This window comes from Excalfactoria chinensis, chromosome 4 (genome assembly GCF_039878825.1).
Source record: "Excalfactoria chinensis isolate bCotChi1 chromosome 4, bCotChi1.hap2, whole genome shotgun sequence".
NCBI lineage: Eukaryota > Metazoa > Chordata > Aves > Galliformes > Phasianidae > Excalfactoria > Excalfactoria chinensis.
The window spans coordinates 75174159-75287069 of record NC_092828.1 but is presented as its reverse complement, the minus strand read 5'-3'; the positions used below and the strand labels follow the sequence as shown (position 1 = coordinate 75287069).

General features: G+C 48.7%; 6 protein-coding genes across 19 annotated transcripts; 1 reads left to right on the top strand and 5 right to left on the bottom strand.

Annotated features, from left to right (window-relative positions):
- Positions 1-9718: 9718 nt before the first annotated feature.
- LOC140251473 (uncharacterized) lies at positions 9719-27876 on the bottom strand. 8 transcript variants are annotated; one of them, XR_011903421.1, is made up of 16 exons: positions 27661-27875; positions 23813-23867; positions 23013-23125; positions 17216-17557; positions 15953-16222; positions 15749-15865; positions 15437-15529; positions 15174-15296; positions 14866-14958; positions 14448-14540; positions 14011-14054; positions 13326-13428; positions 13002-13158; positions 10720-12913; positions 10303-10413; positions 9719-10153 (listed from the first exon to the last, which is right to left on the bottom strand). XR_011903421.1 is itself a non-coding variant. In XM_072335302.1 (12 exons), exons 3-12 carry the CDS (start codon positions 23026-23028, stop codon positions 13336-13338), a joined length of 1284 nt encoding a protein of 427 aa, XP_072191403.1. In that variant the 5' UTR covers positions 23029-23125; positions 23813-23867; positions 27661-27874; the 3' UTR covers positions 10613-13335. The 8 variants fall into 8 exon arrangements, 1 of the variants encoding a protein (XP_072191403.1); XR_011903419.1 differs by having other exon boundaries at positions 9720-10153; positions 10720-13158; XR_011903420.1 differs by having other exon boundaries at positions 9720-10153; positions 10720-13122.
- Positions 27877-28152: 276 nt separating this feature from the next.
- Positions 28153-36251, bottom strand: LOC140251753 (uncharacterized). The gene is made up of 10 exons (XM_072335824.1): positions 36024-36251; positions 34030-34368; positions 32899-33168; positions 32240-32356; positions 31602-31703; positions 31033-31155; positions 30780-30872; positions 30467-30559; positions 30186-30243; positions 28153-29624 (listed from the first exon to the last, which is right to left on the bottom strand). The coding sequence occupies exons 1-10, from the start codon at positions 36067-36069 to the stop codon at positions 29573-29575; spliced, it is 1293 nt and encodes a 430-aa protein (XP_072191925.1). The 5' UTR covers positions 36070-36251; the 3' UTR covers positions 28153-29572.
- A 5052-nt stretch (positions 36252-41303) lies between these two features.
- On the bottom strand, positions 41304-44367 carry LOC140251752 (uncharacterized). The gene is made up of 5 exons (XM_072335823.1): positions 44073-44367; positions 43485-43892; positions 42867-42965; positions 42235-42275; positions 41304-41671 (listed from the first exon to the last, which is right to left on the bottom strand). Exons 1-5 carry the CDS (start codon positions 44365-44367, stop codon positions 41468-41470), a joined length of 1047 nt encoding a protein of 348 aa, XP_072191924.1. The 3' UTR covers positions 41304-41467.
- A 209-nt stretch (positions 44368-44576) lies between these two features.
- LOC140251902 (hepatic and glial cell adhesion molecule-like) lies at positions 44577-47316 on the bottom strand. Of its 2 annotated transcripts, XM_072336082.1 has the most exons (4): positions 47137-47316; positions 45782-45958; positions 45176-45601; positions 44577-45032 (listed from the first exon to the last, which is right to left on the bottom strand). In XM_072336082.1, the coding sequence occupies exons 2-4, from the start codon at positions 45834-45836 to the stop codon at positions 44899-44901; spliced, it is 615 nt and encodes a 204-aa protein (XP_072192183.1). In that variant the 5' UTR covers positions 45837-45958; positions 47137-47316; the 3' UTR covers positions 44577-44898. The 2 variants fall into 2 exon arrangements, with proteins under 2 accessions (XP_072192183.1, XP_072192182.1); XM_072336081.1 differs by having other exon boundaries at positions 45782-47316.
- Positions 47317-48908: 1592 nt separating this feature from the next.
- Positions 48909-64756, bottom strand: TMLHE (trimethyllysine hydroxylase, epsilon). Of its 4 annotated transcripts, none has more exons than XM_072336076.1 (9): positions 64490-64756; positions 61745-61812; positions 61110-61282; positions 59535-59711; positions 58498-58777; positions 57360-57479; positions 54357-54593; positions 53893-54031; positions 48909-52771 (listed from the first exon to the last, which is right to left on the bottom strand). In XM_072336076.1, exons 1-9 carry the CDS (start codon positions 64637-64639, stop codon positions 52640-52642), a joined length of 1476 nt encoding a protein of 491 aa, XP_072192177.1. In that variant the 5' UTR covers positions 64640-64756; the 3' UTR covers positions 48909-52639. The 4 variants fall into 4 exon arrangements, with proteins under 4 accessions (XP_072192177.1, XP_072192181.1, XP_072192179.1 ...); XM_072336080.1 differs by having other exon boundaries at positions 48911-52771; positions 64501-64621; XM_072336078.1 differs by lacking the exon at positions 61745-61812 and having other exon boundaries at positions 48912-52771; positions 64490-64620.
- Positions 64757-73734: 8978 nt separating this feature from the next.
- On the top strand, positions 73735-84557 carry SPRY3 (sprouty RTK signaling antagonist 3). Of its 3 annotated transcripts, none has more exons than XM_072335697.1 (2): positions 73735-73849; positions 78444-84557. In XM_072335697.1, exon 2 carries the CDS (start codon positions 78491-78493, stop codon positions 79409-79411), a length of 921 nt encoding a protein of 306 aa, XP_072191798.1. In that variant the 5' UTR covers positions 73735-73849; positions 78444-78490; the 3' UTR covers positions 79412-84557. The 3 variants fall into 3 exon arrangements, with proteins under 3 accessions (XP_072191798.1, XP_072191800.1, XP_072191797.1); XM_072335699.1 differs by lacking the exon at positions 73735-73849 and adding an exon at positions 74996-75343; XM_072335696.1 differs by lacking the exon at positions 73735-73849 and adding an exon at positions 75375-75631.
- Positions 84558-112911: the final 28354 nt, after the last annotated feature.

Below are 112911 nucleotides of genomic sequence, written 5' to 3'. Positions count from 1 at the left end.
TCAGCACAGCCTGCATCAACTGAGCCAGCAAAGCAAGCTTTATCAGCAAGAAACATTTGTAAGAAGTGTAAACAGAAGCCATAGCAGGGAACTTTACAGGATTTCTGGTGAAAGCAGACATCTCCAGACAAAACCTCTCCTGGAGAGCTGGGAAATGCATACGGGGTTAAGCAGAAGTTGTACTGCACTCCAGGCAGCCCCACTGCTGAGCTCTGGTTAATTGGCTGTTTGCTGCAAGGAGGAGATCAGGACCTAGAAGTCCTAAACATGTTTACATGAATAAACTGAGTTATGTAAACCAGTTCACAGAGTCATTCCTAGCAAGCCTGTTGGCTCCACGCTCAGAGAATCAGAGAATCACATTGTTGGAAAGGACCTACAAGATCATCTGGTTCAACCATCCTCCCATTAGCATTGCTACAACAAACCACTAAACCAGATCTCGTAACTCCTCATTCAGATGCCTCTTGAACACTGCCAGGGATGGTGACTCCACCACCTCCCTGGGCAGCCATTCCAGCACCTGACCACTCTCTGAGAGCAAACATTTTTCTCATATCCAATCTAAACCTCTTCTGGTACAACTTGTGGCTATTTCCTCGGGTCCTGTTTGTTGCCTGGGAGAAAAGGCCAAATCCCTTCTCATCACAACCTCCCTTCAGGAAGCTGTAGAGTGCAATGAGGTCTCTCCTGAGCCTCCTCCAGACTAAACAACCTCAGCTCTTTATAAGCCTTGTCCTCCAGACCCCTCGCCAGTTTTGTTGCACTTCTCTAGACACGCTACAGGACACATGGGAAACTCAAGAGCTGCAGTCCAGGGACACCAACATTTTGTCAGCTGTAACCTGGATTTGTACTTAGAAGATGCTCAGCCTGAGACACAGCTGACCCCTCCTGGCTCTCAGCCATGCACACAGCCCAGGGAGGCTTCAATAGTCCTGGGGCTGACTCTTGTCGCTGCTCAGGATTTCAAAGGAAGGGCGTGATTTCATAAAGCTTTTCCCACCCCAAGAAACTAATCTTTCCTTGAATCAGGTAACCTTTTTTCACAGAACGTGCAATAGCTTCTATTTCTGGGATGTCCAGCTTGCTGAATGAAGGCTAAAACTAGGACAAGACCCACGTCACAGAGCACAACTGCAAGGAACTTTCTTCTCTAGACAGCCTCTCTCTAGGTCCCTCGGTTCATCAGAGCAAAGTCCCACAACATCAGCTACACCTGATTGACACTCCCAAGATTGCTCCAACAGATGTATTTTCATCACCCAGTTTTTTAGTCATTTCCTTTTAGGGGGGAAAAAAGCCATAAAGATACCCAAGGGGTGTGCAGGCATTACAGAGCTAAAGCTCCACAATCTTGATGCTCCCATACCCTCTGAGATATTCCAGTATGGTGTTACTGGAAACAGCACTGCCCTTCACCTTTGGATTTTCCACTGGCTGCAGCATAGGCCAAGCATCAAATCTGACAGAGCAGGGGGGAAAACAGAGCAATTAATCTCTGATCACCCCTTTTTTCCTTTCCTTCAAAGACTTCCTCATTGGCCATCTAACGTTTTGAACTCACCTTATTGTAATGGTGTTGCCAGATTTCAAAGCTGCCCTGTCCATCTGCTAGCAGAGGCAGCAAAACCACCCAGGAGGGGAAGCCACAGATAAGACACAGCAGGTGGCAGAAGCAATTTACTCCTTGCTTTCAAGGTGAGGAGCACAGACACTGCAGGACCTGGGAGTTCTTCAACACAGGATGCTTGCATACGAGGGTTTTGCTGAGTTACAGCTCGCTCCCAAAAACTGAACTAGCCCTTCTCATAGGTGTGCTGCAGGGACAAACATCCCATATATGCTCCACGGGCTGATGCTGGCTTGTAAGTCCGCAAGGTAAACTGCCTACAGAACATGGTGCAGAACTCCCAGCTGACTGGTGGGATGAAGCAAGCTGCACCACTCACGGCAGCATGGGCTGAGGGGAAACAGAGCATTGTTCTTCCCTGGCTCCTTCCACCTGCACAGGTCTCACTCAGGGCTGGAATCAAAGGCAAGCAAGGCTGGGTTTCCCCACTGAGCCTTTCTGGGCTGCCTGCGGCCCCACAGCTTCACAGCATGGTACTGACAGGGAGGATCTGCAGAGCTCTAGGAGCTGGAAGCTCTGCCAAATGGTCTTATCTTTTAAGATGCTTTACTGACCTTCTCGCTTGCAAAAAGTATTTACCTTCACTACACAACTTAATTCCCCTCAAACAACTACGGCATCAAGTTTTTGGCACAGGCGCTACTCGCCGTGCTTTGAAAGATGCCTGAGAGAAGTGCCAGGTTTCAGAACCAGGTACTTTGATAGCAGCTTATCTACGAAGGAAAATAAATAGCTCTACTGTTTGCCAAGTTGTATTCATTTGGGAAAAGCTCCATCACAAAACTCTTTTTCTGTGTTATTTCTTTAAATTAAAAAAAGAAAGAAAGAAAAAAAGACGAAAACATTTCAGCTGAAGAAATGTCAAAGACCCACGTCTTGCTGTAGGGAGCACATATTTTGCCTTGCTGGCAACGTGAGAGGCGAGAGTATGACACCTGCTAACTGTTCGCAAGCTGTTAAACATTTCTGTAGGCTCACAGATCCCTGCCGATGGATGCTTGCATCAAAGCTGCCCTTTACTCACCACCTCCTCATTCAGAAAAGCTCATTCCCATCACTAACACCCAAGTGTCTGCTTTCTGCACGTCATGCATGCACGGCACCCATTCCCTGTGTGGTACGAATGAAACAGGAGCAGCTTTGAGTTGTGTAGGCTCTGCCTCGGCTCTCAACGCAGCCAAGTTCCTGGGGGCGAGGTGCAGCTGTGCATCACATAACAAACATTGTGGATGCCTGAAAATAATCTTATAAAGAAATAAGGTCAAGTAGGATTAGGGAGAAAGTTCAGATCCCAGAGCTAGCTGTAATGGAATGGAATAAAATAAAAGTGCAAAGAAGAGCAGCAGCCACTGAGATTACAGCTAGTGCATGCAGAGACTGAGCAGAAAGAATATGTGGACGATGCCTGCTTCAGCAGCAGCTTTGGAGAAAATAAAGCTGTGTCTCATGCCATACTCAGGGCAGAGGATTCAAAGGATGACTGGCTTATGGGATAGAACTTGCTAGCGTGGCCAGCAACATAGCTGCTCCCCAAGGCCCTGGTTATGTAAAATCATATTTCACACAACTGCAAAATTCATGCGAGCATCTCTAGCGCTGTGAAAGGAAACTTTGAGTCACTGAGATATGCTGGTGTAGATTGAATGTCCTGAAACAGCTCTATTGAAAATGAAATGCCGTGAGGGTCCTGTCCTCTGGTTTGAGGATCAGCTGGCAAGATTTTAACAAGAACAAGGAAAAAAAAGAAAAGAGAGAGAGAAAAACAAACAAACATAAGTGGAGATAAGAAATGCTACCTTCAAACCATGAATGGAGGGAGATAAGGGAGCTACCTTCAAACTCCAGTGTTGCCACCCACAGTATTGACCTGAAAACACAGTAGGCAGCACAGTCTGAAAATGTCAAGAGAGCTCACAGAAGCAGATCTGAGATCTGGAAACACGAACTAGAAACAAACCCAGATTCAGCCAGAAAGACAGGAGATCAAAGATTGTAGATGCAGGCACAGTACCTACAGGCTGCAGGGAAAAAAGCACACTGGCATACACATGTCCTTTCTATCTGCACTAGGAACAGGGAAAGTGAGCAGTGCAGTAATGCACACAAGTCCAGACACGGGAAAAGGACACAGCAAAGTCCTAACCATGCAGGATGAGGCACTCTCTATCCACATAGCCATGTTGCTCAACCCTGACTTTCGGGTAACAAATACGACATGAGTGGTGACGCCATCTAGGCCAGTAGTTTCTATCACGCGGTCTCGTGACTTTGCGGGATAAATGAAGTGGTGAAGTCAAGTCAAAAGAGCAATGCTGTGCTGGCCACACACACCCTTGTCCTTCCACACCCAGGGAACACGCTACAGGAAGGAGGGTGAATTCAAGAATTTGAAGCGTTCTCAGCTCTTTTAGTTTTATACTTGTAGGAAACCAAGATTGATTCAGGAAGCTTCTGAGCAGGAGATAAATACAGGCTTAAAGAGCACTGGCAAACCACCACGTGCACTTGCCCTCATTCATTTCTTCCCATGAGCCATGCTGGAGGCAGGGCAGAGAGCAACAGCATCCCCACAGCCATGTGGCATGTGTGGCACCTGGCTGCTCTCAAAATCCCATGTTTTTCTAAACTCCTTGGGTCATAAGGGTGGTTATGCTGCTTAAAAAAGCAGATCTGGAAGACAAGAGAAGCTCCCACACAGGATAGCATCTGTGGAAACACACCGGGCTTAGCCACACTAGCCCAGAGCCTTGCAGCAGATCTGACTGCAAGCCCCGACGTCACCGTGCCACCAACTGTTCCCATAGCTACATGGGAAGATAAATTTAGTTCAAGGAACCTTGTGTTGCTACATTATTTAACAAACAGACGCACTCGAGAGGAAAATGCAGGCAGGGACCCAGTTTAGTTGCTGCGTGGGCTGACTGGGCTGTGGGCTCAAGGCTGCTTCCCAAGCTGAAAAATCCCAAATCCTGAATCTCACACCATGCTGCCCCAGCAGTGTTCCAGTGCGCTCTCCTGGGATACTTCCTACAGCCTTCATCAAGCTTTCCCTGCCAGCCATGCTGGTCCTGTTAGATGAAGGGAAGGCAAGGAGGACCTAACCATGCTGCCCCACCAGAACGATGGCCCAGAGCACAACTGAAGAAACCAGAGATTTGTTAATAACACTGTACAAAAGGCACAGTGGCAGGAGAGAGATGGCTATAACAACATGTGTATTTTCTCCAGTACAAGGAAGATATCAACCACATGATCTGACTCAGAGTTAATGCGTTGGAGCTCCGAGTCGGAGACACTGAATGAGAGACACCAGCTCACATTCATGCGCAGGTACTTCAGTTTCTTCTTAGCACTGTGGATAAAGGAAGAAAGGTAAAGAGTCTTTCCATCAGTTCAGATGCCGTCTCCTCTGTGGAACTCACCAGCTTTGCTTTCAGCTCCTGCAGCTTAGTTTGGCAGTGAACTATACAGATTTTTGCTCCAGTAAAAGCCTTACACACCTTCAGAGCTCTGAGCACTGACAGTTCCTGTTGGCTTTTGAAGTACCTGTTTTCAGGCAACAGTTCTCACATTTGATTTCCTCCACCTGAAATGCAAGCAGAATGCATGCACAGGAACAGTATATAAATCAGCAAGATAAAATGAGTTTTTTCCAGGCCTGAAGGAACAGTGAAAAGTCACACAGATCAAGGAAGAAGCCCACTGCACTCTTCATAGAGCTGTCATCCCTCCTCCTCATTCCACTTTGACCCACCCGCTCTGAATCCCTCCCAGCTACTAGGGATACACAGACACGGATTTGTTACCTTGCACTGGAGCAAATTCCACGCTGCAGAAATGTTCTTCATCTCCACTTCTCCCATCCTCCTGGGCCATTATGTCTTCCTGACACTCAAAGTCAGGCTGAACAGGGCTCTGAGCATCTAATTGAGCTGTAGGTGTCCCTGATCGCTGCAGGGGAGTTGGACTAGATGGCCTTTAAGAGTTCCTTCCAACTCAAAAGATTCTATGATTCTGTGATTCTATAATCCAACTCCTGCATGTTGAGGACCTGCAATTCTTTTACTTCTCTTTTCATCACTGAAGCATAGGGCTTTCTCCACCTTTCATCTGTGAAATCTTATCTTCCATCCAAAAGGGCGGGGCTGAATGGGAGCTTCACCACCTGCAGCAGCCTTCCAAACAGTAACAGCTTCCAAAAAGGGTCTCTTTTCTTTGTATGCCTTTTGTTCTCCTGCATGTGTTTACACAAGCTCTGATGCCTGTAGCCCATCTTTCTGTTTTTAATTTTGGCATTCACTCTTCCAGTACTCCTCCCCCTGCCCAGACCACAACAATCTCCTTCTAATCTCTTGCTGACCTACCAGCATCTCTGCCTCAAGGTAGCATCCCTCCCTGCACGTTAGCAGGGCTGGTGCCCACCTGCTCTTCAAGCAGAGAAGTGTGCAAGCTGCTATGTACATTCATATCCTCCTGCTTTACGTGCAAAAGGTTTTCCCTTTCTTGGTAAGGTACTGCAAAGCTCTTCTGAAGCAGGAAAGAACAGAGACTGGGACAATTCAGGTCTGAGGATGAAACCATCACTATGTTCTCATCCCCCTCCAGTACTGCTGCTTTTATGGTAAACTTAAGCTCACTGGCAGAAAAAAGGAGGAAGAAGAAGGTGAAAGCAAGCAGGATCACCTCCTGTTCACAACACAGCTGACCTTATACCTCAGTAGCTGCAGCTGTAGCAAACTAACAAGCTCTTGACTGTGGGGATCAGTCCTCCTCCTGGTCAGGTGCTCACTGACCAGCTCAAGGCATTGCCACTGATGAAAACTCATGATAGAAGTCTTTTGTGCCATACTATTCCTCATGCTCCCTCTCTTACCTTACAATCAGTGGTGGAGGGTGGGTGGTTGGACTAAATGACCTTAGAGGTCTTTTCCAACCTTTAGAATTCTGTGGTGGCAGTACAAGGTATGGGGACTCAAGGAGGAGAACAGAAAGAAGAAGAAATGGAGGTATTGGGTGTATCGGGAGATGAACAAAAGTGGATTGCAAAGATAATGGTGGAGGTTGGTGGAGGTGCTCTGGAAAGCTTGTCTAGAAAAAAAACAGTTCAGTATGGCAGCAGTAGGGAGATAAATGGGGTTCAGGTGAGAGGTGAGGCATGAGGAACAGGAGCAGCAGGAAGCAGCTTTGAGAAATACTCTTCTGAGTCAGCTAGTGATGAGCAGAACTATTATCAAACAGTGTTTCCAAACTTGAGCTTCTCCCTCTCCAGGATCCGGCACAGAACAGCAGGTCAACCAGCTCTGCCATACTCGAGCCAGGTGCTCAGGGTCCCATAAAAAAAGAGGAATAAATGCAACGGTCCACTCGACTGCACCTCAGCCCTTCTCTGACAGCTACTCAGCAGCCTCAGCGCAGCTCCGTTGCGAGCCCTACTTGGGCAACCGGTGTGCAGGGAGGTGGGACAAGTGCTGGACAGTGTGGAAGCCCACCCGGTGTTACCAGGGGCAGAGTTGGGCTGGGGGTGCCACCGTGTGGGGGAAGCCAGCATTGCTCGCTCTGCTCCATTTGTAGACAGAATTCTCTGATTCTGGCTGTGGGAAGGTGGTCAGCTTCGTCCCGAACTGACCATGGGGCTGAAGAGCTGCGAACATCAGGAAAACATAGGCACACTTTTCCTCAGGCTCCAGCTTCACACTGCAGGACACCGATGCAGGAGACGTTATCAAAAGAAGAAATGAGTTTTAACAAGTGTAAAAAAACAGCCCTCAGCATGTCAGCTGCACCTTGAGAAACTTAAACGTTGCCAAGAGGCAAAGTAAGACAACCAGGCCCCTTGGGGCTGAGCAGGTTCTGCCAGAATCATGGAATCATTTGAGTTGGAAGTGATCCTAAAAGGTCAACTGGTCCAAATCCCTCACAATGAACAGGGCTTGGAACACCATTCAGCCTGACCAGGGATGGGGCACCCACCACGTCTCTGTGCAACCTGTGTCAGTGCCTCACCATCTTTACTATTAAAAACAACTTCTTCCTTATATCCAATCTAAATCTCCTCTCTTTTTGTCTGAAACCATTTCCCCTTGTCCTATTACAACATATTGCTAGACAAACCCCATCCCAAATAAAACTCCTTAAAACCATTGTGAAATTAAGAACCAGACGGTCTTTAATAGGGTGCTGGATGCACGTGGGATATTTACTTTGTAATGTGCTCCAGAGCAAAGGTTATATGCATTTTGGTTAACCAAAGTGTCTACATCTTTGGAGAGAGGTCTGCCATGGTCACAAGATCTCGACCCCGCCTCTCCCATTCACTTATGTTTGGTTAGTTAATGATAGGGCTAATCCCCCTTTTAGCAGATAGATGGATATACTGATTTTCAAGATGCTTCTCAAAGATAAGATGAGCCATCTTGACAACAACCAGACTCTTCTAAAGACTGCCCTCTTCTTCCTTATAGCTCCCCTTTGGACACTGAAAGTTACCAACTAGGACAGCCATGTCTAACCCAATGGAGCTACAATCAAAAATCTGATCATGTCTCTTTACCAGACTTTCAGAAGCCCTCTCTTACCAAAGAGAAATGCCCATTGCTTCACTACCTTATTTCAAGAAGCTACATCCAATTACCCCAATCACTTCTCCCTGCACCAGTAAACAGATAGGAAGAGAAAGGACTGCTTTAGCCAGTTCTGCTTGAAACAGAAAGCAAGCAGCTCTTTGGAGAGCGTAGACATCCCAAGCCCTGTGATACAAAGGCTCATGGCAACAATGGCAACAGCCTGTACACACTGAAAGCCTTATCCCATGAGGAGATGACCCTTGAAGAAAGGCAGGCTGCCTGTCCTGTAGTAGCATCTCCAGCCACAGCAGTATTAAGCAGTAGCTGGACATCTCTAGTTACCTAAAACTCTCACAACCATCCACTGTCCAGACACACACATTGGTCCATTTCTAGGGACATGGCTTCAGGCATCAGGTGTAGTTCAACTCTGGACACCATGCATTGTAGGTACAAGGATCTAAGACAAGACTGCTTGCTGCAAAACTCCATTCTCTGCTCACCCATATAAAAAAGGTGAAATGATATGTCCAACTACTCACCTTCCTTTGGCAGCCCACCTTCTCATAAGGTCTGCTGAGCCAGTTGTTGTAGTACATCGTGATCCCACAGCGGTTTTTGGTGTTTTTGTTTTTGCAGTGTAATCCAAAGGTGATCTTTACCATTTTGCTCTGAAGGAAAACATGTCAAGGAAGAAATAAACAAGCTCTAGAGGAGGAGTGGGGGAGATGCACAAGCTCCATGGGAAGGAGTGAAGCACACATCAAGCAGCCCACACTGCATTCCTCAGCACAACACCTTCCTTCTTCAGCAGGAAAGCAACACTCAGCCTTGGCCTACTAACAACCCTGTGCATGTAGCCAACGATCAGACAAGAACAAGTGTAACTGATTGAAGGTGAGCTGGTACAGCTGTGCTGAATGGAGCCACTTTGTTACTGCCAAGTCAAAATATGCTTTCATCATAGTTTTAATAAAAACTCTGATACTTATTTATATTACCCTGATATCACAAACAAGATGACCAGTAATTGTAATTGTGATTAAAAGTTAAGTAACCGGTATTTATGGAACCAAAGCAAGGACATTCAGTGAAGGCTGGAGAAGTCTTAACAACAAATCAGGTTGGATATTAGGAAAAGCTTAGTCTTCAAGAGTGGTCAGGCACTGGAACAGGCTGCCCAGGGAGTCACTGTCCCAGGAGGTGTTAAAGAAAGATGGGGATGTGGTACTTAGAGATGTGTTTTAGTGGGCAGTGTTGGTGGTAGGTGCGTAGTTGGACTAGATGATCTCAGAGGTCTTTTCCTACCATAATGATTCTGTGATTGTAATAAAGCTAAGGTCCGTCAAAGTCACCTTCAGTAGGTACATGAACTCATTACCAGATAAACTTCTCTTTGATAGGGAAATGTGGCATTAAAATTTAAAGAAATAAATAAACAACCACTTTTTCTCTGAACATATTTTACTTATTTCTTAAAGTCAGAGTTCATGTCTTCGCAAAGTACAAAGTCATAATGTGATTTTCAGTTCAATGCCACTTTATCTGTACACAGTGGATGTTAGTAACTCCAAATCCTGTCAACATCTAAGCCCAAAACTGCCACGGAGCTGACCTTATGGATGAGACGCACTTGGTGGACACCCATCCTGGACGGGGGGACACTCGGGCTTCCAGCGCCCTACTAACCTCCGCTCCACAAGGCGGCGCTGCAGGGAGGCGATGCAGCCGCCGCCACTTCCGCCCATATCCTCCTCGCTTCCCTCAGGAGCGTAGCGACGGTGATAGCGTGGCACCGATTAGGGTTATTCCGGTTATTTTCCGCATTAAGGCCACGGCACCACAACAGGTAACTAACGCAGGCGCTTCTATCGTAGAGGAGACAGTAGCAGAACACGTGGGCTGTGCAGGCCGCGACGTGGCGCTGTCCAAGGTGCTGCCGTGCTCCCCGCTCCGGCTATGGGCCGCAGCAGGGTGGGAGTGTGCAAGCAAGAAAATAAGGTCTGTGCTCAAAAAGCATCCCCTGCACACAGCGATCTAGGAAGGTTTTGTCTCTTGACCTTTGAATACCTAATTTATGTAGGGAATAAAAAAGTCTGTTCTTACCTCTGAGTGATTTGGAAGCCCTCCGTCCAGTCCAGCATGCACACAACATGTGTGTAATGCTGTCAACTTGGCTGACTCAAAGGCTTGTTAAATAGGAATGTTCTAAATGATCTGGCAAGACAAATAAAATGTTTTACCTCTAAGGGGAAAAAAGAAGAGCTTAAGAAAGCAAAAGGAGTCCTGTTCAGAGGCATGCTAACATGGAGTTTGTCAAACAAACACACCCACATTTCAGTGATTGATTAGGAATGTGGTGTGTAACTCTACTAATTCCCTATGAAAGCTAAATCCCCGTTGTTTCAAGCTGAAATAAATTGGTGTTGGACTCTTTGAGCAGAGACATTTCTGCAGGCAGTGAAATTCTGCAGGCAGTACCAAGCTTTGTACACTGGGACTACTGCAGAATATTACATTTACCTGAAATTCTGGAAGTTATTCCAGAAATCATGAAACAAAACCACAGTGCAGGTGATCAGGACTGTCCTCTGTCAAGACACTCTTAGGCAGGAATGTTCCCGAGTGCTCCAGGCATCAACACATCACTGCTCTCACTCAGTCCTAAGAAAAATAAAACCTGCTTTTTTGTGCTTCCTCCAGGTTTGGAGAAAGCTGAAATGTAACTAAATCATTGTTGTCACTGGGGTCGAAGGGGACAATTTCTTATGAATATGGACATAGAAAATGTCAGCTTTGTACTAGAAGGTGGCCATTGGGATGCAAGGTTTGTCTGTGTTCATAAACCATCCAGTGTGGGGATGTTGTTCAGATGCATGGCAGGCAGCAGCTCCTTTCTACCCAAAATAGTCCGTTATAGAGCAGAAGGTCTTTTTCCTGTCAGACATAATTAAAAATTCTTCTCAAATATGAATCAACTTGTTAGTGCGCAAAGCAAGTAACTGCCACGTGGTGCATGCAAATAGCTTGCAGGCCTTTTGGTTCTTCTTAGCTTGGAGGAAAACTGCTGTACTGCTCTTCCCCTCGCTGCCACGGGGTTGTGCCATTGCAGCGTCTGCATCCCGGCTCTAAGAACTTCGGCCTTGGTTGGACAAGGAGACAGGGGCTTTCCCTGCCCTGGAGATGGGATTTGTGGCGACCCAGGGCTTCGCTGAGCTGTAGCTTGGATGTTTAAGGCTCCCTCCCACCCCCTGGACTCCAAAAACACGGTGCAGAGCTTGCTGGGGTAGGATCTAGCCCCAGAGCTGGGTCCCAAAGAGCATGGTGCTCCCTCTGCATGGTGGGAACACAGGCAGAAAGATGCACGGGAGATATGCTTATTGGGTCAGCTGTAGCAAAGGGATGGAAATAGTGATCTAAGTGGGTTTTCCATTTTTTCTTCCTCATGAATGAGCACGTTGGTGAGTTGGTGTCCAACCCTTTGACCACACTGAGTGAAGAGGACGTGTTCTGAGCAGCACATACATAGATCACTCCAAAAGTTATGCCTCATATGTATTTCCATGGAAACTGCAACCAATAGAAAGAGCACAGAAACAATATTTGACAGATAAATTAACTAGATTGAAAGCATTATATTTCAGCATAGTCACCACCATTAGCTATGCTTTCTCACCAGCATTGAACAACAGCCTGCACACCATGCTTGTCAAAAGGCAGACCAGCAGAGGTGACCTGCTGTACTGTCACAGTACACCACCCACCTCCTCACTGTGCTGACATACACTGCTTGGTCTCCATAAACGTTCACCAGCTGCTGAATGCCAATAGGTACCATTTTTTTTTTCCACATCTTTGGTCACACGTCCTTCCATGTCAGACACCATTTGGTCAGACTGCCCCTCTGCTGCCATCTGTCACACAGCAACAACATGTAAAGGAATACTGGTGGGAAGGTTCGACTTCTACTGCTGTCCTACAAACACCTGCTTCTACCATCATGGGCCAACATCATAAAATAGGTGGCATTATTATTATCCTTGTAAAGTATATAATATAGCTACTGTGTATAGGTAACAACATTTATTTCAACTTTTTAACGTTACAAAATTGTTAAGGAGCAATCAATAAAGCCATAAAACTCTTTGGATACATGACCTTGGCTTTGTGAAACTGATGCATTGGGCTGCTTTGGTGGCAGTGGCTGCAATTGTTAGTGAGTTCTCAAGGCATTATCAGAGATCTTTGAGGAAATTTTACTCTTCACACACAAGGAAGCGTGCTCTGCTTGACCACGCATTTCACAAACTACCCAAAAGCACAAACATAAATAAGGCATAACTGTGAAGCGAGGGATATTTTTCTCTGGTAAGAAAAGGCTTCTGAAAGTCTGGTAAAGAGACATACTCAGACTGTTTTAGCTGAATGTCTGATTGTAACTCAATACATCCCATTTGAAAATCCACAGGTAACAAATTTACGTCGACTGAAAATGGAGTTTCAAATGTAAGTTGATAAATTTTTTTGCAATCTTGAAGCCTATTCTCAAATTCCATTTTCAATCCAGAAAGCAAAGCTACATATTTTTCACTGTTCACAGGACTGTCTTTAGCCAGCGTAACAAAACGCACACAATTACTTGCTGTAACTTGAGTTAGCGCTGCACCCTCGCCTTGGCCTGGTGTCAGCCCAGACAGTGCCCATGGCACACTGATGCCTGGTGGGACAAAGCTGGGTCAGCAGAATGGAAATCAGCTCAGGGCATTTGAGGTCAGGGATACTTTAAAAGCCGTATAGAATTCTACCCCTAAGGCACACAGGGCAGTGCTGGAGCTGTCAGGCTTGAGGACACAATGGCTGTAGCTGTAAGGCACCATACAAGGAGACAGCAAGAAAGCAGCTCAGGAAGTGGAAAGCAAAACAGGCCTGGAATCTTTAGAAGTCAAAAATTACTGGTCCAACCTGTGAAAAAGAGCAATACATCATAGCTGGGACAGGCGGACAGAACTTCTCAGAACTGTCCACAGCTCAGTCTGTAATGTGTATCTTTCTTTACTCCCTCCCTCTTTTTTGGCTGAATTTTTGCCCCAAGCCCTGCTAGAGAGCAGACAGAGCTTGCAGTGCCTTACTGCCTTTTTTTCAGCCTGGATCCTGCCTGATGTCGTCTCCAGGATGCTGAAGGGACAGGCTGCTCTCCTTGTCTTGGTTTGAGCATTGATCACCTTCTTTCCCCTGCAAAAACACAGGATTGAGCTTTTAGTGTCCATAAACCCCTTTCACAGGCCATAATCCCATTGGTGTGCTGCAATCCCCTTTGGTGGGCCATAATCCCTTCTGCTAGGCCCTAATCCCCCATGGCACTGAGATCCCTTCCTAAAGTATGACTGGGCTGCCCGAAGGTCAGCTACAGGACAGGAAAGGGTTCACATCCCAGTGCCCCCTGAAACATAAAGGCAGGGCCTGAGGCATGGTGTTAGGCACTGAAGGGTGCAAAGTGAGAGCATGCAGATGTAATGATGATGCTGTGGATCCATGGTTTCCCTCACTCACAGCTCTGTGTTTTGGAGGAGGTGTGGTACAGGAGCATGTACCTCCTGTGGCATGAGAGCTCCTCACAACATGCGCATGGGAACACTTACAGTATGGCCAGAGGAGGCTCATGGTGTCCCCCCCAGGGTTGTGACCAAGTCTATGTCACCCTTCAGGAAGGCAGGTGGGTGCTTTCTGCTGAGCACTGCATGTTCCTCATTAAATAATGAGGATTTCTGAAAGCAATAGCAGGGGAAAGAGACACTGAGGCAGGCAGTGAATTACATGGGTGTTTGTGGTCCGTGTGCTGGCATCCGTCTTCTTGTAATCTGGAAATGAAGGACAGGGCATAAGCTGCTGAGTTTCCAACACGGTGTGTGCTTCATGGGGCACAGGAAGGAAATGGGGCTGCAGGGTGCAATGGGTGTGAGAGGCTTTCATTTGGCAGGACCCTTGTTTTCAGAAACACAAGATCTCTGCTTCAGATGAAAAGCAAGAAGGCAGCACAGAAATAGATACCCACCTTGCCTGCAAGCCCCGCATCTCTAACTTGCCATCCATTGGCTTTACCCTGTGTAACATGTTCTCTGTTCTGGACTCTGAAATGCCCTGCATACCCTGGGATTCCCCTTCCCTTAGGAGCTGCTGCCAGAGCATGAGAGCTGAGCCTGGGATCTTGGTGACAAAGCAGCTATTTAGGAAGTGAACCATTGGGTACTTACACCAGAGGAAGAAGAGCAGCAGCAGCAGGAGAGCTGCCAGTACAGCAGGGACACAGCTGGAAATCACATCAACAGGCTCTGAGCAGCCACGGTCTGCCAGGGAGACAGCAAGAAGCGTCAGTGGTTGCTCTTCCATCCCCCTTAACCAGCTCCAGAGCTGGAATGTCCCAGATGAGGATGGAGAGGAGCATCCTTAGATTTCACACATTTGAGCTCCAGGGGCAAACCTTGCCCTGCTCTTCCCTCCCTGCTCAGAACATGGCTTGTCTTGGCAACACTGCATGCAAATCCCCTTCCTGAAGCACCAGCCTGCAAAGCCACCTGTGGAGCATCTCTGCCCAGCCCCACAAACACCCCAGCCCTCCCCACGAGGAAGGCAAGCAAGAGCACATGCAGCACAAACCAAACTAGCCCTTACCGTGGACCTGCTGGAAGTTGTGGAGCAAGAGGCAGGAGAATGACAAGTTGACTGCCAGCGTCATGGCTGTGCTGCACAGGATGACATGGTGGCCTGGAGAGAGAATTTCTGATGGATGGGGGGGCAGTGGTGAAGAGGAGCTGCTACAGGGAGGAAATGGGCATCAGTGGGGAGCAGGGCATGGGCACCATGCATGGAAGGGCTCCACAGCAGCCTTCATTCCTCGTGCAGTGATAACCTCAGAGGCTGCTCCTGGGCTCTTATGGGGATTTTGGCACCAGGGGTTTATATCCCCACCAGCAACTCACAGGTCTGGGCTAGGCACTGGGTGAGTGCTTCTGGTCTGCACAGAGAGATCACGGCAATCATCACCACGGTCATGACTGCAGCAAGGAAGCAAAGCCCATGCAGGATGAAGGCAGCAGAAGGACCTGTGGGAAAAAGAATTAAACACAGAATTGGGATGGGAACACTTCTCCTGGCTGAGGCTGAGCAGTGAACCCTAACAGTGATTTCTACCAATCAGCTACCAGGACATCGGACAAGGATGCACAGCTTCAGAGAATCTTACCTTCTTCCCGCATCCAGATGACAGAGGTGACAAACAGGAGGAGACATGAGATGCCCAGCAGCCCTATGATGGGTGGAGTTAGCCATGTCCATCCTGTTAAAAAAGGTGATCAGACTTGAGTTGGAGCTCAAGAACTCACTAATGAGGTACATGCAAAATACAGATGCATAAGATGTCATCGACTCCATGAACATTGAGCAAGGTTCCTCCAACTACCGAAGTGAGTTAGTGAGAAAGGCTTTACTGCACCTTCTGTCCCCTCCATGGCATGGAGAGAGGGCTCAGTTTGGGGATTTGAGTGTGGGCACTCACCGAGTCTGTGCTCCCCCGGCTTCAGGAGCCAGATAACAAAGCTGATGGCAGCAATGACTGCGAAAACCAGTGCAGCTGCTGTCGTCCTCAATGCATCATGGAGAGGAGGCGAGAGACCTGCAAAATGAGGTGAGGGGAACTAACACTGAGGACAACCCCAAGACATGTGGCAAAGCACTGGCTCCACTGCAGGCTGATGCTTACCTGTTATTGTGAGGTTGACGGTTGCCACTTTCCAGCTTACAGCATTGCTGACATTGCAGGAGTAGGAGCCACAGTTTGACTTCTCTCCCTTCCTTATCCACAACTCAGTGGAGATCAGAGAGGGCTGATAATAATTTTGTGGGGTAAGGGAATGTCCATCTTTCTTCCAGGAGACATCAGCCATGGTCCCATTGGGCAGGAGGCAGATCAGCTTGATGAGAGAATTGTTCAGGTTTGAAATCTCCAGAAGCTTGGGCTGGGGCACAGGCTCTAAAAAACAGAGAGTGACATGGTAGCACTCCCTTGGATTGCCTCTGTAAGAGATATTATTTTTGACTAATGGTAACAATCAGGCCCCCTGGTCCCTAATGCATAGGGCTGCCTATTGGGCAGCAGTCCCAACCCACCAGAAAAGGGAGACCCTCTTGCCATTTGGTTGATGGAGGAGTAGAAAGTGTTCTAAAAGGCTGCTTGTCTTTAAATATGTATGACAGAAAGCTTCTTTCTCTTTGATAATCAGTGAGGCAGCCACTCGCTCCTCCCTCTTTAAAGCCAGCCTTGGTTGAGGTGCAAGAACTATGAGCCCCATGGGGAGAGCAGCATCTTCCCACTTTGCAACTCAGCCTTGGTTCAGCTTGGAAAGGCAGGAAATACCACAGGAGCAAGGCAATTACCACAAAGTTCAACAGCTGCTGCCATCAAGCCACTATGCCATACCAAGGATGCATAGTACCGACTCTTGGAGGTCAGGTAGGGAAACCCTGGGTCAGGGATAGCAGCCTGAAGTGCCAGGTAGGATTAGGCTGGGAAGTGATGACAAGGACCTCTGGACACTTTCCTCCAAGAGAAAAGGGCTGCTCACACATAGCAGTAGTGTGGTAAAGGATGGGGCATAGGAGAAGCCATCAAGTTTAGCCAAACTCTCCAAATAGCCAAATCCTCTACTGGGAGCTTCATGGGCACGTGTTGGAACCACATGGTCTCTAAGGTGCTTTCCAACCCAGGCCACTCTTAAGAGTTATGCTTCTAAGGTCAAAGAGCATTTTAGGACATTGCTCTCCTGAGAGCAGCTGCTAACGCTGAAACAAGGAGGTACACGTTAAGGAAGAGGGTGCCTGTCTCCTGTCCATGTCTTTCAAAGCAGTGATAAGACCAGAAAGTCCTCCAGTCCAGTCAGGAGGATGTGTACCTGTGGTCCCATCTGTCATACTCATGGCAAATCTTTGTCAGAGCAAAACATCTTTTGAACCTATTTTGACTTACTGATCACTTCCAGGATAGTTGCCCTAGCCCTGTCCTGCATCAGGTCAACTGTTGCTTTATAGATGCCACTGTCCACCTCCCGCAGCTGCTGCAGGACAAGTGAGCCATTCGTTTGGTAGAAAACCACTCTGCCTTGGTATGCAGTGTAAACAATTAGATCCTGTGAGTTGGCATAGTACTGCAAGATGAATTTGGGTGTGCTGCCATCTATGTATTCCCACTCGGTGATGTTCACATTGCTGATTGCCGGTGCATGCATCATGACAGAGGAACCTTCTGCTGCAAGTTTTCTTTCTGTCATTCCCACTGCAAGGGAGGATCCCAGCAAAAGCAGCAACACATCTGGAAATAAGAGGGATGCCACAGCAAGGTAGGTTAGTTTAAAAGAAAAGCTGAAGTACAACTTGATTGGTTCACAGATCCTTTGATTTCTTGGCCCCCATTATGACACATCTGATTTGCTTCTCCTTTTTTACACATCACTTTTGTAGACCCGTTACGTAAATGTTTCTTAGCAAGCTCAGACAGCTCTTTGCCTTTGGAAGGAGAATAACAAGGCTCTGGTCTCCTTGAGTGCAACATGATGGAAAGTGCAACAATGACAGCAGAGCAGCAAGATCCCAGGCTGCAAAGAGAATATGATCAAATGCAACAGCCACAAGCACAGAAATAAAGGAAGGAAGCTGACTACACTTGGAAGAGCTCAGGTAGGCAGGGATCTCCAGCAAGATATCTGTGTCTCCACTGCCAACCCTTAAATGAGGTCTGGGAAGGGGTGGATCCACTCATTCTGGACACTCACAGGCACTGCATGCACCTGAGCTCCCCTGGGTTGGCCCTGCCTCCCCACCAGGTGCTCAATCACCATTTCAAGCCATGACTTTGCATTTCTGCTATGCTGGAGGTTACTGCTCAATGGGACCAGGCTCAGCACAGCTCCACCCCCAGACCTCATGCTGTCCCAGCAACAGCACCTAGTGGTACTCAGGCACAATGATGGTGCAGCACCTGCTGAGATGTTCATTCCTTGACCATGACAGAGGTGCTGACTTGTGGAATCAAACTCCATAGCCACAAAGTATGGATGGGTACACTCTTGGCTGGGTAAGGAGCTGGCTGGAGGGCCAGGCTCAGAGAGTGGTGGTGAATGGAGTTAAATCCAGCTGGCGACCGGTCACGAGTGGTGTTCCCCAGGGGTCAGTGCTGGGGCCTGTCCTCTTCAATATCTTTATTGATGACCTCGATGAGGGCATTGAGTGCACCCTCAGTAAGTTGGCAGATGACACCAAATGGGTTGGGAGGGTGGATCTGCCTGGGGGTAGCAAGGCCCTCCAGAGGGATCTGGACAGGCTGGAGAGCTGGGCTGAAGCCAATGGGATGAGGTTCAACAAGACCAAATGCCGGGTCCTGCACTTTGGCCACAACAACCCCAGACAGCACTACAAGCTTGGGGCGGAGTGGCTGGAAGACTGTGTAGAGGAAATGTACCTGGGGGTATTGATTGATGCTCGGCTGAACATGAGCCAGCAATGTGCCCAGGTGGCCAAGAAGGCCAATGGCATCCTGGCTTGCATCAGAAACAGTGCTGCCAGCAGGAGCAGAGAGGTGAATGTACCCCTGTACTCAGCTCTGGTGCGGCCGCACCTTGAGTACTGTGTTCAGTTTTGGGCCCCTCACTGCAAGAAAGACATTGAGGCCCTGGAACGCGTTCAGAGGACGGCAACAAAGCTGGTGAGGGGTCTGGAGCACAGGCCTTATGAGGAGCAGCTGAGGGAGCTGGGATTGTTCAGCCTGGAGAAGAGGAGGGTCAGGGGAGACCTCATTGCTCTCTATAACTTCCTGAAGGGAGGTTGTGGTGAGCTGGGGGTCGGCCTCTTCTTTCGTGTCATTAGTGATAGGACTAGAGGGAATGGTTTCAAGCTACAGGAGGGGAGATTCAGGCTGGATGTTAGGAAGTATTACTTCTCAGAAAGGGTGGTCAGGCACTGGAATGGACTGCCCAGGGAGGTGGTGGAGTCACCAACCCTGGAGGTGTTCAAGGAAAGACTGGATGTTGTATTGAGGGACATGGTTTAGTGGGAGCTATTAGTAATAGGTGAACGGTTGGACTGGATGATCTTTTAGGTCTTTTCCAACCTCGGTGACTCTATGATTCTATGAAAGTAGTTATAAAGGAGGTATGTTTAATGAGTGATGCACATACACCCTGGTGCAAGGGGGACAGCTCCACCTCACTTGCACACCATTAGGAGAAAGCTTGCAACAGATATAGGCAGAACTAATAAATAATCAATAGTTTGCAGGAATTTGGATACATACTCATTACATTCCTGAGACCCCATTAGCATGCAGTCCCTCCCCCCTTGCACATGTGTCGTGAGTCGTGGGGGTGGTTGTGGGATGAAGGCTCATCATCTTCCTTGCGAAGGCTCATCGTCTTCCTCGCTGTAAACTTTCGACCCTGCAGGAGGGGCACCCCCCAAACTGGTTCCAGCTTGCTCTGTAGACATCTAATCACCACAGTGTTCTTGGGCTGTTCCACCCTTATCTTCATGGCATTCAACCCCTTGTTTTCTCAAACTTAGTGTCTGCAATTCCCCCTCTCTCTGCACCGCCCCGTTAACAGAAACTATCTGTAACTACCCTTTGCCTTAGTGAGGCCCCCTTTCCCTTTCTGTAGCAAAGTGTTTCCTTTTCATCTATTATGGGGTCCTTTTTCACTCTTCACTCCCCCCCTTTCTTTAATCAAGCAGGGCTTCCACCTGCTAGATCATCTGATTCTTTCTTGACGTGTCCTGAAATAAGTCCTGCTCTCTACCTTTTGTCTTAGCTCATGCCTCTCCCATACCTCATATTCCTTTCTGGTATCGTGGCACAGACACAAAGAACATCTTATTACAACACAAGTAAAACACACCAAGAGTAGCAAGGTGATGCAGACTAATAAAAGCTGTTTTAGTCATCCTAAATTTGGCAGCTAGTAAGTTTATCCCATAGTCCAGAGAAAACCATTCCCCAATTGGTGTTATCCCTGCCTACTCCATGTTGCAACGCAACTTTGGATAAACAGGATATCTCCTCTTGGATTGTCCATCATGCATCTGCAGCAGCATCCTCAATTGTTTCTAAGGTGACAGAAGTTTTCATACAGCGATACCCCCCTTTTCTTGGGAGTTCAGTGAAATCAGTTTGCCATTGTTGCCCTGGAAGGCCCTTTTCCATGAGGCCCACTTGTGCCCTGTTTCCGGCACTAGGATCATACTTTGGAGTGTTGGTTTGCCCAATATATTCTCTTATCTTCCGTAATAACCAATTTCCGTAAAATACTAAAGGGCCTAACAATGTGCCCATCGGGGCGTGCACCCATCTGTCAGCTTGCTCTCTTCCTTTCTAAGTCATTAATTAGACTCCTTTCCTCTTTAGAATATTTTACAGCTTTTGACTTGGGTTCAGAGATTTTAAGTTTACCGTCTGGAATTGAAGCCTTCTTCAACTGCCTGTTCTGCCACCTGATCTATCGTCTTTATTTTCTGTTTCCTGTACAGTGTTACATTTCTGATGTCCTTTACAACATATAGTAGCCACTGGTAGATTTACATCAGGCTGTTTTGCTTGTGTGTGAGCAATCCTTGCTCTTTTCAGATGGTGCTATGAGCGTGTGGCACCCCAAACACATATTTAGCATCTGTCCATATAATTAAGGCTCCTGTCAAGGCAGTTAGTTCAGCCTTCTGAGGGGAAGTCCCCACAGCTGGTGGTTGTGCTTCGATTCCCTGGTCAATAGCAGTTACTGCATGTCCTGCCTTACAGTCTCCTTGTCTCATAAAACTGCAGCTGTTGGTTAACCAGGTGTATTCTGCATCTTCTAAGGGTTCGTCCTTCAGGTCTGACCAACTGGCTGGAATGTGCAGCTTCAGTTGTTTCAAAGCAGTCCTGTAATACTGGTTCTCCGGGAGTTCCGCTAAGGAAAGATACTGGGTTGACAATATTAGTTACAATTATTTCTACATCACCCTGCTCTACCAGGATGGGCCTGGTATTTCGAGAATCTTTGGGGTGAGAACCAATGTCCCCCTTTTGTTACCAATACAGTAAACACCGTATGAGATATTAAAACTGGTATCCTTTGGCCCAGTGTAGATTTATGGGCTTCTTGAATATTGAGCACCAGTGCAGCCACTGCCCTCAGGCACGCTGGCCATCCCTTATTCACTTCAAGCTGTTTGAGGTTTACCATCAGTCCGTAGCTGTGCATCGACAGTCGGCACCCTCCTGTCATTCCTGGGAACGTATGGAGTTCCTTGGCAGTTTGCGGCTCAGGGGTTTAGCAGATGGCTTCTTTCCTGGCAGTCCTTAAGGTTCAAAGTCCACCTGTAATTCCATATCCCAAATACGTCACTTGCTGCTGAGTTATTTCTGCTTTCTGTAAACCAAGAAACTCAGCAAACTCTCAGTCTATTGTACACACTCCTTTTGTTGCTGTGGCATCCACGTGCTGCAGTAAAGTTCCACCTGAGGATGGAGGATCCCAGGTCTCAGGCTCACGAGTTGACGAGTTCTCAAAAATCATTAAGCTGTTCTTACAACGCTGGGTAACATTGTCCAGGTTAACTGAGTCTCTTCTCCCTCTATTAGAGCTTTCCTACTCAAAGGCAAATAACCTTAGGCTTCCTTTGGCCAAAGCAGGCAGAAGAGACATCCCTCAAATCCAGAAGGTAAACTCCACCTATTCATTCCTTAACTTGGTTGATAAAGTACATGGATTTACCATCACTGAGTGTATCCATTCAACGATTCCATTACTTGCCCTCATGTCTTCTACCAAACTAAAGCACTTGCTATCTGAAAATTTAGCAAATTGGCAAACTTGGAGTTTTGTACTTGGATTCCCATTCAATTATTAATTCAAACTCAAAAAAATTATCTATTATTTCCTTTATCCTTCTACAATCACATAACCTCAAAGGGAACTGCTTTACCCTCACTGGGTGAGCCCTTGCTTTTACTTCTATTTAGGGCTTCATTTTTGGCCCTGATGCCCAAACCCTTAAGTGTCTTATTTGAGATTGCTGTAACTCCTGGGAGTACAACATTGTTTTTTCCAGTTTGTGTTAAAGCCAGGCTTACAATTTTTAATCAGTCAATATAGTTTGACCCTTAGCTCCAGTTTTATTAAATTTCTTGCCAGATAACCTGGCAGGTACAAGAATTCCTGTATTCCCACTTGTTTTCTTAGCTTATATTTAATTAATTCCAAAAGTAGCCTTTTCTTGTTGGGCAGTAGCTTCTGCTACTGTTACAAAACCATCTATGGGTAGTAAGAAGCTCCCATATCCATCAGAAAATGAACTACTTTATCCTGCTTCCCTAGCTGCAATTTCATCAGTGTATCTGCTAGGGTTCTCTTTAACCCTTTTTCCTTTGTACACTATTCCACTATTTGTACCCTCAGTTACACTTCCACATACCCTCAATTATATTTCTGTATACCATTAATAGCTACACTTTCTTATACCATCAAAACAGTTTGTCCCATTCCCTTCAAAACCCACAAATCAAACAGCACGGTTCTCCAGTTTCCATAAACACCCTTAATACCGTGTAACTTTCCCTTAGCAGTCCGTATCGTTCAGTTATAAAACATCTCGTCACAGAATCAGCACTGACTGACCCACCTCCCTTACACCTCTTTGCAGGCAGAACACCATATCACATCCCAGCTCTGCTGAAACAGAACAGCTGCCCTGCAGCACCCAGCCCAAGGATACACACAGATGAGTTCCTCTCTCATACTCACAATGTGTGATGAACATGGCCAAGACCTGCGGGTGCCTTCAGGCCTTCATTAGGTCTGAGCTCCTCCTGCAGCGATGTGCCCTTGGTGGGGTTCTCTAGGAATAGTGTCCCCACCTGCAAATGACACCACGCAAAGCATCAGCACCTTCCCATGCTGGCTGATGGCACTGAGACCAGTGCAGGAGCGGTACGCTCTGCACCCCTTCCCATGCACTGCGTATTTGCAATGCTGCAGCTCTACACTGTCCCTTTGGTATTCATTTATAGAACTGCTGGCCATTATGGTCATGTTCCCTGCATATACTGAAGCACTCTTCTTCAGCTTGAACGCATTCCCTCATCTCCTCAAGATGACTAAGCTGTCGAGTGATTGCAGGCACTGCATCTCCTTATCCACATTAATGACTTGGAAAACCTCAACCCCATCCCAGCCGCTTCTCTCCAAATTGGATGCTCCCAGCCTATTTGAGTGCTGTCTCATAATACTTTTACCTTTTGCTCTCTGGAGTTTCTATATTTTTAGGAGACTTTCCTTCTTTACTCTAGAAACTCCAGTATGCACAGTGCAGACCTGTTTGCATGGCAGATCTCAAGCACAAACTGTCAATGCACAATGCGCTTTGCAGTGAGGTGCAAACATGCTCATTGGACAACATCTGGCCTTTTTTGTTGCCTTAATCTTCCTCCAGGTATGGATATGTCGAAATAGCCCCTCCAACAATTGAAATGAGACAGAGGGAAAAGAAGTTCTGAGCAGAGATGAGGTCCTGTGCTGAATGCTGAGCCCACTTCAGTCATTACCTCCTGGCAACATCCAGTTGTATTCCATGGGCCCCAGCATAGTTCAGAGCATCATCTGAAGGAAAGGAAGCAAAAAAACCATTTCAATTATGGAACTGCTCCTGGACCACTCTGAGCCCATTCCCTGCTCAGCATCCTAACCCCAAAAGTAGCCAAAGCCCAAGGAGAGATGGATATAAGCTGGGTACATCATGTTCAAGCCTGCAATGGAGAACTCCAGTCCCAACTGTCCCTACCACCAAAGGGGCTGATGGCTGTTCAGCGGCTTCTGCCCTGATCAAAGGACTTCAGGAAACGAGCTTTTAGAACAAATCACATGAACTTCTGTGCACTGCATTATCGGAGGCAGAGCAGCTGTTGCAGGCCACAGAGCCCTGGTGGCAAGGCTGAATCTGAATGCACACACTCAGGGCTGCTGGTGGAGCATCGTGGGCTCGAAGAATATCTTCTGTGAATTCTCTGATGTGAAGAAAAAGAGGGAAATGAGGTCTGCGATTCCTCTGCAAAATGCCTGTGATCTTGGAGGACAGTATGGGGCAAAGGGTTGTGGGAGTGCTAATGCAAAACTCAGCCACTTTCCAGCCTTCTCTCTGGCGTCCTCTCGCTGTCTGAGGTTTGGACAAGAAACAGTTGAGGCTTTTAAAAGGGAAACAAGAAAAATATTCTTTACTGATACATACAGCTGTTTTCAGGATGTGGGAGCAAGGGTTGTGGAGGAGGCAGGCTCCGTTTAGAGATGAAGAATTTCCATTTTCCAAGCAAATCCCAGCTGGCAGGCTCTATTTCCCAGTATGGGTATCTGGGTCTTAGAGTTCCTCCCAGCTCCCCCTGCACACACAGGGAGGGGCTGAGGTTCCCCCCAGTAAAGAATAAGACAAGTTTGAAAGAAAGGCTCCTCTGGAGGAAGGATGATGGTTTGGAGGGTCTTCCTTCTGTGGCTCAGGACTAGGATAAGAAAGGTCCTCCAGCTCAGGACAGCTGCACAAACCTGCAGCACTCAGAAAAGGCATGAAACATCCCAGGCCACAGTGTTGTCCAGGTACCCAGGCAGTATCGCTTCTTCACCACCAGGTAAGTTTGCAATCAGGCATGTGATGCAGCTCCTCTGCAAACTGCTGCTACCCCTTTAAAAAACAAATCCCTCCTCCACCTTCTCAGGTTGTGATATGGCAAAATAAATAAGCCCCCCCCCCCAGGTGTTGTCTCTGAGGAAGTCTGTGCCAGGAACCAAAAATCACCTTATCTCATGGATGTTTGCTATAGCAGTGTGGCCAAGGCCAATGGTATCCTGCAGAGCATTAATGGGAACGTGGCCAGGAGGATGAGGGCAGCGATCCTGCCTCTCTGCTCTGCACTGGTGAGGCCACATCTGGAGCACTGTGTTCAGTTCTGGGCTCCCCAGTTCAAGTCAGGGAACTTCTATGTCCAGTGGAGGGCCACAAAGATGATGAGAGGCCTGGAGCATTTCCTGTACGAGTAAAGGCTGAAAGATCTGGGGCTGTTCAGCATGAAGAAGAGAAAACTGAGAGGGAATTGTATTGAAGCTTAGAAATATCTAAAGGGCGGTGCTGTGGTTTAGCACAGAAGAATAGAAAAGGAAAAAAAAAATAAAGAGGAAGTAGAACTCATGGGTTGAAGTAAAAATATATATACTAAGAAAGGGCAATAATTCTAACTATATATAAATATACACACACACAAAACAAGTGATACAAGGCAACTGCTTCCCACCCATCAACCAATGCCAATTTGCTCCCAAGCAGCAGCTGCTCCGCCAACTCCTCTCCTATTTTCACATTTTCCCTTTATAACATCATGTATTACAGAACGCCCCTGCGGTCAGCTGAGGTCAGCTGTTCTGGTCTCACCCCCTCCCTGCTCCCAGTGCCCCCCCTAACCCCACACTGGCAGCGCAGTGCCAGAAGCTGAAGACTGAAAGGTCTTTGGCTGTGTGCAGCGCTGCTCAGCAGTGATAAAAACAACAGCCTGTTTTCAACACAGTTTTTATCCTGAAGTCAAAACAGCAGCATAGCAGACACTGCCCCAGTGAAACCAGACAGGCATTTCCCTGTCAAGTGGGTGAGAGGAAACAGGCTCGTTCCAGGGGTGTGCAACAAGAGGGAAAGGAGCAAATGGCACAAACAGGAACCCGAACATGAAGAAAACCTTTTTTACATCGGGAGTGTTGGAGCACTGGGACAGATTTTGTGATCCTTATATGGGGCAGTAGCAGAAGCCACTCCAATAAACAGGAAGAACATGAGGAGAGGGGACTTCCTTCTATGGCTCAAGAAAAGGAACATTCTCGAGTTCAGGCAGTTAAAATGAAACTGCAGCCCTCAAAAATGAAACCAGATGTTTTGCACAGATGCTGCTCGGTGAGATGAGCTGCTATCAGCAACGCCCAGGCAGAACCACCGCAGTGCTGGACTGGGCCAGCACAAAGGGCGAGTGAGGGGGATAACAGCAAGTCAGTGGTGGGATGGGCGGTCAGTAATTACCTGCCCTCATCAGGAGGTGACCTCCTGCAAACAGCCTGTTATGCATTGTGTGCTGTGAGGCCCAGAAGCCAAAGGGATCGTGTACCAAATACTTGCTAAAAGTGAAAAGGAACAGTTAAAGCACTTTCCTGGACAGACTTCTCTTAATATGCAGAGCTGCTGCATCATAATAGGCAAACTGAGTTAAGGAGGGGACATCTCACAAACGATGTGACCCATAAAGAGATTATTCCACAGATTATTGACCACATTGTTAGAGGCCTGTGACTCATTTGCAGCTGCTGACAGAAGTCTTCCTTGGGAGCAGTGGCTGGGGGAAGCACACAGGAGGCAGAAGAGTGGCAGTTTGGGTGTGCGCCCACCACCAGAGCAATGGCCATAACTACACGGCATCACTGGATCCAAGGGTGGTGACCTCTCTCTACCTTTATCTTTACCTTTCTCATACCATATCTTCATGGCTCGCCACCAGGAAGGAAGAGATGTATCAATCTAAGTACTGTAGTGGGATACAGCTCGGAATTGGGTTGTGATGCACATCAAACTGAAGCACTGTGCACACACTGCCCTTGTGCTTGCTGATGACAGATCTTCAGCTGGAATAAATGCACTCAGAAGCACATGGTACCAGCGTGTACGATTGGGTACAGATATGGATGGAGCAGGTACATAGGGTTGGTAGGTTCCCTGTTTTGCAGCAGAGTGCTGCAGAATCCATTATCTGTGGACTTCCCCATCAGGAAAAAAAAAGGAGAGAGACACAAATGGTCCCACAGCTTCAGAAGGTTAAAACATTAGCAATCAGGAAACCCTGCTGAGAGAAATACCACCCTCAGCCAGTTCTGCCTTATTGAACAAAAGAACTGTCAAAACCAGTGGAAAACAACAACAAAAGCAGGAAAACACCGATTGCTGGCAGGTATGCAGTAGGAAAAAAGAAGCTTCATATTCTGTAAGCAGCAGGAGGGGGGGAGGGGTGGTGGAAATAATCATCTAAATGGGAGCTTGATGTAAAACTGCAGCCCTAAGCCCAGCGATGAGCACCTCTGCGCGTCAGGGGTCTCTCCCTGGCCTTACAGCCAGTGCTGGAGGTATGAGGGACGCCAGCCAATGATGGGGGGGGGTTGGATTTAGTTCCTTGCAGGCGGCTGAGAACCGGGTTCCCCACAGGGGAGAGTGGAAGCACCGTATGGAAGCAGTACGGGGTCCCCCATCCCCATAGCTTCAAGTCCCACGGCTCCATCCCCTTCATGCTGCCCCTACCCTTTTTGCTCTGCCCCTTTTCCCCTCCCCAGCTCGCCGCCCCTCCCTACCCCCGGCCAGCCGACCCCTTTTGTGCGCACTCACCTCCTCTCGCAGCTTCTCTTGAAAGGGTTCCTACTTTCACTATGCGGGGTATTGTTTGCATTCTATTATGGGCGGTGCCTCCGTTAGCCCATCCACGGCGCGCAGCCGTTGATTTTGTTTCTCTTAGCCTCTAAGCAAGCAGCAGAGTCAGAATGCTTTAATCTTTTGCTACAGAAGGCATAAGGGCATTTTCTTCGGGTTCCACATATATTGCTTTAAAAAGCGGCTCACTATGACCTAAGAAAGGAACGGAAATCTCCCGAATTGGGGAAAGGTGGATAAAAGTGAGTCTAATGTCTCAGTGCTAAAGCTGATGGTGACAAATGGGGAAGTAGGTGGGCACTCGCCCATCCTAGATTCCACTTAGCACGGCCAAAGGGCACGTGTTAATGAGTCCGTGAGAGAGCATGAGTTTTCTTCCTAGATTTCAGCTGACGGCTCCTGCAGAGGATGAGACGCACTCAATCAAAGAAATGGATGCAGAGAGACTTAACAGCAAAAGCTTTATTACCATAAAGCATGAATTCTCCTGGGAAGCAGGGGATGCATGGGGATAATCCTCCCGTCACACACACCTTACACAAAAGATCTTCTGTTTGTTTGTTTTAACTACGCTGTCATAACTTGTATCGTGTTAAAGCAGAGCAGTCTCACAATGTGCCTCCCCATCCACAGCACTACGTCACAGTCATCATCCATAACATCTAAAGGCTACTATGGTGCTGCAGGCAAGAAAAGCTTAATGGTATTGCAGAGAAACCAAGACTGATAACAAAACTAAGCAAAGACAGAATGTTGATTGATAATTTCATGTACCCACATATCAGGGCAACAGGAAAGTGTGACAGAAGGCAAGCAGATAGGCAAACAACCTATGCCCCTGAGAGGGGGTGCTGCCATCTGTAACCAGCTCCATCAGTTTGCTGTTGCAGGGAGATTATTTCCCTTGCAAATGGAAACAAATTTGTGTTTGCTTCCCCTTGGGCCAGCCACGAGGATCCCTCGTGCTCCATCCCCTCAGCTACAGCAGCTTGGGATGAACTGAAGGAGAGAATTTAAAAGCTACAGAAAGGAATGAATTCTTAACCCTCACCACTGAAACAGATGCAGTCTGGTCCAGCAGAGAATGCTCTCCGGTGCTGGCAAAAAGCTGAATATCACACTTCAGATTGTTGTTGGCTGCCTGGAGCCAGACCTTCCCTTTCCCCATGCTACAGTGTGGGCAGGAAATCCTCTAAGCAAACAATGCTCATATTTGGCCTACACACCACACCCCAAAACACCCCATATTTTCCCTCCTGTGCAAACAAACCCAGCAGGGACCCAAAGAGCCACTATCAAAAGCCAGTGGAGAGGCAAAGTGCTTATACAGAGTAATTTGCATTTAAGCAAATACTCTTAAAACACATGAAGGCATGGATGCTGCCAGGTGAGAACAGCAGTCCTGAGGTGTGCCATCTCATTTGCACGGGTCTTCTGGAGGTGCGCGCAGGGAATACATAGAGCTGTGGATAAGGGGGAAAAGAGCCTGAATCTGCCTTGGAAATCACCCTGAAGTTACCTGCATGTGGAGAGGAAGCAGTCAAGCATGGCCCTGTGTGGCAGCAGGAAAAGGCTGGAGTGGTTATGGTTGGTTACCTATACACACACTCAGAAACATACACAGCCAAATTAATGCCATAAACTAGTGAGAGACATGCTTGTATCTAGTTTTAAGGGCATTTCTCTAACTCAGAGTCTGGTTTTAAAGCAGAAAAGAATGTGCATTAGAAATCCCTAGTGCTGTGTTCAAAGGAAAGACTGAAATGATTCATTTCATTTCTGTTTACCACCAAGATATCACAGGTTCAGACCTATGAAACCAAGATCTATTAACATGTTGAGCCAGCCACACAGGAAACATCACCAGTGTCTAGGAGGTTAAATCAGGATCCTTGCTGATGGGCAGGGACATCTCAAAGGACCTGGAGGGAAGAAATGTCTCATAGTGAGGGTGCTGTGTAATAGAGCAGGTTGCTCTGAGATGTTATGGGTGCCCCATCATTGAAGCTGCTTAAAGTTACGTTGGATGGGGCTTTCAGCAACCTGATCTGTTAACAGATGCATTGGATCAAATGATCCTCGAGGTCCCTTCCAACCCAAACCATTCTGTGGTTCCACATGCTGACCACCAGAGGAGCCACCGGTGCAGCCCAGTCCCATGCCTGAGGCCCCAAACCTTGCACACCTCCAAACCCAACAAGACCCTATGCACAGCTGTGACACTCCTTCCTCCAGCTCAAAATGGTTTTAGCTGGGGCACAAAGAAGCTGACAAAGGCTGTGCATTGGATTTGCCCTGAATGTGGAACCCACCAGAGCATCCCATCACAAACCCAGGGTGAAATCAGGGGCTGGGAGGTGAGAGCTGGTCTTTCTTGGGGTCTAAGCTTTGGAACAAGGCATGTGTTGGCTTCCATATCCCACTCTTTTCACTCCAAGATGATATTTCTGAATTTACACGGGAAAAGGCAAAGAAGGCTGTACCTTTCCTTGTCTGCACAACTGGAGTCGTGTTCCTGCAGCCACCCCTGTGTCGTGTGATCTGTGAAAAAACACATTTGCTCCCAGACATCATTGAAAGCAACCTGAAGGACAGAGCACGGGGCACTGAATTCAGGGGATGGCATCTGGGGCTGGGATGGGGAAAGGGTATTGTCACCAGAGACGCTAGGAGGACTTCTCAGAAGGAAAATAAACACATCTTGAATAATTCATATTTCTGCTTGATGTCATATGGGCTGAGGGAAATAAGGAGGGGTACTTACAGCAGAGGAAGATGGCGAGGATTGGCAGGGCCAACACTGCTGCTGTGCTGACCACAAGGGTGGTGACATCCATGAACGCCACACAGCCTTCTTCTGCGGTCAGACAAGGAAAAAGGAACAGAAGACTCAGTCAGAAGGAAAAGACAAGAAAAAAAGCGGTTGGGCCACTATGAAAATATGCTTAAATACGCTTAGGAAAAAGAAAAAGCGAATCTCTGGAAAAACAACAAGAAACAACAACTTGATGGATTTTCTGGAGCAGTCCCAGCCCTGAACGGTAGAGCAGAAAGGCTATGGAAGACAACTATCTCACCATGGCGTTGGTGGATGTTCTTCATGTGGAAGCTGCTCGTCAGCACCACCAAGAGCACCCCTCCTGGAGCAGCGTAGCCCATCGTGCGCTGTGCTGGCCATGGGAGGGACAAGAGAGAAATGTCAGTGTGTGCTCCCACTGCTGGACAGGGGCTGCCAGAATGAATCGGTACATGAGTGTTAAGATCTGTGGCAAAATAACCCCCTTTAGCATTTGGTTTTATCTCCATTCTTGCCTTTCTTGAACAGCTCACCTGCTGTGCTTTTAAGCTGGACGAGCTTTGTAGGCTGGAATGTTACCGTAGAGGCCACTAGGAAGGTGATCACAATCACATACAAAAGGAAAATCTCTGGCAGTATGACAGCAACAGATGGGCCTGAAAGAGAAGAGCACAGAGCTGAGCACCACTTGTTCCATTTGCCTACCAACTTCAGGATCTTATGAATCTCCATCATGTCCTTTTCTCATCCTCCTGGACTTTCCAATCACCTCCCATTCTGCCCCCCTAAGCCCCTCACCCCAACCTGCAGCTCTATTCCTTGTACTCTTCTGCAGTTACCCACTGAGAAAAGGCTTTGTGAAAAGAGAAGAACAACCAAATTAGTAGCATAAGTGAGTGTCTAATCCATATGGTGCTTTCTCATGTTGCCCCTGAGAGGTCCATTTACTCTATGAAGGGCCCTTCTCCTCTCCAGCCAACATACAGATGGATGTTCATCTCCCATAAGGTCCCCGCTCCAATGATTACTCTTTCACGTTTGTACCCTTCATGAGGGAAAGAAGTGGGATCTGCACTGCAACACTCTCAAAAATACCTCTTACCTTCTTCTCTCATCCAGAGCAGCCCAGCAGTGCCAGCCAAGATGGAGGAGATGCACACCAGCCCACAGGTGTAGGCACTGAGCCACCTCCACAGTTCTCCCCCTAGACATCAGAGCAGAGTGGAATGACATCTGTGTCCCCCCAGGCTGCCCCACACCAGTCCCCAGCCCTCCTTTTGCATGGGATGCAGCAGTGGGGTGTCCCTGCCTAGGGTATGGTAGGGTTGACCGACTTAAAAGAAGGAATATCTGTAAAGGGCTCTGCAATCATGGCACTGACTATATAAAATACTTTACTAAAATGGAGTCGTAGAATAAAAATGCTCAGAGATACTACAATTTTCTGTTCAAGTGTCTCTCAGTCACCTTAATGCTCTGAGCAAAATTAGGTAAGGATAAGTCTCAGGTTCAACCCAACCTGAAAACATAACAAAATCAGTTTTCCCCATTAAAACAAACAAAAAAACATCAACCAACGAGAGTTTACTCTTAAGACAACCCTCCAGATGAGAAGGGAAGATATTTAGTCATCAGGAAGGGGGCATGAGTTGGTTAGCATCTCTTCCCACAGCATCACTCCTCTCTCAGCACCACTGGAGGATAAAACTGGGTGTTCAGCTGTCCCCAGTGCAGACTCACTTATTCTTAGCTTTTCAGACTGGCAGACAGGAAAAATTATGCCCCATCCTGAGACAGCAGCAAAGACCACAGCAACTACTGAAATCCTCAGCACATCCTGCAAGGGAGGGGAGAGACCTGGGAAAAGAGAGAAACAGTCTGTGAAGCTGGGAGCGATGTCACAGTAGGATCAGCACGGAGAGCTCTGGTAGGACATGGGGCTCGTGGCTAGGTTGGATTTCTCAGTTTACAAACTGAAACACCCAACTGGGAATGAATGTTGCCACAGGCACCCTGCCCACTGCTCTGACCATATCCTGCCCACTACTCTCTTGGCCAGGGGTTATGATGTTGATCTAGGCTTAGGGATATACTCTAAGAAGGAATGGCCAAAATCTTCTGCCCATCGCACCAAGATCTGTGGCTTGGCGCCAGCTAGAGGTGGGATGAAAGACTGCAGATTGCTTCCTATCATTCTATAGTGAGTTCTGGTTGACAGCACGTTGATGTCCTGGGTGGTAAGACCTTGGGGAGATGAAGGAAGAAGAATGAAGTAAGCAAGGGATATTGGGGAATGGTGGAGCAAAGGAAGAGCATTGGGTTCTGTAGAGCAGCATCTCTCCATGTCTCTCAGTGCAGCCCATGGGAAGCTCATTTTTTACCACTATTTTAGTGATCACCTGCTACAGTGACGTTCAGGGAAGTCTCCTGCCAGCTTACTCCATTGCTGGCATTGCAGGAGTAGGAGCCACAGTCCGACTTCTTCGCCATCCTCAGGTGCAAAACACTGAGACTTCCAGAGAGGTGGTAACTTCTGTCTGGGGGAAGCATCTGCCCATCCTTCTTCCAGGTGAACATGTCTGCCTTGCCCTCTGCCACTTCACACACTACCTCACCACTTGCCTTGGCCACCAGGCCACTGCTCCAGAGCTGAGGGTGAGACACGGGCTCTGGAAAGGAAACAGAAACACCATCATTTCTCTGAGACCTGAGCAGGACGATCCTCAGTGGGGATCAGGGCGGTAGTGTTCATTAAAGCATCCTTGAATCTGCAAAGATGCCATCGCAGGTGACTTTTGCTGGGAAGTCTTGCACTGCACAGGGTTGCTGGGCTTTCTGGCATTTATTTATTTATTAATCATATTTGGGTTAATACAGCACATTTAGTACATGAGGGGGAAAAAAAGAGAGGAAAAGGAAGGCCAATTTCTCTGCAGCAGAGAAGCTGTAGTAACATCATGGCAGCAGCATTACTAGAACGAAAATAACCAGAGCAAATTAAGGGAATTGGCAAGAGCAACATCAAGAAGGGACTTGTGTGTTAATTAAAGCATGCTCTTATCTCTGCAACAGCACTTTGTGCCTGGAAATAGTAAACAACCACAGACAGCATGGTGCGTGGGAGAGGATTTTGGCGGCTTCTCCATAAAGACCACCCTGTTGGGCTTCACTCCATTAGTGATGCCAGCTTCCCCTTGGAAATTATGCTGCATGGATGACACAGCCACAACACTGCCAAACTCTCCATCACTTCTCAGAGAGCAGAAAACAAGGGAGGGAAGAGACTTTCTAGTATGGGGTCGAGCCCTTTGTCACGTCTAGATGCTGCAGAAGCATCACCACATCTGGTGGTCTCTCAGTTTTCAGGGAAGGTCTCTAACCATGGCTGGTCCAAGCTCCCCATCACTGTCCTGTTCAGCTTAGCCCAAATCTCTTCCCCAAGCCCCTTTGCTTGGCTTATAATCCATATATATTCAAAAACTTTGCTTGCATCCATTACCCCATTCCTCTCTCTCATAGCCACCACTTACTGAGGACATCCAGCAAGACTGTCAAGCTCTCCCTTTCTGCTCTGTTGATGGTCACTCTGTAGATGCCACTGTCACTTTCCTGGAGGTCCTCCAGGAGGAGAGATCCATTGGATGCATGCAGATGGGCTCGTGCAATGAATGGCATGTGGACGGTCAGGTTGTGCCTCTCATACTGCAGGATGGTGTGGGAAACAGTGCCATTGAGGCGCTCCCATTGTATGGAGTGGATGAGTGTGATGTTAAGTGGCACCACAAGCAGAACCGAGGAACCCACCATGGCCACTCTTCTCTGCAGGGCTCTCTCCACTTCTGCAGCCTGTTTCAAAGGCACCAGCAGCCCTGTATGGTAGAAAAAGATGAAAAGAAGGCTACCCAGGGAGATGGAGCAAGTCTTGGGAGTGGTACTCACTGTACCAAGGACACATAAGTAGCATCTAGACAGCTTGGTCTTCATGTCTCACAACCCATTGCCATCAGGCAGTGTGATATCCCATCTGGAGCTTGTATTGGACTGTCTGACAAACCTACCTGGAGGACTGAGACCTTTTCTACTCAAGTTCAGTGCATTAAGGTGGCTTTCCCTACCAGTCTGTGTGCAGAAGGCACTTTCCAAGCATCTAATTCCCAGTTCCTGATCTAGTTTGGAGCCAAAAGAATCTATTTGCTCCCAGCTGAGAGGGATAGAGCTGCTTCCCCAAAATGCATGTCAATTTATGGGTTTTTCATGAGGCTCTGAGGACTTCAAAGAGTCACAGCTCCAAGACCAAATGGAACAGAAAGTTTTCAGGGAAAGCCAGGCAGAAATAATGGCTAAAATCTTGGCTTGTAAAGTGGAGTCCTTACAAACAAATAAAGAAGATGAATGTAATTAGTTTAGAGGAAGAGGAAATGAGAGGAATGGCGTTTGTTTACCTAGAGAGGATAACAGACATGAAATAAAGGTTAGTTTTTATCCAGGCACAAACCCAATGAATTGCTGGTGTCACTCCTAGCACCACAAACACACCCACGACTCTGCTGATGGAAACTCCAGGATTTCTGTTTGAGGCCCTCTTCCCCTCAACAGGACAGCCAGGCTAATCCTGAGCATCCTGCTGGAGGTGGTCTGAGGTGGGGAGCAGCAGCAGAGACCCAGTGGGCAGCACAGGCTGTGCTTCCTCCTCTCCCTCCACCATGTCTCAGTTCCTGTCCTGATGAAAGCTTTTGCTGCTCATTCACACTACAAACCCTCCTAAAAACCATCCTTCCTGAGCAAACTTGCTATTTCCCTTAGTAACAGCGCAGGATAGAAGTCAGCCATAACAAGGCAAACAAAACAAGCCCAGCTGATGGTTTTTCTAGTTCTCATACTGGTAACCTATAGAAACAGCCATCGGGTTTTATTCCTGTGCCTTCATCACCTGAGAGATGCGTGCAAGAATAAAGAATAAATGACCTTATAACAGAAAATCCCCTTGTTATAGAAGAATGCTCTTCAACAACATCAACATGAAATAAGAGAAAATACCCCATTACAAACATATTATTACAACTGCAGTATCACAGGCTCATCCTGGAGTGCTCAGCACCCACAAACACTGTGATATCTGGGCAGCTGTGTACTTTTTCCCACTTAAGATGCTCAGCCTGAAAACCTTTGTCCATTTGCTCTTCAAGCCAGCCAGTGCATACGTTAAGATCACAGTAGGATTATTCCTATGACTGAATAAACGTTGTGTTCTCCCATATGTTGATCTCTGCATAAACCTACCTGCAGAAAACTTCTAGTCTCGGTGCTATTCTCCTGAGCTGTTTCTATCCCCTCTGCCTTTGACTAACAAAGCAGAAATACTCTTTCCTTGCAAGACAAGCATTTAGCTGACTTTATAAAAGCCTGACCCTTTATAGACCAGCGATCCCCATGCATAACTGCCCAACTTCTTACACCTGTGCTGGTGTGCCCCAGGTGAGGATTCAGACTGGAGCCCACTGGGTGGCATCAAACCCCCATTTACCTGCTAGGAGCACGCCCAGCAGCTCCACGGGGTGGTGCAGCAGCATCCGTCGAGGAGAAAAGATTCAAAATTGCTGTATTTAGAAAATACGAATCCCAAGTTAGGTTACTGCTTGCGAGGAGCCGGATGGCCGACGCTCTGCTCTGGAGAGCAGTGCCGAGGCTGGGCTGCCTCCCGGCTCACGCCTCCCCCCCCCCCCTTGCTGCTCCTCTCTGCCTTTGCTGCCGCATCTCCTCCTTCCTGGGAGGTTTCTGCCGGCAGCAGCTGCTCCCGCCCCAGCGCTGTGATGTCCATCCCGATCCCGTTCCCGCAGGGAGCGGGGCACCTTGTCCTAAGGAGCCAGGCTGTGCCCGGCAAGAAATGCAGCACTTGGTAGCCAGGACAACCCAGGGAGAAGAGCGCACCCGACTTCAGGAGGGGTTGCTATTTCCATTCTGAAAGCAATATAAATTCCAGATGAGGTCAACAGATCCATTTCCATTTCTTTCTTGCAGCTTGTGCATCTTCCCCCAGAGAGCATCCCAGTTCCCTGAGGTGGTTTCTCACCCCCTAACATGTTTCTATCAGGGGTTTTCTTCTCCACCAAGGCAGGTGTAGAATAGGATCGCTCATGAGCCACAAGCTATCTGCAAGAGGAATTTCACTTTAAGGGAGTGTGATCTGAAGGAGCACCTGAGGACCACGTTCAATGGCCAGAGAGATGAGAGGCTTGGGAGGTTGGAGCTCAGAGCCAGAGCTCCGCATAAAGGTTTCTTGCCCTGCTAAGCAAGTTCAGCTCCATCTGACTCCTTTGGGTCATCAAAACCAGAGCAACAAAGTGACAGCTTTAGGAAGCGATGGGTGGATGTCATCAAGCCCAAAGGAAGCACCACCAACATGTTGATGTCTAGCTGCTCCGTCACCTCTGTCCGTGCTCCATCTGAGCCATGGAAACTTATTTGAACCACCTGTTGGCACCAACCTTTTTCTGACCCATTGCTTGGCTTCCATATTTTGCTGTTTTCTTTCCCACTTCTTGACCTTCCTCTCTCGGTCTTTGACTCTTTCCAAGTAAATACGCCCATAATTACTTTCCCTGCATTGTTCCTCATTTTGCTACTCAGAATCATAGAAGCACGAAGTGGTTTGGGAAGGATGATCTTCTGGTCCAATCTCTTGCCACGGGAAGGGACATGTCTCACACTATGTCAGGTTGCTCCAAGCCATGTCCAACCTGCCCTTGACCACCTCCATAAAACTTCTCTTGGCAACGCAATCCAGTGCCTCATCACCCAAATTTAGCATCTGGAGTCCATCCACCCTTAAACTTAGTGTTTCTGACACCATTGCACAGACTGTCAAATCTTTCTATGGTGCTTCTGATAGGGTAAACTCAGCAACCCTGGCCACATGTGAAACCCATGCATACCTTGCAGCCCCATCTCTGAGTTTTGATGCTTTTTACACTAGGTTATGTCACAGTCTGTGGTCTCCCCCTTACTGTTTTTCTTTCTTTCTTTTGTTAAAGCAGAGGCGGTTCCCACTTGGATCTTTTCACCCTGTTTTGTTGCCAAAAATGCATTTTCATTTTTAATAAAACTTCCCTATTTCCCTGTGCAAAGTGCAGGCTCTCTGTTCCTACCTCCTCATTTCCTCAGTGCAGGGTCACACTGCCAGACATTTGTATTCAGTCATAATGCTGCACCCAGGGTGCTCAGGACAGCTGCAAAACTAAAAGCAACAAAAGCAAGTGTGAAGGTGCTGCCGTTAAACTGCAGCAGAAAAATGTGATTTGCCCCTGGGAGAAGCAATTCTTTCCCTTCCCTGGAGGCAACGCTCCCACCATGTCCTAAACATCCATACCCACCTCTCCGATGAGACGTACTTATCAATCAGGATACTCTGCCTTGTGTTGCACCTTTTAATGATCTGGAGGCGATAAAACAGCAAACACAGCAGTATGAACCTGCAAATGTTGGCTGCAAGGAAGAGTTTGCACACACGTTCCTCTGGGCCACAGCACCTTCTTGCGGTTGGAGAGAGATAAGACTATCAGCATGTATGTACCTAATGTCACAGCCTGTCCAAAGGCACAGCCTCCAGCCTCACTTTCCCAGCCCCATGCTGCTGTAACCCAACACATCATGAAGGGGCAATCATTGCTCTCTGCTAGAAGTCAGAAGTGTCTGGATGAAGAAAAGAATGGTGTGTATTGGTTGATCTCAGCATTCCTGTTGCAGGCGGTTTGGAGCACCCTGGCTTTTGCCAAGGAGGTGCTTGGCTGAAGGGTTTACCCAGAGCTTTTCTAAGTTCTCCACACAGTTTTAAAAGAGAGGAAAAAATGAATCAGTAACATGACTTGTCCACCACATCAGTTCTGATGAAGCTCTAACTAAATTGGATGTCTGAGATCTGGAATGGCAGGACAGCGGAGACCTGCAGGACTTTTTCTAATCCAATGCCTTGTTCACACAGGGTCTCTTAGAGATGGTTATCAGAACCGTGTTCTGTTTGGGTCTGAATGTCTTGGCCTGCTTCTTCAGCCCCACCAGTTTGATAAATTCACTTCTCCAACCCACACTCTGTCAGCTTCTCTAGGAGGAAGTTTTGGGATATGGCATCAAAAGCCTCACCAAAGCTGAGGTAAGCATCATCCACTGCTCTGCCCTCATCTACCAACCAGCCACTCCAATGCAGAAGGCTGTCAGACTGGTTAGGTGGGATTTCTCATCCACAAATCCACTCTGACTCTTTCCAGTAGCTTTCTTGCCTGTCATGGGTTGAAAAGTGATTTCCCTCACCTACCCAGGGTTCAAGGGGAGGCTGACCAGCCTGGAGCACTCCCAGGTCCTCCTTTCTGAAGGCAGGAGTGATGTTTGCCCTCCACCAGCCTTCATGAACCTCTCCCAGTTACCACAGCCTCCCAGAGATGACAAAGAGCAGCCTCACCATGCCATCAGCCTCTTCCTCAGAGCTTGTAGGTGCATCCCATCAGGCCCCATGGGCCTACACACATCCAGCTGGATTGGGTGCTCCCTAACCTGCTCCCTTCCCACCAAGGGAGACTGGTCTTACTGGTGAAGACCAAGGTGCAGAAGGCAACAGGTATGTTAGCGTTTTCCACGCTCTTTGACACCAGGCCCCTTGCCCCAGTCAGAGCAGGTCGCACTCAGCAGATTACTTTCAGTCACATGGAATGGGTTAAAACAAGGAAGAAGTAGCTAGGACAAGCAACAGGGCTGCTGTGCACTAGGTGGGTCTTTAAAATCAAAGGCTGCAAGTATCTGGCAGAGGAAGCTGCTCTGAGATGCAGTGAGCAGTGTCTGAGTGGGAGGCACACAAGAACCAAGCCATCTGCAGCCACAAAGAAAAGCCACACTGACCTTTAAGAGCTACAAAGGGCAAGCAGAGAAGGGGCCAGAGAGACAAAGCCCTGTGAAGAAGCTGCTCAGAGGAGGAAATGGAAAGGCAGAGGCAGCCGATGAGGCTGCAGCACAAGTTGGAGGCTATGACATGGTGGAGGTGGGGACGAAATGTCAACGGTAGAACATGAAGCAAGAGGGGGAGCAGAATGTCACGGTGGGGGGAGGGAAGAGGGCAGGAACTGGGCAGCAGACAAACCTTATAGGGAAACTGTGGTCAACCATTCCTTCTCTCTCTTTTACTTCATGCTCTACTGGTTTCTGCAGTTTGCTCTGTGTTTTGCACATAGCATGGGATGCAAGCAGAATCATGGGCTTGCTGCGGGCAATCTGTGATGGGCTAGGACTAGATGATCCTAGGGGTCTTTTCCAACCTTTATGATTCTATGACACCCCACACCTCTCTGCTGTATGAAGACCTGCTTTTCACTCCTTTGGGTTATTCTGCTTTCCTTTGGAAAGCACTTGAGCCGAGATCAGCTCATTATGTGTTGGGTGCCACATTCAGGTCAATTTGTGGACTTGAGAAATCCCATGTAAGAATGGACAATTCTGCTCACTGTGCATTAGCAGAGCATGGACTTGGACTTGGACCTCTTGCAAGCTCTCCCTGCTGCCACCCTACAAGAGCCTTGTCCTACAGGGAGGATTTAATGCCTCCTGCCCTGCAGATCCTCTTTACAGATGACATTTCAGTGGCTGGGTTGTCCAGAGATGTCTTCTCTGAGAAGCCGCCCTGGCAGGATGCAAAGCTCACTGTGATGTGGTAGTGTTTCTGAGTGTACGCTGCTTGTTACAAATTCAGATCTATGTGTTATTTCTGCTGCAGTACTGAGGTTATTTTGTTGCTTAGCAGGCAATTGGGAGACCTTTCTGATGGGGCTCACAGCTATGGAAGAGTAGGTCTGGTATGTGCACTCAGCAGTCCTCCCTCTCCCTCCCCTGCTCTCCGTGGATGGTGTTTCCAGATCTTATAGAAGCTAGGCAGGGCACAACTGTAGCTGTGCTTAAGGACAAGCAGTAAGGCAGTGACAAGTGCTTCAGCCTCAAAACTGACACCCACGATTCCTGTGCACTTATTTCCTGCTGCTTCACTTCTTTTTTTTTGTTCTTTCTTCTTCCCTGATGCTTGAGGTCTTTTGATAACCACTGCAAAAGCACTGCTCATACCTAAGGCAGCTATTCAGCTTTTGTGGTTTTATAATCACAAAGCATTTCTGTTTTCGGAAGAAAAACTGCCACGATGAACGTCAGCAGGGTTTCACAAGAGCAGCCCTGTACTTCAGCTGGTGCCAGTGGAGGGGCTTTGACCACCACTATCATTGTCATCCCTCTTGAACATTATCGCAGACAACACAGGAGCACCCAAATGGGAGGAAGGCAGCAGTAGAGGCTTTTGTGCTGTCTCCAAACCTGGTTGTGGTTGGGAGATGCCTAGCACTCTTATCCAGTCCTAATGTCCATTTATTACCCATGGGACCTGAAGTTTCAGTACATGTGATCTAGTTTTCCATGAAGCCCAGAGAGGAACAAAATTATCTATGCTCTCATTGCATTTTCCGGAGACACTAAAATGCTACTGCTGTGGGACCCCAAGGTTGAGCAAAGTTTGTTGCAGAAAGGGTCTGCTCAAGTATTACTTGGCATACTCATAAAAACAAGGACACCAGGTCCAAAGATCTCCATACATACTTTTAATATGACAAGGCAATTGCTAAGGGACCCTGTGATGCAAGACTGAAATACATCCAACGTTCTCCATTACCCCTCAAATTAAGGCATGTCTCTGGAAGAAAGCTTATCATGGGTGAACTGTTGTTTTGCCTTTGCTTTAGGCATCTTTCTCTTGCATTCGGTGTCTCCGTGCTCTCTGAAAGACTCAAGATGAAACTAAAAGCAGATCATCCGTCAAATTGCAGAGAAATTGCAGTTTGAGGCAAACTAATGCGTTTCCATAATCTCTTGCTCCAAGCACTTAAACACTCCATGGGCAGGAGTGGGCTCACCAAAGGTCTTATTACAAGGGACGGAGTGGCAACAGCATCACCTTGGCTTTGCGGCACATCTGTCTCCTGCAAAGTTTGGAGCCAAAGCAGAAGGCAGTTGAGGGAGGTCTATGGATGCGTAGAGAGTCTCTGGTAATGCTCTTGGCTTTGTCTCTTCAAAATCTTCTCCAACCGTGACGTAAATTGTTGCCATGTCCCTTACCACAGGGTTTTCCACGTGGGTATCCTCTGTGTTTGAGGCCTGGAGAAATACAGAGAAAACACCAAAGGTGCTGGAATTAGAAGGCAAGGAGTATTTTACCCAAGGACCTTTCAGACAAAGCCAGGTCCTACAAGAAACATGGCCTGCAGAGCAGCTGGGGTTGTCCTGTTCTCATGTCTCCTATTGAGGCTTCTTTGCCTTTTCCTCTGGGTTTTATTTCCCACAGGTGGAACCCTGCATGAGAGGAGTCCCTAGATGGCCCACATGGACCCCAAAGACATTCTGAACATAAATTCACAAGGCTGGCAATCAGGGAAGAGATCTGTCTTCGTATTTCTCTGCATGCAACCATCCTTCCTCGGTGCTGCTGTTAGTCAAAGCTGTCCTCAAGCTTCCCGTGTCCCTAAAACCAGCTTCTTTGGAAAGGAAGCAAAGGGGAACTGTGCAGCTGGGGGAAGGGCAGGAACTTCACAACTTACTCTTTTAGCACTGAATTAACTTCCTAATTTTATATACAGCAACCTGTTCCCGCAGCTCAGTGCATCATACCGAAGGCAGCAGTTAGCATTTACCCAAGGAGCTTTCAGAAGATGTTTCTATACCTGCTGCTGTGTAATGGTTCTCCTCTTCTTCCACACTGCGCCTGAAAGAGAGACTTTTAGTACCTGACAGACACACATGTACTGTGCCCTCTTCTACCCGAGCCCTGGGGACCCAGAGGTTCACTGTTGGCTATTTCTGTGGCTATTTTACCCAAGTACAAGTGAAATCTCCCACTTGGAAACTAATGCATTTCCTTCCGTCCTCAGGGGTGATGGTGCTGATGGAAGCCGTGGAGACCTGCACCTTGCAGGTTTATTTACAAGTGGGTATTGTCCCCAGCTGGAGTTTTAAGGTGTCTACAACAAAATCATCACAGCCACGCTCAGAAACTGCATTTCTGAGTCCATCAATTGTACCACCTTTATGAACTGGATGTGATGCTGTATCTCAGTTCTGGTCTCAGCACCAAAACATCTAAGTTCTGCAGAAAGCCACAACAAGTGCTTTAATTCTGCTTCGTTAAGCTGCATCAGAAACTTGGAACCCTTTAGGAATGGCAGGAGGGGCACATCAAAGGAGCTCTTAGGAAGGAATAGTTTTGGTGGGAAGAGTCCTCCACTGCCTTTATCCCCCAGGAACATCTCCAGAGGTGCAGCCTCAAAGGGAGAAATGCAGGAGCAGATCCACCTACCTCGCCACCATATGCAGGGGACCAGGAACAGCAGCAAGAGGCCGATAAGGGAGCAAACTCCAACTGTGTAGTAATGTGGGTTGTCTTGGTCCTTGGTGTCTGGTGTTTGGAACACAACACATGCTGTGAGTGCTTCCTAAAGGAATGCTTGGGTGGCAGATACCACAGCAGATATTATTTTCCTTGCTTTGTAAGTAGAGCGGCACCAAAATGGGAGAAGAATATTTGGCATATGTTTCACAGCCTCTGTGGCTGTTGATTTATCTGCAAGCACCCAATTAAACCCCACAATAAATGAATTTCCACAGGCACAGGACTCAGAGGCAGAGCTTCAGTTTCTGAGCCCATCTCTCCCTTCTGCAGCCATTCATTTCACATAAAGACAAGTCAATCAGCTGCACGAACAAGAAGCCTCAAGCTTCTAATTTAGCAGAACAGGGTGAGTTTCCTCCTATAAATAAACACCACAACCACCACCAATTGTGATACCCCTGAAAATCCTCCTTTTGCTGCAGTACTTCATCCCAATAGGAAGAGGGACCAAATTCCTGCCCATGCCTGATGCTCCCATGTCCAGGGAAGTGCAGGAGGAGTCTGTGCAGGCACATGGGCACTTACCTTCATCGGGAGGTACGGAGACAACACGCTGCTTGTGCACGGCCAGTGTGATCCGCCTGCTTTGCTTTTGCTGTTTGAAGACAATGCTGTACACCCCGCTGTCACTGAGCCGCAGGTCCCGCAGCAGCAGGGATGCATTCTCTGGGAAGACCTCAATGCGGCCCCGATACGGGGTATGAGGGAGAGATAGTGCAGAGCATTTCTTGGGAGCTCCCCAAGCATCCAGGGAGCAGTTCTGCACCGTGCAGGTGATGATCACTTGTGAGCTGTTCCCAAACTTCCACTCGATTGCCAATGGGAAGGGAAGGGAGCTGTTGACTCTGTAGGAGACGGGCAGGAGCACGGACTGCCCCACGGTGCCACTGACCGCATCCTGCGGGATTTCGATGTGTAGACCCAGGTTTTGCCCTGTAAGAACAGCAGGAGGCAGCTCAGCAGCCATTCAGCCCCAGTCTCAGCGCCCGGTGCTCGCTGCACCCCATCTCCCACCGCCCCTTGCCGAGCAGCCACGCGCCTAACGCCGGCCCTCGGCTTCACAGCCAGCCCGGCAGCGGCCGCAGCGTCCAGCGAGCCCCAGCCCCGACTCACCCAGCAGCAGCAGCAGGAGGGAGCCGAGGCCCCAGCAGCGCCGCCCGCGGCACATCTCCTGCGGCTGCCGTGCTGTCCTGGCCCCAGAGGAAGCCAGCGGCTCTGGCTCAGCCCCCTGCACCGTTTGGGTTCGCTGCGGGTGGGTGAGACCGGGCTCCTTCCTGTGCGTGTAAGTGCAGGGGGGAGGCCGCGGGTACTGTGTGTTTTGCGGGGGGAACCCCGGGTGCCAGGAGGATCCCAAGGCTGGGCAGATCCCAGTGGAAGAGGGCAGGAGCCCACGGGAACCTCTGGACATTCCTGTGCTGGGGCTGGAGCAGGAGCCGATGCTGCAGCTGGTGGCCGATACCGGGATTGTTGGTGCTGCCTACACAGACCCTGTGCCCTGCTTCAGCCTCAGAAGCTGCCCAACTCCTGCCCTGCACGTCAGCCCTGGGCCACAAGCCCAATGTGCTGCCACCACCCACATCAGGCCAGAAGCTTTGGGAAATGGCCTTCCACCTCTTTCTTTGCTGCTGGGACTGTTTCAGGTGATGCTGCAGCCTCACATCAGGCACCTGGGAGACAGTTCTGGTGGAGGAAGGGATGTTTATTTGCTCACAGGAGGGATTACTTAATGGTGAGGGAATGTGAGTAGGGAACTGGTTGCACACTGCAGGCAGAGACAGGTGTTTGGGTATTCCTGGGTTTCTCCAGCACAGGGTCTGGTGTCAGGGAAAACAGCACAAGGCAGTGCTGAGCACACTCATTCTGCCCGGGCACTGCTGTGTCCTGAGGCTTCAGCTCTGTCTGCTCCCACTCGCTGGCTCTCTTCTCCCCATCACCAGCCTCACGCTTCTCCAGGTTGGCTCTGCTGCTGGTGGCCACCCCGCAGGCACAGCAGGTGGAAGAGCAGCTGCAGGAGCAGCAGGATGAAGCAGTAGCAGGCTCCAAGGCTGTACCAAGGGATTCGTACAGCTGTGCCTGTGGAAGGAGAGAGGAGAAGCAGCAGCTGGAGACGGCCACCTCCCCCAGAGACATCTCTGCTGCCCCCAGGCTGTGCCAGGAGGGCAGGCATTCTGCAGGGGGAACTCAGGAGTAGTCTGTGCAGGCACATGGACACTTACCTTCATCAGGAGGTACCGGGAAAACAGGATGTACTGAGACAACAAGCTGCTTGTGCTTGGCCCGTGTGATCCGCCTGCTTTGGTTTTGCTCTTTGAAGACAATGCTGTACACCCCGCTGTCACTGAGCCGCAGGTCCCGCAGCAGCAGGGATGCATTCTCTGGGAAGACGTCAATGCGGCCCCGATACGGGATATGAGGGTAAGATCGTGCAGAGCATTTCTTGGGAGCTCCCCAAGCATCCAGGGAGCAGTTCTGCACCACGCAGATGATGATCACTTGTGAGCTGTTCCCAAACTTCCACACGTTTGCCAATGGGAAGGAAAGGGAGCTGTTGACTCTGTAGGAGACGGGCAGGAGCACGGACTGCCCCACGGTGCCACTGACCGCATCCTGCGGGATTTCGATGTGAAGACCCAGGTTTTGCCCTGTAAGAACAGCAGGAGGCAGCTCAGCAGCCATTCAGCCCCAGTCTCAGCGCCCGGTGCTCGCAGCACCCCATCTCCCACCGCCCCTTGCCGAGCAGCCACTCGCCTAACGCCGGCCCTCGGCTTCACAGCCAGCCCGGCAGCGGCCGCAGCCTCCAGCGAGCCCCAGCCCCGACTCACCCAGCAGCAGCAGCAGGAGGGAGCCGAGGCACCAGCAGCGTCGCCCGCGGCACATCTCCTGCGGCTGCCGTGCTGTCCTGGCCCCAGAGGAAGCCAGCGGCTCTGGCTCAGCCCCCTGCACCGTTTGGGTTCGCTGCGGGTGGGTGGTACCGTGAGTACCAAGAACGGGGCTCCATGCTTTAAAGGAGTTGAAGAAAGCAAAGAAAACATAGAAAGCATAATGTACTGATAAATAGAAAATGGGAGTTAATGAGGATTTTTAGGTTTAGGAACTATAAATAACATCGTTCTCCATGAACAAATGAAAAACCCTCTCAGTAGTAAGAGAAAAACTTCCACCCTTTAGGCAGAGAGAAAGTCAGGTTGTCAATAACTACAAGGCAAAGACCCAGAAGTTTTCTCCAGAATGGTTGGTCTGAGATGCAAACCTGGAACCACCAGCTCTGTTTCAAAGCCAGTGGTATGGAAGTGAAAGAGAGAGGTTGGTCTGGAGTCCTGACCGTGTGGCTTTGCTGATCAGGACCGTAGGAGATGACCACCATCCTTTCTCCTTTTTCACTGCATGGATTTCTTCCATAATTCAGCCTGTGTAACAGATGAGGAACACGCATGGATATGGAAGGTGTCCTTGCCAAGGCAAGGGAGTTGGAAAATCTCTTGGACAATGGCAGCAATTTGCTGTGTCCAAGAGCTGGATATGCGGCATTGGGCTATGATTCTCACTTAGTTGGGTCACTCATCTGGGAAGGAAATGTGGAAAGTTGTGATGGGAGTCTTCAAAGCCGCAGCACTCACAGCTCAAAGAACAACCCTTCAGAAACAACCAGAAACTTCACACCCCTTCATACCTTCACGTAACCCAGCCCGTTGCTGGTCTGGGGACTTCCTTCTGCAATTCAGCTTGCACGTGATCTCCGTGGGTTTGGGGTATGCTCAGGTTAACGGGTCTCACCCCATCTTCACGGCTGCACTGCTTGGGTCAGTACTTTCCAACCACAGCCTGCAGATGCAGACTGTAGAATGACCTGCACTGTAAGACTCGTTACTGCATTGATGAGAAGCTCAGGAGAAGGAAAATGTTCTCTTCTTAATATGGCTGGTCACAGCCAGCCAAGAAGGGCTGAAGATCAGTGCTGAGGGTACGGTCAGGCCAGGAGGTGCTGGATGGGTAAGGATGAATCAGAGGTCTTCACTGGGGAGGCTGGAGGGCTTGTGCCAAAGAAGGCAGGTGAAAACGATGGTGACAGCAACATTTGCTTACAAGTATGCTTGCAGCGTTCAAATCATACAACAGTTGCAAGTGCAATCTCATTGTATCAAAATTCATTCTGAAAAGTAAAGTAGGAAAAACTCACGTGCAACCTCTGTCCATCCGATCTGCTGCAGACTTGGTGATGCAAAGCCTTGTTTGGGCCTTCGGGCTGTGTTTGGGCAGCTCAGCCAGTGCAGCACCTGAGCTTTTCCAAATGAGCCAAACTGGAAGTCCTCAAAGGCTCAGACACACATAATCTGTTAAGATATTGTGTTGAATTGAATTCTTCCCTCCCTAAACCTTTGCAGGAAGATAACTTAGCCCTTTCTTGTGTATCTCTGAACAAAAAGCATCAGTATTGGTTTCACGCGTACTTCACATTAACGTGCAGATGAAATCATTTTTCCAGGTATTTAAGAACATAACGAAAACGGCGTCAGGAAATGAGAATATTTAGTTTCTGAGCAGAAATGAAGAAACAGATGGGTCAAATCCTGTTCACCGTGCTGCACCCAAGGGCTGTTTCTCACTTGGTGAACGTGGTGACAGTGCAAGCTCTGAGAGCTGAGCTTGGCCAATGTTAGGGTCGAGCAAAGCTTACATCTCCCTCTTGAGCAAAATGATGTTTTATCAGCCCATGCAAGGGCTTCACCTGCCCCAACAGCTTGGGGGGGAGCAGGAAACCTTGCCAGTGCAGCAGCCCATCTGCTCAAACACCTCACCCACCACAGGCAGCAGCTACTTCCTGTGATGAGATGTGGTGGGATAAGATGCGAAGCCCTCTGTGAGCAGCATCACAGCTGTCATCATGGTGATACTGACCACAGCCCGCTGAGAGCCCATGCTAACCACAGCACGCTCCTGCTTCAGCTTCCCCCCTCGTTAGGCTTGAGGTCAAGAACTGAAGGTCTGACTGCACACACTGTGCTGTGCACTGAGGACAGAGCAGAAAACCTGTCATCCTCTCCCACCTTCTGTATTTCTGTCTCATCAGTAAATCTATGTACAGGCATTTGCTGCAAGCCATCACAATATGAAATTCAGACCATGCCCTGGTCAATAGAGCCACCTCTCACAGGCTTTCAGGGTTCCCCAAGAGCTCAGGGAAGACCTTACCACTCTGTACAGCTGCCTGAAAGGACGCTGTAATGAGGAGGGGGTTGGCCTCTTCTCCTGGGTAACAGCAATAGGATGTGGTGGCCTCAAGTTGCACCAGGGGAGGTTCGGGTTGGATAACAGGAAGAGTTTCTTGCCAGAAGGAGCAGCGAGGCACTGGAACAGACTGCCAAAGGAGGTCAGAGTCACTGTGCTTGGAGGTGCTCAAGAAACATAGAGATGTGGCATTGAGTGCCACAGGTTAGTGAACATGGTGGGGATAGAGTGAGAGATGGACTAGATGATCTTAGAGGTCTTTTCCAACCTTAATGATTCTATGATTCTCTGACTTCATTCTTCTCACCTGCTTTTTCAGGTGTTGCAACCTGTGCTACTGATCAATATGTATTTTTTATTATATATTAAGAAACAGAGGGGGAATAAAAAGAAATTTACTTCAGAGATTTATCACTGCATCTAGAAGGTGAAGGGGAAACCGAATTTGACAGAGGAATAGGTACAAGTGTCTTGTGAGGTTGAAGTTTAGGGATAGGCTGGTATCGCTCGTCATGCAGAATTATCCCTTCCTTCCCCAAATGATTCCATTGAGCTTTTCTATCGTAAGCAACTACACCATGTTTCGCTTTACAATTAACTTGGGTTGTTAAAGGAGGAATGCCATGCTTTGTAGGTCAAAACAAATTCATTTTAGTTAACATTAGATCTATGCTTCCAATAGCAAACTGGGAACAGATATTTCCCATTGGCAGTGCACCCATAAATTAGAAGTAATTCCCCTGCCTAATGAGGTCTTCAGTGTTCTAACAGAGAAGGGTGAGAAGAGACACACAGCAGAACTTAACAGGTGCAAAGGGCCCACTGAAGAGAGACTACTCACACGCTTCCACAGAAAATCCATTCCGGTCTGCACGATCCCAATAGATCTGGTTTGAACTTAGCATTAAATTAAGATGATTGTTAACCGTAACATTTTCTTCAGTCTACTTAGCTGAAGGAGCCTCCTAAAATAGCTTCATATAACCGAGAAGGGGAAACAACAATGTAAATGTTTTTCAGACTAGTTGAGAATTTGAGCATGGCAAGTGCAGAAACAAAAGGCATTTTCCAGGGGCAGACCTTGGTTTCACTGAAGGACTGAAGACTCTTCAGAGCTGAATGATTCCAAGGGGACAAGACCCCACAAAGAGGACACAGGGCGGGGGCACTGCAGGGTAAAAAGAGGCATTAGAAGTGACCAGAAGGCAAACAGAGATAAATGAAGGCACATGCACAATGTGGGAACCTTCAGGTACACAAATTTAAGGAGAGCTGGCCCTTGGGAAACCGAACTGTGAGTCCTGAGACACAGATGGGCAGGAACTGAGGGACTCAGGGTAGATGTTGCCCTCCAGCAGCCAACTAATCAGCTCTATTTCCCCCCAGCCTATGCTTAGTTCAGATTCCTTCCTCCTCCCCACACCTGCAAAACCAACCCGTTTTCTCCTCGCTCATTCAGATCCCCCTTGTGCACCCTCACACCATCTCTGCGCCCTTCACCATCACCTTTAGTGCATCATGTCCTGCTGCTTCTTAAAAATATTCATTGTCTTGCAGATGTTTGGCCAGCAGTCCCCGGGCTTTTCAAGAGGAATGGATGTAGCACAGCAGAAGGGACAGAATCAGCACCAGCCCTAGAGCCGCAGGTGGGTATGACTTGACACTGAGTTTTGAACACTCATTTTCCATGCTGTTCCATGCATCTTCTGCCACCGTGTGGCCAATGCAAAGAATGAAAAGCCAAAGGCGATGCATTGATATACCCCTCTCAGATTTATTCCATTTTATCCAACTTATCAAGTTCATGATTGCTAAGCATAGACATCTTGTACTAAATGAATTACCAAGTGGTCAGGTCAACATCATCGCTTCATGTTTTACTTTTGGGAAATGTTTTAATAAACACGTTCAGGAGAGCCCTTGTGTAGTGGGAGGGAGAAGCAGTTCATCATTTATTGGCTGAAAGAACTGGTAAAGCTTGATTACAGAACTTGATCTGATACCATCACAGCAAACCACCTGTTCCATAACACAACAGATGTCCAGATCAGACAGACAGCAGCTGCCAAGAAGCCCTGCTTCTACAAATAAAGCCTCGAGGATCACGAGATGCTTAGAAACAACTCAGCCCACTTGGGAAGTGAAGAAGAGACAGAGCACATGATTAAACAAAGCTCTCTCCCTATTTTCTTATGAAATGGCTAAATGGAATTGAACAGCACCTATGAGGAAATGTGTTTCTGCTACATTCATGGTGAAAAATTCCCACCCCCCCAAAACACATTACAGTCACCTCAAGGAGTGTGCTGGCTTGGAAATGGCTCAAAGAGGAGTATGGTGGCTGAAGACCACAACTCTTGGCAGCTCCACACTGCTCAGTGAGAGGCAGAGCTACGATCACCACGTTCCTCATTAGAAAGGCACCTGTATCACTACAATTATCAGTATATTTTGAGTCAGTTCTCCCTTGTGCCGGCCATAGCCCTGCACTCTCCAGCTCAGAGTAGTGGCAGATTTTTGGCTTGAGGCTGATAAAAATGGGAAGTAAAGCTTATTTCAGCAGCTACGGGGTGAGTCCCACATTAACCCAAGTGCTTTGACTCTAGGGGGAACAAAGAGACAAAAGGAGTTCAGAAATCTCTGACACATCCTGAAATACTGATCAGGCTCCTTTGTCCCCCTCCCAGGGTCAATTAACACAGAGATGGTTTTGTCATGACCTCTCCCCAACACGCTCCAGGTCATAGCTTCACCCAGAAGAACACAGAATGGAACGACCCTGGAGCATGTGAGATGGGTTATATGAGGAGCACATGTAACTGCAGGGATTTGCTACTTCCATGTGGTTAATGAAGACCTGCAAGGCTTCACACTTAAGCTATGCTGGTGTAGCGGGCATCTATGGAGAACCATTAGACCAAATATTCGGTAAAGAAACAATAGAAGTAACATATGCTGCAGGGTGCTTGAGGAACCCACTCGCTCAGCCTGGAGGAAACCTTAAGAACCTGCCTATGTCTCAGGCTGTTCACAAGCCTTGGGAGATACACCTGACAGAAGCCAGCCTGCTTCAAGCTTGCTGCCATTGCTCATATTTCACTTCTTTATGTATCCTCCAATACACACAGCTTCCCATCAGCCTTCACTCTGAAACCTTTTCAACTGCTGATGGAGTAATGGCTCATTGCAAATGACAGCGTTAAGTTAGCTCAGTCCACAGGAGCAGCAGCTCTTAAGAGTGCTTCCTAACATTAAGATGTAATATTTAGATTAAACAAAGGCAGCAGGTTTGGCATCTGCACCCCATTTATACCTTAGGCATAACAGCAACTTCCTCGTACAGGAAAGCCAGAAGTGAATAGGACCATATTTTAGGGTCCAGTCAGAGCAGAGCAAATACCTCTCAAACATATGGAAGAATTAAAAATAAAACCTAAAAAGAGATTTCCACCATGGCTGTTCAATGTGCCACTGTATAAATTTACCTTCTTGCTATCAAGAGTTGAAATTTTATCCGTGTTCATTACCTTCGTATGCAGGAAAATCTGGTGGAAAGAAAAAGTCAGCTTCATCCAGCGGCCAGCATAAAGATGCCCCAATAAAATTCCTTCTTCAAGAAAGCCAGAAGAGTAGGCAGAGTGGGAAATGTGTCAAACACTGCAGCTGATGAGCCTTCATCCTCGACTGAAGTGTGGTGTAACAGGCAGACACATCACTAGTTCAGCATTACATTACTGAAGGAAATGTGAGGAGAAGCATGCTCATCCAAAGCCATCTCTCCTTTCCAGTCTGCAGATCTATCTCACTACTTTCCCCTTTCTGTCTACTCTAAACCTTTAGAGATACTTTAGCTATATGAGCCTGGCTTTCCAGGCCAACTCTCAGGCAGCATTGCTTGTCCCAGAGCCTATCAGATAGGGGTACACAGCTTGCTTAAGAGGAAAGAAGTCACATGTAACATGCCAACAGCCCTTATTTTAAGTAGTGGCACTTTCATCAAGTAGTGATTTCCTTTTTCTCTAGAAGGCATCTGGCCTGAGGTGAAACAAGATCCCCGATATATCCACTCTGCTCTGTTATGCCAATAAAACGAATACGGTAGCTGACAAAAAAAAAGGCCAAACAACAGGGAGAAACAGATTTCAGATCCTGAAGGCACTTGATTGGAGGAGCACTTCTCATAGTGTGATCAGCCCCAGTTCACCGGAGCTGAGACAAAGTGGCTGGCTGAAAAGACCAGGCTGAGTGCACAGACAGCAAGAGCTGACCAACGCGGCAGAACACAGTTCCATAAAGCTCCCATAACCTTTGGCTTCCACCTGCTCCCTCTCCCACACAGGCAGAGAGAACTGCTGAGAGAGGGTGGAGGTGTCTGAGGTATGTGCAACATGGTTGTGGTGACGCACCAGCACGGCGTGGAGCTCTGTCTGCCTCTCCACAGCAGATGGCCCAGGCTAAGCTTGCAGTCCCAGTAGGCGTGCGGTGTTGAGCACATCATCTCTTGTCAGGTAGCAGCCACACAGCTGGCGGTACCCCGTGAATGCTTCCCGCCCGTGCAGGACACGCCAGTTATCTATGAACAGTGCCTGCATGGGAAGAAGAAAAGCCAACAGAACAGGGGTGAGCACCACACTGAGCCAGGACCCTTTGATGTGACAGGTCCTGGAGATCCCTATCTGGAAGAGTAGGTAGGGATACACCACCATCTGTCTGGCCCTTCCTGTTCAACGCTGTCAGACACAGCACAAGACTACAGGTAGATTTCAGATGTTATCTAGTACATATGTTGCACCTGATGCCAGCAGCTCTGCCGCTAACCATAGCATAAAACAACATCTAGCAATGTACTTTTGGGTTATTTATTTCATTTTTTTGCCACATAGGTTGTGTTGTAGTTCACCAACAACAGAAAGTGGCCATTGTCAGCTTCTAAGGCCATTTTCCCAGACATCATTGATAACAGAGAAGTGCTGGGGCTTTTGATATGAATGCTTTTGCTTCACTTTCATTTCTGGTGCCCTGGGCCCACACTGAATCTAGACCCTGCAGCAATAAAAACTTTCAAGCAGGCACAGCTGGTAGATGAAGCCATACCCTGTAACACCTCTAAGTCTACAACTGCAGCTCTAGTCTTTCTAAAACTGCATCCAGCATCATCAGCCTTTCCAACTCAGGGCAGAGCTTTTATTCCCTTAACGCCAAGATGCCCTAAGGCATTTCTGGGACACTGAGGACATTCTCAACTCTCTTGTGATTTGCCAGCAGTGCTAGGATTCAAATATAACCTCAAAACAGAAGTAAATTTGGCCTCCCACATGTGCTCTTCATGCTTCCATTAAAAGATTTTCTGCTTCTGGAAGAAGTCCGAGGCTGAGCACCAATTGCTCCCAGCCTTCCTGCCTCTGAAGGTCCTCATTCAGTGACTGGAAACATCTTTCTCCTCTCCCCTACTCAGGGCTAGCTTTCCTGAGGCTGTGTTTGAATTAATTACTTCTGCCTTGCCTGGAAGCTAATGTTCTTTCACAACAGTAAGAATATATATACAGTAGCAGCCAGTACTAGAATACAAAGCACATGAAAACAGCTGTAAAGAGCTGCAGTACAAGGAGTGAAGCATTAACTTAAGGCAGAAGGCCTGCATATCCATAGGGACACCCTACTCCCCTACCTGTATCAAACACATGAGCCTCTAACTCCAAAGTCCTACCTTGCCTGGCTTCAGTTTGACCCACAGTTCATTTTCTGGTCTCCTGAGCTCAGTGGTGAGTGTGCGATGAGCAGTGTACCAGCGATTCACAACATCGTAAGGCACAGTGTTGATGACTGCACGGTCATAGTTATTGTATCTAGAAGTAAGGAGGAGAAAAGATCACTTGTGTGGAACCACGAGCACAGTGTAGCCACATGTTTCTAGAGGGAAGCTCAGGAGCCATAAGATTAGTCAGTATTAAAGGAGGCAACAGTGATGAGTACAGAGGTTATGCGGCCAACTTCAAAAGAGCAGCAGTGCTTCTTACACTTCCTTGAGAACATCACTGCAAAGCCCAAAAAGGAAATGCATGGTGTTTTTGTGGTTATTCCCACCCCTCCCCAAAACATGCTTTCCTTTGAAGCTGTTGTCTGGCAAAATCACTGCAGTCTGCCCAACCCAATCATCATTTCTCATGTTACCTGATCAGGTAAAGCTCATTGTTCCAGGGATAGACGTTGAGGACTGGCCCGACTCCGATCATGTGGTTGTGACAATCTCCCACATTCTCGATGTACTCATGCTTCAGTGGCACCTTACTTAGCAGCTCAAACTGATCGGGGGCTTGCCGGAGAACCTGCTCCGCTGCATAGAAGCCATCCACCAGCAGTGTACGCCCACCTGTCCCCTCGTGCTTGAGGCAGTGAAACACCTGGATGCTGCATGGGTGAGAGCACAAGGGGAAAGACCTCAGTTACCTGTCCCATCAAGAAAATGTACTCCCTGTGGACTCAGACAAATGCAGATAGATGCAATACCTCTCTGTACTGGTACTACTGACAAGACTCTCACAACATTTTATTTCATTAAGACCTGACAGGGAATGGAGACGGCCCAGCAAGAAGCAGCTCTACTTGCTGTATCTTCAACTCTCATATATTTTGCTTTCCAAAAAGAGGGATACAGACTACGCAGTTTCCTAAGCCAAAAGACATGAGGTTGGGAAACTTCAAGTGACACCACCTGATCAGGCATGTGCCACCCAAGGACCATTCAGGCAGTAGGATGCAGAGGTTCAAAAACAAAACTGACTTCACTACAATAACTCAGAACAAGAGGGCAGTTAAAGACATGCTGGTGGTACTACACTCTTATACGAGTGCACATGCATCTTGGTCTCCCACAGCTAGTCAAGACAAGCCATATGACAATATGTCAGAAACCCCTTGGGAAGCCTGGAGCAGAGTCCTAGAATGAGAAGCTTCCACATGAGGATATCCCCCTCCCTAGCAGGAAGCTGACTAATTCAGCTGAACAGCTTTTGCTCTTATGCTTCTCTGAAGTTTCTTTCTTCCCCTTCATCCAGGTCATAGCTAGTATTATTAGGGACAGCTAGGAGCTGCCTTGAGTCACATACTGTCAGTTTTCATGGTATGTCAGCCTGACTTATCAGAAAGTCAAATGTAACCTTTCAGGGCAGTCTTTATCTCCTGATCTTCCTTTGAGGCCTCTTAACCCCACCCCACAGCGAATGATTTGGCAGATGCTCCTAGCTACAGCCTCACCAGTACCCTTTTCACCTGGACTTTAATTGTCCCTTACATCAACAGAAGGATCAGAATAATTACAGCAAATCAGTCCACAAGTGCAGGAGCACAGGTTGCCCAACCCCTTGTGGCTCTGTGCTTTCAAGGCAACAGCTTTCCCCTGCAGCTCAGGGCACTAAGTTCTTCACTGCCTGGTAAGTCAGATAATACTGCACATCCTCCTGTGTCTTGGGGATTTTCTCTCCTCTACCATTTGTAGTAATTTAACTTGAGACTTGTTATATTGGGATGATTTTACCCAATGCAGTGGGGAAAGCAGATATTCAAATAAACATGTCTTTCTTGAAAAACACCTCACTTCCTTTAGAAACAGGTCAAAGACAGTTTAAAGTATTTAAACCATTTCAGAATAAGCTTCCAACAGTCTGAGAAAGGATTTCTGGCAGAGATATGTGCTCAGGAAAGCCAGAAATTCATGTTTTACCTGCACTGCTACAGTTTGTAAGCATTAATAGTTAGCCCACTAGCCTAGCCCACACTGCTGTGGCTTGATATGTTTCATTTTGCTGCAGACTAGAATATACCTATCCAAAAGAAAGGTACAGAAAGAGCTAATGAACTCTGCAGTTCTCACCATAAGCAGTTCAACTGCAGTACAATTGTAGGCTGAAGCTCTGATTACTAACTAATTTTTATTTGATTTTTGGGGAGACTCTGTGAGCTCTTAGAGCACATCAAGCAAGCAGGTAACCACACAAGCTATGAAAGCACATGGGTTCTACAGTCAGCTGTTCAGTGGAAACCAAGTAAGCCAACCTGATACACATGGCAGGATTTAAGTTTTACACATAAATACTTCTAGCTACACAGTTTCCAGTGTGCTCTGTCAGCCCTCCTGACACCTAGCTGCTTCAGAACAAATGCTGCCACCCAAAAACCTGGAGCTAGGTTGAGCACAGGCAAGCCGGGTGCCTCCTGGGTAGCACCACTTTTCTTGCTTTAAGTGAGCTGCTCTGAAATCCACATTCAGCCAGAGCACCTCACACAACATGGTCTTTATCTGTTTTACCAGCTCTACCTAACATAACGTTCCCACCCCACTGCTCAGGAACTATTTAGGAACAGCTTCACCAGGAAGAGCTAAAACCTACTCTAAAGCGGGAGACTTGGACAAGATGACTTCTGGCCTCTTGTAGCCCTACTTCCAGACAAAGTCACAATTAAGCCTTCTGCACTTCAGCGTGAACTACGATCAGGGCTGCTGCCTTTCCTTCTCCAAGCACAGCACTTGCAGCCCATAGGCCATACTGGAAAAGCAGTTTGCAGACTTGCACTTGGGAAATGTTACAGCTACGAACTTTTTTCCTTTTGTGTTTAAAGCACAGACAGGTGTAAAATTTGGAGGGCTACATAAACTCTTCCTACAGGGATACACTACTGCCAAAATACAAATCCCAACCAGTCTGAAGCACAGCATCTGCAAAGGGCAGACATGAGGACAGCACACACCTCTGGTGCCACTCATGCAGTTGGGAAGAGCAGAAGCAGATAGTGCAGGCTGTGCCAAGACAGGCTGCTCCCTTCTTCCCCAGAGGCTACCACTAAGAGAGCTCTGCCAGTGAAACACAGTGCTGATGTGGACAAGGAAGGCTTGCTCCAGGATTTAACTGAAGCAAACTTCTGTAGCAACTTTGTAGAACTACAAAGACTACTAAAACCTCCTTCATTGCCTGCATTCTGGAAGACCTGGGAGTTTCAAGCACAGAGCATCTACAGACTACCTCACTTCAAAGGAATCAAGCAGGATCCAGAATTACTGTTTAACTAGTGCCACTACAGCACATCAACAGTACTGGAAACAATCAAGTCTAAACTGCATCACCATGAATCACTCCTGCCTTCTCTGCTGAGTGTCTGTGAACCAGCGACAACACATACCCGCAGGGCTCCTGGAAGTAGGTTGTGTCAGTGTGCCGATCCAGAGCCAGTTTTGTGTAGGCAGTGTCACCCCGGGAGAAATCAGAGGTGAAGTACCACATTCTGCCATAGATGGTCTCCCTGCAAAAGAGGTGGGCAGTTATCACCAAGTGCTGCAGGGATCTGTTGTAAAACAGATCCACTCTTGTACTTAGAGGTCACCCTCATCCATCTCACATAGAGCGCAAGCCTTGCTTCTCCTCCACAAATACATATCTTCCTTTTACTCCAAAGTCCCAGCCAAAACAGGGAAAGACTGAGCAACATCAGAAATCAATAAAGCACAGCTAGCCTTTGTTTATACCCACTGTGGGCACAATTCCCTTTCTTGTTCTTAAGATCTGGAGTTTTCACTGACCTCTCCCTGCAATGTGCATAGCAGAGTTTAGAGAAGGCAAGGACCCAGGAGACACAAACAATACTCAAGGGATACAGGGAGAGGGTAAGGATCTGGAGGAAAACATGGGATGGATATTCATCAGAGCCCTTAATTTCTATTTAGAGTGGCTATTCATCAACAGAAATAGGAATCCCTCCTCTCCTAATGGCCAAGGCAAGTTAAGTTGTTTCTGCAGCTTGGATAAAACTTGAAACTCAAACCCAGGCTTGCCATGTTGTTGGTGTGTTTTAAACAAACACAGAAGAAATATTTTCCAGTATTTTTCTTTAGCAAGAGCTAATAATTGTTTTTGATCTCCCTTGGCTCCCAGGGCCAGGGCTGCCCTCTTAACCTTTCAAGTCACAACAGGAAATCTCTCTCCTTGCAAAGCTCAAGTCTTCCCAGACGGGCTACTTCCTTCAGTTACTCCTCTCTGTGCACAGTCCCACTGTCACAAAAGTCACTGTATGATCCTAAGGCAGCTCTAACCTAGTAACCCCCTGGCCTGGCTTCCCCCCAAAAAGGAGCCAGATCCCACTGTGCAATACTCCATCTCTGTCTATGTGGTCAGAGACTGCAGAAGACCCAGATCCTTTGTGTGCAGAACATGCAACACTGCACAATACAAGCGTATCGCCTTTCCATACAAAAAAGAAATAACAGCCTATCATCCACAGTTCTACAAAGCTGACTGCAGCTTCCTGGGGAACTACTAGTTACCTGATTAAACTGATCCTTTCTGCTAAGATTTGTGTGTCCTCTTTGGTGGGAGTGACATTCTCAACAAAAGCAATCCCATACAGAAGGAAGTTCTGCAGGAACTCCTTCAGCCCCTCGTCTGTCTCCAGGAAACTCCGGCAGTCAACAGAGGGGACCTGGGCTTGGCGGTAGATTTCTGCATTCCAGAGGATCCGTGGGTGCATGACCTGCTGCTTCTGCCCCTCGTAGCTGTTCTTCACCAGCCACTGCAGCCCGTACCGTGTAACATGTCCATCTGGCCCTGTGACACATGAGGAGGGTCAGTCATTGCAATGAACAGCCTGAAATCACAGCCAGTGCAACCATCAATCCTAGGCCAGTCCTCATCCTTGTAACTTTGCTTAACAACATAATATTTTGGCTAGTATCAAGAAGAAAACTAATATCCAGTTTAGGCCTTAAGTACTAGAAGTATTGTCAGCAAATCCAAACTCAGATCCAAGTGTTTCTACTTCAGTAGTTTTGCTCTCTAGTGACAGGACTCCGTAGAAGAGTAAAACACTGATGACTAGAACATAAATGAAGGTACCATAGATGAAAGCAAATTGCAGCACAGGAAGAAAGCAGCAGGGAACCATAGGAGAAAGGACACAAGATAGGAATTCTGATAAGGAACATCAGTACAAATAAAACAGAGTAAAGCAAAAGTCAACCAGTTCTTGATATGTTCACTATCTACACTGCTGCCACGTTCCTGCAAACCAATAAACTACACAGATGCTGGAGATGCACACACCTATAATCAAGAGGAACGAGAGAGAATGTAAGGAGGGAAAAAACAGACATAAATAAGACTGAGTTGTGTTTACAAAAACAGCCCTACTCAGAACAGCAGTGTTTAAAATCTGCTTACAGCTAAGCCTCCTTCCAAAACAGCTCCTGATTTAGAGATAAGGTTTTCTGAGAGGGGACAGACTTAAAAGTGGGATCTGCCAGCCAGCCTCACTCCAACCAGGGCTGCTCCTTGACAGACAGGGTGCAGGAGCTTTGGTACTCACACGTGAGGAATAGCGTGGTCTCATCCACTCGGACAGCCTTGGGCTTGATGCCTAGGTCCACACTAGCTGTGTCCAAGCTGCGCTGGTTCGTCTTGGCGTTGTAGCAGGAAGCTGAGCGGCAGTGGTCCCGCAGCCAGACGAAGTCAAAGCGCATCAAGGTGTCTGCATACCTGAGCTCTGCCAAGAGTAACGGGCACAGAAGATGCATTGGTGTGAACAGTGAGGAAAAAAAAACAAAACAAAACACAAAGAGCCTACAGGTTATGATCCACTTATAGGAGATGCAGAGTCTGGGAGACTTGCACCTGTTTGTACAAATTAGCTTGTCACATGATGACCAGGCACAAGATCCCAAGTGAAGAGCATCACTAGCAGTGATTTCGCCATGGTCTCCTGTCTTACTATGTCCACAATCAGTCTCATTCTGCAACAGGAAGTGATATGATTAACAAACACATCTATCTTCTATCTTTAATGAGTAGTAAATTCAGAGGTACCCAGCAGCTGCTGTATATAACAAGGCTCCCCGTACCCATCTAGCTGCAGACCCCATTGCACAAACACAGGTAAGAACCAGCCTAACATTCTAAACTTAACACACATTACAAACAACATCACAACCTCTAATTCCCACTTAACACTGAAGTCCTCACTTCATTGCTCCCTCCAGAGAAAGCTTAGGAATACCCAAATTCCTTTAGAGGGAAACCAGAGCTGGCGTAGGCAGCAGGGAGTCCTTTTTGATCAGCTTTGAAATCTAAGTAACCATGCAGTAAAACAATATCCTTTTTCAGAGGACCACTATGTTGGATAAAATATTAAGCAACTCCCTCTTGAGACAGGCTTACAAGAGACTCTAGAGTAGCAACACCTTCTAACCAGCCTCAGACAATGGCACAAGGTAGAGACTGGACAGCTGCAGGTGACAAAGACCACGGTGAAATGTGTCTCAATTACTAAATTGTGTCCAAAAAAAACAAAACACCCAAAAACAAAGAACAACCAAACAGACCAGATGACAAATTGACCTCAGGCTGCATTCATAACCAGTTTACTTCACACAAAGGTATGCATTCCTTGCTTTTCCTTCAGCATTCTCACAGGGAGGAATGACTTACATCAAAAAGGCTTGCTCATGCCATGCAGACACACGAACAAGTTGCCTACAAGCCTGCTCTAATCTACTCTGTTTCAGAGATCAGTGTTTTAAGGAAAACCTGCAAGTGAGGACAAGGCAGAGAGCTGGGACATGCACCAAACCAGCCATCCCACCTGCAAGACATAATGAACAACTGGCAGACAGGGCAATGCTCAGACACAAGGACAGCTCAGGAATCACTTACTTTTCGAGTTAGCACTGCCTCACTTATACAACACTTACTGCCAGCAGACAAACCTGCTCCACCCTGCTTTTGGGAATTCCCAAAGGGAACATAAAACGGCAATTCCAGCACACATCTCTCTAAAAAACAAGGGTTGTTTCAGAAGGGAATCACTGCTGGGGAAACAAACTTGGGAAAATCTTGCTTCTCTTCCCTCAGAAACCCAAAAGCAGGTTCAAAAGCACACACCTACCTAAATGATCACCGTGTAACTGCCAGGCACAGCTGATGGATTCTGGGGCAGTGTGATGCCAGCGAGTCACAGCAGTGGTGAAGGTCCTCCTGCCACAGGACAGCCCCAGCAAGTGACGTCTGGTATGTTGGCAAGGCACACTGAGCAGGCACGCCAGCCTCCGGCACCACATCCTGAACAGCCAGGAGAAGAAGGAGAATTAAGTTAGTCAGCTGTAATGTTGTTCTGGGTAAAAACATGTAGAGCACACAGTCTTCTCCATGAAATTGGGCACTGTACCCTTCTTAGGTCAGCTGCAGTGAATACTTCTGTAGATACCACTGCTACTGAAGACAGTGAAGACAGCAAGCAAAAACTCCTAAAACCCCTAAAAACTAAGTGTAATGGAAGCAGCAGGGAATTCAGCATTAGGACAGGTGATGAATTTTTAAAGCAAATAAGCTAATCCAATCACAGAGCATCAGTTGGAAACAGGAGGAGAAACAAGGGCATCTCGTTTATTTTGTGATCAACATAAACTCCAGCAGAAAATTGTCCTGAGGACAAGCAGATAAGATCCTGGGATCTGTCGGGCAAAGCACTTCCAGAAGAGACAAGCTGGGTGTTCAAAGCCCTTTAGAAAAGACTGGCAAAACCTTATCTGCAGCAAGTCTCGTCCTCTCTCTGGTCTTCCCCAGGCTGAATTCCTCCTTGCTGGACGGAGCTGTAATCATTGGGGAAGTGGAGAAAAGTGACCTTGGTTAGGAAAGCAAGTAATGGAGGAATCAACTAATTAGGTCGGTTCTAGAAAAAGTATGCAAAACAATGAGGAGGAAGAATTTTTACTGCCAAAGGACACAGCAAGCATGGAAGAGTAACCAGCCATAGTTAACCTTTGACCAGAGATGAGAAGGTGAATTCCACTTCAGGACACTGAATAAAAGCAAAATCCTTCAAGCTTTAAGACACGAAGCTGAAGTCACACTAAGCACCCTGTCATGTGTACATCAAGTTCTGGAGCTCAGGCCTAAACCCAGCAGAATTTTAACAATGCTTTGATCTGAAGCACATAGAAATGTAGTAACGCTGAACAAGACACAGGCACAGAAAGAATTTCTTATCCTGCTTTTCTGATTTGCCTTCATTTTCTTATCTGTAGAGTACAGACGTTGGTGCCTCAGCCGCCTAACCTGCTTCTCCACTTCATAGGTGACTTAGAGCAGAGATGGTAAAAGTTAATAAGAACAGTAAAATCAGCACAGAGGGGGATATTCCCAGAAAAATTGCTGAGTATGAGAAAAGCAGACTGACAATCCCAGGGACAAATAAAAAGCAGAAGCTGTTTTATCAAGATGATAATGCGGTTTGAGATTAAGATGCAAATCATTGAGTTGTATAAGGTGCTTGGCCTCAGCCTGTGTACCACTTACTGACAGTTCCAGAGCTGCAGAAAGACTGATTTCTGTGGCTGCTAATATGCAAAATGCCCTCCTCAGCAGGCTGCATGGAATCTGGCTGTCTTGCAAATCAGCTGGATTCAGGTTAGAAGCTCCATTGAACTCTGCACACTAGGCAGAGGAGTGCTGGCTGCTCCTTGCTTTCTGTCTGAGACCTGCAGACAGCGAGATCTCTGCTACCCGATCTTGTGCCCTGCAAAGCTCCTGGATCTCCTTCCAGATGCTGACTGAGCTGCAGCATCCTGAGAGTCTCCAGCACCTTCACTGCAGACAAACTGTGCAGCAGAAAGTCAGGTTCTGCAGAAATAGTCTGGTATTTCGTTGTGCCAATGCTAAGTTTTGGGAGAATGCTTTACAAACTCCCACCACTTTGTAAACTGAACATAGGGAAAGGAATGAGCCAAATTTGATAGACAATAACTAAGTGAAGGAAATCTGCGAGGACCTACAGAGAACCAGGAGTTACCAGTAATGGTTATTGGGTTTATATTGGGTTTATAAAGTTTAAAGAAATGAGTTAACTCACCAAACCAAGTGGTAGCACTCACGTTACTTTAAGGCTACGCTTTATGAAAGAAAGGTGACTCACTCCACTTTGGCTTTTGGAGCTCAAGAATATCCACTAACTGAAAGAGGATAATAATAATAAAAAAGCTTGTTTGCACACGCCTGATATCTCCTCGCACAGGACACAAAACTGATAGGAAAAGCTCATCCATAAATCCATTTAGAAAGCGGCCTCTGCCTGGGGCAGCTCCAGCTGTAGTTATCTCTTTCTGCACATGTTCTTTTTTATCTCTGTCTCCTTCCAGTATCAAAACTTACCAGAGAATAAACACAGGTAATGGTAAGTGACCCAGATACTTAATCTAATCACTGTGACCTCTTGCTGCTCTGCTGTTCTTTCTGAAAGCAGACACCACAAACAGCAGAGAGAACCCATAAATTAAACCTTTCTAAAAGGCATTAAAACTAAGAGGAGTCAAACACACACACACAAGAAATCGGTATCATTAGAGAGAATTTATGTTTTGTCTTTGAGCTTGTTTAACAAAAGCCAACAACACTTCTGGCTGGAATTAGTTATGTGGACAGCTAACTCTTTCCTATTTACCTCCCCACTTCTTTACATCCTTACGTTGCCTACACCACAAACACCTTACCCGGGTACCTGTGAAATGCAGCAGCTGCAAGATTCCAAGACCAGATTTCCCTTGACACTCGCAGAGAACAAGCAGGAGGAAGGAGAAGACGCTAAACTACCTTTCACATGAAGGCAAGTGGGCTTTGAGATAGGAGAGAGCTTCAAGTTCCAACTCTGCCCCTCCGCCATAGGGAGACAAGATCCTGTGCAGGCATTATACACAAAAACATCATTTAACTCGGCTTATTCACCAGCTGGTGGACTCTTGGATGAGAGATGGGAGCACACACAGAAGCCATGGCAGAGCTGTGATACAGCACAGGGCTGTGGGGAGAATAAGGACAAGAGAAACACAGTGAGAGCAGGAGGAAGGAAGAATGGGCCTCAGCTGTCCAGGAGGCTTCCCTCGGGGTATCTGATCACACAGACTGCCCCGAACCTTCAGTAGTTTCATCACTGCCAATGCAATAAGCGTCTGTAGTAACGAGCTGTGCTTTTTAAAGCTCTTTAGATAAAGAGCTACAACTCCACGTTGAACAAACAGACATACCGAGCTGGGAAACAAACAGCAACCAAACACTGATAGATCACACAGATCCGCAGGGAAATAAAGGAACCACACGAACCCACCGCCTTCAGCAGATCGCTTCTGGGAGCACAGCGGCCTGCAGGTGCCCAGCCTTTCATTCCCACCCTCTTCGGAAGACGCACCCAAACCCCACACGACCCCCTCCCGCCCGTTCCACAGCGAAGACCCTCGCAGAAAGGGCTCCATCCTGTTACCGAATCCCTTCACGTACCTCAGCCTTACCTGGGGGAGCGGCTCGGCCGGGCGGAGGCTGCGGGTTGTGCCTGCGGGGCTCCGGGCCGCACCCCGCTTTGGCCCCGCTGCAACGCCAACGGCGACGATAAATAGGTGGGAGGCCGAGGTGCAGAGCGCCGCACACCATAGAGTGCTAGGAAGACCTGAGAGCAAACAGCCTCCGGGCACAGAGAGGAGAGAGTTGTGATAGAGAGGCTCCCGCCATAGAGCGAGCCTGAAGCGCGGAGAGCGCCGCCGGTGGGGGCGGAGAGAACCACAGAGCGCCCCGCCGAGTGACCATAGAGAAGAGCGTCGCGTGATAGAGAGTCACCGCAGGGCTCTGATTGCGCACGCGCTGTGCTCCCAGTCGCTCGGGCGGTGCTGAGGTGTCGGGCTGCGGGTCGGGGTCGCGGCCGGCGGTGTGTGTGTGGGGGGGGAGGTGCGAGCTTTGTGGGGTAACAGCTGCAGATGGTGGGAGTGAGAAGCAACGGCTCGCGGACGGGGCGCTTAGGGATGTGCGAGGCAGCAGGCCGAGCCGGTCCGGCCGCTGGAGGGCCGCCTCGTCCCGCCGATGGCAGCCGCCGGGCCTGGATGTCACTGAATGGGGACAGCGGCGGTGGAGGCAGAGCCCTGCCCAGCACCACACAGCCCTGTCGTGGGATGCGGCCTGAGCAGCGCCGACCCCTGACGCTCTGTCTGCGCTCATGCAGATTTTCACCCATGGCTTTACAAAATGAAGGCATTCCAAGCCTGCTTTCTTCCCGTGCCATCCCTGAGTGGCAGCATATCACCACGGCTGTTCTCCAAGCTTGTTTGTTTCCATCAATCCCCAACCCCCCTCCCTTGCCCTCCTTCAGGAAAGGGATGGGGAAGGCGCTTGGAACAGGCAGAGGAGCTGGCTGGGCTCTGCTGGCTCCTAACAGCTCAGTGCAGCTCCCAGAGGAGATGGACGAGTTAGTCACTCACTGAGCTCACAGCAGAGGCATCTCAGCCTCCATGAGAATTTGTCACCAGCCCTTCCTGGGATGCTGGGTACCCAGAAGGGGAGAGACTGGGGATTGGGGGGATGATAGGGTTGTTTCTTCACCTCAAGAAGCAAGGATGGCAGAGAGCTTCCCAGTGCTTACACTGCAAAGGAGTTTGTATGCTGAGAAAGGGGGCACCAGGGAGCTTTCTAGGGATTTCCCTGTGAGATTTGGGAACTGGGAAGTTTTCCCCAGCTTCCACCCCTCCGTGCAGCAATGCCTCTTGCTCACATGCTCCTCCCAGGGTCATAAGTGGCTCTTAAAAAAAGCAACAGCCCACACAATGCTCTTCCCTTCTCTAGCCGGGTGCTGCTGACGAGATACCACATCCGGTCCTGAGGGTACAGATTTAGCCCTCCGTATGGGAAAGACCCTTCCAATCCTGGCCACCAGCTTCAACACCCCAGGGCTGCGAGGTCAGAAGCACGTCACTGCTATGTATCCTACAGATGTATCCTCCAGTCCCTTCCAAAGGCTTGTGCGCGATGTTGCTATTCCTTCTCTGCTTGGGGGATTTCTTGGAGGTCACATTACTGGTGCTGATGTCAAATGATGTTTTCCTTGACATACAGGGCACACGCAGGTTTAATCTTTAGGCATGGCTTTGCACTGACAAAAACTGAGGGATATTTCCGCAGGTCAGGACAAGGAATTAACGTTTGACAGGAAACACGGCAGTTTCCACACAAGCTGCAAGAACAAAGAAAGTCTGAGTAAATTGGGGTTGTTCCTGGAAGTGGCTATTGGAACAAAACGTGGGTGTAGGCACCGCGTCATTCTGATGTCCAGCCCAGCTGAACCCATTGCCACCTGTAATGCCATAATGCTATGGGAAGCACAGCAAAGACAGAGCAGTATTAAAGTCCCAGGCAAAGGCAGCAGCTATAAACACAGAAGCAAAGAATCTGCTTACCTTTGGAAGGCCAGAGCCATAAATTAATCTTCAGCAAAATACCATTGCTTCCACTGCCAACCCTGAAATGAGGTCTGGGAAGGGGTGGATCCTGGCTCCACCCCTTCTGGTCACTCAGGTACATTGCATGCACCTGAGCTCCCCTGGGTTGGCCCTGCCTTCCCACCAGGTGCTCAATCACTGCTTCAAGCTGTGACTGAGCATTTCTGCTGTACCACTCATGAGCACAACTCAACCCAACCAAAATGTCCACGTCAATCCAACACGAGTGACACAACCTAACTTAAGACAAGCTAAATGGTACAATCAAATACAACCCAATCCAATATGCCTTAGTGATGCAGATCAGCCCAGCTTAACAAAATCATGCACGGCACAGCATGATCCAGGAGGCCCTTTTAGAGAGGTCAAGGGGGGAAGGGTCCATGGTCTGTAGCTCCCCTTGCTGCAAGGCTGTTGCAACAAAGCAGCAATAAGAGCAAAACAACTTATATCAACCAGATCTGCACCTCTACACTAGCCGTGAATGACTGAAAGGTGGCTGTGTGTTGAAGTGTGTGTGTTGAAGACATGGGAGTCCAGGTGGATTTTCTAATAATTTAAGTGAATTTAAGCCTCCTCCTAATTCTCCCTTTCCATGGATAAAATCACGTCCAAATGTCTGTCCCTCACAGTGATACTGGACAGCGGGTTTCAAGGTGACTGAAGGACCAGCCAAAGGGGCAGAGCCCAAATCCCCTTGGGGACTGCGGTCGGGGCAGAGAGCTGATCTGCCTCATCCCCAGGAATGCATCCCATACCCATGGAAACATAAAGAAATAATTATTTATTTGGCTTGTTTCAATCTTTTAAAAGTTAATCTAATCCTCTGCCTTTTTTTTTTTTTTTTTCTGGTTATTCGAAGGAAGGAAGGAAGCCCAAACTCGGATGTTTATTTGTTCTGTCCTGGCCGATGTTCCCTTGGTCGTGCTCCAGTGACTGATAAACTGGCAGGGAAGCAGAGCGTGGAGCACGGCAGAGCCTGGGAAAGGCCGGGACCCTGCTTCCCCTGCCCTTACATCATGGTTTCTCTCTGATTAGCTTGGCCTGGGGGCTGCCAGCTGCCTTCACTCCCTTGTCTCCTCCGTGCTGCCTGTGCCTGTCATCATGTCCCCATACCTGAGATGTGGGTGGGAAGCATGGGAAGGCAGTACAAGGCTGGACCAGCAGGATGATGGTGGGATGCCTGGAGCTGGTGGGGGTGGAGATCAAGAAGAAAGTGCTGGAATACCACAAGTGACAAGCTCTGCCTAGTTTATGGGACCTTTATGAGGGGATCAGTGCAGGTATCTGCAAGGATAGCATCTTCCTGAAGTCCCAGCCTTTTCTTCTGAGTCCTGTGAAGTGGCTTCATCCTGGTTTGATCCCCAAAGGATCAAAGATAGGGAGCCTTGTGAGCACCATGTGTGGAGAGGGGCTAAAGATCCCTTCCCACTTCTTTCCAACAAAGATTTCCACCTGAAACAAATATTTCTAGCAAATGAAAACAAGATGGCTGGGCTGTACTCTTCTATCAGGCTTTCGCCTTCTCCTTTAGTCCCAACCACGGTCCAGGCTATACCACTGGTGGATCCTGCTCAAATGCAGTGATGTCTGAGGCCATGACAGACCTCTGAAGGTCTCCTGGGAAGAGCCACCACCCTGGAACATTGGGGTGGGAGATAAATTTGAAAGAGTTCAGGAGACTCTTGCAGGATGAATGGAAGGTGCTGCAGGAAGAAGTTAGGTGGGAAGTTTGGTCGCCCCCAGTCACCACCCTGACTCACTGCCTGCTGGCTCAGAGGATCATATGTAGCTTCAACACTGCAAATTGGAGCTCTTTCCCGACACTTCCTCCTCTCAATTTTCTTCTACCCTTAGTTCTGCAGAGTCAATAAGTGAATTCACATTAAAGCAGAAGTCTCTGCCAGTTCCCATATGTCTGCAACAGCTGTGGGGACTGCAAGGAGGTGGAATAAATCCTCCAGCCCCCCAGGGATGGGAGATAAATCCCCAGTTCTCTCCCCTACCCAAATCTTCTCCTGCTCCCTTTTGCTTTGCACTCCTCTGTTTCTCCTCCCCAGTCCTCTCCCAGGCTGTGGTCCTCAGCAGGCAGCTGCTCATGATTTTCCTCAATCAGCAAAAGCCAGGGCTGGGTGACACGCAAGGGCGAGCCTGCAAGCTTTGCTCTAAGGGGAAGGGAACCTTACAGATTCTCTGGCCCAACCCCATTCAACCCAACTTTGAGCCCCTCCAGTGATGGGGCATCCACAACTTCTCCGGACAACGTGTTTTAAAGTTTCACCATCCTCACTGTAAAAAAAAAAAAATAATAAAAATTCTTCCTTATTCCAATCTAAGTCTCCTCTGTTTCACTTTAAAGCTGTTGTTACTCATTCTGGCAATACAGTCTGGACCATTGTCCTACTTGCTCTGAGATAGTCCGTGCTGAAGATACTTAGGATCATGAGATCTTGGGGGATGGCAGCCAGCTCTGGCCATACCCTGGACATCTACACATCCCCAAGCATGGGAGCAGGAAGGGTCCTTCCCAGGTGGCTAAGCCATCATACCTACCGGAAAGGGAAACTGAGTCAGGAACCATTAACTAACCTAATTTCCTGATTTCCATGAATTTACCATGCTTCTCCATGGGGAGATGGGAGAAATGGGTCTTTACACTCCCAAAACAGCCTCATGTGGAGCATGGGGCGCTGCATTTACCCCTCCTATGTATGTGTTTGGGCACTTGGCACCAGCCTCACATTTCTTTATCCCAGTGAATGGCCCTGCAGAAGTTTTATTTTGGGCAGAAACTGAGGCCAGCCCTAACCTTGTAAGCTCCCATGCTCAGCCCACACTGGTAGGACAGTGCAGAACAGCAGCATCCCTAGGAGCATCCCTACGCTCAGCAACTCTGAGAAACCCTGGAAGAACCAAAGGACAGCCCAGCCTTGTGCAAGGAGCTTCATTCTCCTCCTTCCCCAGGCCACTATGGGACTTTGAGTCCAAACCTTCCGCAGCCTCCAGCAAAAAGATTTTAAGACATGAACCAGCATTTAAGGTCTCACAGAGGTTTTCAGCGTTGCAACGCTGTGAGTATCAGCAAATAATTAGGACTGTGCCTTGTAGGCTGATGAGCTGCTGATTCATGAGTCTGATCACCACCATTTGCTGGCAGCAGCTTGGGTCAGTTTGGGGATAGTAAGGGACAGCCTCTGTTTCCTGATATGATGGAGATGGGACCAAACAACCCATCTGGCTCCATCAGAGAACCTCAACTTCCTCAGTGGTTTCTGCACTTTGGTGCCTCGCTTTCAGGCTTGGTGCAACCTCTGCTCTGCTGTGTGCAATGGGTGGACATGCCCAGGGGCTTTTGGGGGGACCTCGTAAGACCTCACTGCTTGGCCCAAAAGCGCTTAGGCAGGAGAGGCTGAGCCTCCAGATAACCACTGTTATTTATTTTTTCTAAATTAAAAAAAGAAAAAAAAAAAGAAAGAAAAAAAGGAAGGAAGTTAATAAATAATGTAAAGTGGAGAATGCATTAATGAAAGAGAGAGCGAGGGAGAGAGAGGAAAAGAGAGGAAGGGACAGGGCAGAGTGAGAGCACGGGAGGGAGGAGAGATATTCCTGCCTATATCGATTGGATATGATTACATTAGACCTATCAAATATTCATACTACATTCCACAAGAGGTCATTGTGTGTGTTTTTCCAATTTAGCTCTGCCTTGGCGCAGGGAGCAGGCTCTGGGTGGGAAAAGGGCTGTGCCAACATCTCCAGACCCATAGCCCTGGGGCTGTGTCCACCAGGGGGGCGCTGGAATGGCCTCAGTTGGGACAAGGGGACTTGGGCTGGGGTTTTTGGGGTGGAGGTGAGGGGGCGCTCCAGGAGATGACATTAAACCCACTTGTGCTGTCCCTTTGCCCTGGAGTTGCTGCTGGGGCACTTCAGCCTCTAGGAAAGGCACTTGTCTCACCTGTGCCTCAGTATCCAGGTGAGTGACGCCTGGCTTGACACATACTCTGCCTGCAGAACTCCAGGGATGTGTCCCTGTCCACCAGGGTAAAGCAAGATGTGCTTTTCATGAATGAGACAAAGTGGCAGCAGGCAGCCCAAGGCCACCCCATCCCTGGGCCCCTTCACCAAGGCAGCAATGCTGGAGGCGGCAGAGAAGGGACCGTAGTGCTCCTGCAAGACTGGGAAGCTGAAGCTGTACCAAAGGCTGGATTTCAACACAGCCCCAGCCTGGTGCTTACCTCTGTGTGTGTCCTCAGTTGATGCCCGCCAGCTTCCCACAGCATCCCCGTGTCACCATCCCCATGTCTCTTATCCCCAGTTTCTCCACCAAGGCAGATGCCCCCCTACCCTGGCAGCCCTGGATCGGGGCTGCGTTTCTCTCCTTACATTAATAAAAAATTTTACAGCACGGTGGCAGGAAATGCATTTTCAGTTCATCTGCTGCGGCTATTAGATTACCAGGAAATGGCTGGCTGGCTGGCGGCCAGTGGCTCCAAAGGGCCGGCGTGCACCCAGCATGAGGCAGAAGGCAAGCGCACCATCCCTGTCCCGATGACACTGTCCCTGCTGTCCTCACGGCATGCCAGCTTGTCCCTCCTCCAACACTGCCCCTGTGTCCTATCCCTGTGCCTTTGCACTGGATATGGTGCAAAGGATGCAGAGATGGATCTATTCCCCAGTTTGGAAAAACTGGGAGCGCTTGGAACATCCTTTAACAAACCTTTGGTCTTGTCTTAAAGGCAGCGGAGCTTGGAGCATCTTGACTGTGCTGGGAAGAGAGAAAGAAGGGATATTTGGGACTGGGATGTGCATTAAGAAGGGAAGAGTTTGGTTGTTCCAAACTGGGGTGTTTTGTATCACCAGGATGAGCTGGAGGAAAGAGGAGCGTCAGAAGGAGTTAAATTCATGTTTTTGTTAAAAAAGCAGGGTCAGTGCGGGCTATAAATGGCTATAAATGGCTATAAATACCTGTGGGGTGACAGTGCTAATGAAGAAAGGGAATTGCCAGCAGCCCATGGAGAAATGAGGACCAGCAGTGGTGGTTGGACACAGTTTTTAGGCTATGCTCCTCTTAGACATGCCCTGGGCTCTCTGTGAGTGAACAAAGCAAGGTGCTGCTGCTTTGCAAGTGGTTTGGTGGCCCTGGTGCTCTTTCACCTTCCTGAGATCCCCGCTTTTGGGATGATCCAGCAGGAACCTTGGATGGGTTCTCAACGGGTGGGAGATGGGAGACGACACCCAGGAGGAGGCGAGTGAAGGATGGAGACGGGGCAAAGCAATGGGAGTGGAGCATGCAAGGGAGCAAAGTGTGGGGAAAAAGCAAGGTCTGAGCCTTGCTGAGGTTTATTAAAGTTTAACCGAACAGAAACCCTGGTTTGCGTAGAGGGGACCAGCTATTTTTAGCTGTGGGTAGGATGTCAGCTCTGAAAATAGCCCGCCACCAGATCCTAATGAAATCCCTCTCCCTTTGGCTCTCACCCGGAGCGAGTTTGGAGGGGGAGGATCGCTGTCACACCCGCAGCTGAGGAGCTCCTGACATTCACAATGACTTGCCTTTTATTTTTTTTTTTTAATTATTTTTTTAATTTTTATTTTATTTTTTTTGCCTTTTTTCCCCCCCTTATTCTTCACCGGCTCTGCCTTACGCCGAGCAGAGGAGTCACCAGCCAAAAAAGTGAATGCGGGGGTGGTGCTGCTTAGCTACGGCCAAATCCCAGGCAACATGTGACCAGATTGGCAATTTAATACAAAGCCTTTTCTTCCCTGTACGCACACGTTCAAGTTAAAGTGACATTGAAATGGGAGCTCCAAGGGATGAAGGCAAAGAAATAGGGTGGAGCTGCCCTCCTGCTTCGTTCCTAGGGATGAGTTGTGTCCATTGGGTTGGGATGAGTGGGAATTGCGGTACCCAGGTAAGGGAATCTGGGTCAAGGTGTGGAGCCCCATGGAGCAGCACTTGCTGCTCACCAGATGCAGCAGGGAGCAGGGAGAAGTTTCTGTATTCACCAAAATAAAAGCACGAGAAAGGGTTTGCTTCTTTCCCCCCTGCTTGCTGAGCAAAGGAACTGCATGATGCAGAAGGGAAATGATGATTCTCCCCTCCCTGTGCAGCCGTCTGTTCAGTCTGTGCACAGTGGGGCGGATGTACCTGGTGCCTCCTCGTTGAGGCTTGTTTTGGGATCCCCACATCTCTCACCCTGGGAGAATCACAGCCTTTTAATTCCTCCCCAGCACTTGCTGCTGCTTCTGAAGAGCTGCTGGCGCTGTCTGCCTTCAAGTGGCTTTCACATAATACAGACTGTCAGGCTAGATGAACATCACCGTCCCTTCTGGCCCTAAAATCTGTGAATCCCGAAATTAGAGGGCACCAGCACCTCTTTGTTTCTGCCTGATTTAATCAGGGGAATCGTGCCTTCTCTTCGCCCCCCTCACTCCTTCTCTCCCTGCGTCGTCTAACCAAAGATGAATCTTCCCTCTGCTGGTGCCCAAGTCTGGCTGAGAGCACCAGAAAGGATCAGACGCCTTCAGCCTTCCTCTGGGATTTTCTCCTCTCTGGGCTGATCACAACAGTGAGCTGTTCTGCACAGGTGGATCGGAGTGTTTGGAGGCTCTCCTGTCTGCTTTAAATCCCAGCCGAACACTTCAGGCTCCAGATTTAGCCCTTTTGGCTTTGTTAAAATCGCTGTGATTTCGTGCATAGATCTAAAAAGCTTTTTGAACTGTTCTTGAGGATGGGAAGATGGATAACTCCATGCTGTCAGCTGTCCCAGGAGGAGAAGCTCCAAAATAAGAGCAGAGAACAGGGCCTGGGGAGCTACTTAGGATGGGACTCCAGGGGCACTGGAGGGGTTAAGAGGTGACAGATTCCAGCTGGGAGCAGTGACCCAAAGGGCTGGAGGGGGAGGTGGGATCGGCAGGCACAGGTAGCAGGCGACACAGGGCACAGCAGGATGCTAAATCCTCTGCACTCACGGGGAGAGGCTATCATAGAGCAGAGGAGACTTACAGCACCCTCTGTGCTATGACTGCACAGTCAGGGAACCACATCCCTATCCTAATTGCACCCTTCCCCCCCTCCAGATCCTGATGGAGGATCTGTCCCAGACCCTTCCTTCGGGAGCATCCCTCAACTTTCCTCCTCTGCAAATCCATCCCAGTTCCCAGCCCTATCTCTTCGGAGATGCTGTGGTCAATAACTCCCCAGGAGGCTGCTATTCTCCCTTTGCTTCCCACCCTCCCACTTGTCTCGGCATCTCGGCATTCATGCCTTTCGGCCCTCCCTCGGCAGCAGGCGAGGAATAAAGCGGCGCCAAGCACGACGCAGGCTGCAGGGATGCTGCGAGACGGTGGAGGGAAAGCCCAAATTGCTGCACGCCTTGAGGTGGGAGCGAGAGATCGGGGCTGGGAGAACGGGAGGATGTACACACGTGCTTTTTTGGAGGCGGGCGCTGGGGTTTGGGCACCTCGTTCCTTTCTGTGCCTTTAAAACCTGAGCTGGGAGCGATGTGATGAAGAGGAGGAGCTGGCTGGAGCGGGATGTGGCATTTAGGCTGTGGGTTGATGCTGTTGAGGGTCCATTTCCCACTTCTGGAGCAGCACCTCTGGAAGCATCGCATGTGGATAGAGGGATGCTCAGCACTGAAATACCTAAAAATGAGAGTGGACAGGAACATCTATGTACCACCAGAGAGCAGGGTGGCTCATCACTGTGATGGGCTTCTGCTGGCAAGCGCTGGGAGAGAGCCACTGAGCTCAATAGGGTCATCCTGGTTGAAGCCCATCTGTGGGGCAACAAGTGACAGGGCTGTTTGTCACCCTTGTCTTCTCCAGCCACACACCCAGCCTTTCTGGGCCAGCTCTGAGAGGTCACCTGCCCTGGGGTGCAGGCTTCCATGCTGCTTGGGCTTGCAAAGGGTGCTGCTTCTTGGTGCCTTCACCCTAATTCCTTGGAGACGGGTCCTCAGCCCCCTCTAGCTGCAAATGCTGCTTCACTCAGCCATAAAGCACTGCTTGAAAGGATCTGGGAAGGACTGGGGGGTAAAAAGAGAAGCTAGGAGCTCAAGCTGGCTCCAAAGCTGTGTGCAGTGTCACCAAGGAGAAGCCCCGTGTCCTTGGGACTGCTAACCCAAGTCCTGTTGATTTCTAGATGAGACTCAGGGGTGTCACAAGGGTCCTCAGTGTGCCCGGAGCCTCATAGAAGACAGCGCAGAGAGTGAGCGAGCACAGACTGTATGAGTGACAGAAGGTCCATGTCCTTCTTGCACCCAGAGTCTGAGGGATTTTGCTCCTGAGAGAACAGCAGCTGTGGGGCTGATTTTGGGGACTGTGGCAAAGAAAAGCCTCTTTCCATCCTATCTGAGCTTTGGTCACTAATTTGGAATTAAGTGTGGACTTTCTGGCAGCATAAGAGGTGGACGGCATCCAGATTCCCATTGATGCCTCCCAAATACCCAGAAGAGGTGACTGAGTCTGGGGAGCAGGTAACAGTGCCTGAAGCACAGTGATTTATGCATCAAGGTGACAGCACAGGTCGATGTCATCCCCTGCTTTGTGCTGCCAAACCCAAAAGGCACTTCCGACACACCGTGCCCGTGGTGATGACAAAATAAACCGAACCCACGAGTGCCGATGGGATGGGGCTATATGAGGCTGTCCCCTGTGTCCCCCGGGGCCGAGGAACGGGGCCGGCGGGGCTGTCCCGGTGGGCGCGGAGGGGGGAAGCAGAGCCGGAGAAGAGACGGAAATGTTTAAATAGCGCCTGCTGCATCCCGCAGCGCTCGGCTCTGTTGCAGTCATTATCTAGGGAGCGGATGCACAGGGCTCTATGGGGACCGCTAATGGGCCGATTCAATTTCAGCTGGATGACGCCACTTAGGTAAGCATTAAGAGCTCCAGCTCCGGGAAAGCGAGCGGCAGAGAGAGAGAGAGGGAGAGGGAGAGGGAGAGATGCTAACGGGCAGCACTAAATCCCTCCCTCCCTCCCATCCTCCACGCTGCCCCCATTCACAAGGACCTGCCTGCATTCACAAACCCGAGCCGGGCAGCCCTGCAGGGCTCTGCCTCGCTGCCCCCGGCTGCGGGGCCGGGGGGGGCGGCCGGTGCCCCATGCCCGTGCCGCCCGCCGGCCCTTAGGGCTGGGCACGGCGGATGGAGCGGCGGCGGGGTGAGTGGGGTACGGGACACGGGTGGGTGTGGAACGTGCGTGGGGTTCGGGTCACGCGTGGAGTGTGGGATACGCGTGGCTGCCGGTGGCGGTGCTGGGTTGTAGGGAGCGTTCATGGGGATCCACGCGTGAAGTGCTGGACACGAGTGGGGTATGCGTGGGGGAGCTGGAGGTAGGGACCTGGCCACGCAAGTGCCCGTGCGTGGGGAATGAGGGGGTCCTGCATGGAGGAAGCCCCCTCTGTTCCCACCGGAGTGCTCTGCAGAGCTCGCAGCCACCTCCAGCGCCTGTAAATCATTTGCTTTTACGATCCTTCCTCTGGCCCATTATCACACGAACTTTATATGTTTGGGGCTGCTGCCGGTCATAAAGCTTGCCTGGTTTCCGGGGCTGGTGTGCCCGTTTGGCAGGCAGGGTGTGAGGAGGAGGAGGCTGGGGACACGCTGCCCTGCTCCCCCCAACGGGCAGGTAGGCAGGGAGGGGGTGGCAGTGCTGTGGGTGGAGGGTAGGGACCTACTGTAGCCCCCCCCCTCGTGTCTCAGGCAAGGAGTGACAGGAGCAAGTGGGGTTCTGTGGGGCAACGGCAGGGTCCTCACTCTGGGTGTTCAGCCCCCTCTCCCCCATTCCCCATTCCACTGGACCAGGGGACCCTCAGCTCCCTGTGAACATCCCAGCTCTTGTTCACTCAGTTCACAGAAAGAGACATTTTGTCTAACTCCTACATCTGGGGATTGTAGGTTCGGGAGAACCTGGGCCCATGTTCGGTGCCATGGGTTCTCCAAGGAAATGTCATGCCCCAGGTGCTGCATCCAAGTCCAGGACCCAGATCCTAAGTGTCCAGGTTGCAGTGTGCCGCATTCTATTGCCAGCTCCTCTCTGCCTCCTGTCACCCCCATGTTGCAGCATCCTCCACACTGCTTCTCCTGCCTAATCATGTCTCTACTTCTTGCGTTTAGGACTGTGTGGGAGTAGATGCCCTTTGGTTGCTCTCAGTCTCCCGGTTCCACCATTTCCATCACCACAGACCCTCTATTGTCCCAGGTCTCCCCCTTTGGGTCACATCTCACTTTCATCCTCGCATATGATCCTGCCCAAGGTCCCCAGTCTGCCTGGTTTGAGTCCTAATGCCCAAACATCACCAAACCCAGCACCCAAATGAAGGAGATGGGCACCAAGATGTGAGGAGCTCCACCTGCACTGGGTATCAGTCAGCCTAATGCCCTTTGAGATGGGATCTGGGTCCTGAGAGATGCAGGAACCCACTGAAGCTGCTATGCTCCCTGTTGCATGATTCCATCTGCAGACTGAGATGCATCATGTCTCTTCAGGGGTCCAGGGGGTTGCAGCTCCTTAGCCTGTGATTCACTGAGAGCTTTGCTTGCATGGCCCGTTCCCATCCTGGAAACATGTTCTCACAGACTATGCTGGGTTAGCCATGCTCTCGTGGCTCACCTTGTATTCCCACTAAAGAAATCCATTCCCAGTCAGCTGTGGGTATCCAACAGTGACCCATTCACCACTCACGCTGCCCTGCATGGGGCGAGCATCTCACTCAGGATGGCTTGGAAATGGGTTCCTAGTAAAGGAAAAAAAACAAAACCCCCCACAAATCTAAGCAGATTGCTTGCATTTTCTTTCTGGGAGGGGGGATGGGAGAGGGCACTTCTTGCTTTAACTGTCAAAGTAAGTTGCCTTTGCTTTTCCTGCTCTTCAAGGTCAGCCTTAGCTAATGAAAATCAATCTTCCCTCTGCCTCTCTCTGCTGCATGAGCAGATTTACCTGTGGCCCCTCACCTACTTGCTGGCCTTTGCTGGCCACAGGAGCTCCTATAGAACAGCCTTCCTGCGGGCACTGTGACAATGCTGGTGTCACCCGCAGATCAGATGTTTGATCTGCCAGGGAATGGCTTTGTTCCGGGGAAGTTGGCTGTGCACACAAAGCACACATCCAACTGAAATCTGGACTGGAAGTTCTTGGGGGTACTGGCATGCAATGAAGCACATCCACATGGCTGCTCCATTTTTGCATGGCAGCTTTGGTGCAGGAGCAAGGCAAGCTGCTTATATCAGCTTTGCCTTTGGGGTTAAGTAGAAGTCTGCCCTTTTGTGATGGGGATGTGAATGGGAAATCTAGGCACTGCACTGCGAAATGCGAGGTCTCGGGGAGTCAAGCACATGTTGTGTTAGTGGTGATTTGTTGCTGTTGTTACTCGCAATTAAATGTGTTTAGTTCCCCTCCTTCCCTGTGCCCCTGGCTCATGACAGTTTCCTGAGCTGGAGATACTGTTCCCAGCTCTATCACTGGACAAGTCTCAGCACTGAGCTTCCCCTCCTCAAGGGAGGACAGGCAGTGCCCATTGCTGCTGGCAGGAGTTGGGGAACCTCCCCTGGAAGGACACAGAGCATGAGGAGATGCTGCATCCACCTGAGCCAAGGGACAAGTCTCATTGTCCCAGTGTTTGGAAATGTCCAGCCAACATCCTCCTGGGCTCAGCAGAGCCTTGAGCTGTTTGTTAGGAATATGATATTAGGAAGAAATTTTTTACTCAGGGTGGTGAGGCCCTGGCACTGCTGCCCAGAGAGCTGTGGCTGCCCCATCCCTGGAGGTGCTCAAGGCCAGGTGGGATGGGACCCAGGGCAGTGTGAGCTGGTGGGGTACAGCCAGCCCACATCAGGGGTTGGAACCAGAAGTCTGTTCCGACCCAACTTGTCTGTGACTCTATGAAATTCAATAGGAGTTCAATAGGCTGCAGGGATGGGCCATTATGAAGCGTAATGCAAATGTTCCTCTCTCTTTCTACTGCATCCTTTAGGACTTTTAGATGTGCCCTGATGCCGCAGGCTCCCCCAACTCCTGGAGATGCAGCTCTCTTCCAGTGTGGCTGAGCTCAGCTGTGACGAGACGATGGAACCCCCAGCTGAGGACTTCCAGCAGGTCCTGTCCATCGACCAAATCCGCTCCATCCGTGCCAGCAACAACTACGTGGAGAGGCCAGCCACCTGCTTCCAGCAAGCCCGCTCCAACCCATCCCTCTCGCAGCCATCACACAAGCAGGAGTGGACTCAGGACCGTCTGGCATCCTCCACGCTGCAGGACCTGCACCGCAGCCACAGCCAACAGCCCCACATGCCGCCCCTGCAGCAAGCCATGAGCCACTCCAGCACGGCCAGCTCTGTGTCCCAGAGCACCACGGCCTCCGAGCAGCGCCTGCTCAGCGCCCTGACGCCATCCCACTCGGGCCACTCACTCATCCGGACGCAGCCCAGGGCCGGCGAGCTGAAAGCAGAGGAATCTCCCTTGAAAGGAGCGGTGGAGAAGGGCGGCCTGCACGGCGGGCACCTCTTTGTCTGCGAGGAGTGCGGGCGCTGCAAGTGTGCCCGCTGCACGGCCGCCCGTGGCCTGCCCTCCTGCTGGCTGTGCAATCAGCGCTGCCTGTGCTCCCCAGAGAGCCTCCTTGACTACGGGACTTGTCTGTGCTGTGTCAAGGGCATCTTCTACCACTGCTCCAGCGATGATGAGGACACCTGCGCTGATGACCCATGCTCCTGCGGGCCGGGCTCCTGCTGTGCCCGCTGGGCTGCCATGAGCTTCCTCTCCCTCCTCATGCCCTGCCTCTGCTGCTACTTTCCCACCTTGGGGTGCCTCAAACTTTGCCAGCGGGGTTATGACGGCCTGAAACGCCCCGGCTGCCGCTGTCAGACCCACACCAACACGGTGTGCAGAAAGATCTCCTCCTCCAGCGGCACGCCTTTCCCCAAGGCACTGGATAAGCCGGTATGACCCTCTTGGGGAGGACAAGCAGACAGTTCCTCCTAATCCTCTCCCCTTCGTCCCCATCCTCTGGCTGCCCCTGCTCTGCAGTGCTCCCCTGTCCCTGCCTTCCTCCTAGGAATGAGACTCAGGGTCCCTGGGCCATGGCTCTTCCCATGGGAGGAGGAGCTGGGGCCACGCATCCCAAGCTAGAGTCCTCCAGGAGCCTGGATCTGTTCTCTCCTTCCAGCACTTTTCAGGGGTGGTCTCCATTTTCTCCCACTGCCTACATCCCTTATCCTCCAGGTGCCACAGGGTCCCACCAAGCAGCAGCAGCCTCCCTGCCTGCTTGGAAGCCATCAAGAGATGATAGTCAGATGGCACCTCATTTCTCTTGCCTCCAAGAAGAAGGGAAATTGTGGGAAGATTTCAAACCTTTAAGCTGCTGCCCAGCTGCAGTGAGGGGAAAGTTCCCCTGGGATGTGATGGAGAGCAGGATGCTGGTTTGGAACAACTATTCATTTCTCCATGCCTGGAGGTGAAGGGTCTTCCTCCAAAGTGCAAACCATGGTGGGATGGGAGAGAAGATGGTATTGTCACCCATCTTCATCCCACCACTGAGCAGATGCAGCTCCCTTTCTATACTTCCAGGCTTGTCCTCGAGGTAGGGTGAAGTAGCCATGGGGACAGAGCTTTGTCCCACCACCCTGTTCCCTAGATCTGCCTTCTGCCTGTCTGGTACCTTCCACCAGCACTGAAATCACTTTAAAAAAGTCCCCAAACCCAACTATTGACAGCCAGCTCTTCTCTCCCTGCTGCTTAGCACTGATCTGAGGGGAAAATGGAGAGTCAAAGTGGGTTTCCACAGATGGGGCCCCAACCTTCCTTCCCTGCAGAAGCTGCCTTTGAGCCCTCATCTTGCTTTCCTTGGCCATCAGCATGCCACAGCACTGTCGCTGCTGAGGGTATCCTGTAACAGTGGGGATGGGGCTGAATGGAACCCTTGGGCTGGGCCATCTGCAAACCATAATTTGGGGTTCAGCGCTTCATGGTTTACATGCTGTGATCCTAAAAAGCCAAACCCATTGCTGCAGCTGTGGGTAGATCCTTCCACACCCAGGCTCAGCCCCATCTCCATTTGCCATTGGTGGGTCAGGGGAGCTTGGAGCTGGGATAACGTCCCAAGGCTGTCACTCCTCTGAGACACAAGTGTGTGCAGAGGGAAGTAAATGGCTCCCCTGGAGAAATATATGCAAAGTCTCCCTTGGCTTCCTCTAAGACTCTGCTGTCCAGGGCTTGCCCATTGCATTCACTCAGCCACTTCTTTCCGTAGAGTTCTGTGGATCTATTTTTGTATATATAAATATAACGTTAGGATGGCTAGGACTATTACTAATAATATCCATGATACTGCTGTGAATGGTGCCAGATGCAAGGTTTGGTTTCCTGGTACACTTCCACATTCTGGAAGATGATTTCCCAGTCTGTTTATCGCTAATCCTAGACCTTGAGTTCCTAGGTAGTCGGGAGAGGGGGAAAGGGAGGTATAGAGGTTGCAGAGAGGGAGGAGGATTTAGTGCTGGCTGTGGGATGAGCCAGGAGGTAGCATTTCTTGATGGGATTCATCTTCCCATACATTTGCTATCTAAAAATCACAGCTGATCCAAGCTCCCTCTGCTGCAGGAAAAAAAGAAAAAAAAAAGAAAAGAAAGAAAAAAAAAGAAGCAGTTCCAGGGAGTGATTCATCCTCCTCAGAAACATTAATTAAAATGTGTGCTGCTGGTGCTTGACTCCTTTGATTCTAAGGGAGCTACTCGTTGATGGCGTGAAGCAGAGGTGAATCCCATCCCTGGTGGGGAGTCTGTGCCTGGGGTGTGGTATGGGCATGAGCAAACTCCTGATCCTGGTTTCACCCAGAGCCCAAGGGGCATTGATGGAAGATGCTTCTAAAGATGCAGAGCCCACCTCCGTGAGCGGCAGGGAATTCAGGATGATGCTGTGGCTTACAGCAAGGATCTTGTACTGTTCAGGAGGGAGAAGATGATGCCTGTGCAGTTTTGCCATTTGGGTTTCAAGGCAATGACCTTCTGAGACTGTACATGTCTGTACCAACACAAGATCAGTCCATCTCTGTGGCAATCGATTATAAAATACATCACAAATATATTTATCCATATGCCAGCAGTTGCTCGGCATATGGTTATTTCCAAGTGATGTTTGGGGGAGAGACTTCCACCAAGAGGCATCCTTCCTTTTCTGTTCACTTATCTATTGGTGCTGATTAAACTTATTCCTCCTAAAAAGTGTAAAACCTTTTTTTGGGGGAAAAAGTCCCTTTTTTTTTCTTTCATTGAGGATTTGAGGAACTGTCTCACTTCAGCAAGAACGGGAAATAGTTCATTGAAACTTTCAGAAGAAAACTAATGAACAGAATTTTCCAACTTGCTCCACTTTGAGGTTGTTTTTTTTTTTTTTTCCTCCTCCTTTTTAAGTGGAGCCGTCTTATAAATTTAGTTACCACCTCTGTATCTCTGCGATTCGTTGCTTCCTCTCCTGATGGTGGAATGACTCAACATGTGAAGCTTCATCATTTTCACGGCCTCTCAAGTCATGCAAGCATGGGGTGATCTCCTCCAGGTGCTGGAGCCACAGGATGAGAAGATGGCTGTCCAGACACCATTTCCTCGGAGCCAGTTTGGCTTGGCATAGTGCAGTGAGGTGGAACCCAGCACTACTATTGCAGCATATTTACCTTCAGCAATTGGTAGGAGTCCAGGATGCCGTCTACCTAATGGGCTTTTTCTGGGTCAGCATGGAAGTTCCATTCCCAATAGGGAATCATGCCATAGCCAGAGTACAGGGCTGAGGAGTTTGGCCAGGTCTCTTGAATATCCCACCTCCTAGAAAAGCCAAACTCATGAGATACATTTTATGGAATATAGAGCATGTAGAAGGGAACTGGAGTTGGGCACAGAGGGCTATCAGACCATGCAGAGCCTCAGTTGGACTGTGTTGAAGGTAAATCAGAGCCGTGTTGAGGTCTTATAGTTGCATGGAATGGAGATGTTCAGAGCTGGTATTTGCCAAAAGGTCTCTGAAGATGCCAGTTCCAGTTCACTGAGCCCATCTGGTGTCAGGAAGGCTGTGGGTAGCCTCTGATCATGTTTATTTTTCCTGAGCTTTTCCTAATGTCTTCAGACCAGTTCCATCCTGTTGGATGGTTCAGTTTTCCTTCAGAGAGGGCTCCAATTTTGGTTGGAGTTGTGAGCCCCTTTCCTGCCCCACCCTGTAATGAGTCAGATAACATCTGCTCCAGATGTTTGTGCGGCTGCTTGCCCTGCCAGTTTGGGTCTCTCTCTGTCCCAAAGTGTCTTTCTTGGTTTTCTGTTTGGAGAGTTGCATGACAAGTCCTCTGTTTTCCATGCACTCCTGGGACCTGACAAGGATGGAACTGCTTTGCAAGACAGCATTTCTCCACATGGTGCATCTGTGCTGGTCATGGGCTCCTTTCCCAAGAAACATGCAGGGCTTTAGGGCAAATTTAAGGAGAGATGCTCAGGTGCCAAGGAGCAGGAGGCAGGGCAGGAGCCTCTGAGCAGGACCTGAGCTCCCCCTGCTCTGCTCTTCCCATCTTCTCCAAAGACTCCTGATGGTGCTTGCTCTGTGCCATGGCTTCTTTTAGCCCTGTTCCCCTCCTTTAATACCGTGTGATCAGTCCCAGCCCTGTTGTGAAGGGGTCACTGGGGACCAAACTGAAGCACACATCCTATCCCAGTTCTCCCAGTCTTCCCAGTGGAAGTAGGTGGTGCTTGGGCTGTAGCTCAGGTTGGCACCCATCCTTGGGAAAGCTCTTTGTCTCACACCAAAGCTGCTGCCAGCCAAGGACATCGGAAAACAGTTGGCAGGGTTGGAGTTTTTGGGGAAGGTCTTTGAGACTGCATTCTCAGATTCCCATAAGATCCTGCTGAGTCAACTCTCCCCTGTCCTCACGTATGATCCAAAGGACTAGTGGGGAAATATCATTGGACAGAAGATGCCAAAGCACAAACTTACAGTTTATCAACAGCTGCTGTAGTGCAATAAAGAGGGATGAACTGGGTTTACACGAGTGGGAAGCACCAGGAAGGATCATGCCATGCCCCAAACTTGCTGTTCCCAGCACCTGCTCTGTTAATTTGCTCTCTCTCTCATTCTGGCCGATGGGTATTTTGAGGCTGGAGAACACTGAGAGGTCTTTGGATATTGGAAGGTCTATCTTTCTGTGATCAGTATACAAGAAATGTAGAGAAGAGATGTTCCTCTGTCCCACCTGAAACCCCATTCTTGGTCTTTGGTGGAAATGAAGTGAGGCTTGTCTCCTAGGAGCCCACGGAGCCCACTCCTCTAGGATACGTGCAGCAGCTGGAGGTGGCTGGCTCAGATCTGAAGCAAAGCTGTGACCTCCTATGGGCTCATATGCTTCAGAGTATTTCTCAATGAGCACCAGGACCTTTTGCAAACACCCAAAGGGCTTCAAAAGGAGCAGAATCAAATCCTCCCCAGTGAGCTGTTGGTGCGGCTGGTCCCCTCCTTCCCTGCTGAAGTCCCTGTCCACCTTCTCTTCCTCTTCTTCCCATCTCCTGGCAGTTCCCTCAGGCCTTCGTGATGCTCAGTGGACAGGCAGCCACCTGCCTCCCCAGCGTCCTCAGCACAAAGCTCTCCCAAGAAGACAGGTCCCCTTGGCTTCAAAGGAGAGTCTCATACCAAGAACCGAAGCCTCTAATTCTCCATTTAACTGGTACAAAGGCGTTCTGTACAGTGTATAAAGAGATCCCTCCCTGGCTGCCTTTATTTGGGTTCCTTTCTATAAGGTATAATACATGTTTATAACCCAGTGGCTGTTTTTTTTTTTTGACAATACTCTTGTAAATTTAAAAGGAAAACAAAACAAAACAAAAAACAAACAAAAAAACCAAAAAAACTCTAAAAAAACACAACAAAGTATTTATTTCAAAAGTTTATTTTAAAGATAAGAAAAAAAAAATAACCTATTTATTTTAACGCACCTCCTTCTGTTTGGTTTTCTTCTCTTGCAAAGCTAATAACTGATAACTGAACCACTGCTGAGATGAAAAGTAATTCTATGGGTGGCTTCACAAGCCAACTTAGAGCAACTATTCAATAAATATATATATTAATTTTGAAAGTGTCTGCTTGTCTTCGTGACAGCCAGGGCATGACTCAGGCTCCTGCTTTGGCAGGGCTGTGAACAGGTGCTGGCTCTGCATTTGCTCTGCTGGCACGGGATGGGTGTTGGTGGGGATCCTTTCTGGCTCTGTGACATCTCCCCTCTTCTGGTGCTCAACGAAAACCTCAAAAATCTCAGTGTTTGATGCCCTGCTGTGGCTGTTCCAGGTCCTTGAAGCATGGTGGGTTCTTGGGCAGCAAAAGAAAGGACTGAGGTAAGGCATCCCTGAGATCTGCTGGGGTTTGGTCCCCAAAACACATTTCTGAAGCCCTTTCTGGAGTGCATTCTCTAATGCCTCTTCGCATAAAGCTTTTTCTCACACTGTTTCATTGGCCTTGGATCCTGTCTCTGGTACCAGAACATGCTTTCCAACACATGTGCCAAGGCCTCACCACAGCATTCAGGATCTGCCTTGGGGTTTTGGAGGACAGATGTGAGTCCAGTCCCTGCTGTGACTCATTCTTCCCCTGCTTCTAAAACAAAAGATGACTTTGGGCCATTTGTAATTGCCAGAGTCCCTCTTAGGCACAGCAAACCAGCTTGGTTCTTAGATGCACAGCTTGTTTTAACTATGTTAGAGACTTTTTAGTTTGTATAGTACCACCTTCCCATGCCTACCCTGTCCCTATTAGTCCATGCCACCAATCTTGTGGGTATCCACAGATCTTTATGAACAAGGCAAGGCAAGGCAAGGCAAAGAATGGTAATGCAGATTAACACAGAGCCGTGAGCAAGTGGCCCACAGGCTATCTGAATGAGATGGTCACCAATTACTTGGACACTTTCATTCTCTTGTACAGAGATATTCATAATAGCCCCAGGAATCACAAAGAGTCCCGGTGGTTGGGCTTTCTTCTTAGAACAGGTTGACCCTTTAAACTGCATGGTCTTTGCTATTTGCATCCTTGTGAAGACCAAGTGCTCCACAGGCTCAAGTTTATCCCAGACCAGCTGGTGTTGGCACTGGGTCGCAGTCACGGAGTGGTGTCACCAGGGTGACTGGGCCACTTTTGCTGGTTTCGCTGAGAATAATAGAACACCTCCTCTTGGCTAACAACACCCATTGACATTCAGACCTGAAATGCCCTCTGCTGTATTGTTACAGCAGAGGAAGCCCAGCTCCATGAAACCCTCCCTTGGAGGTACAGCAGAAGTGGGTTTCCACCCTTTTGGTGTTGAAATCCTCCCTTTAGAGGGAGCAAAGCCACACTGAGTGCACATCTTTCCTGGATACTCAGGTGTGAGCCAATGCTTTGCTGGAGCGGGGAGCCCACCGTTAGCCAGCAGTCCTTCCCAGCCCGAAGAGCAAGGGTAGGCGTCTCCAGCTGAGAGCTCGGCTGTCTAGACAGCAGTAAGAAACGGGCCCTCTTAAGGACTCATTCATCTCTTCCTAAGATGGCTAAATAGGTCAGATGACTCATGCCCTGAAAGCGCCTATTTCTCTTTGCTGACTACAAAGGGGAAGGAGCTTGCAGCAGCTCTGTGCTGAAGACAGCTGAAGGTAAAGGATCTGAAGGCAAACCTGCGGATCCAACATGCTGTCTGTGACTTCATCGGTGACGTGGATGGAGTGATGAAGGAATATTTAAATGCCAGCTGTTCATTAACCCGCACTGAAGGTGATGAGCATGGAGGAATCCAGGCATGCAGAGTTGCATAGGAGGAGGTGGAAGGTCGGATCTCATTTCCACCAGAGGCTGTAGGGACCACAGAGTGGCAATTTTGGCTGGAGGAATTTGCTAAATGGCTTCTCCACAACCACCAGTGCCTCCTAGGTCTTCCACAGTCATCCTTTGGGCAGGGCTGAAGGCAGCTTATTGCCCCGCAAATCCCTGACCACTGCTCTGAAGAATCCAGTGCTGGCGGGTCTAAGCAGATGCAAGATCACAGTCCAGTGATGTTCCCAGCTCTGCTTTGCATACCAGTGCTCAGTGATGTCAGGGATATGGAGGCCTAGAAGGATCACAGTTTTGGGATTTACGGGGGGCAGTGAGGAGGGCAGCTGGGAACCTTGGAAGCAAGAAATGACACCTGCAAAAGCTTCTCCCACAGCGCAGCTGTGATGCAGAAGGGCTCACTCCCTACAAGAGGGTCTCCGTGACCCCAGTGATGGCTGCGTGCTTGTGAAAAATGACCGTTTTTCTTATTAGCACCCCAAAACGCCTGCAGTTTATGGCACTGTTCTGATATTACAGACTCGTGCTTTGGCCCTGCAAAGCATCACGAGGCTGGCTTAAAAAAAAAATCAAGATGCAGCTCACAGCAGATTCTTGTTTTTTCACTGCTGCTTTTAGAGGCTGACTGAGTCATGCTCACAAGCCTCTTTTGCCAGACACCAGGGCTAGCAGCTTCACTGAAATAATTAAATGAGAACGGAGGTTCTCAGATGAGCCCCAGGGTTGGTGTTTAGCTTGCGGCCCAGATGCGGTAGCATAGGGAGCAGAATGGGACTGGACACACCAGGCACAAGTCAGAGAGCCCAGGAAACTGCAGTGTGTGGGAAGAACCCAAAACTGGGGTTCACTGCGGAACCCACAACGAATAACTCAAATTCTGGCTCGTCAGCCAGCTCTTCAAGCTCCCCACCAGTGTCTGAAGAGGTGATGCTTTGGCATGGCTGGGGCACACTCCCGGCCCCCCTCTTTCTCCATGTATCTGGCACTCAGGAGGTTGAGGATATTTCTTCCAGACATGTTCAGAGCAACATTGTTTTTCCAAAATGGAACTCAAGCTCTGAATTCTCCTGGGCAGCGTCTTAAAGGATTTATTTCCTCTACCCACTTCCCCTGTGTCTTGCTGTTATTCCTGGGGACATTTGCATGAAACAGTAGGATCCCTGTCTTTTGATGTGCAATTATCATCTGCAGAAATGACTAATCAATTAAGGACAGTCACTACCAGGCTTTCTATTTATTTCTTTCTCATTGGAACCAGAATGAATGTGCCCTTTTTCACAGAGAAATTGCTGTTTTTTTCCAGCCACCACTGCTGAAAACTCCCCAATGGATCTGAAAATTACACCGTGCCCTCTTTGCTGTTGTCACCACCAGAGCTGAGCTGGCCACATGGCTGACAGCAAGCAGGCAGATACGCTGTTCATGTCACACTGGGGACATGCCAGGTATGGCTCAGTTCATGCTCAGACAGGTGAAAGCACAGAAGCCTTGTGCAGTGAGCAAGCACAAGTCTACTTCATGGTGGCCCACCATGAGATGTTCAGCTGAAGATGATCCTAGAGGCAAACAGCAGGTCAGGATGCCCCTTGGGAAATAGGGAATTTGGTTTTGAAGGGCTTTATGCTGTGCTGGAAAGTAGGAGAAATCTGCAGCTAGAAGTGGAAAGCTAGTTTCTCTCTTCCACGTGCATCTGATAGCATCTATGCCTTCTTCTGTCTCTTTATGCTACCATCTTTTCCAGCATCTGTCCCCACCCTGTTACATGGGGTTGGGCACAAGTAGATGGACACGGAACCTGAACAAAAGGGCTAAAAGGAGAGTTCATGCAGGGAGCACAATGAGTCCTAGGACTACCAGCAAAAACAAACAAACAAATCACCTCCCTCTAGAGCCATGGTGGCTTTGGGGTGCTCTCCCAAATAAAGGGGTGAACATGGGTGTTGATCAGAAATGCATTCTTAGCCCTTTTTCTTGAACACTTCCAGGGATGGTGACTCCACCACCTCCCTGGGCAACCTGTGCTAATGCCTCACCACTGTTTTGGGAGAAGAAATTGTTTCCTAATTTCCAACCTGAACCTCCCCTGGTGAAACTTAGGGCCAGTTGCTATCATCCTATCACTGTTACTGGGGAGAAGGGACCAACCCCCATCTGCCACAACCTCCTGACAGGGAGCTGTGTTTGTGAACAAGGTTTGCTGGAAGGCTTTGCAGCTTGTGAATGGTAGCACCTATTGCTGCAGCATGCATGGGGATGGCTCCTATCCCAAAGACTGTACTTGTCACCTACTTTCCTCCAGGAACTCTGTGACCCTGAGAAGGGCCTTAAAGCAGGGGGCAGCCCAGAAGATGAGAACAAGATGAAACTGAAAGAGAAGCAGAGCTGTTCTGTAACAATGTCCCCCAGGGAGAGATCACACCACACCAGAGACGTGCCTCTGGAGAGGTGCAGCACACATGGAGGTGACCAAATGAACTGACACCAGGCAATTCTCACCAGAGCTAATGAGACAAAGTAATTGAAAATAAATGAAGGAACATGACACCTGGCTGGCGGATCAGTTATCTATAGCATACCTTTCCTGAAATAACCGCTTCCTGAACATCATAAGCTGAGGCAAAACTAAGGAAATGCACACATAAAATAGGCCACTCCAGCAGGGACCTGAAGGCCCCTTTATTTTTAATCGAAGCTATCAGAAGGGTTAATTGGATGGTGCGCAGCAGTGCCCTCTGTCTGGGGTATTGGCTCCCCTTGCCACCCCTGGGTATGGTGCACTCAATCAAAAGGATAAAGTACCCCATTGCTCTTGTCCTTGAGTGAACTTTTGGATTGCAGCATAATACCAAATGGGGAATTCTCTGCTCTCCAGCCTCAGGGAATATCCCTGAATATATCTTGGGGAGAGCTAGGATGTTTTCATCCTTTGAATAATTAGGGTGAGAGAGAGCTCTCAGCTCAGAAATGCCCTCTGAAGTCTGCTTAGAGGCTTATAGAAACCCCTAACCCTAAACTGGTGGTCTGAGAGGATCAGCTGGAGTACTGTTGCATGAGACACAGTGTTTGTCCCAGAGCTTGGTGTATCCATTCCATTGCAGAGGTGAAAACAAAGGAGAGGAGAAGGGAAGAGCTGTATCAGGCAAGTTGTGCTGACCCCAGGTATTAAACTAGCAGCCAGCTGCATTCCAACCAAACCACCCTGTGGTCCCCATCACTATGGGAATCCACAGAGGCAGACACAATGTTCTGTGCCAAAGGAACATTTCTGTCTCCCTGCCCTGTATCATTTGGTAGATGGCTGCTCCTGGGTGAGTACCTTTCTCTCTGTTAGCTTTGGGTTTTCCTCTCTGAGGTAATGAAGTTGGGTTAAATCTCCCCTTGGAAGCCATCCCAACAAAGCTCTGCTGTCTCATGGAGACTCTGCAAGCTTTTCCCTTTTTATTCCTACTCCTCGTTCCTAAAAGGAAAGGAGCAAGGGCAGAAAGTAGGCAAATGTACTCATTTTTTGTGCAGAGCCAAAAAGAGATGACCAAGAGGCAGATCTGTGCCTTAAAAAAGGGTGGCTTCAAGATGTGGTGGCCCAAGAAGGAATGGTTCACACTCATTGGAATGGGCTGACCAGCACTGCCCCAAGACTGAAATGTAAGGTCTGGAGATAGGGTACCCCAGCTGGGTGTCCCCAACATCTTCCTACAGACTCTTCCTTTGGATAGAGACCATGCAAGAGGAGAGAAACTGGGTGCCTCTTTTACAAGATCTCCAGGGCTCTTCTGTGCAGACCAAGCAATTTTTAAATGGATACCCCTGTTTAAGGGGTGACCAAGGCATTGCACAACAAAGCATCCTGGCTATCTGAAAAGGATGGACACAAACAATCCCTTTCCTCCACCAAGACATGCTGCTTGTCTTCCTACTTTAAATCCTCAGGCATCTTGATTTTTAGCTGTTCTCTTGCTCACTTTCATTAAATGAAGTTGAGGAGTCGACAGACAGCCAGGAGCTCTGGTGTCTGAGTCTCATGAAAAGAAAGCAAGAAAGAAAGTGAGAAAGAAAGGCTCTCCCTCCCCCTCCAACAAATGCAGCTGAAATCTCGTAATGAGAACATGGCCAACACTCTGCTCTGCCCTCTGCCCTTTACGGGGCAGGTTGCAAGGTCACAGGGACGCAGCCCTCTGGTATTGATCAGGACTCTTTGGGGCTGGCATATGGCACCAGGTTTCAAAGGCCGAGCAGCTAAAAAAGAATTAAGTGGGGGCAAAGAGTGGAACGTACCAGATTGAACTCCTGACATGCAGGGGTCAGAGATCACTGGAGATAAAGCGGGTGCTGGAATGGCCTGTGCAATGTCAAAAATAAATAACTGAGCATTAAAAATCAAATACCCTCCCCCCCCTTCCCAGCATACAGACCAAAATCCCACCATATTTCAGAAGGAAAGAAATGGGTTGCATGAATCTAAGGTGCCAGAGAATAAATAAAGGGGAAAACACCTTTTTCCTTGATCAAGGGAGGAACATGTTCATGCCTTACCTGAAAGATTCACCTCCGCATTATACAGCCTGTTATTTTTGAGGGAAGGTTATCTTTATTTTAGGTGTCGTTCAGCACAGAAGACAAACTTCAAAAAAGAAATGGAGGGAGCACAAGAAAATGAGCATCCAGTGCCTCTGCCTGTGCAAGAGGCATCTCTTCTGGTTGATGACCCTACCCATAGACGGAACAGCGCAGCTCAATATCTTTAAGTTTATTTCTAGCCTAAGCCATCCTATGATTCTTTACCAGCAAGATGAGAGCACCAGCTTCAGTCCAGGCTCCAGAACAGGAGATGGGATGAGTGCAAGAAGCCAAAGGGGACCAGAATTTCCAGTTTGTCTGCCTCTGCTATGAAAGGCTATGGCCAGAGCATAAGGCAAAGGACAGGTAAGGAGGCACTGAGTATAGAAACAGGCAAAAACAGGTTCTGTTCCTATTTATCAGTGAATTCTTCTTGTATTATTGGACAGCAGGCATGAACGCTGGTGAAAAAGCAACCTGTGTGATGGATAAATAAAAGAAAAAAAGCTAACAGAGCTCACGGGATGTTTGTCTGGGTTACATCCTAACAAAGGTTTTTGTGCTATGCAGCAGGGAAAAGCAATAGCATGTAACCAGTTCTGAATTATCCCCAACAGAAGGCAATGGTCACAACCCAATTAAAGAAAGACTTGCTCACCCATCTCAAGGATCAACACTCACTAAATTCTCCAGAAGGAAGGATCTCCAGAAAGAGATCCACCCCTTATGGTAGCCTGCCCTTAAGTGAGGTTAGGTTAGGTTAGCCCCTTCCAGTCATGTGGGTGAATTGCTTTCACCCGTGCTCCCAAGGCTGTCTGTCCCTCCACCAGGTGCTCAATCATTGGTTCAGGCCATGACTTGGCAATTCACATACACATGTCAAGGGTCTTGTGGATGCTTTAAGTCCAAACTACAGCATGTTGAGGACCTTAACCTGTTCTTCAGGCTTTTCCTTGTGTCCCAGTGCAGTGCTGGCCATACAGAAGTTGATCAACTGGAGGAAAAGGCATGAAAAGGAACAAGCCTCTCAGCTAATGGACTTACCCAGAGTATCATGTTTCAATGTTGTGATGCAGCATAGGAAAGCACATGGCAGTTCTGTATCTCTGTCCCTCCTTCCTGTCTAGGTCACATAAGACATTAATGAATCATGTGGTGCCTTTATCTCCACCACTTCATCCTTGACTGAAGCCCCCCGGATCTCTAGTGCTCCATGATGTCAGTCAGTGGCTGAACAAGTCAGTTAGCTCATTTTCCCCTCTGATTTTTGTTGCCTCCTCCTTTTCTTTTGCTCTCCTTTCATACCCTGCCAAGGGGCTCTATCTCCTTCTGCAGCTCTGCCTGCAGGGACACACTCTGCTCGGTTCATTAATGCATTCTTCTGGTCGGTTCCTGATAAAGCAAACTGCTTGGTGTTGTATGCAGCAGGGCTGGATGTGTTTCCAGACACAGACACAGGTGATGCATCCAGAGTCTGATCATTGTACAGTTCCACCAACACAGGCACTAAAGGAGAAGCAATGTCTCCACACTTGCTCTGTGGCATTACCAGCTGTGTACCAAGCAACAAGGATCTCCCATAACACCGATCACCATCCAGAAATGTTTACTCTCTGGGAAAGGTTAAAACCCATCAAAATTCAAGGGGGCTGAAAGGTAGCTCAGCAGCCAAGGAGACCAATAAATGCTTGGAAGAATGGGAAAGTGCCTGATGTGAAGGAACACATCTGGGAGGTTATGCTATGTCAGCTGTCTCTACTGACCTCTCAGGTGTGGCAGGCTGGACAGGCAGAATGGGGTTTTGTGCCCTCACGTATTTCCTTTACATCTGTGTGGGTGGAATACTCTAAATGGCATATTATCCCTTCCGCCCTGCGCTTCCCTCTGGATTCGTACTCCTCATGAATGTTAGAAAATGTGCTCTAGAGCTGCCATATGATGAGCAATCAATGCTTAAAAATGCTGCCTGCCTGCCTCCCTCCCTCCCCCCCATCTTTCTTGGTGAGTTCAGTACCAGATGGCAGACTCTCAGCCCTGAGAATGAATTGACAGCATAACATGACTAGCAGCAGCAAAATCTTCCTCCCCTCTCTTCCACCGCTGAGACTCCAATAGTGCAGAGTGAATAATTTAGCAGCCATCTCTCATTCAGCAAACACTGCCGGTGAGCTGTGTGAAGATGATTTTTATTAACTGGACGGCTGGATGCAATTTTCCAGCAAACCCTGTGTGCAAACAAATTGTAGCTGACTGCTGGGTAAGTGCCAGTGCTTATGACTGTCTCCTGGTACGGAGAGATTAGATGCCCACATCCTGTTACACCATCTCCTCTGCTTGTGAATTATTTCCCAAGCCCACGAGTAACTTTGCTGGTGAACAATCATGGTTTCAGATTGGAGGGAGTGTTTGCAGCAAGACGCATGTTTGTGATGTTGTTTTGTTCCCTGGGAACATGAACAAGATCACGCCGCCCAGCCTGCTCTGTAAAAGCCATTGCGGATGCTGCTGATGGGGCTCATGGGATCTGATCAAGAAAAACATTTCTGAGCCCTTTTGTTTTTGATCCATTTGTCCATTTCCGCCTCATTCCAGCACCAGGGTGACCGTGTCACTAGGCAAGAGTGGCATTGGGTCTCATCGGCCCCTCTGTTGTCATCCGCCATGAGAAGCAGTGGTCATATAAGGGCCATGCTGGATCTGCAATACAAGTAAAGCTGGGCAGATGCCACCAGCCAGCAAGAGGCTGAACTGGTTCCAAGAAGACTTTGGGATTGCAGTTTGCCTCTTGCATGCTGCTTGTTTCTTGCAACCCACTAGAAGTCCGTGCAGATGACTACTGGTAGGGATGGGAGATCCTCCTGACCACTGTCCCCACTACAGACAAATGTGACGGTGGGTTTGAACTCCTCCTTAGCCTTGCAATTGTGCAGTGCCAGACTAGATGCATGCTGGGAGGTATGAGGGATGTGAATCCTGCAGTGGGCAGGTAAGAAAAACTCTGAATTTGTTGGACAGGTGCCTGGAACATTAGGCTGTTATTGGAAACACGAGGCTTTTATGGTAAGTAATAGTAATGCTATTGGGCGTTTTCCTTAAATAGTCTGCCATGCTCCATATGCTGACAGCTAATGCAGAGGGAAAAGGTGTGTGCAAGCTGTTTTATAAGGATGCAGGAGTCCTGGTGCCTCAAGCTCTGAAATGCCCACTGTTACCCTGCTCTGTCCTCCCAGTGATGTGGGACACGTGTCTTCCATAGATAAAAAAAGCAACATGCCTGCAATGCCAGCAGGACTCCCAGTTCAACTCAATCCCCAAAGACCCAAATGCTCAGTCCCTCCATGGACATACCATGGTCACTGTGGAAAGACAGAGTTCTAGTCTGAGGTCCCCCTCCATTTCTCCCTGTGTATGAAATGACCCTTTTGGCTCTTGCAGCATGGAATCCCATGGCAACAGTTCCCCAGCCAGGGAAAGCCATTTCTCATTTAAGAAGCATCCAGGACAGAACAAGCAGAGCTTTGAGATGTATAGAAATGTCACCCTCTCCTGAATACCAAAGGAAGATCAAGAGCATCCCCAGAGTTAGAACCAGCAAGAAGAACTACAGCAACTGGGCCACCTTTCCTCGAAATAGCCTGTGGGGCAGGATTAGCATCATTCCTCCTGAGGAGAATCCCAAATGTAGAGAGATCACCCTGGTAAACTCTGTTGTTTTTGTGTTGGTTTTTGTTTTTCCCCTAATATCCAGCATGTTGTTCTGTTCTTCACCACCCTCCCTTTGAGATGCTGCCTCACATACAGGGCTATAGGCAGCATCTCGTCACTTCCACTGCTCTGAAGTTACTCCCAAGCAATGAGCCATTTCCACATGCACATAGTGCAGTTGTCTGTGGAAGCTGGGCTGCCAGAGTCTGACACAGCCATCAGTAGCCCTGTGCTTGTAGGAAGCAGGAAAACACCTTTGAACTCCCTGAAAATCAGATGGAACTAGAGAGCCACACAGGGACAAACCATAAATATTGGGCTAAAAATATATTTTTCCCTGTTGCCATCTCCCACCTTCCTCCCCATCCTCCTCCTCCTCCTCCTCCCGTCTCCCTGGAAACCAGAGGCCATGATGCCTCGCCCCGGGTGACAGCCCCGTGACAAAGGCAGCTTTCACGGTGCGGGCGGGATGGGGCCGTCCCCGTAGCCCCTTCCTCCCCACACAATGCCTGGGGTGGCCCGCTATGCTGGGGGACACTTGGTGGCAGCCAGCCTCTGCGGGTTCTGCCGTCCTCCTCCTCTTTCACAGGTCAAGGGACAGGGTTCAGCGGCTCCTCCAGGCCATGGGGCGGAGGTGGGTGAAGAAGAGGGCAAGGGCTCATTCTTGTCTCTGTTGCAGGGTGGAGAGCAGGTCAGCCGTCCTCAAAACATCTCGCACACCCTGGTGGGTCCCCAAGTGTCACTCAGCCTGAAGGAAGTTGTCCATCAAAGCCGGGGAGGCTGTGGGAATACCTGCAGGGCAGGAGGTAGGGACTGCATCAGCAAAGCAAACTTCTGACCCCACTGCTTTTCTCCCAACCGGGACCACCAGCCACAAGGAACGTGCTGATGCAAGCCTGGAGACCAGTTCCTAGAATCAGAGAATTATAGGATCATTAAGGCTAGAAAAGACCTCTATGATCACCAAGTCCAACCACCAACCCATCCCCACCATGCCCACTAACCATATCCCTCAGCACCACATCTCCATGTTTCACGAACACCTCCAGGGACAGTGCACTCCACCACCTCCCTGGGCAGCCTGTGCCACTGCCTGACCACTCTTCCTGAGAAGCTGTTTTTCCCAATATCCAACATACAGCAGGATAAAGGTTGGAAGCTGGAAAGCTTTTCTTTAGGGAAAAACATGAACTGCAGCCAAAGTTTGGTCTAGAAGGTGAGTGGTATGTCTGCAACCATGGTTGGAGATATGCTTCTGAGTCCCAGGGACCATCACACTGCTAAAGTCATGGAGATAGCTCAGAAGGACTTGGAAGAAACTCCAGCATCCTCTTTCAGAGCATCTCCCTGCCTAAAACAAAAGTAAATCTGCCACAAGGTCCCATGCTACATTAAATCTCCCTGCAGAAACTTCAGATATGCAGCAAAGACTAGCACACAAGAAGAAGTGCACACCAAATGGATCAGAGATTTATATGGCTCAGGAAAAACATATCAACCAGTCTGTACCTAATTACATCTCCTTTATGTGCATGCAGAAGAGAGAGCCCTGTGCTGCCCACCTTTTTGCAAGGAATGAGGTTGAAGATTTGCCATGGGAGAATTTGCTGTTGCTCAGGGTTGGCAGCATCATCCAGGCTGGGTTCTCATGGGTTGCTCTCTTTCCACCTCTCCCTGCTCTGTCCTCTTCTCTGCCTTCTCCTGGGAGTGCTTTCTGGGAAGCTGGTGATAGAGGAAGGAGCCGCTGTGGCTGCAGGCATTGAGTGCTGCTCGCACCCACCCTGCAGCTTCTTCCTGCCTCACTGAGCTCCATTTTCCTGTGGCCGAGCCCAAGCCCTTCTTGTCCACCATCATGAAGCACCTAAAAATAACTCTCCTGTGCAGGTCTGGATAGAGTTCAGCCCTGTGAAAATGAAATGCAGGAGAGGCATGCAGAGCCCCATGACAACATGGTGCCCAAGGATGCTGGCCCCGTCGGCATGCAGGTCATGGTATTGCATGGGACCATGGGCACACCCCTTATTAGCATACTAGCTCTACTTTCCTGTAACCCTCCCTTCTTCTTCAGGAACTATGTATTGCTCAAAAAAAAAGTGGGGCAGCTGGTGGTGTTAATAAGCCTTTCTGGCAGTAATTTCAACAGATGCTTCATGCTCCATGCTATGGAGCAAGTCGAATTTCTCCCATTGCTTCCTTCTCTCAAAAGAACACCCTTGGACGGAGCAGCGGTGGACCTGGAGCTAACAGTTTTCCATAGTAAAATTTTGGTCTCGTTGCATGATGGCCTGCACTCTGATGGGATGATGAGAAGCAAAGCTGGATGGGACCCTGAGTAACCTGATCTGGTGGTTAGCAACCCTGCCTAGGTCAGGGGGGTTGGAACTAGTCAGTCTTTGAAGTCCCTTCCGAACCAAACCACGCTATGATTCTGTGATTCTATGATTCTTTGATCTGAGATCCCAAAGGCAATCAAGGCCCTGCTTCCACCAGGTTTTGCTGCAGGGATTTTTGCCAGTTGAGCTGTGGCGTAGCACAGAAAACATTGGAGGGCTCTTCCTTGCAGAACCATTGACTTCATTTCCCTTGGCTTTATCTCATTGTGGAGTCGCCCGTCCACCAACCTCAAAAAAGGAGGTCTTGATGGCTTGGACAGCATCAGTTCTGCCCCTTTCCACACAGCCTCAGACAGCCAGTGTGCCCACCTTCACGAAGGGCAGTGGCCAAAGGGGCTGTCAGAAGCTCTTGCACGTCCCGTATCCTGTTGCTCTGCCTCCTGCTCTCCCCGTAGCCAAGGCATCCTGTTTGCAGGGTGTGCAGGCAGGCTTGTGCTCCCTCTCTCTGCCTTTCCCCTCCTGGCTGAGGGCAGGAGGCAGTCAGTGTCCTGGGAAAAGCAAAACTTGAAAGTAAAGCTGAGCTTTTCATTGTCAGGAGGATCTTTTTTTTCCCCCCTTTTTGATGCGTTTCCTCTGGGTCGTTTCCTTTTCATTCAAACGGGAGTTAAAAATATGCTTCCGCTGACATCACTCACTGTCCCTTTTCGGAAGAGCTTTGCGCTAGTCTCCCAAACACCCCAGGGCTTTGCATTCCTCCACGGCCATGAGAAACATGCCTGGAATGAGCAGCTGGGGCAGCTGGTGGGGGTGGGAAGGACCAGTCAGGGAAATGAGACTCTGGGGCTTTCTGTGTGCATGGTTAATGGGGTCTGGTGGCACTGCCGTTCACATAGGGGACATTCAGCCTCATTAGCTACCCAGCAGGTGAGGGCAGCTTGGGAAAGTCCAGATCTCATCCCATCTCAAGCTGGGGGTCTCGTGGAAAAGGGAGTGAAAGGTGATGTGCTGCCACATGGAATGTTTGTTGATCCATGGATGATGTTAGCAAATCTTTGAAGTCTACTGGGGAAACCCACTGGAGTTCTGGACCCAGGCTATCCCATACAAGTGCCATGGGATCCTGAGAAGCTTTGTCCCCTTAGGCCCCATTGCAGCCCCACCAGCCATCAGAACAGATTTCAGCCAAGTATGGTCCAAGTGAGGTGGTGACAACTCCATCCATCTACGTTATGGTGGAGGGACCTTGTGGAGGGCTGCAGCTGGGTGCAAGAGGTCAATGCCTCAGAGGTACATGGAGGGTTGAGCAGAGGGGTTGCTTGAAAAATCAAAACCTTCACTTCAGACCCATCTGCAGCTCCATGGGAGAGAAGATGGAACGTTTCCCTTTCTGGTTCCCACTGGGAATAGCAGGGAGGTTCAAGCATTTTTTCCTCACACGCTGAGAAGTCCCAGTGATTCCAGAGGAAGGCTTCTGGCCAGGAGTCCAGATGTTTATACAGCTGTGGCTTTATGCTGGGTGGCCCTGAACTTCCACAAAGTATTTGGCACGAGGTCAAAGGTGATGTGCAGCCATGCCTTGCCTGCTGGCCTGGGTGGGGAGCAAGGGAAGTTGCTGGCCTGGCCTCTGATGGACTAAGTTGCTGAGAAAGGGTTTTTCTTGCAGTTTTCCCAGCTGAATGAGCACTTATGGGAAGTGAGAGACTAACAATCCCTGAGCAAAGGGGCAGCTCTTCCCCTGTCCCCACAGCTCCTGGAGATTTAGGAGGTGCAGTGACATCCTAAAACTGCAGGCTGTGGGCTCTGCATCTCACATGGGATCCCAGTTACCCTCTGAAGCTTGAGAGGGTAGAAGATCTGCGCCTATTCTGTGCGGTCATGTTCATCCTTGACAGCCTCGCTGAGACCTGAAATCTGGGGTCAGGGATATTGTTGGGTGCTCTTCTGAGATCCAGGCTGCCCCAAATCCCCGGAGACAGGGGCCGAGGCCAGCAAGAGGCTTCCCAGGCAGGGAAAGACAAATAGGGCAATTGCTCCCTCTTGTGACCCAGCTTACAAATGCAGCAGAATTGTTGGGAAGGATGGGATTGGCGGCGCAGTTTCCACCAAATCCAGCAGAGCTCAGGCAGTGATCCAGCAGCAAACTCTTGTTTTTATTGGGCCAGCTGTAGCTAAGTCCAATAGAAGAACTGCAAAAGCTGTGTAGGACAAGAGCTCTCTGAGCCCGTGGACCACCCTCCTGCTCTGCACTTTTCAACAGGAGTTTCCCTCAATTTGAGCTTTTCCCATCACCCTTTTGCAGTGATGCTTGAGGAACCTGGGTCCCCCTTATCCATGATGCCCCATTACACAGCTGAAGGCAGCAAATTGGATTTCTTCCTTTTCTCCAGGGCAAGAAATGGTGATTGCCCAGCATCTCCATCTGCTTCATCCACCTGACCATCCTGTTGGCCCTCTAAGTGCTGGTAGATTCTAGAGGAGTGAAGCACTGGAGCAACTAGCAACTGAGGAATTATCTGGGCTTGTGCCCCATCCCTGGAGGTGCCCAAGGCCAGGTGGGATGGGGTTCTGAGCAGCCTGAGCTGGTGGGGGGCAACCAGCCCATGGCAGGAGCTGGGAGTGGATAGGTTTTGAGGACCCTTTCAACCCAACCATTTTATGACTCTATGATTCCATGAATAGCCAAGAGTATCCCTGAGTGCTGGTGGGAGACGGGTGTCCTGATGCAAGCCAGCAGTCAGGGACAGGTGAAGGGTGGAAAATTAAAGCAGTAGCATCTGGGTCATTGGTAAAGGGCAGAGTTAGAAGGAAATGCTCTGCCACTGGTAATGAAAATAATAGTAATAAACTGGCACAGAGGAGCTGGAGACACCAGCTTCCTTGATCCAGCTCCAAAGGCCTGACACTCAACATGTCACTATTAGAAATGCAATTAAAGACTTCCTCCCCATCCCCAAAACCTCTGTCGATGGGGATCCCTCCCGAAGGGCAGGTCTTGCCCAGGAAGAAGCAGCTCAGGTGCTGTGAAGCTGCCTGCAGTCTTTCTGCTTTTCTATGCATGCCAGCTCTGTGGCATTGCTGGAGAAGGAGCTGCTCTGCCCACGTGTGGAGGTGTGTAAAGAGGGTAAAGAGCAAAGGCTCTACGTTTACTTTTGTATTCCTGGAGTGCTGATTTGCATCTGAACAAGCTACAGCTCTTGGATACAAATATGAGCACTGTTGTCTTCTTTGGAACAAATCTTTCCTGACTCCTAGGCAAGGAAATTGTGATTTGAGATGCTTTTTTATGTCCCATAGGGATGTAGGAACCACAGCACTGCAGCTGGGAATACAGTCAGTGCCCATCCTCTGGCCAGACCCCCCAAAACCCTTCCCATCTTCCCATTCTGCTCACCCTCTCCCCAGAAGATGCCCAGCCTCCCCTTGTCTCTGAAGGATGCAACACAGCTACCTCTGCTCCAGATCCACCTGCCTACCTCTGCAGGATGCCCTCCTTCTGTGCATGAACAGAAAACAGCTCAGCAAGGACAAACTGAGCCTGGAGGAGGCACCAGATGTTCAGGGGATGCCCCAGCAGATGAAAATGCACCTTCATTTAGGACTTCACTGCCTCCTTTCTCCTGCTGTGGCATGAAAGAGGCCATTATTTGACACTGGCTGCATCCGTCCATCTCCAGGTTGGTCTTGGGAATGGTTTGACCGACAACGAGCCTCCTTGGCTTTGCTTTAGGGCTACCCATTAATGGGAAAGCAGAATATAAAAGGCTGGGAAGTGCCCAGGAGCTCTGTGGGAAGAACCAGCGGCAATCTGTTGTGTTATAGATCCTGCAGTTCCCTCTTCGAACATAAACACAAAAATTAAAACCATTTACGAGAAAAGTCACTTGTTGGTAATTTATAGCCCTTGGCTTTGCAGCAGAGGAGTTCAGAGCTGTGGCACGGAGGGGATGTTGCTCTCTCTCCCTTCCTTTAGTATTTTAATTTGGGAAGACATCACTATTTAGATAGGTGCCCAAATTTCCACTGTTTATGCTATTCAGAGGGAACCCTCCTCCCAGAATAGTTTGCAAAGTTGATTTAGAAGTCATTTGGGTCTGTGCGGCTTGCAGCTTGCTGAAGCATAATGTATCTTAGTCTCACCAGCCTGGGACACTTGGCTTCATCTCTGTGCCTGTGCCAAAGTCCCCATGTGAAGCCAGCTGTCCCCAAGCCCTGAGTGCTATAGCTGTGACACATGAATGGCCGTATTCCATTCATGTGGGGATGGGGCTTCTCTGTCTGTACCTTGAAGGCCCATGAAGCATTCAGAGGGTACACCAAGTGAATGTTCCCCAGGTGTCTTCTGGACACCTAGAGCATCAATTCCTCTTTCTACTCCCATGGCCCATTTTGAGGCTGGGGAGCAACGGTATATATATACACATGGAGTTAATATCCAGAAATATTGGCCTCTTTGGAAACTGCTGTGTCTTTTAGCAGGAGCAAACCAGAAAGTTCAAAAGCAGGTATTCAAACATCAGATTTTCTTTTTCTTCCCTTTTCTTCTCTTTCCTTTTCCTTTCCTTCACTTTTTTCCCCTTTCCTTTCCTTGCAGAACACAACAATATGTTATCTCCTAGGATGTATTGCACCCTGCTGAGCTGAGTACAGGAACCATCACCCTCAGCAGTGATGGGTGTCCCATGAGAGAGTGCCGCAGAGAAGCAGCAAAGCAGAAAAACCAAAGGTGTCACAGTATGGGGGAACATGGCATGCCTCATGCATCACAGTCTGGGATGTCATGGCTCTCATTGAGATAAATGGGGAGGCAGCCCCAGGAGAACCTTGGAGTCACTTCTACTTAGCAGCCTGCAGGGACTGGCCTGAGACAGGTGAGCAGGAGACAAACAGCTCGATGGTGACTGCAACCTTTATGGAAAGGTCCCACCCCTTAACCCGGCCATGCAGACACAGCACATGCTTGGGGGCAGTGCTGTATGTAACCGGGTGAATATCCTGGATAGCACACCACACACATGACATGTGGGGCATAAGTGGTTTGCTAAGGGCATGGCAGATGGGGACATCCACTTGGTGTACCCTCTGAATGCTCCAAGGACCTTCAAGGCATGTACAGTGTTACCCGTCAGAGTGAAAATCAAGTCAGAGCAGGGAAAGAGGATGGGTAAGGTGAAAGGACAAGGTGCATGGATGGATTATATGTGGGACTGGTTCTCTAACTTGCTATGAAGCAAAATGCATGTGCAGAGAGGGAGAGGAAGTGTCGAGGCATAAAGAAAACACAATGAAGAGGGATGGGGCTTTTAACTGAAAATGAAGTGCTCAGGGAAATGTCTTGACAAAGGGATGTGTCGGGCCATGCAAGATTTCCCAGGGAAGTGCTGGAGATCCCATGGGGGGAGGAGGGGTGTCACTCAAAACAGATTAGAGAAAGTGCTATCATTGTAGCAAGCCATCTAGTTCAGTGCAGGGATGAAGAAATATGGGTCCTTCCAGCCCAGTCATTGCTGCTTCCAACTGGTGTGGGCTTCCATTCATGCAGTCTTATCGCTGTTTTAGGTGGCAAAAGACCAGTCTCTTTCATCTTTATGCCAAGCTCAGAGACCCTCCACAGAAAGAACTGAACTTGAGAGCTGCCTGCCCCCCAGAGAGATGATTTCTTGAACATGAAGGAGATGAAGCCCAGCCTGGTGGAAGAAGGTAAGGAGATGTTATTCCCCAACCCTCTGGGGCGTGGATCTGTCCAGATCCCAACAAAGCCTGGACCAGAGCTGCATTTAAGACCTGTATTTCTATGTGTCTCCTTTGATTCAACTAATTGGCCAGCAAGCTGCAGGGAGACCAAAGTGCCGTGTTAAAAGGAGAGATGAAATAGGAGCACAGAATAAATCATGAGCCAATTTCCAGCATTTTCTTGGCTGAAATGGAATGGTTAATCATTTTGATGGTAAAATTAACATAATTACTCTATCCACCAGCCCAAGCCAGGCTGAACAGTGAGAAAAACAGGCTGCTGTTTCACAGGGAGATGTTTATGGAAGTGTTTGAAGGAGTCATGGGATTTGAGACTGGGAAGAGACTGCCTCAGCCATGTGGAGCCATGATTGCTGTGCTTACCCTGAGCATCCCATCAGCTCAGTGCAGTTGTTTCCGAGGAGCCACATGAGCCAGGTTTCACGTGAAATATTTCCCCCTTTCCCGTACAAGATTTGTGAAGAGATGACTGAAACCAGAAGAAATTTGAAATAACGAAACAGAATAAAGTTGACAGCGTCGCAATACTTGGGTTAGAGCAAAAAGACCTCACTCCTTTTCTTATGAATCTTACAAATTCTCGTGAAATCCAACCCATTAGCACCACTCTTTCCTGCTTTTAGTCATTTTGATTTTGCTGCACATTAAATCTGTCTTTGTTTTCTTCTATTTTCTGATGCCATATACCTGTTTGTTTATACGTTTCTGGAAAAAACCCTCATGGATCCCATATGTACTATAGAGCAGTAACCATGATTTTTGGCAAATGAGGTGTTTGTAGGACATTGATTCATTTGAGTCAGGAAAGCTCTCATTGTGCAATGCTTTGGCTTTTCACTAGGATTCATCTTGAGATCCATGGCTAGGAATTGACATACTTCTTACCCAAGTGCCATGAGGTGGAGGTTTCTAATGAAATTTTGATCTAAGATCTTCCATCTTCCTAGATCTCTTGTTTCAGCATGTCTCCCACAAGCAGCTAATCTGAGGAAGACCTTTATAAAAGGTACACTCTTCGAGATCAAGCAGTGGAAGACCAAACCAACTCTTGGTCTCATCTCCCTTTCCAAGCAGAGATGTTGTATGGCAAAAGAAGGAGATCGTAATCCCTTCAGAGGGTATATAGACACTACAGAGCAATAACAGGTAATAAAGAAGGAAAATTAGTTCACCCCTTCTAGCAACCAGTGTCTGATCAAGGAAAGTGTGGTCTCTATCCAGACATACTGTCCCCTTGACTGCTAACCCTTAAATGAGGGGTTGCACCTGAGCTCCCTGGGTTAGCCACATCTTCTCACCTGGTGCTCAACCACTAGTTCAGGCTGTTACCTGGCAGTTCCACTGCGGATGTCAAGACATTGTTTACAATGGCTTCAAGCAGCTTTCTGCTGCTTTTTTTAGTTGCTACAACAAGACTCTATGGAGCAATGAAGCTGTAGTCTGCCTTACCTATTGACTCTATAGCCTTGGTGCTAAGCTATAGTCTTAGGGTAGAGGATGTCCTCACTCCATTAGAAGTATTTGAGAGTTTTATGACAGCTCCTAGGAAGAGGTCTGTGCTGTCCTGTGAAGCCCAGTGTTTCTCTGATCCTCCTATAATGTTTGAAATAAATTCTTATTTAATTCTTATTTCATTTTTTGGGGTAAAAAAAAATTATCAGTAAAACAAAAACCTTTTAATGACAATGTGAGTTAATGTAGTAACAGAGCCTCCAGCTACTAGAGTTTCCTATGAGGTTATTGATTGTAGAACAACACTTGTATATTGTGTTAACATCACTTATAAGGAGGACAATCCTTGTTTACTTGTGTTGTTAACACTGGAAGACTCAAGGGCCTTCCCACACACATTCATTTGCATATTCCAATGAAAAGTAATAAAATATTAATATAGTTAAAGGAACGGGGGATAGAAGGAGGCCTTGGACTGCTCCTCTGATTGACTGAGTGTGTGAGCCACATGTTCTTCAGCAGAAGAGCAAGGGAGGACTGAGGGCAGAGAGCACACCCAAGTTTTGGTCACCTAGTCCTTGTGATTGAAGATACACACAGCATTCCTCAGCGTCTCACCTCCCTGTTCTTCACTAAGGTGGCCCTGTTTCACACCCATTGTACCATACTCATCAGCAGGAAGGTCAGTGGTGTTCCTGGGCTGGTAAGCAACTTGTGCCAATGCACAAATCCAGTGGTTGCGCAGGATGGACCATCAGCTTTTATTTCCTCGGTGACGAGCAGAAACACCCCGGACACAATGAGCTGAAGCCATGGGCTAATCAGGATGTATAGCCAGCCACAGAGCCCATGAATATTTAACGAGCCCTGTTAAAGGATTTTTTAGAAGTGCTCTCCCCACGGACAAGACGATGACTTCTTTGTTTATAATCTTTTCCCCTTTCCTGTTGCCACTAATCACTAACTCTCTGCTCCTTAATGGCACCTTTGAGGATGACTTATTTATTTATTTGATCCAGCCCAGAGGAAAAAAAAACACCAGCATAGGTGGTCACAGCTGTGGGGTCTGCTACACCACTGCCCAGGTTGAATCAAGTAGCAGAGGGAAAAAGACTGGGATGAGCACGGTAGAGATCTGACAAGATAACCCAAGCCATGAATAGATGCTTTAAATTTATATGTGATACCTGCAAGGAAGGACTGGCAATGCTGAACACTGGTGCTGGCCTACCAGCCTCCTCTCTCCCTCCCTGGGCTAGAAAAACCCTCCTCTCCTCCTTCCTCCCTCTCTCCAGCACCCACATCCTGTGGGCAAAAGGCTCTGTCTGTCTCCAGAACCCCCTGCTCTACACATTCTACAGGGGCTAGGCTCTCAACATCTCTTCCCAAGACCATTCTCCTTCAGAGCATCACCAGCAAGGGGAGGGAGCAGCCACGTCCATGGGGACCCCATGGGAGGAGCGAGCGACTCATCATGTTAATGTCAATGCTAATGTTAATGGAACACCAGCGCATCCCGTTTTGCTCAGCCAGCTTCTTGTTGACATGACCTACTTTGCTAGAGCCGCACTCATGCACTTAGTGCTGCCCGTGTGTTACGTCCTTGACCACATCCTTCTTTTTTTTGCTGAGCTCCCTCTGAGACAGAAAACCATGACCTGTCCATCACTGTGGTGCAATACCCCAAGGAGGATTTGAGTTACGTTTTGATGCTCCGAGTTTCACTGTGACATAAAACCAAGGGAATGAACATATCACTACAGGGAGGGCATCATCCTCACATCTCACTGGAATCTGTCTTCCCTATGAAAAAAAAACAACAGATAAGATTCTAACCTCAGCAGGATGTCCAAGAGAGTATTCCTTAATCCTGATGCTGAAACTTCAGGGAAATGCACGAATCTAAAGATTCCCTTAAGACCAAAGCAGCTGGGAAGCACATGGGAAGCACTGGTTATTCTTGATTAATTTAGGTGGGTACCTCACGATGTCGAGACTCACCCACACACAGCAGGGGGGAGAAGGCAGACTCTCTAGCCTTTGGGATTTAGTTATTTTGAAACATCTGAGTATTTATATTGCACTTCTCTTAAACTATCAGCCCTGGGATTTATATTCCTTTCCTCTAGATCTGAGGACAAGAGACCTGGGAACCAGATGAAGGGTCAGATCCTGCACCAGGCAGAGGAGGCTCACTGTACCTCTATTTTTGATGCAGAAACACAGATGACCACACTGATGTCACAGGTGACCCTAGATAGATACCTGCTTGTAACGTTATATTTTTGACCCTCTTCTGGAGGGTCTGAATGTATCTCCTGTCCTGTGCAATCTGGGATATTACTAACCGGGTGTGACAATTTATTTCAGAAGAAAATCTGGTTTTTGTCCTTTTTCTTCCCCAAAAAATGTAGGATGTCTTCCTTTAGAGCAAAACCACAAAACTTTCTCTCCTTTCAGAGGAGAAAGTTACATCTTTGATTCCACTGAGAATAAAAGGTGCTGAGAGCTGAAGCTTGCTAATGCAGGTTCCCATGCTTCTACCTCTGATTCAGTGCCCCCATGTCACTCAAAAAAATCTTTCTTTCTGAGTCCAGACACCAAATTGCTGAGGAAGGCAGCAGTCTGATCTGCCTGTGGCCTCCTGCTAAACAGGCCAGCTTGTAGCAGACTCCCCCAGTCCCCATCTTACATAATACAATTCAATTAGATAAAAGCAGAGCAGGTCTCAGCCCCATGCCCCTCAGAGTTTGCTTCATGTCAGGGCTGCACAGGCTGCCGAGTGGCAGAGAACTCCCCTTCCTCCTTGCATTAATTTGCTTATGGTTCAGTTGCTGGCTTGTCCTCCAAGCCAATCCATAGTGCATTTTAATTGACTGGGGGGAGCCAGCTGAGCTGACAAGTGCTCTCAGAGGCCCAGATCCTCCCCTTCATAGTCCTCCCAGCCACCAGTAGGTAGAGCAGCAGGAAATCAAGATAGGGATTTGAGCTGGCTCCTTTCTGTCAATGCTTCCACACACCTGTGGTTAGAAAGTGTTTCTCCAGCCCCCATCTTCAGCCATCTAACCAAAATCATGTTTTGCAGCTGTAGTTCATAGATAAATTGGTGGGTTTTTTAAAATCTCTTATCACAAGTTCTTCACAGGCTCCTGGGACACTTTACTTAGTGCAGTGAGGAGTGTGGCCACCCTATTTGGAAGACTGCTGTATGAATCCCTCTGTTCTTAGTGCAAGAAGTGTCATGAAGCAACCAACTGCTACTTGCAGAAATCCTGCTCCTTCTTGGTATGCTGCAGATTGACAGGAGGTTGTGACTAGTCTAAGCAACATGTTATCATCATCTGAGCAAGGTCTCTTAAGCATTCCTGAAGTTACACCAACCTTCCTTGTTCATTTCAGGCCCCAAACTTGGCCCTGGCCAATGGAAGCTGCTTACAGAAGTCAAGAGATGGTGATACATGGACCTGCCACGCACCCAACCATAAAGACCTCCAAGAGCTAAGAAGCTCTCTCATAACCCTCAGCCCTTGGTTGAGCTTACAGTGCCTTTCCCTGATCTCCCAGCTGTTTCCTTGAGGAGATGGGGCTCAGAAGCAATGCAAGAGCTTCTTGCTGTACTGGGGTGAAGAGAAAGGCAGTGGCAGAAAACTAGTACTAATTTATCCCCCCCCCCCCCCCCAAAAAAAAAAAAAAAGGAGTGGTAGTCACAATCCAGTCAAAGAAAAACATTTGCTTACCTATCCCAAGGGTCAGGGCCTGCCAAACACTCCAAAGGAGAGATCCTCAGATAGAGATCCTTCCCCAGGGGCAGCCAGCCCTCAAATAAGGCTTAGGAAGGAGGGAAACCAAGTTCCACCCCTTCTGGTTGCATTGGTGAATTGCTTTCATCTGTGCTCCCAGAGCTGGCTGTGTTACTCTACCAGGTGCTCAATCATTGGTTCAGGCCATGACTTAGTAATTCCCATACATGGGGTTGAGACCAAAGACATTGTGGCTGATGATATAACCTGACCTGGGGCTACCATGCATAGGCATTCCTGGTCTAGTAGTTGGTGACCCTGCACATAGCAAGGGTGTTAAACTGGATGATTATTATGGTCCTTTTCAACCCAGGCCATCTATGATTCCATTCTATGATTCTCTGTGTGGTCTGCCTCATCCACTGAGATTTCTATGTGCATGGTATATGATCCATATGAGATATGGATATATCCCAGTATATCCCAGGGTGAGAAATTTTGTCTCAACTAGGTGTGATTCTGGTGGCACCCAAGCAGAGTATTTCACATCACAGTGACTTTAGCACCTCCCTGGGCAGCCTATTCCAGTATCTTACCACTCTTGAGGTGCTTATCCTAATATCCAACCTGAACATCCTGTGGCACAACTTATGGCCATTTCCCAAAGAGAGCAAAGTCAGGAAGCATTCAAATCCAGCCTGGCATTTTTTGTGTGTTTTGCCCTGAAATCTGCAATCCCAACCCAAGGATGCTGAAGAAATGGCTGCACCTGAGCCCTTACTCCTGAGACCCTGCACCTGAATGTGCGGATATGCATCTGTGCATGTGTGCCATGCACAGAAACTTCTGCAGCGATACTAATGGCATGGAGAAAAGCCATTAAAGGAGGAAGAGTTGAGGTTACAGTATTGTGCTGAAAACTTTATTGCTGCCTGTAGAGACATCAGGTCTGTACTTCCAGGATTACTCAGTGCTTAATGCCGAGTGCCTGCACATTAGTTTTGCCGGGAAGCCCATTTGGGGTTCTTCCAAAATGGAAAAATTAAAGGGCTTCCCTAATAAAAGTGCTCTCCTAAAAATAATAATAATAATAATAATAACAACAATAATAATAATATCCAAACCTACACCAAGCACCCAAATCAAGCAGCCAGTGTGGGGGAAAGACAATGCTCTGAAGCCAGAGAACAGTGCTGTCTAAGGCTGGCACTTGGGGGAAATCTGTATCTGCTCCCTTCCTCTGCTAGGTTCTTCCAGGACTCAGTTATGTGGATGAAGACGCGGGTTTACACCAGAATTTGAGTTAGCAGCAAGTAAACTTGGGAAGCTGCTTGGGAAATTCTTCTCCCTATTCTTCCAACATAAGGAAACTTGTATTCTAAGAGGTGTGGTGACTTGTTCACAGCCTTGCTCTCCATCTGTTCCCTGTATTTAGAAGCCAGGCCTTTTGAATCCCAGTCTTACCTCCAGACTGTTGGGCCACTCTTTTCCCAGCAGCTGGTGTGTGTCTGGGAACACAATTAGTGCCTGAAATAGATGCAGACTGGATGGTGTGGGAGCAATGATTTGGGGAAGTGGCAGTATTTCTGCCCTTAGCCAGGTGGTGCGTCTCCTTGCTCCTCTTCTGGCACCTAACTCCTATCTGAAATCAATGAGAATAAGGTGCCAAGATGCAAGTTAGACTCAGTGTCTCTTTGTAACTGGTAGATATTATAACTTCTCATAGGCACTGACTGGAAACCAAGCTGAGCGTGGACCAAAAGTTTTACACTGTCCTCATTAGATCCTTAATCTTCTCATGCTAACAGAGAAACCTTCAGGCCCTGTCTTACATAGGTCAGAGATTATTTGTCAGTGCCAAAAAGCAGACTTGTCCACTGTTGTCAACCTGCCTTGCTCCAAAGAGCTGCCAGAACATTGTTCAAGTCTCTGTACTTGAGGAAAAGCAATCTCTGTAATGCAGGCTTATTTTTGGATGTGCTTTGTCCACCCATGTGCAGCACTGCAACATGAGGCTGCAATGGGATGCTTTGGATCCAATGCACACGCTGGCTTTCCCTTGCAGAATTGTAGAATCACAGAATCACCAAGGTTGGAAAAGACCTACAAGATCATCCAGTCCAACCATCCACTGGTCACCAATAGTTCTCACTAAACCAGAAGATGTGTATGACAGTGCTTTCACTGCACCTCTCCTTTCCAAACCCTGAGGGCTCCTTCAAGCGTGTCTTCTTTAAGGCTTCCTGGTTTTCAGGAGGACTGAAGGAGGATCTGTTTGATCGTTCCTTACAACTGCTTGTCCAAGACCCCTCCATCTATTCCCACTAATGGACACTCACATGGATGCTCCCCTGAATTTGAGTCTGAATCTCTCAGTGAGCTATTTCCAGAATCAGTAGGTCAGTGGAAGATGGGTGGGTGAGACTGCAGATTATAGGGAAGGAACAGAGTTTGGGGAAGGGGAAGAAAAGTGTTTTATCCTCATGGTGCTGTGAATTTCCTTGCAGAGAGCAGCAAGGTTGAAACTGCAGATAAGCTCAAGCTCAGGGTAGGCAGATGATTCCCTCCCACCCAAAGCCTTCCTCCCTCCCTCTTCTCACTTGCTGGCCCTGAAATAAAGCAGGGATGGGGTTGCTGGCAGCTCACAGCCCTTCAGGAATTGTTGTGTTGTGTGTTATAAAATCCATGGGGGAAGATAATGTAGTCTTTCACAGCTCATGTGTCAGCTCTGCCTTTCTCATGAGCCTTTAAGACAGCTCTCTGATTAGACTGATGCAAATGAGCTTTTAGCACTGGTAGCACAGAGCCTGGGATCTGGGAGAACAGGACGAGACGTCTAGTGCAAGAACTAGACTGCTTACAGCCAAAATGCTGCCCTGAGAGAATGGGCAAGGTCTTGCGCATCTCCCTTCTGCTCTTTCTACATTGTTTGTACCCCAAAAGCTCCTTTGCCTATACTGAAGAAGATCTGTTGCTCCTCTCCTGGATCACAGAATCATTAAGGTTGGAACAGACCTCTAAGATCATCTTGTCCAGCTGTTCACCTACAACCACCATGCCCACTAGCCTTGTTCCTCAGTACCACATCTACACATTTCTTGAACACCACCAGGGACAGTGACTCCACCAGCTCCCAATGTGTGTCCCGCTCTGCTGGGCACTGCGGAGGTTGCCAGCACTGGGATCTATCCCCCATGGCTGTCCTCTGGTCTCTTGCACTTGGTCCTGCTGTGAGACGAGTTGCTGATGGACACGTGGAGACCAGCTGTTCAAAAGAGGCTCTTTTCACCTGCCAAGTGAGTCTCCCATGGCACAGAAGACATCCAGAGGGGGGGTATAAGAGGAACATCCAGTTTTGAACCATTGTTTCTCTAACCAGAACTGCACTTTAAAACCAGGCATTTCCTTTGCAAGTCAAACACCTGTTTCTGCTAAAAAACCCATCCGCCACTAGTCTGTCCTATTTGAGGAGCTAGTATTTTATTCAGGGCTGATCCATTTTTCTTTTAATTCAGATCAATGCAGGTTAATTGAGAGCAGCTTATTTTTACTTCTGCTGGTCTCTGCCTGCCAAGATCAATACCAGTCATTTCCACTTAAACCACTGTACCTTTACTGGAACTACCAGCACGCCTGAGCTCTCCACGCAGCGCCTTAAGGACCAGCCCCGTAGATGTGGTTCCTCGTGTGATAATTGAAACCTGTCTCTTGTCAGTCTGGCTGCAGCGGCATCCTCGTAATGCTGGGAGGAAATGGATCCATGTTCCATCCCCAACCAGGGGATATATATTACAGCATGAAACATCTGCACACTAAAAATACTCAGAGAGGGGCAACCGTTCATTGATCCTCCTCTGCGTTAATGGGGCCGCAGCCATCCCTCTGGCCGCCCGTTGCCGCTAGATGGGGCGATGCTGCAGCAGCTGCAGCCCCGGAGCCGCGTGGCTGGAGAGGTAACTTCCCATTCCCTGTCCCAAAAACACCGAAGTGCCTTTGCTCAGCCCAGGAGAATGAGGAGCCTTGTGCTCTTTGACTCTTTGAGACACATTTTTATTTACTTCTATGTTTCCTTCTTTCTTCCGTTATTGCAAAAATCTCTGCAATGTTCATGGCAAGTGCTGGTGCACAGACAAATCGGAAGAGGCGTGGGAGCTCTGTTGCTCATTCTGCATCTTGTTTGGATGGGAGCTCTGCAACCTGTGGCTGAGACCCTGTCGCCTCTCCCCCAGCTACTGCACATGGATGCAAAGCAGTGAATACCCACAAGCCCATTTTTACTCCTCACCCCAGTTTTCTGGATATGGGCAACTCTGCCTGTAGATACTAAGAGGAAAATACCAATAGCCCAGCCCGTCCTGGTGGGCAAGTTGATGGACTTTGTGGCATAGAAGATAGGCATTTAGGACGAGCTGCACCATTTCTTTTTGCTTCAAACAATTCATCAAGTGTGGTGGCCCAAGCAAAGCAGACTCACCATTTTCTTGCCCCCTTCCTTCTTTCCCTGCCCAGCCACTGTCCCCTTGCTGCCCAGCTCACCTCTTGCTGTCTGCATTTATATTGGCTGAGCCCTGGGTCATGCTCTGAAGGAGCCTGTGGAATCTTTTTAAGTATTATTTTTGGCATTTCATTAGCTGATATATTAATGGAGAGAAAAATCAGGTGGATGTAGGGGAGGCAGAAGATCCTCTGTGATGCACAGGGACTCCTTCCTCGCAATCTGCTTACTGAGTTTCAGCTGGTGCTTTGCTTTGCTGTCCACCCTGATGGCAGCCCATCTTTCTGTACAAAGGACAGCTTTGGATGTAGCTGGGGAAAGTAGAGGGAGAAGAGGGAACCATCGTAGAGATCAAAGAAGCCTTAATGTTGGAAAAGACTCAGAGATTACCAACTTCACTTGTCAACCCATCCCCACCATGCCCACTAACCTCAGTGCCACATCTCCATGGCTCTTGAACACCTCCAGAGATGGTGACTCCACCACTTCCCTGGGCAGATGGGAAGATCTCTGTCTCCTTCTCCTTCCCTCACAGATGGCTGGTTCAGTTGGTGTCTTCCATGTCTCCCAGCCATGGTGGCTGATGTTTAGAGAAGA

Excerpts from the sequence above, each read along its gene's own strand:
- LOC140251473 (XM_072335302.1), bottom strand. Across the intron at positions 15,866-15,952 it reads CGTCAACCTCACAATAACAG|GTCTCTCGCCTCCTCTCCAT; the intron begins GTAAGCATCAGC and ends CTCATTTTGCAG. Across the intron at positions 14,541-14,865 it reads CAACTTCCAGCAGGTCCACG|ACCGTGGCTGCTCAGAGCCT; the intron begins GTAAGGGCTAGT and ends TCTCCCTGGCAG.
- LOC140251753 (XM_072335824.1), bottom strand. The coding sequence starts at position 36,069 with ATGCTGCTGCACCACCCCGTGGAGCTGCTGGGCGTGCTCCTAGCAG. Across the intron at positions 32,357-32,898 it reads CCTGAACGTCACTGTAGCAG|GTCTCTCCCCTCCCTTGCAG; the intron begins GTGATCACTAAA and ends CTCTTTTCCCAG. Across the intron at positions 31,704-32,239 it reads GTCTGAAAAGCTAAGAATAA|GGGGAGAACTGTGGAGGTGG; the intron begins GTGAGTCTGCAC and ends TCTGATGTCTAG.
- LOC140251752 (XM_072335823.1), bottom strand. The coding sequence starts at position 44,367 with ATGTCCAGAGGTTCCCGTGGGCTCCTGCCCTCTTCCACTGGGATCTGC. Across the intron at positions 42,276-42,866 it reads CCCCTGCATATGGTGGCGAG|GCGCAGTGTGGAAGAAGAGG; the intron begins GTAGGTGGATCT and ends TCTCTCTTTCAG. Across the intron at positions 41,672-42,234 it reads GAACCATTACACAGCAGCAG|GCCTCAAACACAGAGGATAC; the intron begins GTATAGAAACAT and ends GTATTTCTCCAG.
- LOC140251902 (XM_072336081.1), bottom strand. The coding sequence starts at position 45,836 with ATGTGCCGCGGGCGACGCTGCTGGTGCCTCGGCTCCCTCCTGCTGCTG. Across the intron at positions 45,602-45,781 it reads CCTCCTGCTGCTGCTGCTGG|GGCAAAACCTGGGTCTTCAC; the intron begins GTGAGTCGGGGC and ends CTGTTCTTACAG. Across the intron at positions 45,033-45,175 it reads CCCGGTACCTCCTGATGAAG|GCACAGCTGTACGAATCCCT; the intron begins GTAAGTGTCCAT and ends CTCCTTCCACAG.
- TMLHE (XM_072336076.1), bottom strand. The coding sequence starts at position 64,639 with ATGGTGTGCGGCGCTCTGCACCTCGGCCTCCCACCTATTTATCGTCGC. Across the intron at positions 58,778-59,534 it reads GACCACGCTATTCCTCACGT|GGCCAGATGGACATGTTACA; the intron begins GTGAGTACCAAA and ends CATGTGTCACAG. Across the intron at positions 54,594-57,359 it reads TACTTCCAGGAGCCCTGCGG|CATCCAGGTGTTTCACTGCC; the intron begins GTATGTGTTGTC and ends TCACCCATGCAG.
- SPRY3 (XM_072335697.1), top strand. The coding sequence starts at position 78,491 with ATGCAGCTCTCTTCCAGTGTGGCTGAGCTCAGCTGTGACGAGACGATG.